Below are 144,179 nucleotides of genomic sequence, written 5' to 3'. Positions count from 1 at the left end.
CTATGGTGCAGTGATGAGTCTATGGGCAGTGTTGAGTCTATGGTGCAGTGTTGAGTCTCAGTGTTGAGTCTGTAGTGCAGTGTTGAGTCTATGAGTAGTGTTGAGTCTATGGTGCAGTATTGAGGCTCTGGGTAGGTTTGAGTCTATGGTGCAGTGTTTAGTCTATGGTACAGTGTTGAGTCTATGGTGCAGTGTTGAGTCTATGGTGCAGTGTTGAGTCTATGGGCAGTGCTGAGTCTTTGGGGCAGTGTTGAGTCTATGGGGCAGTGTTGAGTCTATGGTGCAGTGTTGAGTCTATGGGCAGTGCTGAGTCTTTGGGGCAGTGTTGAGTCTATGGGGCAGTGCTGAGTCTATGGGCAGTGTTGAGTCTATGGTCAGTGTTGAGTCTATGGGCAGTGCTGAGTCTATAGGGCAGTGTTGAGTTTATGGGACAGTGCTGAGTCTGTGGTGCAGTGTTGAGTCTATGGTGCAGTGTTGAGTCTATGGTGCAGTGCTGAGTCTGTGGTGCAGTACTGAGTCTGTGGTGCAGTGCTGAGTCTATGGTGCAGTAATGAGTCTATGGGCAGTGTTGAGTCTATGGTGCATTGTTGAGTCTATGGGCAGTGTTGATTCTATGGGTAGTGTTGAGCCTATTGTGCAGTGCTGAATCTATGGTGCAGTGTTGAGTGTATGATGCAGTGTTGAGTCTATGGTGCAGTGTTGAGTCTATGGGCAGTGCTGAGTCTATGGTGCAGTGATGAGTCTATGGTGCAGTGCTGAGTCTATGGGCAGTGTTGAGTCTATGGTCAGTGTTGAGTGTATGGGCAGTGCTGAGTCTATAGGGCAGTGTTGAGTCTATGGGACAGTGCTGAGTCTGTGGTGCAGTGTTGAGTCTATGGTGCAGTGCTAAGTCTGTGGTGCAGTACTGAGTCTGTGGTGCAGTGTTGAGTCTATGGTGCAGTGCTGAGTTTATGGGACATTGCTGAGTCTATGGGGCAGTGCTGTACCTATGGTGCAGTGTTGAGTCTATGGGGCAGTGCTGAGTCTATGGTGCAGTGTTGAGTGTATGGTGCAGTGTTGAGTGTATGGTGCAGTGTTGAGTCTATGGGCAGTTCTGAGTCTATGGGGCAGTGCTGAGTTTATTGTGCAGTGATGAGTCTATGGTGCAGTGCTGAGTCTATGGGCAGTGTTGAGTCTATGGTCAGTGTTGAGTGTATGGGCAGTGCTGAGTCTATAGGGCAGTGTTGAGTCTATGGGACAGTGCTGAGTCTGTGGTGCAGTGTTGAGTCTATGGTGCAGTGCTAAGTCTGTGGTGCAGTGCTGAGTCTATGGTGCAGTGCTGAGTCTATGGTGCAGTGTTGAGTCTCAGTGTTGAGTCTGTAGTGCAGTGTTGAGTCTATGAGTAGTGTTGAGTCTATGGTGCAGTGATGAGTTTATGGGCAGTGTTGAGTCTATGGTGCAGTGTTGAGTCTCAGTGTTGAGTCTGTAGTGCAGTGTTGAGTCTATGAGTAGTGTTGAGTCTATGGTGCAGTATTGAGGCTCTGGGTAGGTTTGAGTCTATGGTGCAGTGTTTAGTCTATGGTACAGTGTTGAGTCTATGGTGCAGTGTTGAGTCTATGGTGCAGTGTTGAGTCTATGGGCAGTGCTGAGTCTTTGGGGCAGTGTTGCGTCTATGGGGCAGTGCTGAGTCTATGGGCAGTGTTGAGTCTATGGTCAGTGTTGAGTCTATGGGCAGTGCTGAGTCTATAGGGCAGTGTTGAGTCTATGGTGCAGTGTTGAGTTTATGGGACAGTGCTGAGTCTGTGGTGCAGTGTTGAGTCTATGGTGCAGTGTTGAGTCTATGGTGCAGTGCTGAGTCTGTGGTGCAGTACTGAGTCTGTGGTGCAGTGCTGAGTCTATGGTGCAGTAATGAGTCTATGGGCAGTGTTGAGTCTATGGTGCATTGTTGAGTCTATGGGCAGTGTTGATTCTATGGGTAGTGTTGAGCCTATTGTGCAGTGCTGAATCTATGGTGCAGTGTTGAGTGTATGATGCAGTGTTGAGTGTATGGTGCAGTGTTGAGTCTATGGGCAGTGCTGAGTCTATGGGGCAGTGCTGAGTTTATTGTGCAGTGATGAGTCTATGGTGCAGTGCTGAGTCTATGGGCAGTGTTGAGTCTATGGTCAGTGTTGAGTGTATGGGCAGTGCTGAGTCTATAGGGCAGTGTTGAGTCTATGGGACAGTGCTGAGTCTGTGGTGCAGTGTTGAGTCTATGGTGCAGTGCTAAGTCTGTGGTGCAGTACTGAGTCTCTGGTGCAGTGTTGAGTCTATCGTGCAGTGTTGAGTCTCTGGTGCAGTTTTGAGACTATCGTGCAGTGTTGAGTCTATGGTGCAGTGCTGAGTCTATGGTGCAGTGCTGAGTGTATGGTGCAGTGTTGAGTCTATGAGTAGTGTTGAGTCTATGGTGCAGTGATGAGTCTCAGTGTTGAGTCTATGGTGCAGTATTGAGGCTATGGGTAGTATTGAGTCTATGATGCAGCGTTTAGTCTATGGTGCAGTGCTGAGTCTATGATGCAGTGTTGAGTCAATGGTGCAGTGTTGAGTCTATGGTGCAGTGCTGAGTCTATGGTGCAGTGCTGAGTCTATGGTGCAGTGTTGAGTCTATGGTGCTGTGCTGAGTCTATTGTGCAGTCTTGAGTCTATGGTGCAGTGATGAGTCTATGGAGCAGTGTTGAGTCTATGGTGCTGTGCTGAGTCTATGGTGCAGTATTGAGTCTATTTGGCAGTGCTGAGTCTATGGAGCAGTGCTTAGTCTATGGGGCAGTGTTGAGTCTATGGGCAGTGCTGAGTCTATGGTGCAGTGTTGAGTCTCTGTGGCAGTGCTGAGTCCATGGGCCAGTGCTGTATCTGTGGTGCAGTGTTGAGTCTATGGGGCAGTGCTGAGTCTATGGGAAGTGTTGAGTCTATGGTGCAGTGTTGAGTCTATGGGAAGTGCTGAGTGTATGGTGCAGTGTTGAGTGTATGGTGCAGTGTTGAGTCTATGGTGCAGTGTTGAGTCTATGGTGCAGTGTTGAGTCTATGGGAAGTGTTGAGTCTATGGTGCAGTGTTGAGTCTATGGTGCAGTGTTAAGTCTATGGTGCAGTGCTGAGTCTATGGTGCAGTGTTGAGTCTATGGTGCAGTGCTGAGTCTATGGGCAGTGTTGAGTCTATGGTGCAGTGCTGAGTCTACGGTGCAGTGATGAGTCTCAGTGTTGAGTCTATGGTGCAGTATTGAGGCTATGGGTAGTATTGAGTCTATGGTGCAGCGTTTAGTCTATGTTGCAGTGTTGAGTCTATGGTGCAGTGTTGAGTCTATGGTGCAGTGTTGAGTCTATGGTGCAGCGTTGAGTCTATGGGCAGTGCTGAGTCTATGGGGCAGTGCTGAGTCTATGGGGCAGTGCTGAGTCTATGGGCAGTGTTGAGTCTATGGTCAGTGTTGAGTCTATGGGCAGTGCTGAGTCTATATGGCAGTGTTGAGTCTATGATGCAGTGTTGAGTCTATGGGACAGTGCTGAGTCTGTGGTGCAGTGTTGAGTCTATGGTGCAGTGCTGAGTTTATGGGACATTGCTGAGTCTATGGGGCAGTGCTGTACCTATGGTGCAGTGTTGAGTCTATGGGGCAGTGCTGAGTCTATGGTGCAGTGTTGAGTCTATGGGCAGTGCTGAGTGTATGGTGCAGTGTTGAGTGTATGGTGCAGTGTTGAGTCTATGGTCCAGTATTGAGTCTATGGTGCAGTGTTGAGTCAATGGTGTAGTGTTGAGTCTATGGGCTGTGTTTAGTCTGTGGTGCAGTGTTGAGTCTATGGTGCAATGTTGAGTCTATGGTGCAGTGTTGAGTCTATGGGCAGTGTTGAGTCTATGGTGCAGTGTTGAGTCTATGGTGCAGTGTTAAGTCTATGGTGCATTCCTGAGTCTATGGTGCAGTGTTGAGTCTATGGTGCAGTGCTAAGTCTATGGGCAGTGTTGAATCTATGGTGCAGTGCTGAGTCTATGGTGCAGTGTTGAGTCTGTGGGCAATGCTGAGTCTATGGGGCAGTGCTGAGTCTATGGGGCACTGCTGAGTCTATAGACAGTGTTGAGTTTATGGTCAGTGTTGAGTCTATGGTCAGTGTTGAGTCTATGGTGCAGTGTTGAGTCTATGAGACGGTGCTGAGTCTATGGTGCAGTGCTGAGTCTATGGTGCAGTGTTGGGTCTGTGGGCAATGCTGAGTCTATGGGGCAGTGCTGAGTCTATGGGGCACTGCTGAGTCTATAGACAGTGTTGAGTTTATGGTCAGTGTTGAGTCTATGGTGCAGTGTTGAGTCTATGAGACAGTGCTGAGTCTGTGGTGCAGTGTTGAGTCTGTGGTGCAGTGCCTAGTCTGTGGTGCAGTACTGAGTCTGTGGTGCAGTGCTGAGTCTATGGTGCAGTAATGAGTCTATGGGCAGTGTTGAGTCTATGGTGCACTGTTGAGTCTATGGGCAGTGTTGAGTCTATGGTGCAGTGTTGAGTCTATGGTGCAGTGCTGAGTCTATGGTGCAGTGCTGAGTCCTATAGTGCAGTGTTGAGTTTAGTTTTGAGTCTATGGTGCAGTGTTGAGTCTATGAGCATTGTTGAGTCTATGGGCTGTGTTTAGTCTGTGGTGCAGTGTTGAGTCTATGGTGCAGTGTTGAGTCTATGGTGCAGTGTTGAGTCTATGGGCAGTGTTGAGTCTATGGTGCAGTGTTGAGTCTATGGTGCAGTGTTAAGTCTATGGTGCATTCCTGAGTCTATGGTGCAGTGTTGAGTCTATGGTGCAGTGCTAAGTCTATGGGCAGTGTTGAATCTATGGTGCAGTGCTGAGTCTATGGTGCAGTGTTGAGTCTGTGGGCAATGCTGAGTCTATGGGGCAGTGCTGAGTCTATGGGGCACTGCTGAGTCTATAGACAGTGTTGAGTTTATGGTCAGTGTTGAGTCTATGGTCAGTGTTGAGTCTATGGTGCAGTGTTGAGTCTATGAGACGGTGCTGAGTCTATGGTGCAGTGCTGAGTCTATGGTGCAGTGTTGGGTCTGTGGGCAATGCTGAGTCTATGGGGCAGTGCTGAGTCTATGGGGCACTGCTGAGTCTATAGACAGTGTTGAGTTTATGGTCAGTGTTGAGTCTATGGTGCAGTGTTGAGTCTATGAGACAGTGCTGAGTCTGTGGTGCAGTGTTGAGTCTGTGGTGCAGTGCCTAGTCTGTGGTGCAGTACTGAGTCTGTGGTGCAGTGCTGAGTCTATGGTGCAGTAATGAGTCTATGGGCAGTGTTGAGTCTATGGTGCACTGTTGAGTCTATGGGCAGTGTTGAGTCTATGGTGCAGTGTTGAGTCTATGGTGCAGTGCTGAGTCTATGGTGCAGTGCTGAGTCCTATAGTGCAGTGTTGAGTTTAGTTTTGAGTCTATGGTGCAGTGTTGAGTCTATGAGCATTGTTGAGTCTATGGGTAGTGTTGAGCCTATTGTGCAGTGCTGAGTCTATGGTGCAGTGTTGAGTCTATGGGCAGTGTTGAGTCTATGGTGCAGTGTTGAGTCTATGGTGCAGTGCTGAGTCTATGGTGCAGTGTTGAGTTTCAGTGTTGAGTCTGTGGTGCAGTGTTGAGTCTCAGTGTTGAGTCTATGGTGCAGTATTGAGGCTATGGGTAGTATTGAGTCTATGGTGCAGCGTTTAGTCTATGGTGCAGTGTTGAGTCTATGGAGCAGTGTTGAGTCTATGGTGCAGTGTTGAGTCTATGGTGCAGTGTTGAGTCTATGGGCAGTGCTGAGCCTATGGGGCAGTGCTGAGTCTATGGGGCAGTGCTGAGTCTATGGGGCAGTGCTGAGTCTATGGTGCAGTGTTAAGTCTATGGTGCAGTACTGAGTCTATGGTGCAGTGTTGAGTCTCAGTGTTGAGTCTATGGTGCAGTGCTGAGTCCTATAGTGCAGTGTTGAGTTTAGTTTTGAGTCTATGGTGCAGTGTTGAGTCTATGAGCATTGTTGAGTCTATGGGTAGTGTTGAGCCTATTGTGCAGTGCTGAGTCTATGTTGCAGTGTTGAGTCTATGGGCAGTGTTGAGTCTATGGTGCAGTGTTGAGTCTATGGTGCAGTGCTGAGTCTATGGTGCAGTGTTGAGTTTCAGTGTTGAGTCTGTGGTGCAGTGTTGAGTCTCAGTGTTGAGTCTATGGTGCAGTATTGAGGCTATGGGTAGTATTGAGTCTATGGTGCAGCGTTTAGTCTATGGTGCAGTGTTGAGTCTATGGAGCAGTGTTGAGTCTATGGTGCAGTGTTGAGTCTATGGTGCAGTGTTGAGTCTATGGGCAGTGCTGAGTCTATGGGGCAGTGCTGAGTCTATGGGGCAGTGCTGAGTCTATGGGGCAGTGCTGAGTCTATGGTGCAGTGTTAAGTCTATGGTGCAGTGCTGAGTCTATGGTGCAGTGTTGAGTTTCAGCGTTGAGTCTATGGTGCAGTGTTGAGTCTCAGTGTTGAGTCTATGGTGCAGTATTGAGGCTATGGGTAGTATTGAGTCTATGGTGCAGCGTTTAGTCTATGGTGCAGTGTTGAGTCTATGGAGCAGTGTTGAGTCTATCGTGCAGTGTTGAGTCTATGGTGCAGTGTTGAGTCTATGGTGCAGTGCTGAGTCTATGGGCAGTGTTGAATCTATGGTGCAGTGCTGAGTCTATGGTGCAGTGTTGAGTCTATGGGACAGTGCTGAGTCTGTGGTGCAGTGTTGAGTCTGTGGGCAATGCTGAGTCTATGGGGCAGTGCTGAGTCTATGGGGCACTGCTGAGTCTATGGGCAGTGTTGAGTCTATCGTCAGTGTTGAGTCTATGGTCAGTGTTGAGTCTATGGTGAAGTGTTGAGTCTATGAGTCAGTGCTGAGTCTGTGGTGCAGTGTTGAGTCTATGGTGCAGTGCTGAGTCTGTGGTGCAGTACTGAGTCTGTGGTGCAGTGCTGAGTCTATGGTGCAGTAATGAGTCTATGGGCAGTGTTGAGCCTATGGTGCATTGTTGAGTCTATGGGCAGTGTTGAGTCTATGGGTAGTGTTGAGCCTATTGTGCAGTGCTGAGTCTATGGTGCAGTGTTGAGTCTATGGGCAGTGTTGAGTCTATGGTGCAATGTTGAGTCTATGGTGCAGTGTTGAGTTTCAGTGTTGAGTCTGTGGTGCAGTGTTGAGTCTATGAGTAGTGTTGAGTCTATGGTGCAGTGATGAGTCCATGGGCAGTGTTGAGTCTCTGGTGCAGTGTTGAGTCTCAGTGTTGAGTCTATGGTGCAGTATTGAGGCTATGGGTAGTATTGAGTCTATGATGCAGCGTTTAGTCTATCGTGCAGTGTTGAGTCTATGGTGCAGTGTTGAGTCTATGGTGCAGTGTTGAGTCTATGGTGCAGTGTTGAGTCTATGGTGCAGTGTTGAGTCTATGGGCAGTGCTGAGTCTATGGGGCAGTGCTGAGTCTTTGGGGCAGTGCTGAGTCTATGGTGCAGTGTTGAGTCTATGGTGCAGTGCTGAGTCTATGGTGCAGTGTTGAGTTTCAGTGTTGAGTCTATGGTGCAGTGTTGAGTCTAAGAGTAGTGTTGAGTCTCTGGTGCAGTGATGAGTCCATGGGCAGTGTTGAGTCTATGGTGCAGTATTGAGGCTATGGGTAGTATTGAGTCTATGGTGCAGCGTTTAGTCTATGGTGCAGTGTTGAGTCTATGGTGCAGTGTTGAGTCTATGGTGCAGTGTTGAGTCTATGATGCATTGTTGAGTCTATGGGCAGTGCTGAGTCTATGGGGCAGTGCTGAGTCTATGCGGCAGTGCTGAGTCTATGGGCAGTGTTGAGTCTATGGGCAGTGCTGAGTCTATACGGCAGTGTTGAGTCTATGGTGCAGTGTTGAGTCTATGGGACAGTGCTGAGTCTGTGGTGCAGTGTTGAGTCTATGGGCAGTGTTGAGTCTATGGTGCAGTGTTGAGTCTATGGTGCAGTGCTGAGTCTATGGGCAGTGTGAGTCTATGGGTAGTGTTGAGCCTATTGTGCAGTGTTGAGTCTATGGTGCAGTGTTGAGTCTATGGGCAGTGTTGAGTCTATGGTGCAGTGTTTAGTCTATGGTGCAGTGTTGAGTCTATGGTGCAGTGTTGAGTCTATGGTGCACTGTTGAGTCTATGGTGCAGTGTTGAGTCTATGGGCAGTGCTGAGTCTATGGGGCAGTGCTGAGTCTATGGGGCAGTGCTGAGTCTATGGGCAGTGTTGAGTCTATGGCCAGTGTTGAGTCTATGGGCAGTGCTGAATCTAAAGGGCAGTGTTGAGTCTATGTGTCAGTGTTGAGTCTATGGGACAGTGCTGAGTCTGTGGTGCAGTGTTGAGTCTATGGTGCAGTGCTGAGTCTGTGGTGCACTGCTGAGTCTATGGTGCAGTGTTGAGTCTATGGTGCAGTGTTGAGTCTATGGTGCAGTGTTGAGTCTATGGGCAATGCTGAGTCTTTGGGCAAGTGCTGAGTCTATGGTGCAGTTTTGAGTCTATGAGACAGTGCTGAGTCTGTGGTGCAGTATTGAGTCTATGGTGCAGTGCTGAGTCTGTGGTGCAGTACTGAGTCTGTTGTGCAGTGCTGAGTCTATGGTGCAGTAATAAGTCTATGGGCAGTGTTGAGTCTATGGTGCATTGTTGAGTCCATGGGCAGTGTTAAGTCTATTGGTAGTGTTGAGCCTATTGTGCAGTGCTGAGTCTATGGTGCAGTGTTGAGTCTATGGGCAGTGTTGAGTCTATGGTGCAGTGTTGAGTCTATGGTGCAGTATTGAGTCTATGGTGCAGTGCTGAGTCTATGGTGCAGTGCTGAGTCTATGGTGCAGTGTTGAGTTTCAGTGTTGAGTCTATGGTGCAGTGTTGAGTCTCAGTGTTGAGTCTGTAGTGCAGTGTTGAGTCTATGAGTAGTGTTGAGTCTATGGTGCAGTGATGAGTCTATGGGCAGTGTTGAGTCTATGGTGCAGTGTTGAGTCTCAGTGTTGAGTCTGTAGTGCAGTGTTGAGTCTATGAGTAGTGTTGAGTCTATGGTGCAGTATTGAGGCTCTGGGTAGGTTTGAGTCTATGGTGCAGTGTTTAGTCTATGGTACAGTGTTGAGTCTATGGTGCAGTGTTGAGTCTATGGTGCAGTGTTGAGTCTATGGGCAGTGCTGAGTCTTTGGGGCAGTGTTGAGTCTATGGGGCAGTGCTGAGTCTATGGGCAGTGTTGAGTCTATGGTCAGTGTTGAGTCTATGGGCAGTGCTGAGTCTATAGGGCAGTGTTGAGTTTATGGGACAGTGCTGAGTCTGTGGTGCAGTGTTGAGTCTATGGTGCAGTGTTGAGTCTATGGTGCAGTGCTGAGTCTGTGGTGCAGTACTGAGTCTGTGGTGCAGTGCTGAGTCTATGGTGCAGTAATGAGTCTATGGGCAGTGTTGAGTCTATGGTGCATTGTTGAGTCTATGGGCAGTGTTGATTCTATGGGTAGTGTTGAGCCTATTGTGCAGTGCTGAATCTATGGTGCAGTGTTGAGTGTATGATGCAGTGTTGAGTCTATGGTGCAGTGTTGAGTCTATGGGCAGTGCTGAGTCTATGGGGCAGTGCTGAGTCTATGGTGCAGTGATGAGTCTATGGTGCAGTGCTGAGTCTATGGGCAGTGTTGAGTCTATGGTCAGTGTTGAGTGTATGGGCAGTGCTGAGTCTATAGGGCAGTGTTGAGTCTATGGGACAGTGCTGAGTCTGTGGTGCAGTGTTGAGTCTATGGTGCAGTGCTAAGTCTGTGGTGCAGTACTGAGTCTGTGGTGCAGTGTTGAGTCTATCGTGCAGTGTTGAGTCTCTGGTGCAGTTTTGAGACTATCGTGCAGTGTTGAGTCTATGGTGCAGTGCTGAGTCTATGGTGCAGTGCTGAGTCTATGGTGCAGTGTTGAGTCTATGAGTAGTGTTGAGTCTATGGTGCAGTGATGAGTCTCAGTGTTGAGTCTATGGTGCAGTATTGAGGCTATGGGTAGTATTGAGTCTATGATGCAGTGTTTAGTCTATGGTGCAGTGCTGAGTCTATGATGCAGTGTTGAGTCTATGGTGCAGTGTTGAGTCTATGGTGCAGTGCTGAGTCTATGGTGCAGTGCTGAGTCTATGGTGCAGTGTTGAGTCTATGGTGCTGTGCTGAGTCTATTGTGCAGTCTTGAGTCTATGGTGCAGTGATGAGTCTATGGAGCAGTGTTGAGTCTATGGTGCTGTGCTGAGTCTATGGTGCAGTATTGAGTCTATTTGGCAGTGCTGAGTCTATGGAGCAGTGCTTAGTCTATGGGGCAGTGTTGAGTCTATGGGCAGTGCTGAGTCTATGGTGCAGTGTTGAGTCTATGTGGCAGTGCTGAGTCTATGGGCCAGTGCTGTATCTGTGGTGCAGTGTTGAGTCTATGGGGCAGTGCTGAGTCTATGGGAAGTGTTGAGTCTATGGTGCAGTGTTGAGTCTATGGGAAGTGTTGAGTGTATGGTGCAGTGTTGAGTCTATGGTGCAGTGCTGAGTCTACGGTGCAGTGATGAGTCTCAGTGTTGAGTCTATGGTGCAGTATTGAGGCTAGGGTAGTATTGAGTCTATGGTGCAGCGTTTAGTCTATGTTGCAGTGTTGAGTCTATGGTGCAGTGTTGAGTCTATGGTGCAGTGTTGAGTCTATGGTGCAGCGTTGAGTCTATGGGCAGTGCTGAGTCTATGGGGCAGTGCTGAGTCTATGGGGCAGTGCTGAGTCTATGGGCAGTGTTGAGTCTATGGTCAGTGTTGAGTCTATGTGCAGTGCTGAGTCTATATTGCAGTGTTGAGTCTATGATGCAGTGTTGAGTCTATGGGACAGTGCTGAGTCTGTGGTGCAGTGTTGAGTCTATGGTGCAGTGCTGAGTCTGTGGTGCAGTACTGAGTCTGTGGTGCAGTGCTGAGTCTATGGTGCAGTAATGAGTCTATGGGCAGTTTTGAGTCTATGGTGCATTGTTGAGTCTATGGGCAGTGTTGATTCTATGGGTAGTGTTGAGCCTATTGTGCAGTGCTGAGTATATGGTGCAGTGCTGAGTCTATGGTGTAGTGCTGAGTCTATGGTGCAGTGTTGAGTTTCAGTGTTGAGTCTATGGTGCAGTGTTTAGTCTATGAGCAGTGTTGAGTCTATGGTGCAGTGTTGAGTCTCAGTGTTGAGTCTGTGGTGCAGTGTTTAGTCTATGAGTAGTGTTGAGTCTAAGGTGCAGTGATCAGTCTATTGGCAGTGTTGAGTCTATGGTGCAGTGTTGAGGCTATGGGTAGTATTGAGTCTATGGTGCAGTGTTGAGTCTATGGTGCAGTGTTGAGTCTATGGTGCAGTGTTGAGTCTATGGGCAGTGCTGAGTCTATGGGGCAGTGCTGAGTCTATGGTGCAGTGCTGAGTCTGTGGGCAGTGTTGAGTCTATGGTCAGTGTTGAGTCTATGGGCAGTGCTGAGTCTGTAGGGCAGTGTTGAGTCTATGGGACAGTGCTGAGTCTATGGTGCAGTGCTGAGTCTGTGGTGCAGTACTGAGTCTGTGGTGCAGTTCTCAGTCTATGGTGCAGTGCTGAGTCTATGGGCAGTGTTGAGTCTATTATGCAGTGCTGAGTCTATGGTGCAGTGTTGAGTCTCTGGTGCAGTTTTGAGACTATGGTGCAGTGTTGAGTCTATGGTGCAGTGCTGAGTCTATGGTGCAGTGCTGAGTCTATGGTGCAGTGTTGAGTCTATGGTGCTGTGCTGAGTCTATGGTGCAGTGTTGAGTCTATGGTGCAGTGCTGAGTCTATGGAGCAGTGTTGAGTCTATGGTGCTGTGCTGAGTCTATGGTGCAGTATTGAGTCTATGTGGCAGTGCTGAGTCTATGGAGCAGTGCTTAGTCTATGGGGCAGTGTTGAGTCTATGGGCAGTGCTGAGGCTATGGTGCAGTGTTGAGTCTATGTGGCAGTGCTGAGTCTATGGGCCAGTGCTGTATCTATGGTGCAGTGTTGAGTCTATGGGGCAGTGCTGAGTCTATGGTGCAGTGTTGAGTCTATGGTGCAGTGTTGAGTCTATGGTTCATTGTTGAGTCTATGGTGTAGTGTTGAGTCTATGGGCTGTGTTTAGTCTGTGGTGCAGTGTTGAGTCTATGGTGCAGTGTTGAGTCTATGGTGCAGTGTTAAGTCTATGGGCAGTGTTGAGTCTATGGTGCAGTGTTGAGTCTATGGTGCAGTGTTGAGTCTCAGTGTTGAGTCTATGGTGCAGTATTGAGGCTATGGGTAGTATTGAGTCTATGGTGCAGCGTTTAGTCTATGGTGCAGTGTTGAGTCTATGGTGCAGTGTTGAGTCTATGGTGCAGTGTTGAGTCTATGGGCAGTGCTGAGTCTATGGGGCAGTCCTGAGTCTATGGGCAGTGTTGAGTCTATGGTTAGTGTTGAGTCTATGGGCAGTGCTGAGTCTATAGGGCAGTGTTGAGTCTATGGTGCAGTGTTGAGTCTATGGGACAGTGCTGAGTCTGTGGTGCAGTGTTGAGTCTATGGTGCAGTGCTGAGTCTGTGGTGCAGTACTGAGTCTGTGGTGCAGTGCTGAGTCTATGGTGCAGTAATGAGTCTATGGTGCATTGTTGAGTCTATGGGCAGTGTTGATTCTTTGGGTAGTGTTGAGCCTATTGTGCAGTGCTGAGTCTATGTTGCAGTGTTGAGTCTATGGGCAGTGTTGAGTATATGGTGCAGTGTTGAGTCTATGGTGCAGTGCTGAGTCTATGGTGCAGTGCTGAGTCTATGGTGCAGTGTTGAGTTTCAGTGTTGAGTCTATGGTGCAGTGTTGAGTCTATGAGCAGTGTTGAGTCTATGGGGCAGTGTTGAGTCTATGGTGCTGTGCTGAGTCTATGGTGCAGTGTTGAGTCTATGGTGCAGTGCTGAGTCTATGGAGCAGTGTTGAGGCTATGGTGCTGTGCTGAGTCTATGGTGCAGTATTGAGTCTCTGTGGCAGTGTTGAGTCTATGGGCAGTGCTGAGTCTATGGTGCAGTGTTGAGTCTGTGGTGCAGTACTGAGTTTATGGTGCAGTGTTGAGTCTCTGGTGCAGTTTTGAGACTATGGTGCAGTGTTGAGTCTATGGTGCAGTGTTGAGTCTCTGGTGCAGTGTTGAGTCTATGGTGCAGTGCTGAGTCTATGGTGCAGTGTTGAGTCTATGGTGCTGTGCTGAGTCTATGGTGCAGTGTTGAGTCTATTGTGCAGTGCTGAGTCTATGGAGCAGTGTTGAGTCTATGGTGCTGTGCTGAGTCTATGGTGCAGTATTGAGTCTATGTGGCAGTGCTGAGTCTATGGAGCAGTGCTTAGTCTATGGGGCAGTGTTGAGTCTATGGGCAGTGCTGAGTCTATGGTGCAGTGTTGAGTCTATGTGGCAGTGCTGAGTCTATGGTGTAGTGTTGAGTCTATGGGCTGTGTTTAGTCTGTGGTGCAGTGTTGAGTGTATAGTGCAGTGTTGAGTCTATGGTGCAATGCTGAATCTATGGGCAGTGTTGAGTCTATGGTGCAGTGCTGTATCTATGGTGCAGTGTTGAGTCTATGGGGCAGTGCTGAGTCTATGGTGCAGTGTTGAGTCTATGGTGCAGTGTTGAGTCTATGGTTCATTGTTGAGTCTATGGTGTAGTGTTGAGTCTATGGGCTGTGTTTAGTCTGTGGTGCAGTGTTGAGTGTATAGTGCAGTGTTGAGTCTATGGTGCAATGCTGAATCTATGGGCAGTGTTGAGTCTATGGTGCAGTGCTGAGTCTATGGTGCAGTGTTGAGTCTCAGTGTTGAGTCTATGGTGCAGTATTGAGGCTATGGGTAGTATTGAGTCTATGGTGCAGCGTTTAGTCTATGATGAAGTGTTGAGTCTATGGTGCAGTGTTGAGTCTATGGTGCAGTGTTGAGTCTATGGTGCAGTGTTGAGTCTATGGGCAGTGCTTAGTCTATGGGGCAGTGCTGAGTCTATGGGCAGTGTTGAGTCTATGGTCAGTGTTGAGTCTATGGGCAGTGCTGAGTCTATAGGGCAGTGTTGAGTCTATGGTGCAGTGTTGAGTCTATAGGACAGTGCTGAGTCTGTGGTGCAGTGTTGAGTCTATGGTGCAGTGCTGAGTCTGTGGTGCAGTACTGAGTCTGTGGTGCAGTGCTGAGTCTATGGTGCAGTAATGAGTCTATGGGCAGTGTTGAGTGTATGGTGCATTGTTGAGTCTATAGGCAGTGTTGATTCTATGGGTAGTGTTGAGCCTATTGTGCAGTGCTGAGTCTATGGTGCAGTGTTGAGTCTATGGGCAGTGTTGAGTCTATGGTGCAGTGTTGAGTCTATGGTGCAGTGCTGAGTCTATGGTGCAGTGCTGAGTCTATGGTGCAGTGTTGAGTTTCAGTGTTGAGTCTATGGTGCAGTTTTGAGTTTGTGAGCAGTGTTGAGTCTATGTGGCAGTTTGAGTCTATTGTGCTGTGCTGAGTCTATGGTGCAGTGTTGAGTCTATGGTGCAGTGCTGAGTCTATGGTGCTGTGCTGAGTCTATGGTGCAGTATTGAGTCTCTGTGGCAGTGTTGAGTCTATGGGCAGTGCTGAGTCTATGGTGCAGTGTTGAGTCTGTGGTGCAGTACTGAGTCTGTGGTGCAGTGCTGAGTCTATGGTGCAGTGCTGAGTCTATGGGCAGTGTTGAGTCTATGATGCAGTGCTGAGTCTATGGTGCAGTGTTGAGTCTATGGTCAGTGTTGAGTGTATGGGCAGTGCTGAGTCTATGGTGCAGTGTTAAGTCTATGGTTGCTGTGCTGAGTCTATGGTGCAGTGTTGAGTCTATGGTGCAGTGCTGAGTCTATGGTGTAGTGTTGAGTCTCTGGTGCAGTGTTGAGTCTATGGTGCAGTGCTGAGTCTATGGTGCAGTGTTAAGTCTATGGTTGCTGTGCTGAGTCTATGGTGCAGTGTTGAGTCTATGGTGCAGTGCTGCGTATATGGAGTAGTGTTGAGTCTATGGTGCTGTGCTGAGTCTATGGTGCAGTATTGAGTCTATGTGGCAGTTCTGAGTCTATGGAGCAGTGCTTAGTCTATGGGGCAGTGTTGAGTCTATGGGCAGTGCTGAGTCTATGGTGCAGTGTTGAGTCTATGTGGCAGTGCTGAGTCTATGGGCCAGTGCTGTATCTATGGTGAAGTGTTGAGTCTATGGGGCAGTGCTGAGTGTATGGTGCAGTGTTGAGTCTATGGTGCAGTGTTGAGTCTTTGGTTCATTGTTGAGTCTATGGTGTAGTGTTGAGTCTATGGGCAGTGTTTTATCTGTGGTGCAGTGTTGAGTCTATGGTGCAGTGTTGAGTCTATGGTGCAGTGTTGAGTCTGTGGGCAGTGTTGAGTCTATGGTGCAGTGTTGAGTCTATGGTGCAGTGTTAAATCTATGGTGCAGTGCTGAGTCTATGGTGCAGTGTTGAGTCTATGGTGCAGTGCTGAGTCTATGGGCAGTGTTGAGTCTATGGTGCAGTGCTGAGTCTATGGTGCAGTGTTGAGTCTCAGTGTTGAGTCTATGGTGCAGTATTGAGGCTATGGGTAGTATTCAGTCTATGGTGCAGCGTTTACTCTATGGTGCAGTGTTGAGTCTATGGTGCAGTGTTGAGTCTATGGTGCAGTGTTGAGTCTATGGGCAGTGCTGAGTCTATGGGGCAGTGCTGAGTCTATGGGGCAGTGCTGAGTCTATGGGCAGTGTTGAGTCTATGGTCAGTGTTGAGTCTATGGGCAGTGCTGAGTCTATAGTGCAGTGTTGAGTCTATGGTGCAGTGTTGAGTCTATGGGACAGTGCTGAGTCTGTGGTGCAGTGTTGAGTCTATGGTGCAGTGCTGAGTCTGTGGTGCAGTACTGAGTCTGTGGTGCAGTGCTGAGTCTATGGTGCAGTAATGAGTCTATGGGCAGTGTTGAGTCTATGGTGCATTGTTGAGTCTATGGGCATTGTAAGTCTATGGGTAGTGTTGAGCCTATTGTGCAGTGCTGAGTCTATGGTGCAGTGTTGAGTCTATGGGCAGTGTTGAGTCTATGGTGCAGTGTTGAGTCTATGGTGCAGTGCTGAGTCTATGGTGCAGTGCTGAGTCTATGGTGCAGTGTTGAGTTTCAGTGTTGAGTCTTTGGTGCAGTGTTGAGTCTATGAGCAGTGTTGAGTCTATGGGGCAGTGTTGAGACTATGGTGCTGTGCTGAGTCTATGGTGCAGTGTTGAGTCTATGGTGCAGTGCTGAGTCTATGTGGCAGTGCTGAGTCTATGGAGCAGTGCTTATTCTATGGGACAGTGTTGAGTCTATGGACAGTGCTGAGTCTATGGTGCAGTGTTGAGTCTATGTGGCAGTGCTGAGTCTATGGGCCAGTGCTGTATCTATGGTGCAGTGTTGAGTCTATGGGGCAGTGCTGAGTCTATTGTGCAGTGTTGAGTCTATGGTGCAGTGTTGAGTCTATGGTGCAGTATTGAGTCTATGGTGCAGTGTTGAGTCTATGGGCAGTGTTGATTCTATGGGTAGTGTTGAGCCTATTGTGCAGTGCTGAGTCTATGGTGCAGTGTTGAGTCTATGGGCAGTGTTGAGTCTATGGTGCAGTGTTGAGTCTATGGTGCAGTGCTGAGTCTATGGTGCAGTGCTGAGTCTATGGTGCAGTGTTGAGTTTCAGTGTTGAGTCTATGGTGCAGTGTTGAGTCTATGAGCAGTGTTGAGTCTATGGGGCAGTGTTGAGTCTATGGTGCTGTGCTGAGTCTATGGAGCAGTGTTGAGTCTATGGTGCAGTGCTGAGTCTATGGAGCAGTGTTGAGTCTATGGTGCTGTGCTGAGTCTATGGTGCAGTATTGAGTCTATGTGGCAGTGCTGAGTCTATGGAGCAGTGCTTAGTCTATGGCGCAGTGTTGAGTCTATGGGCAGTGCTGAGTCTATGGTGCAGTGTTGAGTCTATGTGGCAGTGCTGAGTCTATGGGCCAGTGCTGTATCTATGGTGCAGTGTTGAGTCTATGGGGCAGTGCTGAGTCTATTGTGCAGTGTTGAGTCTATGGTGCAGTGTTGAGTCTATGGTGCAGTATTGAGTCTATGGTGCAGTGTTGAGTCTATGGTGTAGTGTTGAGTCTATGGGCTGTGTTTAGTCTATGGTGCATTGTTGAGTCTATGGGCATTGTAAGTCTATGGGTAGTGTTGAGCCTATTGTGCAGTGCTGAGTCTATGGTGCAGTGTTGAGTCTATGGGCAGTGTTGAGTCTATGGTGCAGTGTTGAGTCTATGGTGCAGTGCTGAGTCTATGGTGCAGTGCTGAGTCTATGGTGCAGTGTTGAGTTTCAGTGTTGAGTCTTTGGTGCAGTGTTGAGTCTATGAGCAGTGTTGAGTCTATGGGGCAGTGTTGAGACTATGGTGCTGTGCTGAGTCTATGGTGCAGTGTTGAGTCTATGGTGCAGTGCTGAGTCTATGTGGCAGTGCTGAGTCTATGGAGCAGTGCTTATTCTATGGGACAGTGTTGAGTCTATGGACAGTGCTGAGTCTATGGTGCAGTGTTGAGTCTATGTGGCAGTGCTGAGTCTATGGGCCAGTGCTGTATCTATGGTGCAGTGTTGAGTCTATGGGGTAGTGCTGAGTCTATTGTGCAGTGTTGAGTCTATGGTGCAGTGTTGAGTCTATGGTGCAGTATTGAGTCTATGGTGCAGTGTTGAGTCTATGGGCAGTGTTGATTCTATGGGTAGTGTTGAGCCTATTGTGCAGTGCTGAGTCTATGGTGCAGTGTTGAGTCTATGGGCAGTGTTGAGTCTATGGTGCAGTGTTGAGTCTATGGTGCAGTGCTGAGTCTATGGTGCAGTGCTGAGTCTATGGTGCAGTGTTGAGTTTCAGTGTTGAGTCTATGGTGCAGTGTTGAGTCTATGAGCAGTGTTGAGTCTATGGGGCAGTGTTGAGTCTATGGTGCTGTGCTGAGTCTATGGAGCAGTGTTGAGTCTATGGTGCAGTGCTGAGTCTATGGAGCAGTGTTGAGTCTATGGTGCTGTGCTGAGTCTATGGTGCAGTATTGAGTCTATGTGGCAGTGCTGAGTCTATGGAGCAGTGCTTAGTCTATGGCGCAGTGTTGAGTCTATGGGCAGTGCTGAGTCTATGGTGCAGTGTTGAGTCTATGTGGCAGTGCTGAGTCTATGGGCCAGTGCTGTATCTATGGTGCAGTGTTGAGTCTATGGGGCAGTGCTGAGTCTATTGTGCAGTGTTGAGTCTATGGTGCAGTGTTGAGTCTATGGTGCAGTATTGAGTCTATGGTGCAGTGTTGAGTCTATGGTGTAGTGTTGAGTCTATGGGCTGTGTTTAGTCTGTGGTGCAGTGTTGAGTCTATGGTGCAGTGTTGAGTCTATGGTGCAGTGTTGAGTCTATGGGCAGTTTTGAGTCTATGGTGCAGTGTTGCGTCTATGGTGCAGTGTTAACTCTATGGTGCAGTGCTGAGTCTATGGTGCAGTGTGGAGTCTATGGTGCAGTGCTGAGTCTATGGTGCAGTGCTGAGTCTATGGTGCAGTGCTGAGTCTACGGGCAGTGTTGAGTCTATGGTGCAGTGTTGAGTCTATGGTGCAGTGCTGAGTCTATGGTGCAGTGTTGAGTCTATGGTGCAGTGCTGAGTCTATGGGCAGTGTTGAGTCTATGGTGCAGTGTTGAGTCTATGGGGCAGTGCTGAGTCTTTGGTGCAGTGCTTAGTCTATGGTGCAGTGTTGAGTCTATGGTGCTGTGCTGAGTCTATGGTGCAGTATTGAGTCTATGTGGTAGTGCTGAGTCTATAGAGCAGTGCTTAGTCTTTGGGGCAGTGTTGAGTCTATGGGCAGTGCTGAGTCTATGGTGCAGTGTTGAGTCTATGTGGCAGTGCTGAGTCTATGGGCCAGTGCTGTATCTATGGTACAGTGTGGAGTCTATGGGGCAGTGCTGAGGCTATGGTGCAGTGTTGAGTCTATGGTGCAGTGTTGAGTCTATGGTTCATTGTTGAGTCTATGGTGTAGTGTTGAGTCTATGGGCTGTGGTTAGTCTGTGGTGCAGTGTTGAGTCTATGGTGCAGTGTTGAGTCTATGGTGCAGTGTTGAATCTATGGGCAGTGTTGAATCTATGGTGCAGTGTTGAATCTATGGTGCAGTGTTAAGTCTATGGTGCAGTGCTGAGTCTATGGTGCAGTGTTGAGTCTATGGTGCAGTGCTGAGTCTATGGGCAGTGTTGAGTCTATGGTGCAGTGCTGAGTCTATGGTGCAGTGTTGAGTCTAAGTGTTGAGTCTATGGTGCAGTATTGAGGCTATGGGTAGTATTGAGTCTATGGTGCAGCGTTTAGTCTATGGTGCAGTATTGAGTCTATGGTGCAGTGTTGAGTCTATGGTGCAGTGTTGAGTCTATGGTGCAGTGTTGAGTCTATGGGCAGTGCTGAGTCTATGGGGCATTGCTGAGTCTATTGGGCAGTGCTGAGTCTATGGGCAGTGTTGAGTCTATGGTCAGTGTTGAGTCTATGGGCAGTGCTGAGTTTATAGGGCAGTGTTGAGTCTATGGTGCAGTGTTGAGTCTATGGGACAGTGCTGAGTCTGTGGTGCAGTGTTGAGTCTATGGTGCAGTGCTGAGTCTGTGGTACAGTACTGAGTCTGTGGTGCAGTGCTGAGTCTATGGTGCAGTAATGAGTCTATGGGCAGTGTTGAGTCTATGGTGCATTGTTGAGTCTATGGGCAGTGTTGATTCTATGGGTAGTGTTGAGCCTATTGTGCAGTGCTGAGTCTATGGTGCAGTGTTGAGTCTATGGGCAGTGTTGAGTCTATGGTGCAGTGTTGAGTCTATGGTGCAGTGCTGAGTCTATGGTGCAGTGTTGAGTTTCAGTGTTGAGTCTATGGTGCAGTGTTGAGTCTATGGTGCAGTGCTGAGTCTATGGGCAGTGATGAGTCTATGGGGCAGTGTTGAGTCTATGGGGCAGTGCTGAGTCTATGGGGCAGTGTTGAGTCTATGGGACAGTGTTGAGTCTATGGTGCAGTGTTGAGTCTTTGGTGCAGTGCTTAGTCTTTGGTGCAGTGCTTAGTCTATGGGGCAGTGCTGAGTCTATGGTGCAGTGTTGAGTCTATGGGGCAGTGCTGAGTCTATGGGGCAATTTTGAGTCTATGGGCAGTGCTGAGTCTATGGTGCCGTGTTGAGTCTATGGTGCAGTGTTGAGTCTATGGGGCAGTGTTGAGTCTATGGGGCAGTGCTGAGTCTATGGTGCAGTTTTGAGTCTGTGGTGCAGTATTGAGTCTATGGTGCAGTGTTGAGTCTATGGTGCAGTGTTGAGTCTATGGTGCAGTACTCTTTGGTTCTATTGGGTAAAGTCACGTAGGAAAAAAAATAAAATAACAAAAATCACGACGTTTCGGCCACAACACAAGCGGCCTTCATCAGGTGAAGGGACGAGACTGTCTGGAGGACAGCGCTGGAGTGAAAAAAGCCACGCTCAGATCACGACCTTTAAGCTGTGTGAGAAGAAACAAAGCGCCTTAACAAATCAATTAGCATATAATTTAGCATTGAAATGGCTGAGTGATTAGCTTGTGACTGGTCACAGAAATGGCTATGTTAAAGTTAAAGCATACACATCCGCAAAGGCACCCCTTGACAAAGGAATTAGCATAGAATTTAGCATTGAAATAGCTAAGTTAAAGTATACACATCCGCAGAGGCACCCCTTGACAAAGGAATTAGCATAGAATTTAGCATTGAAATAGCTGAGTGATTAGCTTGTAACTGGTCACAGAAATAGCTATGTTAAAGTCAGAGCATATACATTCACCGAGGCACCTAGTACAAATCAAACAGTAGAATTTAGAGAAACTCAACCACGCTCAGACCGCGGACCTTTAAGCTGTGTGCGAGCAAACAAGGTGTCCTGACAAAGAAATTAGCATAAAAATTAGCATTTGATTGGCCGATTTATTGAGTCTATGTGGCAGTGCTGAGTCTATGGAGCAGTGCTTAGTCTATGGGGCAGTGTTGAGTCTATGGGCAGTGCTGAGTCTATGGTGCAGTGTTGAGTCTATGTGGCAGTGCTGAGTCTATGGTGTAGTGTTGAGTCTATGGGCTGTGTTTAGTCTGTGGTGCAGTGTTGAGTGTATAGTGCAGTGTTGAGTCTATGGTGCAATGCTGAATCTATGGGCAGTGTTGAGTCTATGGTGCAGTGCTGTATCTATGGTGCAGTGTTGAGTCTATGGGGCAGTGCTGAGTCTATGGTGCAGTGTTGAGTCTATGGTGCAGTGTTGAGTCTATGGTTCATTGTTGAGTCTATGGTGTAGTGTTGAGTCTATGGGCTGTGTTTAGTCTGTGGTGCAGTGTTGAGTGTATAGTGCAGTGTTGAGTCTATGGTGCAATGCTGAATCTATGGGCAGTGTTGAGTCTATGGTGCAGTGCTGAGTCTATGGTGCAGTGTTGAGTCTCAGTGTTGAGTCTATGGTGCAGTATTGAGGCTATGGGTAGTATTGAGTCTATGGTGCAGCGTTTAGTCTATGATGAAGTGTTGAGTCTATGGTGCAGTGTTGAGTCTATGGTGCAGTGTTGAGTCTATGGTGCAGTGTTGAGTCTATGGGCAGTGCTTAGTCTATGGGGCAGTGCTGAGTCTATGGGCAGTGTTGAGTCTATGGTCAGTGTTGAGTCTATGGGCAGTGCTGAGTCTATAGGGCAGTGTTGAGTCTATGGTGCAGTGTTGAGTCTATAGGACAGTGCTGAGTCTGTGGTGCAGTGTTGAGTCTATGGTGCAGTGCTGAGTCTGTGGTGCAGTACTGAGTCTGTGGTGCAGTGCTGAGTCTATGGTGCAGTAATGAGTCTATGGGCAGTGTTGAGTGTATGGTGCATTGTTGAGTCTATAGGCAGTGTTGATTCTATGGGTAGTGTTGAGCCTATTGTGCAGTGCTGAGTCTATGGTGCAGTGTTGAGTCTATGGGCAGTGTTGAGTCTATGGTGCAGTGTTGAGTCTATGGTGCAGTGCTGAGTCTATGGTGCAGTGCTGAGTCTATGGTGCAGTGTTGAGTTTCAGTGTTGAGTCTATGGTGCAGTTTTGAGTTTGTGAGCAGTGTTGAGTCTATGTGGCAGTTTGAGTCTATGGTGCTGTGCTGAGTCTATGGTGCAGTGTTGAGTCTATGGTGCAGTGCTGAGTCTATGGAGCAGTGTTGAGTCTATGGTGCTGTGCTGAGTCTATGGTGCAGTATTGAGTCTCTGTGGCAGTGTTGAGTCTATGGGCAGTGCTGAGTCTATGGTGCAGTGTTGAGTCTGTGGTGCAGTACTGAGTCTGTGGTGCAGTGCTGAGTCTATGGTGCAGTGCTGAGTCTATGGGCAGTGTTGAGTCTATGATGCAGTGCTGAGTCTATGGTGCAGTGTTGAGTCTATGGTCAGTGTTGAGTGTATGGGCAGTGCTGAGTCTATGGTGCAGTGTTAAGTCTATGGTTGCTGTGCTGAGTCTATGGTGCAGTGTTGAGTCTATGGTGCAGTGCTGAGTCTATGGTGTAGTGTTGAGTCTCTGGTGCAGTGTTGAGTCTATGGTGCAGTGCTGAGTCTATGGTGCAGTGTTAAGTCTATGGTTGCTGTGCTGAGTCTATGGTGCAGTGTTGAGTCTATGGTGCAGTGCTGCGTATATGGAGTAGTGTTGAGTCTATGGTGCTGTGCTGAGTCTATGGTGCAGTATTGAGTCTATGTGGCAGTTCTGAGTCTATGGAGCAGTGCTTAGTCTATGGGGCAGTGTTGAGTCTATGGGCAGTGCTGAGTCTATGGTGCAGTGTTGAGTCTATGTGGCAGTGCTGAGTCTATGGGCCAGTGCTGTATCTATGGTGAAGTGTTGAGTCTATGGGGCAGTGCTGAGTGTATGGTGCAGTGTTGAGTCTATGGTGCAGTGTTGAGTCTTTGGTTCATTGTTGAGTCTATGGTGTAGTGTTGAGTCTATGGGCTGTGTTTTATCTGTGGTGCAGTGTTGAGTCTATGGTGCAGTGTTGAGTCTATGGTGCAGTGTTGAGTCTGTGGGCAGTGTTGAGTCTATGGTGCAGTGTTGAGTCTATGGTGCAGTGTTAAATCTATGGTGCAGTGCTGAGTCTATGGTGCAGTGTTGAGTCTATGGTGCAGTGCTGAGTCTATGGGCAGTGTTGAGTCTATGGTGCAGTGCTGAGTCTATGGTGCAGTGTTGAGTCTCAGTGTTGAGTCTATGGTGCAGTATTGAGGCTATGGGTAGTATTCAGTCTATGGTGCAGCGTTTACTCTATGGTGCAGTGTTGAGTCTATGGTGCAGTGTTGAGTCTATGGTGCAGTGTTGAGTCTATGGGCAGTGCTGAGTCTATGGGGCAGTGCTGAGTCTATGGGGCAGTGCTGAGTCTATGGGCAGTGTTGAGTCTATGGTCAGTGTTGAGTCTATGGGCAGTGCTGAGTCTATAGTGCAGTGTTGAGTCTATGGTGCAGTGTTGAGTCTATGGGACAGTGCTGAGTCTGTGGTGCAGTGTTGAGTCTATGGTGCAGTGCTGAGTCTGTGGTGCAGTACTGAGTCTGTGGTGCAGTGCTGAGTCTATGGTGCAGTAATGAGTCTATGGGCAGTGTTGAGTCTATGGTGCATTGTTGAGTCTATGGGCATTGTAAGTCTATGGGTAGTGTTGAGCCTATTGTGCAGTGCTGAGTCTATGGTGCAGTGTTGAGTCTATGGGCAGTGTTGAGTCTATGGTGCAGTGTTGAGTCTATGGTGCAGTGCTGAGTCTATGGTGCAGTGCTGAGTCTATGGTGCAGTGTTGAGTTTCAGTGTTGAGTCTTTGGTGCAGTGTTGAGTCTATGAGCAGTGTTGAGTCTATGGGGCAGTGTTGAGACTATGGTGCTGTGCTGAGTCTATGGTGCAGTGTTGAGTCTATGGTGCAGTGCTGAGTCTATGTGGCAGTGCTGAGTCTATGGAGCAGTGCTTATTCTATGGGACAGTGTTGAGTCTATGGACAGTGCTGAGTCTATGGTGCAGTGTTGAGTCTATGTGGCAGTGCTGAGTCTATGGGCCAGTGCTGTATCTATGGTGCAGTGTTGAGTCTATGGGGCAGTGCTGAGTCTATTGTGCAGTGTTGAGTCTATGGTGCAGTGTTGAGTCTATGGTGCAGTATTGAGTCTATGGTGCAGTGTTGAGTCTATGGGCAGTGTTGATTCTATGGGTAGTGTTGAGCCTATTGTGCAGTGCTGAGTCTATGGTGCAGTGTTGAGTCTATGGGCAGTGTTGAGTCTATGGTGCAGTGTTGAGTCTATGGTGCAGTGCTGAGTCTATGGTGCAGTGCTGAGTCTATGGTGCAGTGTTGAGTTTCAGTGTTGAGTCTATGGTGCAGTGTTGAGTCTATGAGCAGTGTTGAGTCTATGGGGCAGTGTTGAGTCTATGGTGCTGTGCTGAGTCTATGGAGCAGTGTTGAGTCTATGGTGCAGTGCTGAGTCTATGGAGCAGTGTTGAGTCTATGGTGCTGTGCTGAGTCTATGGTGCAGTATTGAGTCTATGTGGCAGTGCTGAGTCTATGGAGCAGTGCTTAGTCTATGGCGCAGTGTTGAGTCTATGGGCAGTGCTGAGTCTATGGTGCAGTGTTGAGTCTATGTGGCAGTGCTGAGTCTATGGGCCAGTGCTGTATCTATGGTGCAGTGTTGAGTCTATGGGGCAGTGCTGAGTCTATTGTGCAGTGTTGAGTCTATGGTGCAGTGTTGAGTCTATGGTGCAGTATTGAGTCTATGGTGCAGTGTTGAGTCTATGGTGTAGTGTTGAGTCTATGGGCTGTGTTTAGTCTATGGTGCATTGTTGAGTCTATGGGCATTGTAAGTCTATGGGTAGTGTTGAGCCTATTGTGCAGTGCTGAGTCTATGGTGCAGTGTTGAGTCTATGGGCAGTGTTGAGTCTATGGTGCAGTGTTGAGTCTATGGTGCAGTGCTGAGTCTATGGTGCAGTGCTGAGTCTATGGTGCAGTGTTGAGTTTCAGTGTTGAGTCTTTGGTGCAGTGTTGAGTCTATGAGCAGTGTTGAGTCTATGGGGCAGTGTTGAGACTATGGTGCTGTGCTGAGTCTATGGTGCAGTGTTGAGTCTATGGTGCAGTGCTGAGTCTATGTGGCAGTGCTGAGTCTATGGAGCAGTGCTTATTCTATGGGACAGTGTTGAGTCTATGGACAGTGCTGAGTCTATGGTGCAGTGTTGAGTCTATGTGGCAGTGCTGAGTCTATGGGCCAGTGCTGTATCTATGGTGCAGTGTTGAGTCTATGGGGCAGTGCTGAGTCTATTGTGCAGTGTTGAGTCTATGGTGCAGTGTTGAGTCTATGGTGCAGTATTGAGTCTATGGTGCAGTGTTGAGTCTATGGGCAGTGTTGATTCTATGGGTAGTGTTGAGCCTATTGTGCAGTGCTGAGTCTATGGTGCAGTGTTGAGTCTATGGGCAGTGTTGAGTCTATGGTGCAGTGTTGAGTCTATGGTGCAGTGCTGAGTCTATGGTGCAGTGCTGAGTCTATGGTGCAGTGTTGAGTTTCAGTGTTGAGTCTATGGTGCAGTGTTGAGTCTATGAGCAGTGTTGAGTCTATGGGGCAGTGTTGAGTCTATGGTGCTGTGCTGAGTCTATGGAGCAGTGTTGAGTCTATGGTGCAGTGCTGAGTCTATGGAGCAGTGTTGAGTCTATGGTGCTGTGCTGAGTCTATGGTGCAGTATTGAGTCTATGTGGCAGTGCTGAGTCTATGGAGCAGTGCTTAGTCTATGGCGCAGTGTTGAGTCTATGGGCAGTGCTGAGTCTATGGTGCAGTGTTGAGTCTATGTGGCAGTGCTGAGTCTATGGGCCAGTGCTGTATCTATGGTGCAGTGTTGAGTCTATGGGGCAGTGCTGAGTCTATTGTGCAGTGTTGAGTCTATGGTGCAGTGTTGAGTCTATGGTGCAGTATTGAGTCTATGGTGCAGTGTTGAGTCTATGGTGTAGTGTTGAGTCTATGGGCTGTGTTTAGTCTGTGGTGCAGTGTTGAGTCTATGGTGCAGTGTTGAGTCTATGGTGCAGTGTTGAGTCTATGGGCAGTTTTGAGTCTATGGTGCAGTGTTGCGTCTATGGTGCAGTGTTAACTCTATGGTGCAGTGCTGAGTCTATGGTGCAGTGTGGAGTCTATGGTGCAGTGCTGAGTCTATGGTGCAGTGCTGAGTCTATGGTGCAGTGCTGAGTCTACGGGCAGTGTTGAGTCTATGGTGCAGTGTTGAGTCTATGGTGCAGTGCTGAGTCTATGGTGCAGTGTTGAGTCTATGGTGCAGTGCTGAGTCTATGGGCAGTGTTGAGTCTATGGTGCAGTGTTGAGTCTATGGGGCAGTGCTGAGTCTTTGGTGCAGTGCTTAGTCTATGGTGCAGTGTTGAGTCTATGGTGCTGTGCTGAGTCTATGGTGCAGTATTGAGTCTATGTGGTAGTGCTGAGTCTATAGAGCAGTGCTTAGTCTTTGGGGCAGTGTTGAGTCTATGGGCAGTGCTGAGTCTATGGTGCAGTGTTGAGTCTATGTGGCAGTGCTGAGTCTATGGGCCAGTGCTGTATCTATGGTACAGTGTGGAGTCTATGGGGCAGTGCTGAGGCTATGGTGCAGTGTTGAGTCTATGGTGCAGTGTTGAGTCTATGGTTCATTGTTGAGTCTATGGTGTAGTGTTGAGTCTATGGGCTGTGGTTAGTCTGTGGTGCAGTGTTGAGTCTATGGTGCAGTGTTGAGTCTATGGTGCAGTGTTGAATCTATGGGCAGTGTTGAATCTATGGTGCAGTGTTGAATCTATGGTGCAGTGTTAAGTCTATGGTGCAGTGCTGAGTCTATGGTGCAGTGTTGAGTCTATGGTGCAGTGCTGAGTCTATGGGCAGTGTTGAGTCTATGGTGCAGAGCTGAGTCTATGGTGCAGTGTTGAGTCTAAGTGTTGAGTCTATGGTGCAGTATTGAGGCTATGGGTAGTATTGAGTCTATGGTGCAGCGTTTAGTCTATGGTGCAGTATTGAGTCTATGGTGCAGTGTTGAGTCTATGGTGCAGTGTTGAGTCTATGGTGCAGTGTTGAGTCTATGGGCAGTGCTGAGTCTATGGGGCATTGCTGAGTCTATTGGGCAGTGCTGAGTCTATGGGCAGTGTTGAGTCTATGGTCAGTGTTGAGTCTATGGGCAGTGCTGAGTTTATAGGGCAGTGTTGAGTCTATGGTGCAGTGTTGAGTCTATGGGACAGTGCTGAGTCTGTGGTGCAGTGTTGAGTCTATGGTGCAGTGCTGAGTCTGTGGTGCAGTACTGAGTCTGTGGTGCAGTGCTGAGTCTATGGTGCAGTAATGAGTCTATGGGCAGTGTTGAGTCTATGGTGCATTGTTGAGTCTATGGGCAGTGTTGATTCTATGGGTAGTGTTGAGCCTATTGTGCAGTGCTGAGTCTATGGTGCAGTGTTGAGTCTATGGGCAGTGTTGAGTCTATGGTGCAGTGTTGAGTCTATGGTGCAGTGCTGAGTCTATGGTGCAGTGTTGAGTTTCAGTGTTGAGTCTATGGTGCAGTGTTGAGTCTATGGTGCAGTGCTGAGTCTATGGGCAGTGATGAGTCTATGGGGCAGTGTTGAGTCTATGGGGCAGTGCTGAGTCTATGGGGCAGTGTTGAGTCTATGGGACAGTGTTGAGTCTATGGTGCAGTGTTGAGTCTTTGGTGCAGTGCTTAGTCTTTGGTGCAGTGCTTAGTCTATGGGGCAGTGCTGAGTCTATGGTGCAGTGTTGAGTCTATGGGGCAGTGCTGAGTCTATGGGGCAATTTTGAGTCTATGGGCAGTGCTGAGTCTATGGTGCCGTGTTGAGTCTATGGTGCAGTGTTGAGTCTATGGGGCAGTGTTGAGTCTATGGGGCAGTGCTGAGTCTATGGTGCAGTTTTGAGTCTGTGGTGCAGTATTGAGTCTATGGTGCAGTGTTGAGTCTATGGTGCAGTGTTGAGTCTATGGTGCAGTACTCTTTGGTTCTATTGGGTAAAGTCACGTAGGAAAAAAAATAAAATAACAAAAATCACGACGTTTCGGCCACAACACAAGCGGCCTTCATCAGGTGAAGGGACGAGACTGTCTGGAGGACAGCGCTGGAGTGAAAAAAGCCACGCTCAGATCACGACCTTTAAGCTGTGTGAGAAGAAACAAAGCGCCTTAACAAATCAATTAGCATATAATTTAGCATTGAAATGGCTGAGTGATTAGCTTGTGACTGGTCACAGAAATGGCTATGTTAAAGTTAAAGCATACACATCCGCAAAGGCACCCCTTGACAAAGGAATTAGCATAGAATTTAGCATTGAAATAGCTAAGTTAAAGTATACACATCCGCAGAGGCACCCCTTGACAAAGGAATTAGCATAGAATTTAGCATTGAAATAGCTGAGTGATTAGCTTGTAACTGGTCACAGAAATAGCTATGTTAAAGTCAGAGCATATACATTCACCGAGGCACCTAGTACAAATCAAACAGTAGAATTTAGAGAAACTCAACCACGCTCAGACCGCGGACCTTTAAGCTGTGTGCGAGCAAACAAGGTGTCCTGACAAAGAAATTAGCATAAAAATGAGCATTTGATTGGCCGATTTATTGAGTCTATGTGGCAGTGCTGAGTCTATGGAGCAGTGCTTAGTCTATGGGGCAGTGTTGAGTCTATGGGCAGTGCTGAGTCTATGGTGTAGTGTTGAGTCTATGGGCTGTGTTTAGTCTGTGGTGCAGTGTTGAGTGTATAGTGCAGTGTTGAGTCTATGGTGCAATGCTGAATCTATGGGCAGTGTTGAGTCTATGGTGCAGTGCTGTATCTATGGTGCAGTGTTGAGTCTATGGGGCAGTGCTGAGTCTATGGTGCAGTGTTGAGTCTATGGTGCAGTGTTGAGTCTATGGTTCATTGTTGAGTCTATGGTGTAGTGTTGAGTCTATGGGCTGTGGTTAGTCTGTGGTGCAGTGTTGAGTCTATGGTGCAGTGTTGAGTCTATGGTGCAGTGTTGAATCTATGGGCAGTGTTGAATCTATGGTGCAGTGTTGAATCTATGGTGCAGTGTTAAGTCTATGGTGCAGTGCTGAGTCTATGGTGCAGTGTTGAGTCTATGGTGCAGTGCTGAGTCTATGGGCAGTGTTGAGTCTATGGTGCAGTGCTGAGTCTATGGTGCAGTGTTGAGTCTAAGTGTTGAGTCTATGGTGCAGTATTGAGGCTATGGGTAGTATTGAGTCTATGGTGCAGCGTTTAGTCTATGGTGCAGTATTGAGTCTATGGTGCAGTGTTGAGTCTATGGTGCAGTGTTGAGTCTATGGGCAGTGCTGAGTCTATGGGGCATTGCTGAGTCTATTGGGCAGTGCTGAGTCTATGGGCAGTGTTGAGTCTATGGTCAGTGTTGAGTCTATGGGCAGTGCTGAGTTTATAGGGCAGTGTTGAGTCTATGGTGCAGTGTTGAGTCTATGGGACAGTGCTGAGTCTGTGGTGCAGTGTTGAGTCTATGGTGCAGTGCTGAGTCTGTGGTGCAGTACTGAGTCTGTGGTGCAGTGCTGAGTCTATGGTGCAGTAATGAGTCTATGGGCAGTGTTGAGTCTATGGTGCATTGTTGAGTCTATGGGCAGTGTTGATTCTATGGGTAGTGTTGAGCCTATTGTGCAGTGCTGAGTCTATGGTGCAGTGTTGAGTCTATGGGCAGTGTTGAGTCTATGGTGCAGTGTTGAGTCTATGGTGCAGTGCTGAGTCTATGGTGCAGTGTTGAGTTTCAGTGTTGAGTCTATGGTGCAGTGTTGAGTCTATGGTGCAGTGCTGAGTCTATGGGCAGTGATGAGTCTATGGGGCAGTGTTGAGTCTATGGGGCAGTGCTGAGTCTATGGGGCAGTGTTGAGTCTATGGGACAGTGTTGAGTCTATGGTGCAGTGTTGAGTCTTTGGTGCAGTGCTTAGTCTTTGGTGCAGTGCTTAGTCTATGGGGCAGTGCTGAGTCTATGGTGCAGTGTTGAGTCTATGGGGCAGTGCTGAGTCTATGGGGCAATTTTGAGTCTATGGGCAGTGCTGAGTCTATGGTGCCGTGTTGAGTCTATGGTGCAGTGTTGAGTCTATGGGGCAGTGTTGAGTCTATGGGGCAGTGCTGAGTCTATGGTGCAGTTTTGAGTCTGTGGTGCAGTATTGAGTCTATGGTGCAGTGTTGAGTCTATGGTGCAGTGTTGAGTCTATGGTGCAGTACTCTTTGGTTCTATTGGGTAAAGTCACGTAGGAAAAAAAATAAAATAACAAAAATCACGACGTTTCGGCCACAACACAAGCGGCCTTCATCAGGTGAAGGGACGAGACTGTCTGGAGGACAGCGCTGGAGTGAAAAAAGCCACGCTCAGATCACGACCTTTAAGCTGTGTGAGAAGAAACAAAGCGCCTTAACAAATCAATTAGCATATAATTTAGCATTGAAATGGCTGAGTGATTAGCTTGTGACTGGTCACAGAAATGGCTATGTTAAAGTTAAAGCATACACATCCGCAAAGGCACCCCTTGACAAAGGAATTAGCATAGAATTTAGCATTGAAATAGCTAAGTTAAAGTATACACATCCGCAGAGGCACCCCTTGACAAAGGAATTAGCATAGAATTTAGCATTGAAATAGCTGAGTGATTAGCTTGTAACTGGTCACAGAAATAGCTATGTTAAAGTCAGAGCATATACATTCACCGAGGCACCTAGTACAAATCAAACAGTAGAATTTAGAGAAACTCAACCACGCTCAGACCGCGGACCTTTAAGCTGTGTGCGAGCAAACAAGGTGTCCTGACAAAGAAATTAGCATAAAAATGAGCATTTGATTGGCCGATTTATTGAGTCTATGTGGCAGTGCTGAGTCTATGGAGCAGTGCTTAGTCTATGGGGCAGTGTTGAGTCTATGGGCAGTGCTGAGTCTATGGTGCAGTGTTGAGTCTATGTGGCAGTGCTGAGTCTATGGTGTAGTGTTGAGTCTATGGGCTGTGTTTAGTCTGTGGTGCAGTGTTGAGTGTATAGTGCAGTGTTGAGTCTATGGTGCAATGCTGAATCTATGGGCAGTGTTGAGTCTATGGTGCAGTGCTGTATCTATGGTGCAGTGTTGAGTCTATGGGGCAGTGCTGAGTCTATGGTGCAGTGTTGAGTCTATGGTGCAGTGTTGAGTCTATGGTTCATTGTTGAGTCTATGGTGTAGTGTTGAGTCTATGGGCTGTGTTTAGTCTGTGGTGCAGTGTTGAGTGTATAGTGCAGTGTTGAGTCTATGGTGCAATGCGGAATCTATGGGCAGTGTTGAGTCTATGGTGCAGTGCTGAGTCTATGGTGCAGTGTTGAGTCTCAGTGTTGAGTCTATGGTGCAGTATTGAGGCTATGGGTAGTATTGAGTCTATGGTGCAGCGTTTAGTCTATGATGAAGTGTTGAGTCTATGGTGCAGTGTTGAATCTATGGTGCAGTGTTGAGTCTATGGTGCAGTGTTGAGTCTATGGGCAGTGCTTAGTCTATGGGGCAGTGCTGAGTCTATGGGCAGTGTTGAATCTATGGTCAGTGTTGAGTCTATGGGCAGTGCTGAGTCTATAGGGCAGTGTTGAGTCTATGGTGCAGTGTTGAGTCTATAGGACAGTGCTGAGTCTGTGGTGCAGTGTTGAGTCTATGGTGCAGTGCTGAGTCTGTGGTGCAGTACTGAGTCTGTGGTGCAGTGCTGAGTCTATGGTGCAGTAATGAGTCTATGGGCAGTGTTGAGTGTATGGTGCATTGTTGAGTCTATAGGCAGTGTTGATTCTATGGGTAGTGTTGAGCCTATTGTGCAGTGCTGAGTCTATGGTGCAGTGTTGAGTCTATGGGCAGTGTTGAGTCTATGGTGCAGTGTTGAGTCTATGGTGCAGTGCTGAGTCTATGGTGCAGTGCTGAGTCTATGGTGCAGTGTTGAGTTTCAGTGTTGAGTCTATGGTGCAGTTTTGAGTTTGTGAGCAGTGTTGAGTCTATGTGGCAGTTTGAGTCTATGGTGCTGTGCTGAGTCTATGGTGCAGTGTTGAGTCTATGGTGCAGTGCTGAGTCTATGGAGCAGTGTTGAGTCTATGGTGCTGTGCTGAGTCTATGGTGCAGTATTGAGTCTCTGTGGCAGTGTTGAGTCTATGGGCAGTGCTGAGTCTATGGTGCAGTGTTGAGTCTGTGGTGCAGTACTGAGTCTGTGGTGCAGTGCTGAGTCTATGGTGCAGTGCTGAGTCTATGGGCAGTGTTGAGTCTATGATGCAGTGCTGAGTCTATGGTGCAGTGTTGAGTCTATGGTCAGTGTTGAGTGTATGGGCAGTGCTGAGTCTATGGTGCAGTGTTAAGTCTATGGTTGCTGTGCTGAGTCTATGGTGCAGTGTTGAGTCTATGGTGCAGTGCTGAGTCTATGGTGTAGTGTTGAGTCTCTGGTGCAGTGTTGAGTCTATGGTGCAGTGCTGAGTCTATGGTGCAGTGTTAAGTCTATGGTTGCTGTGCTGAGTCTATGGTGCAGTGTTGAGTCTATGGTGCAGTGCTGCGTATATGGAGTAGTGTTGAGTCTATGGTGCTGTGCTGAGTCTATGGTGCAGTATTGAGTCTATGTGGCAGTTCTGAGTCTATGGAGCAGTGCTTAGTCTATGGGGCAGTGTTGAGTCTATGGGCAGTGCTGAGTCTATGGTGCAGTGTTGAGTCTATGTGGCAGTGCTGAGTCTATGGGCCAGTGCTGTATCTATGGTGAAGTGTTGAGTCTATGGGGCAGTGCTGAGTGTATGGTGCAGTGTTGAGTCTATGGTGCAGTGTTGAGTCTTTGGTTCATTGTTGAGTCTATGGTGTAGTGTTGAGTCTATGGGCTGTGTTTTATCTGTGGTGCAGTGTTGAGTCTATGGTGCAGTGTTGAGTCTATGGTGCAGTGTTGAGTCTGTGGGCAGTGTTGAGTCTATGGTGCAGTGTTGAGTCTATGGTGCAGTGTTAAATCTATGGTGCAGTGCTGAGTCTATGGTGCAGTGTTGAGTCTATGGTGCAGTGCTGAGTCTATGGGCAGTGTTGAGTCTATGGTGCAGTGCTGAGTCTATGGTGCAGTGTTGAGTCTCAGTGTTGAGTCTATGGTGCAGTATTGAGGCTATGGGTAGTATTCAGTCTATGGTGCAGCGTTTACTCTATGGTGCAGTGTTGAGTCTATGGTGCAGTGTTGAGTCTATGGTGCAGTGTTGAGTCTATGGGCAGTGCTGAGTCTATGGGGCAGTGCTGAGTCTATGGGGCAGTGCTGAGTCTATGGGCAGTGTTGAGTCTATGGTCAGTGTTGAGTCTATGGGCAGTGCTGAGTCTATAGTGCAGTGTTGAGTCTATGGTGCAGTGTTGAGTCTATGGGACAGTGCTGAGTCTGTGGTGCAGTGTTGAGTCTATGGTGCAGTGCTGAGTCTGTGGTGCAGTACTGAGTCTGTGGTGCAGTGCTGAGTCTATGGTGCAGTAATGAGTCTATGGGCAGTGTTGAGTCTATGGTGCATTGTTGAGTCTATGGGCATTGTAAGTCTATGGGTAGTGTTGAGCCTATTGTGCAGTGCTGAGTCTATGGTGCAGTGTTGAGTCTATGGGCAGTGTTGAGTCTATGGTGCAGTGTTGAGTCTATGGTGCAGTGCTGAGTCTATGGTGCAGTGCTGAGTCTATGGTGCAGTGTTGAGTTTCAGTGTTGAGTCTTTGGTGCAGTGTTGAGTCTATGAGCAGTGTTGAGTCTATGGGGCAGTGTTGAGACTATGGTGCTGTGCTGAGTCTATGGTGCAGTGTTGAGTCTATGGTGCAGTGCTGAGTCTATGTGGCAGTGCTGAGTCTATGGAGCAGTGCTTATTCTATGGGACAGTGTTGAGTCTATGGACAGTGCTGAGTCTATGGTGCAGTGTTGAGTCTATGTGGCAGTGCTGAGTCTATGGGCCAGTGCTGTATCTATGGTGCAGTGTTGAGTCTATGGGGCAGTGCTGAGTCTATTGTGCAGTGTTGAGTCTATGGTGCAGTGTTGAGTCTATGGTGCAGTATTGAGTCTATGGTGCAGTGTTGAGTCTATGGGCAGTGTTGATTCTATGGGTAGTGTTGAGCCTATTGTGCAGTGCTGAGTCTATGGTGCAGTGTTGAGTCTATGGGCAGTGTTGAGTCTATGGTGCAGTGTTGAGTCTATGGTGCAGTGCTGAGTCTATGGTGCAGTGCTGAGTCTATGGTGCAGTGTTGAGTTTCAGTGTTGAGTCTATGGTGCAGTGTTGAGTCTATGAGCAGTGTTGAGTCTATGGGGCAGTGTTGAGTCTATGGTGCTGTGCTGAGTCTATGGAGCAGTGTTGAGTCTATGGTGCAGTGCTGAGTCTATGGAGCAGTGTTGAGTCTATGGTGCTGTGCTGAGTCTATGGTGCAGTATTGAGTCTATGTGGCAGTGCTGAGTCTATGGAGCAGTGCTTAGTCTATGGCGCAGTGTTGAGTCTATGGGCAGTGCTGAGTCTATGGTGCAGTGTTGAGTCTATGTGGCAGTGCTGAGTCTATGGGCCAGTGCTGTATCTATGGTGCAGTGTTGAGTCTATGGGGCAGTGCTGAGTCTATTGTGCAGTGTTGAGTCTATGGTGCAGTGTTGAGTCTATGGTGCAGTATTGAGTCTATGGTGCAGTGTTGAGTCTATGGTGTAGTGTTGAGTCTATGGGCTGTGTTTAGTCTATGGTGCATTGTTGAGTCTATGGGCATTGTAAGTCTATGGGTAGTGTTGAGCCTATTGTGCAGTGCTGAGTCTATGGTGCAGTGTTGAGTCTATGGGCAGTGTTGAGTCTATGGTGCAGTGTTGAGTCTATGGTGCAGTGCTGAGTCTATGGTGCAGTGCTGAGTCTATGGTGCAGTGTTGAGTTTCAGTGTTGAGTCTTTGGTGCAGTGTTGAGTCTATGAGCAGTGTTGAGTCTATGGGGCAGTGTTGAGACTATGGTGCTGTGCTGAGTCTATGGTGCAGTGTTGAGTCTATGGTGCAGTGCTGAGTCTATGTGGCAGTGCTGAGTCTATGGAGCAGTGCTTATTCTATGGGACAGTGTTGAGTCTATGGACAGTGCTGAGTCTATGGTGCAGTGTTGAGTCTATGTGGCAGTGCTGAGTCTATGGGCCAGTGCTGTATCTATGGTGCAGTGTTGAGTCTATGGGGCAGTGCTGAGTCTATTGTGCAGTGTTGAGTCTATGGTGCAGTGTTGAGTCTATGGTGCAGTATTGAGTCTATGGTGCAGTGTTGAGTCTATGGGCAGTGTTGATTCTATGGGTAGTGTTGAGCCTATTGTGCAGTGCTGAGTCTATGGTGCAGTGTTGAGTCTATGGGCAGTGTTGAGTCTATGGTGCAGTGTTGAGTCTATGGTGCAGTGCTGAGTCTATGGTGCAGTGCTGAGTCTATGGTGCAGTGTTGAGTTTCAGTGTTGAGTCTATGGTGCAGTGTTGAGTCTATGAGCAGTGTTGAGTCTATGGGGCAGTGTTGAGTCTATGGTGCTGTGCTGAGTCTATGGAGCAGTGTTGAGTCTATGGTGCAGTGCTGAGTCTATGGAGCAGTGTTGAGTCTATGGTGCTGTGCTGAGTCTATGGTGCAGTATTGAGTCTATGTGGCAGTGCTGAGTCTATGGAGCAGTGCTTAGTCTATGGCGCAGTGTTGAGTCTATGGGCAGTGCTGAGTCTATGGTGCAGTGTTGAGTCTATGTGGCAGTGCTGAGTCTATGGGCCAGTGCTGTATCTATGGTGCAGTGTTGAGTCTATGGGGCAGTGCTGAGTCTATTGTGCAGTGTTGAGTCTATGGTGCAGTGTTGAGTCTATGGTGCAGTATTGAGTCTATGGTGCAGTGTTGAGTCTATGGTGTAGTGTTGAGTCTATGGGCTGTGTTTAGTCTGTGGTGCAGTGTTGAGTCTATGGTGCAGTGTTGAGTCTATGGTGCAGTGTTGAGTCTATGGGCAGTTTTGAGTCTATGGTGCAGTGTTGCGTCTATGGTGCAGTGTTAACTCTATGGTGCAGTGCTGAGTCTATGGTGCAGTGTGGAGTCTATGGTGCAGTGCTGAGTCTATGGTGCAGTGCTGAGTCTATGGTGCAGTGCTGAGTCTACGGGCAGTGTTGAGTCTATGGTGCAGTGTTGAGTCTATGGTGCAGTGCTGAGTCTATGGTGCAGTGTTGAGTCTATGGTGCAGTGCTGAGTCTATGGGCAGTGTTGAGTCTATGGTGCAGTGTTGAGTCTATGGGGCAGTGCTGAGTCTTTGGTGCAGTGCTTAGTCTATGGTGCAGTGTTGAGTCTATGGTGCTGTGCTGAGTCTATGGTGCAGTATTGAGTCTATGTGGTAGTGCTGAGTCTATAGAGCAGTGCTTAGTCTTTGGGGCAGTGTTGAGTCTATGGGCAGTGCTGAGTCTATGGTGCAGTGTTGAGTCTATGTGGCAGTGCTGAGTCTATGGGCCAGTGCTGTATCTATGGTACAGTGTGGAGTCTATGGGGCAGTGCTGAGGCTATGGTGCAGTGTTGAGTCTATGGTGCAGTGTTGAGTCTATGGTTCATTGTTGAGTCTATGGTGTAGTGTTGAGTCTATGGGCTGTGGTTAGTCTGTGGTGCAGTGTTGAGTCTATGGTGCAGTGTTGAGTCTATGGTGCAGTGTTGAATCTATGGGCAGTGTTGAATCTATGGTGCAGTGTTGAATCTATGGTGCAGTGTTAAGTCTATGGTGCAGTGCTGAGTCTATGGTGCAGTGTTGAGTCTATGGTGCAGTGCTGAGTCTATGGGCAGTGTTGAGTCTATGGTGCAGTGCTGAGTCTATGGTGCAGTGTTGAGTCTAAGTGTTGAGTCTATGGTGCAGTATTGAGGCTATGGGTAGTATTGAGTCTATGGTGCAGCGTTTAGTCTATGGTGCAGTATTGAGTCTATGGTGCAGTGTTGAGTCTATGGTGCAGTGTTGAGTCTATGGTGCAGTGTTGAGTCTATGGGCAGTGCTGAGTCTATGGGGCATTGCTGAGTCTATTGGGCAGTGCTGAGTCTATGGGCAGTGTTGAGTCTATGGTCAGTGTTGAGTCTATGGGCAGTGCTGAGTTTATAGGGCAGTGTTGAGTCTATGGTGCAGTGTTGAGTCTATGGGACAGTGCTGAGTCTGTGGTGCAGTGTTGAGTCTATGGTGCAGTGCTGAGTCTGTGGTGCAGTACTGAGTCTGTGGTGCAGTGCTGAGTCTATGGTGCAGTAATGAGTCTATGGGCAGTGTTGAGTCTATGGTGCATTGTTGAGTCTATGGGCAGTGTTGATTCTATGGGTAGTGTTGAGCCTATTGTGCAGTGCTGAGTCTATGGTGCAGTGTTGAGTCTATGGGCAGTGTTGAGTCTATGGTGCAGTGTTGAGTCTATGGTGCAGTGCTGAGTCTATGGTGCAGTGTTGAGTTTCAGTGTTGAGTCTATGGTGCAGTGTTGAGTCTATGGTGCAGTGCTGAGTCTATGGGCAGTGATGAGTCTATGGGGCAGTGTTGAGTCTATGGGGCAGTGCTGAGTCTATGGGGCAGTGTTGAGTCTATGGGACAGTGTTGAGTCTATGGTGCAGTGTTGAGTCTTTGGTGCAGTGCTTAGTCTTTGGTGCAGTGCTTAGTCTATGGGGCAGTGCTGAGTCTATGGTGCAGTGTTGAGTCTATGGGGCAGTGCTGAGTCTATGGGGCAATTTTGAGTCTATGGGCAGTGCTGAGTCTATGGTGCCGTGTTGAGTCTATGGTGCAGTGTTGAGTCTATGGGGCAGTGTTGAGTCTATGGGGCAGTGCTGAGTCTATGGTGCAGTTTTGAGTCTGTGGTGCAGTATTGAGTCTATGGTGCAGTGTTGAGTCTATGGTGCAGTGTTGAGTCTATGGTGCAGTACTCTTTGGTTCTATTGGGTAAAGTCACGTAGGAAAAAAAATAAAATAACAAAAATCACGACGTTTCGGCCACAACACAAGCGGCCTTCATCAGGTGAAGGGACGAGACTGTCTGGAGGACAGCGCTGGAGTGAAAAAAGCCACGCTCAGATCACGACCTTTAAGCTGTGTGAGAAGAAACAAAGCGCCTTAACAAATCAATTAGCATATAATTTAGCATTGAAATGGCTGAGTGATTAGCTTGTGACTGGTCACAGAAATGGCTATGTTAAAGTTAAAGCATACACATCCGCAAAGGCACCCCTTGACAAAGGAATTAGCATAGAATTTAGCATTGAAATAGCTAAGTTAAAGTATACACATCCGCAGAGGCACCCCTTGACAAAGGAATTAGCATAGAATTTAGCATTGAAATAGCTGAGTGATTAGCTTGTAACTGGTCACAGAAATAGCTATGTTAAAGTCAGAGCATATACATTCACCGAGGCACCTAGTACAAATCAAACAGTAGAATTTAGAGAAACTCAACCACGCTCAGACCGCGGACCTTTAAGCTGTGTGCGAGCAAACAAGGTGTCCTGACAAAGAAATTAGCATAAAAATGAGCATTTGATTGGCCGATTTTAGAAAAGAGGTGGTGTACGTGCCGGTGGACTTGCCGTTTGGCGCGGGGGGGGGGGGGGGAGTTTACCTATTGATGGTGTGAAAAGGGAATTCATAAGAGCTGCGAAAGTTTGGGGTACCGCTACTTGAAAAATATACTGTACCGTTGAAATTAGTTTAATGTTTAGTTCGATTTAGAACATCTTTCCAATGGTTGCTTAATTTGAAACCATCTTCTCGGTTGAAATTGTGTCTGTGTTTGTAGATCTGAATTGCCTCGTGAACAAATCTCTGATAAAAACCCGTGGGTTTGCAAAGAACCTTGGTATCGGAGAAAATTATGTCGTGATCACCCACAGCGTTGTAACAGTGATCAGCCACGGCAGAAGAATTCGTTTTGCCGTGTTTCAAATCTGATTTGTGCTCGCGAATTCGGTCAGAGACATGTCGCTTTGTCTCCCCGATATAGCAATCACCGCAGGTACAACTCAATTTGTAAACCGCGGGGTACTGTAAGTCAGGAATGACATCCTTCACGGATGGGATCAGATCACGAATTTTGTGTACTGTATTGAACCGGACCTGGATCTTGTGTTTGTTTAGAATTTTGGAAATCTTTTTAGTAACGCCTGCTATATATGGTAGTGTGATGGTTTTGACCGGAGTATCAAGTGGTTGTTTCTGTATGGAGGGAGAAACAGCTTGGCGGATGGTATGGTCAGAGTAACCATTCCTTTTGAGGGCCAGGTGTACATGTTTTAATTCACTGGTCAGGTGGTGTTGGTCCGAAATGCAATGAGCCCTATGGTATAAAGTTTTGATGAGAGAATTCTTTTGGGCTGTGTGGTGGTGGGAATCAGGTTTCAAGTAGGAATCTGTGTGGGTGGGTTTCCTGTAGACAGAATGCCCCAATGAGCCATCAGGTCTCCTCTCAAACAGAACATCTAAAAATGGTAGCTTGCCATCTTTCTCCACTTCCATGGTGAATTTGATGGCGGGATGTCTGGAATTGATGTCGTGTAGGAAAAGGTTCAGAGCTGGGAGGCCATGTGGCCAAATGACGAAAGTGTCATCCACATATCTCTTCCACAGGGAAGGTCTGAGGGTGGAAGTCTGGATGGCGTCTGATTCAAATTTCTCCATGAAAATATTGGCTATCACTGGTGACAAGGGGGATCCCATGGGGGTACCCTCATTTTGTTTGTAGAAGGAGCCATTCCAAGTAAAGTAGGTATTGTTGAGGCAGTGCCTAACCAGTGCAGGTGTGTTGGGGTCTAGTCCATGTTGGACCAAATTTTCAATTATTTCAATGGTATCAGGTACTGGGATCTTGGTGAACAAAGAGACCACATCGAAGCTGACAAGGATATCGTCAGGGGACAGTACAACGTCTTTGACCATAGAGACCAATTGGGCTGAGTTAAGTACTGCTGAGGCGGTCTTGCCAGTGAAAGGCAGCAAGGTATCTGACAGAAAACGGGCTAGTCTATAGGTAGGGGAGTTGATCGTGGATACGATGGGTCGTAGTGGGGTGCCTTCTTTATGAATCTTGGGAAGACCATAGAATCTAGGGGGTCTTGCAGCAGAAGGTTTTAGGGAGGGACGTTTAGTTGGGTCGATTAGGGAGGTCGAACTTGTGATGATCTTGTTGGTTTTTATCGCTAGGCTATTGGTAGGGTCATTTTTTATTTTTGAGTAACTTCCATCGTTGAGCAGATTCTGGATTTTGTTGTTGTATGAATCTTTATCCATAATAACATTAGCGTTGCCTTTATCAGCTGAGAGGATGACTATATCACTTCTGTTTTTTAAATTCGCGAGTTCAGAGCGTTCATTTTTGCTGATGTTACTAATGGGTTTCTTAGCATTCTTAAGAATAGTGGCTATTTCAGCTCTCGCAACGTCTGCTTGGATGTGTCCTACGCCTTTGAGGGCTACATCGATCTGAGAGATGATATCATCTACTGGTATGTGTTTTGGGGTGACAGCAAAATGTATTCCCCTAGCCAGTACTGTTTTCAGATTGTCCGAAATCGGGGTGCTACTCTGATTAATGAGATTTTGTTAACATCTAGTTTTGTTATATGTGGAACTGGGTTCTTCTTTGATAGGTGGTTGAATTTAGAAATCAGGTTAGCTTTACATTTGACTGACTGACTCAGCAGAAGAAGCAGTCATGTTGTCTACGTGATTACAATCAGAAGGTGACATTTTTTGTGTTAACATTAAATGAGCTTGTAGGAGAGTCCTGTCTAAAGTATCGAGTTCAAATCGGAGTAGCCGTATCCTCTCTGAGATTAAAGATAGGTTGGCCTCAAGCAGAATCTGTTTAGAATTCGGAGAAGATACAGCAGCAGAAGTGAGTGTGAAAGCGATGCGTATTACCTTGTGATCGCGGCATCTTTTGAGGAAGGTCAGCGTCTCGATGAGCCGTGACTTCTTGTCCCGTTGTCTGTTAAAAGCTCTAACAGATAGGTGAAAGCCCTCCCCATAGAGGTGATCAATTCTAGATTTAAAGCTTTCGTGACTGCAAGGATCCATACTCTTTGGTTCTATTGGGTAAAGTCACGTAGGTAAAAAATAAAATAACAAAAATCACGACGTTTCGGCCACAACACAAGCAGCCTTCATCAGGTGAAGGGTCGAGACTGTCTGGAGGACAGCGCTGGAGTGAAAAGAGCCACGCTCAGATCACGACCTTTAAGCTGTGTGAGAAGAAACAAAGCGCCTTGACAAAGGAATTAGCATAGAATTTACACCACATCAATTCCAGACATCCCGCCATCAAATTCACTATGGAAGTGGAGAAAGATGGCAAGCTACCATTCTTAGATGTTCTGTTTGAGAGGAGACCTGATGGCTCATTGGGGCATTCTGTCTACAGGAAACCCACCCACACAGATTCCTACTTGAAACCTGATTCCCACCACCACACAGCCCAAAAGAATTCTCTCATCAAAACTTTATACCATAGGGCTCATTGCATTTCGGACCAACACCACCTGACCAGTGAATTAAAACATGTACACCTGGCCCTCAAAAGGAATGGTTACTCTGACCGTACCATCCGCCAAACTGTTTCTCCCTCCATACAGAAACAACCACTTGATACTCCGGTCAAAACCATCACACACTACCATATATAGCAGGCGTTGCTAAAAAGATTTCCAAAATTCTAAACAAACACAAGATCCAGGTCCGGTTCAATACAGTACACAAAATTCGTGATCTGATCCCATCCGTGAAGGATGTCATTCCTGACTTACACTACCCCGCGGTTTACAAATTGAGTTGTACCTGCGGTGATTGCTATATCGGGGAGACAAAGCGACATGTCTCTGACCGAATTCGCGAGCACAAATCAGATTTGAAACACGGCAAAACGAATTCTTCTGCCGTGGCTGATCACTGTTACAACGCTGTGGGTGATCACGACATAATTTTCTCCGATACCAAGGTTCTTTGCAAACCCACGGGTTTTTATCAGAGATTTGTTCACGAGGCAATTCAGATCTACAAACACAGACACAATTTCAACCGAGAAGATGGTTTCAAATTAAGCAACCATTGGAAAGATGTTCTAAATCGAACTAAACATTAAACTAATTTCAACGGTACAGTATATTTTTCAAGTAGTGGTACCCCAAACTTTCGCAGCTCTTATGAATTCCCTTTTCACACCATCAATAGGTAAACTCCCCCCCCCCCCCGCGCCAAACGGCAAGTCCACCGGCACGTACACCACCTCTTTTCTAAAATCGGCCAATCAAATGCTAATTTTTATGCTAATTTATTTGTCAGGACACCTTGTTTGCTCGCACACAGCTTAAAGGTCCGCGGTCTGAGCGTGGTTGTGTTTCTCTAAATTCTCCTGTTTGATGAGTACTAGGTGCCTCGGTCAATATATATGCTCTCACTTTAACATAGCTATTTCTGTGACCAGTTACAAGCTAATCACTCAGCTAGTTCAATGCTAAATTCTATGCTAATTCCTTTGTCAAGGGGTGCCTTTGCGGATGTGTATGCTTTAACTTAGCTATTTCAATGCTGAATTATATGCTAATTCCTTTGTCAAGGGGTGCCTTTGCGGATGTGTATGCTTTCACGTTAACATAGCCATTTCTGTGACCAGTCACAAGCTAATCACTCAGCAATTTCAATGCTAAATTATATGCTAATTCCTTTGTCAAGGCGCTTTGTTTCTTCTCACAGCTTAAAGGTCGTGATCTGAGCGTGGCTTTTTTCACTCCAGCGCTGTCCTCCAGACAGTCTCGTCCCTTCACCTGATGAAGGCCGCTTGTGTTGTGGCCGAAACCTCGGGATTTTTGTTATTTTTTATCCTACGTGACATTACCCAATAGAACCAAAGAATATGGATCCTTGCAGTCACGAAAGCTTTAAATCTTATGGTGCAGTGTTGAGTGTATGGTGCAGTGTTGAGTCTATGGGACAGTGTTGAGTCTATGGGGCAGTGTTGAGTCTATGGTGCAGTGTTGAGTCTATGGGGCAGTGCTGAGTCTATGGTGCAGCCTTGAGCCTATGGTGCAGTGTTGAGTCTATGGTGCAGTGCTGAGTCTATGGGACAGTGTTGAGTCTGGTGCAGTGCTGAGTCTATGGTGCAGTGTTGAGTCTGTGGTGCAGTGATGAGTCTATGGTGCAGTGTTGAGTCTGTGGTGCAGTGATGAGTCTATAGGGCAGTGCTGAGTCTCAGTTTTGAGTCTCAGTGTTGAGTCTCAGTGTTGAGTCTCAGTGTTGAGTCTCAGTGTTGAGTCTCAGTGTTGAGTCTCAGTGTTGAGTCTCAGTGTTGAGTCTATGGGGCAGTGTTGAGTCTCAGTGTTGAGTCTCAGTGTTGAGTCTCCCCACCCCCCTCCCTCCCCACCCTCCTGCAGCTGGTTGCTCTGCCTCTACCCCCTGTGGACCAAACGGGGATCCCGCGGTGGCCTGGCCGGGGGTGGGGCCCACCGTCAGCCCTCCGATCGTCACGCGGGCATTGAGCACGTCCGCCTGGACAACCTGGGAGACGAAGAGGGGGAGGAGGGGGAGGAGCTGGTGGAGGTGGTGGAGGCGGGGAGGGAGGGCCGGGTGGACGTGTGATGGACGAGGTCCGAGGTGTTGACGTGGCTCACCGGGGAAGCGTCACAGTACTTGAATTGTAAATGTCGCGGATTTTACTCTCCAACGCATCGGCGTGCCGAAGTAGTAGGCTACACTATGCACTACACTATGCACTACACTATACACTACACTATACACTACACTATAAACTATACACTACACTATACACTACACTCCTCTACACCACACTCCTCTACACCACACTACACACTATACACTACGCACTACACTATACACTACACTATACACTACACTCCTCTACACCACACTACACACTACAAACTACAGTATACACTACACTATACACTACACACTACACTATACACTACACTATACACTGCACTATACACTGCACTATACACTACACTATACACTACACTATACACTACACACTATACACTACACTATACACTACACACTACACTATTGTACACTACACTATACACTACACTACTATACACTACACTACTATACACTACACTATACACTACACTATACACCACACTATACACTACACACTATACACTACACACTATACACCACACTATACACCACACTATACATTACACACTATACACTACACTATACACTACACTATACACTACACTATACACTACACTATACACTACACTATACACTACACTATACACTACACACTGCACTGACAAAACTCGCCGTCTGTCTCGGGTGGTGGAGGGCTACAACACAACGTTTATACTCAGGGGGGCGTCCATAAATGACGTCACGCACCTGGGGGGGGAGTGGGGGTTGGGGGTCAAAAATCGTCCAAAATTGCGTGACGTCATTTATGGAACGCCCCTTACGCGATTTCACCCAACAAACCTTCATTGTTGTACGCAAGAGCTTGCTACACGTTTGTGTCCGCTGTAGGAATAAAGTTAAAGCATTATACAATCGTTATGAAGGTTTCTGTTTGTGTATGGTGCAGTGGCATAGCCTGAGAGATGTTGACTACCTCGCCTGGTCTACAGGAGGTCCCGTGGGTTCGATTAGCCTGAGCGATGTTGACTACCTTGCTTGGTCTACGGGAGGTCCCGTGGGTTCGATTGCCCTGAGAGATGTTGACTACCTCGCCTGGTATACAGGAGGTCCCGTGGGTTCGATTAGCCTGAGAGATGTTGACTACCTCGCCTGGTATACAGGAGGTCCCGTGGGTTCGATTAGCCTGAGAGATGTTGACTACCTCGTCTGGTCTACAGGAGATCGTGGGTTCGATTAGCCTGAGAGATGTTGACTACCTCGCCTGGTATACAGGAGGTCGTGGGTTCGATTACCTTGAGAGATGTTGACTACCTCGCCTGGTCTATGGGAGGTCCCGTGGGTTCGATTAGCCTGAGAGATGTTGACTACCTCGCTTGGTCTACGGGAGGTCCCGTGGGTTCGATTGCCCTGAGAGATGTTGACTACCTCGCCTGGTCTACGGGAGGTCCCGTGGGTTCGATTAGCCTGAGAGATGTTGACTACCTCGCCTGGTCTGCAGGAGGTCCCGTGGGTTCGATTGCCCTGAGAGATGTTGACTACCTCGCCTGGTCTACGGGAGGTCCCGTGGGTTCGATTACCCTGAGAGATGTTGACTACCTCGCCTGGTATACAGGAGATCGTGGGTTCGATTAGCCTGAGAGATGTTGACTACCTCGCCTGGTCTACAGGAGATCGTGGGTTCGATTATCCTGAGAGATGTTGACTACCTCCCCTGGTATACAGGAGGTCTCAGGTTCGATTAGCCTGAGAGATGTTGACTAGCTCGCCTGGTCTACAGGAGGTCCCGTGGGTTCGATTACCCTGAGAGATGTTGACTACCTCGCCTGGTCTACAGGAGGTCGTGAGTTCGATTAGCCTGAGAGATGTTGACTACCTCGCCTGGTATACAGGAGGTCTCAGGTTCAATTAGCCTGAGAGATGTTGACTACCTCGCCTGGTATACAGGAGGTCCCGTGGGTTCGATTAGCCTGAGAGATGTTGACTACCTCGCCTGGTCTACAGGAGGTCCCGTGGGTTCGATTAGCCTGAGAGATGAAGACTACCTCGCCTAGTATACAGGAGGTCGTGGGTTTCATTACCCTGAGAGATGTTGACTACCTCGCCTGGTATACAGGAGGTCGTGGGTTTCATTACCCTGAGAGATGTTGACTACCTCGCCTGGTATACAGGAGGTCGTGGGTTCGATTAGCCTGAGAGATGTTGACTACCTCGCCTGGTCTACAGGAGGTCGTGGATTCAATACACTGAGAGATGTTGACTACCTCGCCTGATCTACAGGAGGTCGTGGGTTAAATACACTGAGAGATGTTGACTACCTCGCCTGGTATACAGGAGGTTGTGGGTTCGATCACGACCCTGACGATGCCTGCTGCTGCTGCTGTATATTTGGAGTCTGCGTCTCTCCTCGTGGTGGTGGTGGTGCAGAGTGGTGGTGGTGCAGTGTGGTGGTGGTGGTGGTGGTGCAGAGTGGTGGAGCAGAGTGGTGGTGGTGGTGCAGAGTGGTGGTGGTGGTGCAGAGTGGTGGTGGTGCAGAGTGGTGGTGGTGCAGAGTGGTGGTGGTGGAGCAGAGTGGTGTTGGTGGTGGTGGTGCAGAGTGGTGGTGGTGCCGAGTGGTGGTGCAGAGTGGTGGTGGTGGTGGTGCAGAGTGGTGGTGGTGGTGGTGGTGCAGAGTGGTGGTGGTGCAGAGTGGTGGTGGTGCCGAGTGGTGGTGCAGAGTGGTGGTGGTGGTGGTGCAGAGTGGTGGTGGTGGTGGTGGTGGTGCAGTGTGGTGGTGGTGGTGGTGGTGCAGAGTGGTGGTGGTGGTGGTGCAGAGTGGTGGTGGTGGTGGTGCAGAGTGGTGGTGCAGAGTGGTGGTGGTGGTGGTGGAGCAGAATGGTGTTGGTGGTGGTGGTGCAGAGTGGTGGTGGTGCAGAGTGGTGGTGGTGGTGGTGCAGAGTGGTGGTGGTGCAGAGTGGTGGTGGTGCAGAGTGGTGGTGCAGAGTGGTGGTGGTGGTGGTGGAGCAGAGTGGTGGTGGTGGTGCAGAGTGGTGGTGGTGGTGGTGGAGCAGAGTGGTGGTGGTGCAGAGTGGTGGTGGTGGTGCAGAGTGGTGGTGCAGAGTGGTGGTGGTGGTGGTGCAGAGTGGTGGTGGTGCAGAGTGGTGGTGGTGCAGAGTGGTGGTGGTGGTGCAGAGTGGTGGTGGTGCAGAGTGGTGGTGGTGGTGGTGCAGAGTGGTGGTGGTGGTGGTGCATAGTGGTCTTGGTAGTGGTGGTGCAGAGTGGTAGTAGTGGTGGTGGTGACTGTGTGGATATTCTCTCCAAGTGCTCCGGTGTCTGTTTTTTCCCCCTCCTCTCCACATTTAGACTAGGCGTCACGCGATCGGAGCGTTTGCCTGCCGCTATAAATGTCCACACGCCGATGGTGGTGACGACAGCCGCTGTGGTCGAGGTGTAGCTCGTGATTAGGCAGCTCACTCCTGATGAGATAGCTCATTGCCCAAGTGGGTCCTGTCTGGAAAAATTTAACTAGTTTAGTTGAATAATAACCCCTGTGTGTGTCCTGACTTGTGGGACACGCTGTATCACAACAACAATAACAACCCCTATGTGTCCTGACTTGTGGGCCACCCTGCATCACAACAACAACAACCCCTATGTGTCCTGACTTGTGGGCCACCCTCTATCACAACAACAACAACCCCTATGTGTCCTGACTTTTGGGCCACCCTGCATCACAACAACAACAACAACCCCTATGTGTCCTGACTTGTGGGCCACCCTGCATCACAACAACAACAACCCCTATGTGTCCTGACTTGTGGGCCACCCTGCATCACAACAACAACAACCCCTATGTGTCCTGACTTGTGGGCCACCCTGTACAACAACAACAACAACCCCTATGTGTCCTGACTTGTGGGCCACCCTGAAATACAACAACAACAACCCCTATGTGTCCTGACTTTTGGACCACCCTGCACAACAACAACAACCCCTATGTGTCCTGACTTGTGGGTCACTCTGCATCACAACAACAACAACCCCTATGTGTCCTGACTTGTGGGCCACCCTGTAACACAACAACAACAACCCCTATGTGTCCTGACTTTTGGGCCACCCTGTACAACAACAACAACCCCTATGTGTCCTGACTTTTGGGCTACCCTGTAACACAACAACAACAACCCCTATGTGTCCTGACTTGTGGGCCACCCTGTAACACAACAACAACCCCTATGTGTCCTGACTTATGGGCCACCCTGCATCACAACAACAACAACAACAACCCCTATGTGTCCTGACTTGTGGGCCACCCTGCATCACAACAACAACCCCTATGTGTCCTAACTTGTGGGCCACCCTGTATAACAACAACCCCTATGTGTCCTGACTTGTGGGCCACCCTGCATCACAACAACAACAACAACCCCTATGTGTCCTGACTTGTGGGCCACCCTGAAATACAACAACAACAACCCCTATGTGTCCTGACTTTTGGGCCACCCTGCACAACAACAACAACAACAACCCCTATGTGTCCTGACTTGTGGGCCACCCTGCATCACAACAACAACAACCCCTATGTGTCCTGACTTATGGGCCACCCTGTAACACAACAACAATAACCCCTATGTGTCCTGACTTATGGGCCACCCTGCATCACAACAACAACAACAACAACAACCCCTATGTGTCCTGACTTGTGGGCCACCCTGCATCACAACAACAACCCCTATGTGTCCTAACTTGTGGGCCACCCTGTATAACAACAACCCCTATGTGTCCTGACTTGTGGGCCACCCTGAAATACAACAACAACAACCCCTATGTGTCCTGACTTTTGGGCCACCCTGCACAACAACAACAACAACAACCCCTATGTGTCCTGACTTGTGGGCCACCCTGCATCACAACAACAACAACCCCTATGTGTCCTGACTTATGGGCCACCCTGTAACACAACAACAATAACCCCTATGTGTCCTGACTTGTGGGCCACCCTGTAACACAACAACAACAACCCCTATGTGTCCTGACTTTTGGGCCACCCTGTACAACAACAACAACCCCTATGTGTCCTGACTTTTGGGCTACCCTGTAACACAACAACAACAACCCCTATGTGTCCTGACTTGTGGGCCACCCTGTATCACAACAACAACAACCCCTATGTGTCCTGACTTGTGGGCCACCCTGCATCACAACAACAACCCCTATGTGTCCTAACTTGTGGGCCACCCTGTATAACAACAACCCCTATGTGTCCTGACTTGTGGGCCACCCTGCATCACAACAACAACAACAACAACCCCTATGTGTCCTGACTTGTGGGCCACCCTGTATCACCACAACAACAACAACCCCTATGTGTCCTGACTTGTGGGCCACCCTGTAACACAACAACAACAACAACCCCTATGTGTCCTGACTTTTTGGCCACCCTGTATCACAACTACAACAACAACAACCCCTATGTGTCCTGACTTGTGGGCCACCCTGTATCACAACAACAACAACCCCTATGTGTCCTGACATTTGGGCCACCCTGTATCACAACTACAACAACAACAACCCCATATGTGTCCTGACTTATGGGCCACCCTGTATCACAACAACAACAACCCCTATGTGTCCTGACTTTTGGGCCACCCTCTATCACAACAACAACAACCCCTATGTGTCCTGACTTGTGGGCCACCCTGCATCACAACAACAATAACAACCCCTATGTGTCCTGACTTGTGGGCCACCCTGCATCACAACAACAACCCCTATGTGTCCTAACTTGTGGGCCACCCTGTATAACAACAACAACAACCCCTATGTGTCCTGACTTTTGGGCCACCCTGTACAACAACAACAACCCCTATGTGTCCTGACTTGTGGGCCACCCTGCATCACAACAACAACAACAACAACCCCTATGTGTCCTGACTTGTGGGCCACCCTGTATCACGACAACAACAACAACCCCTATGTGTCCTGACTTGTGGGACACCCTGTAACACAACAACAACAACAACCCCTATGTGTCCTGACTTTTGGGCCACCCTGTATCACAACTACAACAACAACAACCCCTATGTGTCCTGACTTGTGGGCCACCCTGTATCACAACAACAACAACAACAACCCCTATGTGTCCTGACTTATGGGCCACCCTGTAACACAACAACATCAACCCCTATGTGTCCTGACTTTTGGGCCACCCTGTACCACAACAACAACAACCCCTATGTGTCCTGACTTGTGGGCCACCCTGTAACACAACAACAACCCCTATGTGTCCTGACTTATGGGCCACCCTGTAACACAACAACAACAACCCCTTTGTGTCCTGACTTATGGGCCAACCTGCATCACAACTACAACAACCCCTATGTGTCCTGACTTTTGGGCCACCCTGCATCACAACAACAACCCCTATGTGTCCTGACTTTTGAGCCACCCGGTGTTGGAGTTTTGAGGTTGCCTCAGGGGAAGTGGACGAAGCCAAATTTATCCACGAAGCAGCGCCTCGAAATAGCCACACGGTGTGAGGGAGGGCGGTGTACAGTGTAGTGTATAGTGTAGTGTATAGTGTAATGTATAGAGTGTAGTGTATAGTGTGTAGTGTAGTGTATAGTGTAGTGTATAGTGTAGTGTATAGTGTAGTGTATGGTGTAGTGTATAGTGTAGTGTGTAGTGTAGTGTATAGTGTAGTGTATAGTAGTGTATAGTGTAGTGTATACTAGTGTATTGTGTAGTGTAGTGTGTAGTGTAGTGTATAGTGTAGTGTATAGTGTAGTGTATAGTAGTGTAGTGTATAATGTAGTGTATAGTAGTGTATAGTGTAGTGTATAATAGTGTATAGTATTGTAGTGTATAGTGTAGTGTATAATGTAGTGTATAGTGTAGTGTATAGTAGTGTATAGTATTGTAGTGTATAGTGTAGTGTATAGTGCAGTGTATAGTAGTGTAGTGTATAGTGTAGTGTATAGTGTAGTGCGTAGTGTAGTGCGTAGTGTAGTGTATAGTGTAGTGTATATTGTAGTGTATAGTGTAGTGCGTAGTGTAGTGCATAGTGTAGTGTAAAGTGTAGTGTATAGTGTAGTGTATAGTGTAGTGTGTAGTGTATAGTAGTGTAGTGCGTAGTGTAGTGTATAGTGTAGTGTATATTGTAGTGTAGTGTGTATTGTATATTGTAGTGTATAGTAGTGTATAGTGTAGTGTGTAGCAGTGTAGTGTGTAGTGTAGTGTGTAGTGTATAGTGTAATGTGTAGTGAACATTGTAGTGTATAGTGTAGTGTATAGCGTATTTTGTAGTGTACAGTAGTGTAGAGTGTAGTGTAGTGTATAGTGTAGTGTTTAGTGTAGTATAATTTGTGTATAGTGTAGTGTGTAGTGTAGTGTGTTGGGTACTGTGTTGTGTAGTGTATAGTGTAGTGTATAGTGTAGTGTGTAGTGTAGTGTATCGTCGTGTGTAGTGTAGTGTGTAGTGTAGTGTATAGTGTAGTATACTGTAGTGTGTAGTGTATAGTGTAGTGTATAGTAGTGTATAGTGTAGTGTGTAGTGTAGTGTGTAGTGTAATTATTAGTGTAGTGTATAGTAGTGTGTAGTGTAGTGTATAGTGTAGTGCATAGTGTAGTGCAAAGTGTAGTGTATAGTGTAGTGTAGTGTGTAGTGTATAGTAGTGTAGTGCGTAGTGTAGTGTATAGTGTAGTGTATATTGTAGTGTAGTGTGTAGTGTATATTGTAGTGTATAGTAGTGTATAGTGTAGTGTGTAGTAGTGTAGTGTATAGTGTAGTGTAGTGTGTAGTGTATCGTGTAATGTGTAGTGAATATTGTAGTGTATAGTGTAGTGTATAGCGTATATTGTAGTGTAGAGTAGTGTATAGTGTAGTGTATAGTGTAGTGTTAGTTTAACCGCGGTGCATCATGGGTAAGGGGGGGCTATAAAGTGTGGGGGGGGCGAAGGGTGATCGGAAACGGGGGCGTGATCAGGGGGGCATGGCCAGAAGAGGGGGGCGTGGCCATGGGTAGGGGGTGTGACCACAAGTGGGGGTATGGCCAGGGGGTGGGGGCGTGACCAGGAGTGGGGGGTGTGGCCAGAATAGAGGTAGGGGGCGTGGCCATGGAAAGGGGGTCGTGACGGGGGGGGTGGGTGACTTTAAGTGGGGAGGTGACCATAAGTGGCGAGGTGTGGCCAGGGGGTGGGGGACGTCACCAGCGGTGGTGGGGGGGGGCGTGGCCAGGTATGGGGAGCGTGACCAGAATTAAGGAGGGGCGTGGACAGGGTTAGGGGGGCGTGACTAGGGGGGGGGGGTGAGACCAAGGGGGCGGGTGACCAGAAGTGGGGGGGCGTGGCCAGGGGTTCGGGCGCGTGATCAGCGGTGGGAGGGATGTGACCAGAAGTGGGGGGCGTGATTAGGGGTGGGGGGGGGCGTTATTATGGGTAGAGAAGGCGTGACCAGAAGAGGGGGCGTGAGCTGCATGGAAGGGGGCGTGATAGTAAAAAGGAGGCGTGGCCAGTAGGGAAGGGGCGTGATTAGAAAGCGGGGAGCGGGGGGGGGGCGTGACCAGATGTGTGTGTGGGGGGGCGTGCCTAAAAGTGGAGGGGGCGTGACCGGAAATTGGTGAGAGGTGCTATTAACAACTTCCGGTTATTTTGGCGGGAAACGCCTCACTGCAACGGAGCCGAAAATCGAGCGAGTGGTGAGCGGTGGACGCATTGACGGGAGGTGAGGAGAGGGTGAGGGGAGGGTGAGGAGAGGAGAGGGCGAGGCTGAGGCGAGGTGAGGAGGGTGAGGAGAGGTGAGGAGGGTGAGGAGAGGTGAGGCTGAGGCGAGGCTGAGGCGAGGTGAGGCGAGGGTGAGGCGAGGTGAGGCTGAGGCGAGGTGAGGCGAGGCTGAGGCGAGGTGAGGCGAGGTGAGGCTGAGGCGAGGCTGAGGCGAGGGTGAGGCGAGGTGAGGCTGAGGCGAGGCTGAGGAGAGGGTGAGGCGAGGGTGAGGAGAGGGTGAGGTGAGGTGAGGAGGCGAGGGTGAGGCGAGGTGAGGCGAGTTGAGGCTGAGGCGAGGCTGAGGAGAGGGTGAGGCGAGGGTGAGGAGAGGGTGAGGTGAGGTGAGGAGGCGAGGGTGAGGCGAGGTGAGGCGAGGCAGAGGAGAGGGTGAGGTGAGGTGAGGAGGCGAGGGTGAGGCGAGGTGAGGCTGAGGCGAGGCTGAGGAGAGGGTGAGGCGAGGGTGAGGAGAGGGTGAGGTGAGGTGAGGAGGCGAGGGTGAGGCGAGGTGAGGCGAGGTGAGGCTGAGGCGAGGCTGAGGAGAGGGTGAGGCGAGGGTGAGGAGAGGGTGAGGTGAGGTGAGGAGGCGAGGGTGAGGCGAGGTGAGGAGGGTGAGGCGAGGGTGAGGCGAGGTGAGGAGAGGGTGAGGAGAGGCGAGGGTGAGGAGAGACGAGGGTGAGGCGAGGTGAGGAGAGGCGAGGGCGAGGTGAGGGTGAGGTGAGGTTGTGAGGTGAGGAGAGGTGAGGTTGTGAGGTGAGCATGCAGCGCGCCACGGGGAGCTTCCCGCTGCCGCCTCGTCACAAGGAGCGACTGACGGCCGCCGGGTTCGAGACCGCGGGAGACCTCGTGGGGGTGAAACCCTCGGAGCTCAGCCGCGGTGAGTGGGGGGTGGTGAGTGGGGTGGTGAGTGGGTGAGTGGGGTGGTGAGTGGGGTGGTGAGTGAGGGGGTGAGTGGGGTGGTGGTGAGGTGGTGAGGGGGTGAGTGGGGTGGTGAGTGGGGTGGTGAGTGGGATGGTGAGCGGGCGAGTGGGGTGGTGAGGGTGTGAGTGGTGAGGGAGCGAGTGGGTGGTTAGGGAGTGAGTGGGTGGTGAGTGGGTGGTGAGGGAGCGAGTTGGTGGTGAGGGGGCGAGTGGGGTGGTGAGTGGGTGGTGAGGGAGTGAGGTGGTGAGTGGGTGGTGAGGGAGTGAGACGGGTGGTGAGGGAGTGGGGTGGTGAATGGGTGATGAGCAAGTGGGTGGTGAGGGAGTGAGGTGGTGGTGAGTGGGTGGTGAGGGAGTGAGGTGGTGGTGAGTGGGTGGTGAGGGAGTGAGGTGGTGGTGAGTGGGTGGTGAGGGAGTGAGTGGGGTGGTGAGTGGGTGGTGAGGGAGTGAGGTGGTGGTGAGTGGGTGGTGAGGGAGTGAGGTGGTGGTGAGTGGGTGGTGAGGGAGTGAGGTGGTGGTGAGTGGGTGGTGAGGGAGTGAGTGGGGTGGTGAGTGGGTGGTGAGTGGGTGGTGAGGGAGTGAGGTGGTGGTGAGTGGGTGGTGAGGGAGTGAGGTGGTGGTGAGTGGGTGGTGAGGGAGTGAGGTGGTGGTGAGTGGGTGGTGAGGGAGTGAGTGGGGTGGTGAGTGGGTGGTGAGGGAGTGAGGTGGTGGTGAGTGGGTGGTGAGGGAGTGAGGTGGTGGTGAGTGGGTGGTGAGGGAGTGAGGTGGTGGTGAGTGGATGGTGAGGGAGTGAGGTGGTGGTGAGTGGGTGGTGAGGGAGTGAGGTGGTGGTGAGTGGGTGGTGAGGGAGTGAGGTGGTGGTGAGTGGGTGGTGAGGGAGTGAGTGGGGTGGTGAGTGGGTGGTGAGGGAGTGAGTGGGTGGTGAGTGGGGTGGTGAGGGAGTGAGTGGGTGGTGAGTGGGGTGGTTAGGGAGTGAGTGGGTGGTGAGTGGGTGGTGAGTGAGTGAGGTGGTGAGTGGGGTGGTGAGTGGGGTGGTGAGTGGGGAGGTGAGTGGGGGGTGGTGAGGGGGTGAGTGGGGTGGTGAGTGGGTGAGTGGGGTGGTGAGTGGGGTGAGTGGGGTGGTGAGTGGGGTGGTGAGTGGGGTGGTGAGTGGCGTGGTGAGGGGGCGAGTGGTGAGGGAGCGAGTGGTGTGGTGAGTGAGTGGGTGGTGAGGGAGTGAGTGGGTGGTGAGGGGCGAGTGGGTTGGTGAGGGAGTGAGGTGGTGAGTGGGTGGTAAGCAAGTGGGTGGTGAGCAAGTGGGTGGTGAGGGAGTGAGGTGGTGGTGGGTGGGTGGTGAGGGAGTGAGGTGGTGGTGAGTGGGTGGTGAGGGAGTGAGTGAGGTGGTGAGTGGGGTGGTGAGGATGGAATGTACTCCCCACTCCTCACTCTCCACTCCGCGCATTCCCCTCCAGAGCTGGGAGTTTCGAAAGAGGAGGCTCTGGATATTCTGCAGACTGTGCTGAGAAGAGGTGAGACCCTTAGACCTAACACTGAACCCATAGACTTCACACTGAACCCATAGACTTCACACTGAACCCATAGACTTCACACTGAACCCATAGACCTCACACTGAACCCATAGACCTCACACTGAACCCATAGACCTCACACTGAACCCATAGACCTCACACTGAACCCATAGACCTCACACTGAACCCTTAGACCTAACACTGAACCCATAGACCTAACACTGAACCCATGGACCTCACACTGAACCCATAGACCTCACACTGAACCCATAGACTTCACACTGAACCCATAGACTTCACACTGAACCCATAGACTTCACACTGAACCCATAGACCTCACACTGAACCCATAGACCTATCACTGAACCCATAGACCTCACACTGAACCCATAGACCTAACACTGAACCCATAGACCTTACACTGAACCCATAGACCTCACACTGGACCCATAGACCTAACACTGAACCCATAGACCTTACACTGAACCAATAGACTTCACACTGAACCCATAGACCTAACACTGAACCCATAGACCTAACACTGAACCTATAGACCTAACACTGAACCCATAGACCTCACACTGAACCCATAGACCTCACACTGAACCCATAGACTTTACACTGAACCCATAGACCTCACACTGAACCCATAGACTTCACACTGAACCCATAGACCTCACACTGAACCCATAGACCTAACACTGAACCCATAGACCTCACACTGAACCCATAGACTTCACACTGAACCCATAGACTTCACACTGAACCCATACACCTTACACTGAACCCATAGACCTCACACTGAACCCATAGACCTTACACTGAACCCATAGACCTCACACTGAACCCATAGACTTCACACTGAACCCATAGACCTAACACTGAACCCATAGACCTCACACTGAACCCATAGACCTCACACTGAACCCATAGACCTCACACTGAACCCATAGACCTCACACTGAACCCATAGACCTCACACTGAACCCATAGACCTCACACTGAACCCATAGACCTTACACTGAACCCATAGACCTCACACTGAACCCATAGACCTAACACTGAACCCATAGACCTCACACTGAACCCATAGACCTAACACTGAACCCATAGACCTCACACTGAACCCATAGACCTCACACTGAACCCATAGACCTAACACTGAACCCATAGACCTTACACTGAACCCATAGACCTCACACTGAACCCATAGACCTAACACTGAACCCATAGACCTAACACTGAACCCATAGACCTCACACTGAACCCATAGACCTCACACTGAACCCATAGACCTAACACTGAACCCATAGACCTCACACTGAACCCATAGACCTCACACTGAACCCATAGACTTCACACTGAACCCATAGACCTAACACTGAACCCATAGACCTCACACTGAACCCATAGACTTCACACTGAACCCATAGACCTCACACTGAACCCATAAACTTAACACTGAACGCATAGACCTTACACTGAACCCATAGACCTTACACTGAACCCATAGACCTCACACTGAACCCATAGACTTCACACTGAACCCATAGACCTCACACTGAACCCATAAACTTAACACTGAACCCATAGACTTCACACTGAACCCATAGACCTTACACTGAACCCATAGACCTCACACTGAACCCATAGACTTCACACTGAACCCATAGACCTTACACTGAACCCATAGACTTCACACTGAACCCATAGACCTAACAGTGAACCCATAGACCTTACACTGCACCCATAGACTTCACACTGAACCCATAGACCTGACACTGAACCCATAGAGCTAACCCTGAACCCATAGACCTAACACTGAACCCATAGACCTCACACTGAACCCATAGACCTAACACTGAACCCATAGACTTTACACTGAACCCATAGACCTCACACTGAACCCATAGACCTAACACTGAACCCATAGACCTCACACTGAACCCATAGACCTTACACTGAACCCATAGACTTCACACTGAACCCATAGACCTAACACTGAACCCATAGACCTAACATTGAACCTATAGACCTAACACTGAACCCATAGACCTAACACTGAACCCATAGACTTCACACTGAACCCATAGACCTCACACTGAACCCATAGACCTCACACTGAACCCATAGACCTCACACTTAACCCATAGACCTCACACTGAACCCATAGACCTCACACTGAACCCATAGACCTCACACTGAACCCATAGACCTAACACTGAACCCATAGACTTTACACTGAACCCATAGACCTCACACTGAACCCATAGACCTAACACTGAACCCATAGACCTCACACTGAACCCATAGACCTCACACTGAACCCATAGACCTCACACTGAACCCATAGACCTCACACTGAACCCATAGACCTCACACTGAACCCATAGACCTCACACTGAACCCATAGACTTCACACTGAACCCATAGACCTAACACTGAACCCATAGACCTAACATTGAACCCATAGACTTCACACTGAACCCATAGACCTTACACTTAACCCATAGACCTCACACTGAACCCATAGACCTCGCACTGAACCCACAGACCTTACACTGAACCCATAGACTTCACACTGAACCCATAGACCTAACACTGAACCCATAGACCTCACACTGAACCCATAGACCTCACACTGAACCCATAGACCTAACACTGAACCCATAGACCTCACACTGAACCCATAGACCTCACACTGAACCCATAGACTTCACACTGAACCCATAGACCTAACACTGAACCCATAGACCTCACACTGAACCCATAGACTTCACACTGAACCCATAGACCTCACACTGAACCCATAAACTTAACACTGAACGCATAGACCTTACACTGAACCCATAGACCTTACACTGAACCCATAGACCTCACACTGAACCCATAGACTTCACACTGAACCCATAGACCTCACACTGAACCCATAAACTTAACACTGAACCCATAGACTTCACACTGAACCCATAGACCTTACACTGAACCCATAGACCTCACACTGAACCCATAGACTTCACACTGAACCCATAGACCTTACACTGAACCCATAGACTTCACACTGAACCCATAGACCTAACAGTGAACCCATAGACCTTACACTGCACCCATAGACTTCACACTGAACCCATAGACCTGACACTGAACCCATAGAGCTAACCCTGAACCCATAGACCTAACACTGAACCCATAGACCTCACACTGAACCCATAGACCTAACACTGAACCCATAGACTTTACACTGAACCCATAGACCTCACACTGAACCCATAGACCTTACACTGAACCCATAGACTTCACACTGAACCCATAGACCTAACACTGAACCCATAGACCTAACATTGAACCTATAGACCTAACACTGAACCCATAGACCTAACACTGAACCCATAGACTTCACACTGAACCCATAGACCTCACACTGAACCCATAGACCTCACACTGAACCCATAGACCTCACACTTAACCCATAGACCTCACACTGAACCCATAGACCTCACACTGAACCCATAGACCTCACACTGAACCCATAGACCTAACACTGAACCCATAGACTTTACACTGAACCCATAGACCTCACACTGAACCCATAGACCTAACACTGAACCCATAGACCTCACACTGAACCCATAGACCTCACACTGAACCCATAGACCTCACACTGAACCCATAGACCTCACACTGAACCCATAGACCTCACACTGAACCCATAGACCTCACACTGAACCCATAGACTTCACACTGAACCCATAGACCTAACACTGAACCCATAGACCTAACATTGAACCCATAGACTTCACACTGAACCCATAGACCTTACACTTAACCCATAGACCTCACACTGAACCCATAGACCTCGCACTGAACCCACAGACCTTACACTGAACCCATAGACTTCACACTGAACCCATAGACCTTACACTGAACCCATAGACTTCACACTGAACCCATAGACCTAACACTGAACCCATAGACCTAACATTGAACCTATAGACCTAACACTGAACCCACAGACCTAACACTGAACCCATAAACCTCACACTGAACCCATAGACTTCACACTGAACCCATAGACCTTACACTGAACCCATAGACCTCACACTGAACCCATAGACCTCACACTGAACCCATAGACCTCACACTGAACCCACAGACCTAACACTGAACCCACAGACCTCACACTGAACCCACAGACCTAACACTGAACCCACAGACCTTACACTGAACCCATAGACCTCACACTGAACCCATAGACCTCACACTGAACCCATAGACCTTACACTGAACCCATAGACCTTACACTGAACCCATAGACCTAACACTGAACCCATAGACCTCACACTGAACCCATAGACCTCACACTGAACCCATAGACCTAACACTGAACCCATAGACCTTACACTGAACCCATAGACCTCACACTGAACCCACAGACCTAACACTGAACCCATAGACCTAACAGTGAACCCATAGACCTTACACTGCACCCATAGACTTCACACTGAACCCATAGACCTGACACTGAACCCATAGAGCTAACCCTGAACCCATAGACCTAACACTGAACCCATAGACCTCACACTGAACCCATAGACCTAACACTGAACCCATAGACTTTACACTGAACCCATAGACCTCACACTGAACCCATAGACCTAACACTGAACCCATAGACCTCACACTGAACCCATAGACCTTACACTGAACCCATAGACCTAACACTGAACCCATAGACTTCACACTGAACCCATAGACCTCACACTGAACCCACAGACCTAACACTGAACCCATAGACCTCACACTGAACCCATAGACTTCACACTGAACCCATAGACCTTACACTGAACCCATAGACCTCACACTGAACCCATAGACCTCACACTGAACCCATAGACCTCACACTGAACCCACAGACCTAACACTGAACCCACAGACCTCACACTGAACCCACAGACCTAACACTGAACCCACAGACCTTACACTGAACCCATAGACCTCACACTGAACCCATAGACCTCACACTGAACCCATAGACCTCACACTGAACCCACAGACCTAACACTGAACCCACAGACCTCACACTGAACCCACAGACCTAACACTGAACCCACAGACCTCACACTGAACCCATAGACCTTACACTGAACCCATAGACTTCACACTGAACCCATAGACCTTACACTGAACCCACAGACCTTACACTGAACCCATAGACCTAACACTGAACCCATAGACTTCACACTGAACCCACAGACCTTACACTGAACCCATAGACTTTACACTGAACCCATAGACTTAACACTGAACCCATAGACCTATCACTGAACCCATAGACCTCACACTGAACCCATAGACTTCACACTGAACCCATAGCCCTTACACTGAACCCATAGACCTCACACTGAACCCATAGACTTCACACTGAACCCATAGACCTCACACTGAACCCATAGACCTAACACTGAACCCATAGACCTTACACTGAACCCATAGACCTCACACTGAACCCATAGACCTCACACTGAACCCACAGACCTAACACTGAACCCATAGACTTAACACTGAACCCATAGACCTATCACTGAACCCATAGACCTCACACTGAACCCATAGACTTCACACTGAACCCATAGCCCTTACACTGAACCCATAGACCTCACACTGAACCCATAGACTTCACACTGAACCCATAGACCTCACACTGAACCCATAGACCTAACACTGAACCCATAGACCTTACACTGAACCCATAGACCTCACACTGAACCCATAGACCTCACACTGAACCCACAGACCTAACACTGAACCCATAGACTTCACACTGAACCCATAGACTTCACACTGAACCCACAGACCTAACACTGAACCCATAGACTTCACACTGAACCCATAGACTTCACACTGAACCCATAGACCTCACACTGAACCCATAGACCTTACACTGAACCCATAGACCTTACACTGAACCCATAGACCTCACACTGAACCCATAGACCTTACACTGAACCCATAGACCTCACACTGAACCCATAGACCTCACACTGAACCCACAGACCTAACACTGAACCCATAGACTTCACACTGAACCCATAGACTTCACACTGAACCCACAGACCTAACACTGAACCCATAGACCTAACACTGAACCCATAGACCTCACACTGAACCCATAGACTTCACACTGAACCCATAGACCTTACACTGAACCCATAGACCTAACACTGAACCCATAGACCTAACACTGAACCCATAGACTTCACACAGAACCCACAGACCTAACACTGAACCCACAGACCTAACACTGAACCCATAGACCTCACACTGAACCCACAGACCTAACACTGAACCCACAGACCTCACACTGAACCCACAGACCTAACACTGAACCCACAGACCTCACACTGAACCCATAGACCTTACACTGAACCCATAGACTTCACACTGAACCCATAGACCTAACACTGAACCCACAGACCTAACACTGAACCCATAGACTTCACACTGAACCCATAGACCTCACACTGGACTGTACTCAGGTTCCTCAGGAGGTCATGGGTCTCGATGCCGACCCTGACTACGCGTCTCTCTCCACGTGGTGGTGTCTGTGTGGATTTTGTCTCCGCGTCCTCCGGTGTATCTCCCCGTCCACGTTACGAATCGACGTCACCACCCACTCTGCGTGTCTGAGAGTTTATTGCCCAGCTGCCGTTTAGTCTCCGCTGTCCCGGGATCCTCTCGTGGGACACACACCGCCATCGCTTCAAGTTAAAATAGTGTAGTGATTAGTAGTGGAGTGTATAGTATGGTGTAGAGTAGTGCATAGTGTAGTGTATTGGAGTGTATAGTATTGTGTAGTGGAGTGTATAGTATTGTGTAGAGTAGTGTATAGTAGTGGAGTATATAGTATAGTGTAGTGGAGTGTGTAGAGTAGTGTATAGTGGAGTGTATAGTAGTGTATAGTATTGTGTAGAGTAGTGTATAGTGTAGTGTATAGTATTGTGTAGAGTAGTGTATAGTGTAGTGTATAGTAGTGGAGTATATAGTATAGTGTAGTGGAGTGTGTAGAGTAGTGTATAGTGGAGTGTATCGTAGTGTATAGTATTGTGTAGAGTAGTGTATAGTGTATTGAGAATAGCAAAGTGCCAAACGTAAATATTAGCTCTAACGAGGCAAAAGCCTTAAGAGAGCTGCGTGTAAATAAGGATATCCAAATCCTAGCAGCTGATAAAGGCCGCACTACTGTAGTGATGTCACGAGCCGATTATGATAATAAAATTAGAAATTTACTAGAGGAAAGTACCTACATTAAAATTAAACGAGATCCAACTAATACTTTAGAACGTAAGACCACTGCAATAATTGCAAATTCATTAATCCCTAAAAATGAGCAATACCAAATTAAGCCAAGGGCCTCAAAACCACCTAGACTCTATGGGCTACCAAAGATTCATAAAAATCGGCATCCGATTACGACCCATAGTCAGTACAATTGGCTCTGCCACATATCAATTAGCAAAATATATAACCAAACAAATACAGCCCTACATCGGTAGGACATCTTCATTCGTAAAAAATTCAGAACATCTTGTGAATGTGATTAAAGATATTAAACTTACTCCTGATGATATTCTGATAAGTTTTAATGTGATTTCTCTATTCACTAAGGTTCCAGTGGACGAATCGCTTAAATTACTTGATACACTAGTAAAGAATACCGGTTTACCAAAAGATATTCCGAAACTTGCTGGCCATTGTTTAAATAACACTTACTTCTTATGGAGAGGGGATTTCTTTAAACAAAAGGAAGGAGCAGCAATGGGCTCTCCTTTATCCCCTGCTATAGCAAATTTGTACATGGAAAACTTTGAAATAAGAGCACTTGCCTCGAGCACATTAAAACCATCCTTTTGGTTTAGATATGTGGATGACGCTTTGGTTGTCTGGTTACATGGTAAAGATACACTTAATGATTTTCTAAATCATCTCAATGCACAAAACCCGGCCATCCAGTTCACCATGGAAATGGAGGTGAATAACACACTCCCATTCCTAGATATTTTGCTTGGACATGGCCTAAACGGTAAAATAACACACAGCGTTTACAGAAAGCAAACGCACACTGATGCCTATCTGAATGCAGAATCACATCATCATCCAGCTCAGAAATCCTCTCTTATCAAGACGCTCATACATCGGGCTAAAACAGTGTCAGATGGTGAGAGTCTAGTGAGAGAGATTAAACACGTTAAAGACGCACTACGACAGAATGGCTACAATAATGCTCAAATTAACAGAGCACTGAATGCCAAATCACGATCGCAAAGCAATACTGCTGAAAGCGACCAGATTGTTAAAACAATAAAAAAAATCCATATATCTCAGGAGTAACTGACAAATTCGCCCGTGTTTTGCAAAAGCAAAACGTTACAGTAAGATTTGGTACAGTTACTCAAAATTCGAAAACTAGTATCTTGCACTAAAGACGTATTACCTAAATTATCAACAGAAGGTGTATATCGGATTAATTGTTTATGTGGCAGCTGCTACATTGGACAGACGGGACGTAACATCAGCGTAAGACTAAAAGAACATCAGAGAAATATTAAATTATCTCAAACACAACTGTCGGCAGTGGCAGAACATGCTTGTCAACAAGGACACTCAATTGATTTTGACAATGTTGCAGTGTTGTGTAAAACGAATTATTACTGGCAAAGACTAATTAGAGAATCCATTGAAATTGAGAGGAACGAGAATAACTTTAATCGCTCTGACAGCTACAGGCTTAGTGCGGCCTGGAAGCGTATTATTAAATAATACACATTACATTTTGATTTAAAGCTTTCGTGACTGGAGTGATTCATGTTCTTGGCTCTTTCGGTGGAGTCGCATTGGGGGGAAGCAATAGATTAATAGAATATCTATGTTTGTTGTTTTGTTGTTCCCCTTCGGCGTGGCTTTGCCGAGGGAGCTAAGAATATGAATGCACATTACAATTCCTTATAGGGGAAACACATACTAATTAATGGATTGCTAACATGGCATATACTCACTAACACACATTACAACTAATTACTAATCTACAACTCATTACTAATCATAACCATTGACTGATTACCAATCGATTATATAATTACAATACCCACTCCCCTCCGCCTCTAATCACTGCACCTGATATGAGTTAAGTGATGACGTCACCCTGCTGCTACTCGATATAAAACCGGGAGCAAGCGAGGGCTTTACCATTCTGGCGAATTGCCCGATGATGCTGGATGTAAATCACCAGCGAAACGTCACAGTACAACTCAAACTGTAAATGTTGTGGATTCACTCTTCAACACACCGGTGGGCTAAAGTAGTGAACTAATTTGTCTTTTGTCAACGTGACACTTTTTTTTGCTGATTGGCCGTGTCGGGTGGTGGAGGGTTACGACACATTTATAAATAACGCGATCTAACCCAACAACCTTTATTATGGAGTGTATAGTATAGTGTAGAGTATAGTGTAGTGTATAGTAGTGGAGTGTATAGTATTGTGTAGAGTAGTGTATAGTGTAGTGTATAGTATAGTGTGGAGTGTATAGTGTAGTGTATAGTATAGTGTATAGTAGTGGAGTGTATAGTATTGTGTAGAGTAGTGTATAGTTTAGTGTATAGTAGTGGAGTGTATAGTATAGTGTGGAGTGTGTAGTATAGTGTGGAGTGTATAGTATAGTGTGGAGTGTATAGTATAGTGTATAGTAGAGTAGTGTATAGTATTGTGTAGAGTAGTGTATAGTGTAGTGTATAGTATAGTGTGGAGTGTATAGTATAGTGTAGAGTGTATAGTATAGTGTAGTGTATAGTGTAGTGAATAGTAGTGGAGTGTATAGTATAGTGTAGAGTCATGTGTAGTGTATAGTAGTGTAGTGTGTAGTATAGTGTATAATGTAGTGTATAGTAGTGTAGTGTATAGTGTATAGTAGTGTAGTGTATCGTGTTGTGTGTAGTAGTGTAGTGTATAGTGTATAATGTAGTGTATAGTGTAGTGTATAATGTAGTGTAGTGTATAATGTAGTGTGTAGTGTATAGTTGTGTAGTGTTGTGTATAGTGTTGTGTATAGTGTTGTGTATAATGTAGTGTATAGTGTAGTGTATAGTGTAGTGTATAGTAATGTAGTGTATAGTGTAGTGTATAATGTAGTGTATAGTGTAGTGTATAATGTAGTGTATAGTGTGTAATGTGTATAGTGTAGTGTATAATGTAGTGTAGTGTATAATGTAGTGTATAGTGTAGTGTATAGTGTATAATGTAGTGTATAGTGTGTATAATGTAGTGTAGTGTATAGTGTAGTGTATAATGTAGTGTATAGTGTAGTGTATAGTAGTGTAGTGTAGTGTGTAGTGTATAGTGTAGTGTGTAGTGTATAATGTAGTGTGTAGTGTATAGTGTAGTGTAGTGTATAGTGTAGTGTATAGTGTAGTGTATAATGTAGTGTATAGTGTAGTGTATAGTGTAGTGTATAATAGTGTATAGTGTAGTGTATAGTGTAGTGTATAGTGTAGTGTGTAGTGTATAGTGTAGTGTATAGTGTAGTGTATAGTGTAGTGTATAGTGTAGTGTGTAGTGTAGTGTATAGTGTAGTGTATAATGTAGTGTGTAGTGTATAGTGTAGTGTATAATGTAGTGTGTAGTGTATAGTGTAGTGTATAGTGTAGTGTATAGTGTAGTGTAGTGTATAGTGTAGTGTATAGTAGTGTATAGTAGTGTATAGTGTAGTGTATAGTGTAGTGTATAGTGTAGTGTATAGTGTAGTGTATAATGTAGTGTATAATGTAGTGTATAGTGTAGTGTATAATGTAGTGTATAATGTAGTGTATAGTGTAGTGTATAGTAGTGTAGTGTATAGTGTAGTGTATAATGTAGTGTATAGTGTAGTGTATAGTGTAGTGTATAGTGTAGTGTATAATGTAGTGTATAGTGTAGTGTATAATGTAGTGTGTAGTGTAGTGTATAGTGTGTAGTGTAGTGTATAGTGTAGTGTGTAGTGTAGTGTATAGTGTAGTGTATAGTGTAGTGTATAATGTAGTGTATAGTGTAGTGTATAGTAGTGTATAGTGTAGTGTATAGTGTAGTGTATAGTGTAGTGTATAATGTAGTGTATAATGTAGTGTATAATGTAGTGTATAGTGTAGTGTATAGTGTAGTGTATAATGTAGTGTATAATGTAGTGTATAGTGTAGTGTAGTGTATAGTGTAGTGTATAATGTAGTGTATAGTGTAGTGTAGTGTATAGTGTAGTGTATAATGTAGTGTATAGTGTAGTGTATAGTGTAGTGTATAATGTAGTGTATAATGTAGTGTATAGTGTAGTGTATAATGTAGTGTGTAGTGTAGTGTATAGTAGTGTAGTGTATAATGTAGTGTATAGTGTAGTGTATAGTGTAGTGTATAGTGTAGTGTATAGTGTATAGTGTAGTGTATAGTGTAGTGTATAATGTAGTGTGTAGTGTATAGTGTAGTGTATAATGTAGTGTGTAGTGTATAGTGTAGTGTATAGTGTAGTGTAGTGTATAGTGTAGTGTATAGTGTAGTGTATAATGTAGTGTATAGTAGTGTATAGTAGTGTATAGTGTAGTGTATAGTGTAGTGTATAGTGTAGTGTATAGTGTAGTGTATAATGTAGTGTATAATGTAGTGTATAGTGTAGTGTATAATGTAGTGTATAATGTAGTGTATAATGTAGTGTATAGTGTAGTGTATAGTAGTGTAGTGTATAGTGTAGTGTATAATGTAGTGTATAGTGTAGTGTATAGTGTAGTGTATAGTGTAGTGTATAGTGTAGTGTATAATGTAGTGTATAGTGTAGTGTATAATGTAGTGTGTAGTGTAGTGTATAATGTAGTGTGTAGTGTAGTGTATAGTGTGTAGTGTAGTGTAGTGTATAGTGTAGTGTATAGTGTAGTGTATAATGTAGTGTATAGTGTAGTGTATAGTAGTGTATAGTGTAGTGTATAGTGTAGTGTATAGTGTAGTGTATAATGTAGTGTATAATGTAGTGTATAATGTAGTGTATAGTGTAGTGTATAGTGTAGTGTATAATGTAGTGTATAGTGTAGTGTAGTGTATAGTGTAGTGTATAATGTAGTGTATAGTGTAGTGTAGTGTATAGTGTAGTGTATATTGTAGTGTATAGTGTAGTGTATAGTGTAGTGTATAGTAGTGTAGTGTATAATGTAGTGTATAGTGTAGTGTATAATGTAGTGTATAGTGTAGTGTATAGTAGTGTAGTGTATAATGTAGTGTATAGTGTAGTGTATAGTGTAGTGTATAGTGTATAGTGTAGTGTATAGTGTATAGTGTAGTGTATAGTGTAGTGTATAGTGTATAGTGTAGTGTATAATGTAGTGTATAGTGTAGTGTAGTGTATAGTGTGGTGTGTTGTAGTGTATAGTGTAGTGTGTAGTGTAGTGTATAGTGTAGTGTATAGTGTAGTGTATAGTGTAGTGTATAGTGTAGTGTATAGTGTAGTGTATAGTGTATAGTGTAGTGTGTAGTGTAGTGTATAGTGTAGTGTATAGTGTAGTGTATAGTGTAGTGTATAGTGTAGTGTATAGTGTAGTGTATAGTGTAGTGTATAGTGTAGTGTGTAGTGTAGTGTATAGTGTATAGTGTAGTGTGTAGTGTATAGTGTATAGTGTAGTGTATAGTGTAGTGTATAGTGTAGTGTGTAGTGTAGTGTATAGTGTAGTGTATAATGTAGTGTGTAGTGTAGTGTGTAGTGTAGTGTATAGTGTAGTGTGTAGTGTAGTGTATAGTGTAGTGTGTAGTGTAGTGTATAGTGTATAGTGTGTAGTGTATAGTGTATAGTGTAGTGTATAGTGTAGTGTATAGTGTAGTGTATAGTGTATAGTGTAGTGTGTAGTGTAGTGTGTAGTGTATAGTGTATAGTGTAGTGTATAGTGTAGTGTATAGTGTAGTGTATAGTGTAGTGTATAGTAGTGTATAGTGTAGTGTATAGTAGTGTATAGTGTAGTGTATAGTATAGTGTATAGTGTAGTGTAGTGTATAGTGTAGTGTGTAGTGTAGTGTATAGTGTAGTGTGTAGTGTGTAGTGTAGTGTATAGTGTAGTGTATAGTGTAGTGTATAGTGTAGTGTATAGTGTAGTGTATAGTGTATAGTGTAGTGTGTAGTGTAGTGTGTAGTGTAGTGTATAGTGTAGTGTGTAGTGTAGTGTGTAGTGTAGTGTATAGTGTAGTGTATAGTGTAGTGTATAGTGTAGTGTATAGTGTAGTGTATAGTAGTGTATAGTGTAGTGTATAGTAGTGTATAGTGTAGTGTATAGTGTAGTGTATAGTGTAGTGTATAGTGTAGTGTATAGTGTAGTGTAGTGTATAGTGTAGTGTATAGTGTAGTGTATAGTGTAGTGTAGTGTATAGTGTAGTGTATAGTGTAGTGTATAGTGTATAGTGTAGTGTGTAGTGTAGTGTGTAGTGTGTAGTGTAGTGTATAGTGTAGTGTGTAGTGTAGTGTGTAGTGTATAGTGTATAGTGTAGTGTATAGTGTAGTGTATAGTGTAGTGTATAGTAGTGTATAGTGTAGTGTATAGTAGTGTATAGTGTAGTGTATAGTAGTGTGTAGTGTATAGTATAGTGTATAGTGTAGTGTATAGTGTAGTGTAGTGTATAGTGTAGTGTATAGTGTAGTGTAGTGTATAGTGTAGTGTAGTGTGTAGTGTATAGTGTAGTGTAGTGTATAGTGTAGTGTATAGTGTAGTGTAGTGTGTAGTAGTTGAAGTTAACCGCCACCTTCGCTGATTCTGCCTCTCTGCCTCGTCGTACCCCCACCCCCCACCCCCCCCCTTGCGCCTCGTCCAGACGCGGACGACAACGCGGAGTCGACGGAAGCCTGCGCAGAGACGCCAGCGGCAGCAGCAGCAGCAGCAGCAGCATCAGCATCATCGTCATCAGCAGCAGCAGCAGCAGCAGCGGTGCCATCGTCATCAGCAGCGGTGCCATCGTCATCAGCAGCAGCAGCAGCGGCATCAGCTGCATTAGCACCATCGTCATCAGCAGCAGCATCATCGGCAGCAGCGCCAGCAGCGTCATCAGCAGCGGTGCCATCGTCATCAGCAGCAGCAGCAGCAGCATCATCAGCAGCAGCGGCACCATCGTCATCAGCAGCAGCATCAGCACCACCACCACCACCACCACCATCAGCGGTTGCGGACGAGCACAGCGCCAGCCCGAGCCGCTGGCTTCCCTCCGGCGCCCGCGGCTCGCGCGGCACGGCGCTCCGTGGCCAAGCAGCCACCGCCGGCACCACCGCCGCCGGCACCGCCGCCGGCTTGGCCGCGGCGGTGCCGGTGACGGCGCTGGAGCTGCTCCTGCAGGAGGAGGCGGTGCGCGACGGGGTGGTGTCCTTCTGCGCCGCTCTCGACTCGCTGCTGGGGGGCGGATTCCCCACGGGCGCCATCACCGAGCTGTGTGGGGCGCCCGGCGTCGGCAAGACGCAGATCTGGTGAGGCGGTGGAGGAGGCGGTGTGGTGTGGTGGTGGTGGCGGTGGTGGTGGTGACGGTGGTGGCGGTGGTGGCGGTGGTGGTGTGGTGGTGGTGACGGTGGTGGTGGTGGTGGTGGCGGTGGTGTGATGGTGGTTCAGGAGGAGCCGTAGACCAGCGGGGGGAAAGCAGTTGTAGCGGTGAGGTGAGCGGATGAGTGATTGGGTGAGTGGGGTGGGCGGGTGGGTGAGTGGGTGAGTGAGTTGTCGAGTGAGTGGGTGAGTGGGTGGGTGAGTGAGTTGTCGAGTGAGTGGGTGAGTGGGTGGGTGAGTGAGTTGTCGAGTGAGTGGGTGAGTGGGTGGGTGAGTGAGTTGTCGAGTGAGTGGGTGAGTGGGTGGGTGGGTGGCAAAACAACCCCCTACCTCCTCTTCGATGTGCCGGATGGGCAACTCTGTCGTGGACAGTGCTGTGGGGGGAGGTCCAATTGTGATTGGCTCCTCCCCTCATGGCATATGTGTCCACCACAGGGGCTAAACGGGGGCTCTGGACGGGTGCGAGGGGCTGGTAACCCCTCCACCTTCAATTAATTACCACGAAACCACGAGTTAAACTGAAATATGTAACTAATAAGCTTGTGCCGGAGGCCCCGGGGGGCCAGGCGTCTATGACGTCTCCTGGCCAAACCCCAATTGGCGGAGCCAGGAGATTGAATACCTACCCTCGGGGCTACTCCAGAAACAACGAAAAGCCACTACGGGTGGCCACATGGAATGTTCCAACACTCACTGTGGAGGAGAGGCTGCCACTCCTCTGTCGGGAGCTGGACCGGTACCGCCTGGATCTATGTGGCATTCAGGAGGTCCGGTGGACTGGCTCTGGCTCCTGCCACCATGAGGGGTGGACAGTCCTCTACTCGGGGCAGCAGACTGCCAAACAACAGGGTGTGGCTCTTCTTTTGAACAAAAGAATGAAGGGGGCATGGGAGCATGGCGGTGAGGTGTGGGAAGCTGTAAGCCCCAGGATACTTTGGGCTCGCCTGGGGCTTACAGCTTCCCAGAAATGCTCAGCAAATCTGCTCAGCAGATTTGCTGAGCATTTCTTTGAGGTCCTGGGGGAGGGAAAATCCCTCAGCCAGGAAAACATCGTGGCACAAAGTGAGGATGACCCTGCTGAGGCTGCGGTGCCTCAAATATTGGAAGAAGTCACCCCCTGTGAGTGGCTGGCTGAGGTGCCATCTGTTGAGGAAGTACTGGAGGCGATCCGGAGTCTGAGACCAGGAAAGGCAGTGGACAGAGATGATCTCCCAAGCGAAATGCTGAGGGAGGGCGGCGTTTGTGCACAGACTGCCCTATATGACATCATAACAACAGTCTGGACCACTGGACGGGTTCCGCAGGATTGGAAGGATGCCCTGGTAGTCCACCTTTTTAAGAAGGGGGACCGCACAGACTGTAACAACTACAAGGGCATCTCACTCCTCAGTGTGCCGGGAAAGGTCCTGGCAAGGATTATTCAACATCATCGCCTTGCCAGGCACGCTGAGGAGAGGCTTGCGGAGCCCCAATGCGGTTTCAGGAAAGGGTGGTCCTGCACAGATGCAATATTTTCTGTCCGTCTGCTACAGCAGAGGTGTAGGGAATTTCAACAAGACCTACATCTCTGCTTTATTGGCCTGGTCAAGGCCTATGATACCATCAGTAGGCCTGGGCTCTGGGTTGTTCTTCGTGCTTTTGGAGTACCTGACCTTCTGCTCACGATCATTAAGGACCTTCATGATGGTGAGCGGGCCCGGGTAAAACTACGTGGCCGGGAGCCAGAGCCATTCCCTGTACACCTTGGGGTGCGACAGGGATGTCCTCTGGCTCCCAGATTATTTAACATCTATTTTGACCACGTAGTTCGTGAAGCCTTCAATAGCTGTACCGGGGGAATCTCCATATGGTACAGATATAATGGGAGGCTGATCGATGCCCGGGTGCGGTCAAAGGATGGCTCCCTATTGCTCAACCACGTTATGTATGCTGATGATTTGGTAATAGCTGCTCATTCGGAGGAGGAGTTGGAGACGCTGCTCCTGAGACTGGAGCGTGCCACTAAGAGATGGGGCCTTACTATCAGCCCCACGAAAACTAAGCACCTGCCTGGGTATTTTGTACCATCGGACACTTCATCCCCACAACTCCCAATCCGTGATGGGGCAGTTGTGGAGAGAGTGGAGAGTTTCCCATACCTGGGCAGTGTGCTTATGACTGGCTCCAGTTTAACAGCAGAGGTCTCACTCCGAATCAGTCGAGCGGCAATATCTTTTCATCGGTTGCGTAATGCTGTGTGGAAGCTACCTGGTCTGTCGCTCCGCACTAAGCTTCAGGTCTTCTCGGCCACGGTCATTCCCTCCCTTCTCTACGCTTGCGAAACATGGACCCCCCTAATGGAACATCTTCGCCGGTTAGAAACATTTAGGCTGGCCTGCCTACGATCCATCCTGGGTTTAACCAGACTGGATTGTGTGAGGAGCTCACAAATCCTTGAAAGATCTGGGCAAGGTCCCATCGGTGAGCTCCTCCGGCGGGGAAGGCTGCGATGGCTGGGTCATGTAGCCCGCATGCCCAGCCACCGCATGCCGAAACAGCTTTTGTTCAGCCGGATTGAGGGGGCTAAGCGGGCGCGGCACGGGCTAGAAAAGAGATGGAGTGATGTGGTACAGGAGGACGTGGAGCTGAGTGGACTTGCCGATGACTGGTACCAGCGGTGTCAAGATCGGCCTCTGTGGAGGAGGCTCGTGAAGGATGCTACTGGGCAGTTGGAGGTAGTCGCCCTCCAACAACAACGGAGGGCGGAGGAGCGACGCTCACAACAACGAGCGGAGCGCCGGGTGGCTAAAGCACAGCAGGTTGCCACAGTAGGGGGCACAGGTGGTGCATCAGCCAGTCATCTCAGTCAGTCAACCCGTGGCACCTGGGTCTGGCCCGTGACCTCCTACCAGCGGGTGTTCGACACTTCACGTGGCCTCAGGGTGCACATAGCCTGGCACAAGCGTCGTGGTGACGTCACCGCCACTTAGTGGCGAATGGCGGTTGTTGTTGTTGGGTGAGTGAGTGGGTGGGTGGGTGAGTGAGTAGGTGGGTGAGTGGGTGAGTGGGTGGATGGGTGGGTGGGTGAATGTGGGTGGGTGGGTGAGTGGGAAAGCCGGGAGCAGTGGTAGTGTGAGTGGTCTTCTCTAGACAAGGCAAATGTACTCGTGTCTACATGTTGAACTTATGATACACTACACCACTATGCACTACACTACGATACATTACACCACTATGCACTACACTGCGATACATTTCACCACTATTATACTCTACACTACTATGCACTCTGATACACTACACCAATATTATACACTACACTACTATTATAGACTGCACTACTATACACCACTCTATACTCTACACTACTATACACTACACCACTATACACTACATAATACACTGCACATTACAATACACTATGCTACGCTACACTACACACCACACTACTATACACACTACATTACAATACACGCTATACACTACACACTATACACTACACGCTACACACTATACACTACATTACACTATACACTACACTACACACTACACTATACACTACACTATACACTACACTACACACTACACTACACTTTACACTACACTATACACTACACTACACGCTACACTACACACTACGCTATACACTACACTACACGCTACACTATACACTACACTATACACTACACTATACACTACACTACATGCTACACTATACACTACACTATACACTACACTACACACTACACTACACACTACACTACACTACACACTACACTACACACTACACTATACACTACTATACACTACACACTACACTACACACTACACTACACACTACACTACACACTACACTACACACTACACTATACACTACACACTAGACACTACACTAGACACTACACCACACTATACACTACACACTACACTACACACTACACACTACACTACACACTACACTACACTATACACTACACACTACACTATACACTACACTACACACTATACACTACACTACACACTACACTACACACTACACTACACTATACACTACACTACACACTACACTACACACTACACTACACACTACACTACACACTACACACTACACTATACACTACACACTACACTACACTATACACTACACACTACACTACACTATACACTACACACTACACTATACACTACACTACACACTATACACTACACTACACACTACACTACACTACACACTACACTACACACTACACTACACACTACACTACACACTACACTACACACTACACTACACTACACACTACACTACACACCACACTACACACTACACACTACACTACACACTACACTACACTATACACTACACACTACACTATACACTACACTACACACTATACACTACACTACACACTACACTACACACTACACTACACACTACACTACACTACACACCACACTACACTACACTACACACTACACTACACACTACACTACACACTACACTACACACTACACTACACACTACACTACACTACACACTACACTACACACTACACTACACACTACACTACACACTACACTACACACTACACTACACTACTACACACTACACTACACACTACACTACACACTACACTACTACACACTACACACTAGACACTACACACTATACACTACACTACACACTACACTACACACTACACTACACTATACACTACACACTACACTACACTATACACTACACACTACACTACACACTACACTACACACTACACTACACTACACACTACACTACACTACACACTATACACTACACACTACACTACACACTACACTACACTATACACTACACACCACACTACACACTACACTATACACTACACACTACACTACACACACTACACTACACACTACACACCACTACACTACACACTACACTACACACTACACTACACACTACACTACACACTACACTACACACTACACTACACACTACACTACACACTACACTAGACACTACACTACACACTACACTATACACTACTATACACTACACCACACTACACACTACACTACACACTACACTACACACTACACTACACACTACACTACACACTACACTATACACTACACACTACACTACACACTACACTATACACTACACTACACACTACACACTACACTACACACTATACACTACACACTACACTACACACTACACTACACTACACACTATACACTACACACTACACTACACACTACACTACACACTACACTACACTATACACTACACACCACACTACACACTACACTATACACTACACACTACACTACACACACTACACTACACACTACACACCACTACACTACACACTACACTACACACTACACTATACACTACTATACACTACACCACACTACACACTACACTACACACTACTATACACTACACCACACTACACACTACACTACACACTACACTACACACTACACTATACACTACACACTACACACTACACTATACACTACACTACACTATACACTACACTACACACTACACTACACACTACACTACACTATACACTACACTATACACTACACTACACACTACACTACACACTACACACTACACTACACACTACACTACACTATACACTACACACTACACTACACTACACACTACACTACTACACTACACTATACACTACACACTACACTACACTATACACTACACTACACACTACACTACACTATACACTACTACACTACACACTACACTACACTATACACTACACTACACACTACACTACTACACACTACTACACTACACACTATACACTACACTACACACTACACTACACTACACACTACACTACACACTACACTACACTACACACTACTACACTACACTATACACTACTACACTACACTACACACCACACTACTACACACTACACTACACTACTACTACACTACACTATACACTACTACACTACACACTACACTACACACTACACTACACTATACACTACACACTACACTACACACTATACACTACACTACACACTACACTACACTACACACTACTACACTACACACTACACTACACACTACACTACACACTACTACACTACACTATACACTACACTATACACTACTACACACCACACTACTACACACTACACTACACTACTACTACACTACACTATACACTACTACACTACTACACTACACTACACACTACACTACACTATACACTACACACTACACTACACACTACACTACACTACACACTACACTACACACTACACTACTACACTACACACTACTACACTACACTATACACTACACTACACTATACACTACACTACACTATACACTACACCACACACTACTACACTACACACTACACTACACTATACACTACACACTACACTACACACTATACACTACACTACTACACTACACTATACACTACACTATACACTACACTATACACTACACTATACACTACACTACTACACGCTGCGGCGCTCTGCGTGGTGCCAGCGTGCAGCTGGCTGTGGCTGCGAGCGTGCCCGAGGCGCTGGGCGGGCTGGCCGGCAGCGCCGTCTACGTGGACACAGAAGGGGGGTTCATGGCACAGCGCTCCGCCCAGATCGCCCTCGCCGCGGTCCACCACTGCCGGCTCGCCGCACAGCGCCTGGACCACCAAGGTGCCGGCCGCGAAGCCGCGTAGCCACGGTCGTAGCCGCAGCCGCAGACGCAACCATAGCCACAACCACAGACGTAACCACAACCATAGCCACAACCATAGCCACAACCACAGCCATAACCATAGCTATAACCATAGCCACAACCACAACCATAGCCACAACCATAGCCACAACCATAGCCACAACCATAGCCACAACCACAACCATAGCCACAACCATAGCCACAACCACAGCCACAACCACAACCACAGCCACAACCATAGCCGTAACCATAGCTATAACCATAGCCACAACCACAGCCACAGCCACAACCACAGCCACAACCATAGCTATAACCACAGCCACAACAATAGCCGTAACCATAGCCATAACCACAACCACGATCATAGCCGCAGCCACAGCCATAACCACAGCCGTAACCATAGCCGTAACCACAACCATAACCATAGCCGTAACCACAGCAGTAACCATAGCTATAACCATAGCCACAACCATAGCCACAACCACAGCCATAACCACAGCCGTAACCATAGCCACAACCACAGCCATAACCACAGCCGTAACCATAGCCACAACCATAGCCACAACCACAACCATAGCCACAACCACAGCCATAACCACGATCGTAGCCGCAGCCACAGCCATAACCACAGCCGTAACCATAGCCACAACCATAGCCACAACCACAACCATAGCCACAACCACAGCCATAACCACGATCGTAGCCGCAGCCACAGCCATAACCACAGCCACAACCACAACCACAGCCATAACCACAGCCGTAACCATAGCCACAACCACAGCCATAACCACAGCCGTAACCATAGCCACAACCACAACCACAGCCGTAACCATAGCCACAACCACAGCCGTAACCATAGCCACAACCATAGCCACAACCACAGCCGTAACCATAGCCACAACCATAGCCACAACCACAGCCACAACCACAGACATAACCACAGACATAACCACAGATGTAACCATAGCCACAACCATAGCCACAACCACAACCACAGCCGTAACCATAGCCACAACCATAGCCGTAACCACAGCCACAACCATAGCCACAACCACAACCATAGCCGTAACCATAGCCACAACCATAGCCGTAACCACAGCCACAACCATAGCTATAACCACAACCATAGCCACAACAACAGCCGTAACCATAGCCACAACCATAGCCACAACCACAGCCGTAACCATAGCCACAACCATAGCCACAACCACAGCCGTAACCATAGCCACAACCATAGCCACAACCACAGCCACAACCACAGACATAACCACAGATGTAACCATAGCCACAACCATAGCCACAACCACAGCCGTAACCATAGCCACAACCATAGCCACAACCACAGCCGTAACCATAGCCACAACCATAGCCACAACCATAGCCGTAACCACAACCATAACCATAGCCACAACCATAGCCGTAACCACAGCCACAACCATAGCCACAACCACAGCCGTAACCACAGACCTAACCATAGCCGCAACCATAGCCACAACCATAGCCACAACCATAGCCATAACCATAGCCATAACCATAGCCATAACCACAGCCATAGCCATAACCATAGCCATAACCATAGCCATAACCATAGCCATAACCATAGCCATAACCATAGCCACAACCATAGCCACAACCATAGCCACAACCATAGCCGTAACCATAGCCGTAACCATAGCCGTAGCCATAGCCGTAGCCATAGCCATAACCATAGCCATAACCATAGCCATAACCATAGCCACAAGCATAGCCGTAACCATAGCCATAACCATAGCCGTAACCATAGCCGTAACCATAGCCGTAACCATAGCCGTAACCACAGCCACAACCATAGCCACAACCACAGCCGTAGCCATAACCACAGCCATAGCCACAACCACAGCCATAACCATAGCCATAGCCACAACCACAGCCAAAGCCAATGAACAAACACGTGTTGTATGTGTTGAACGAGCGTGTGTTGTATGTAAGTATGTTGAACGTGTGTGTAGTGTGTAGTAGTGTAGTGTCTTGTGTAGTATATAGTCGTGCCGTGTAAAGTGTATAGCATAGTGTGTGTAGTGTATAGTGTAGTGAATATTTAAGTGTATAGTAGTGTAGTGAATATTGTAGTGTATAGTAGTCGTGGATAGTGTATAAGTGTAGTGTATAGTGCATAGTGTATAGTAGTGTGTAGTCTAGCGTATAGTGTAATGTGTAGTGTATAGTGTAGTGTTGTAGTGAATAGTGTATAGTAGTGTGTAGTGTAGCGTGTATAGTAGTGAATAGTGTAGTGTGTAGCGTATAGTGTAGTGTGTAGCATATAGTGTATAGTAGTATATAGTGTATATTGTAGTGTGTAGTGTATTGTAGTGTATAGTGTAGTGTATAGTGTGTAGTGTATTGTAGTGTATAGCGTAGTGTATAGTGTATAATAGTGTATATTGTAGTGTATAATAGTGTAGTGTATTGTATAGTGTATAGTATAGTGTATAATAGTATAGTGTATAGTATAGTGTATAATAGTATAGTGTATAATATTATAGTGTATAATATTGTAGTGTGTAGTGGTGTGTAGTGTATAGTGTGTAGTGTATATTGTAGTGTATAATATTGTAGTGTATAGTGTATAATGTTATAGTGTAGTGTATAGTGTAGTGTATAGTGCAGTGTATAGTGTAGTGTATAGTGTAGTGTATAGTGTAGTGTATAATATTGTAGTGTATAGTGTAGTGTATAATTTTATAGTGTAGTGTATAGTGTATATTGTAGTGTATAGTGTATAATATTGTAGTGTATAATTTTATAGTGTAGTGTATAGTGTAGTGTATAGTGTAGTAGTGTATATTGTAGTGTGTAGTGGTACGTTTGTTGAACTTCTGCCCCCGCCCCCTTCCCCTGTAGACGCTCTCCAGGTCGCATCGTCCTTCACGCTGGAAGCCATCCTCTCCTCCATCCACTGCTTCCGCTGCCACAGCCACACGGAGCTCGCCGCCCTCGCCCACCTCCTCCCCGACTTCCTCGGGCGGCACCCAAAGGTGAGCGGCGGTGGTGGCGGTGGTGGTGGTGGTGAGCTCACCCGGTGAGGGCGAGGGTGAGGTGGGATCTTCTCAAGTAGGGTGCCGAGGTGGCTGGGAGATGTTCACCACCTCGCCCGGTCTACAGGAGGTCGTGGGTTCGATCCCCGGACCCTGACGATGCCTGCTGCTGTAGATTTGGAGTCTGCGTCTCTCTCTCATCATCACCACGGTGGCTGGGAGATGTTAACTACCTCGCCCGGTCTACAGGAGGTCGTGGGTTCGATCCCCGGACCCTGACGATGCCTGCTGCTGTAGATTTGGAGTCTGCGTCTCTCTCTCTCATCATCATCATGATCATCACGGTGGCTAGGAGATGTTAACTACCTCGCCCGGTCTACAGGAGGTCGTGGGTTCGATCCCCGGACCATGACCCTGCCTGCTGCTGTATATTTGGAGTCTGCGTCTCTCTCTCATCATCATCATGATCATCACGGTGGCTGGGAGATGTTCACCACCTCGCCCGGTCTACAGGAGGTCGTGGGTTCGATCCCCGGACCATGACCCTGCCTGCTGCTGTAGATTTGGAGTCTGCGTCTCTCTCTCTCATCATCATCACGGTGGCTAGGAGATGTTAACTACCTCGCCCGGCACGCAGGAGGTCGTGGGTTCAATCCCGGACCATGACCCTGCCTCTGTAGATTTGGAGTCTGCGTCTCTCTCTCATCATCATCATCACCACGGTGGCTGGGAGATGTTAACTACCTCGCCCGGTCTACAGGAGGTCGTGGGTTCGATCCCCGGACCCTGACCCTGCCTGCTGCTGTATATTTGGAGTCTGTGTCTCTCTCTCTCTCTCATCATCATCACCACGGTGGCTGGGAGATGTTAACTACCTCGCCCGGCACGCAGGAGGTCGTGGGTTCAATCCCGGACCATGACCCTGCCTCTGTATATTTGGAGTCTGCGTCTCTCTCTCATCATCATCATCACGGTGGCTGGGAGATGTTAACTACCTCGCCCGGCACGCAGGAGGTCGTGGGTTCGATCCCCGGACCATGACCCTGCCTGCTGCTGTATATTTGGAGTCTGCGTCTCTCTCTCTCATCATCATCACGGTGGCTAGGAGATGTTAACCACCTCGCCCGACACGCAGGAGGTCGTGGGTTCGATCCCCGGACCATGACCCTGCCTGCTGCTGTATATTTGGAGTCTGCGTCTCTCTCTCTCTCATCATCATCACGGTGGTGGTGAGATGTTAACTACCTCGCCCGGCACGCAGGAGGTCGTGGGTTCGATCCCGGACCCTGACTGCTGCTGTAGATTTGGAGTCTGCGTCTCTCTCTCTCATCATCATCATGATCATCACGGTGGCTAGGAGATGTTAACTACCTCGCCCGGCACGCAGGAGGTCGTGGGTTCGATCCCCGACCATGACCATGCCTGCTGCTGTAGATTTGGAGTCTGCGTCTCTCTCTCTCTCATCATCATCATCACGGTGGTGGTGAGATGTTAACTACCTCGCTCGGTACGCAGGAGGTCGTGGGTTCAATCCCGGACCATGCCTGCTGCTGTAGATTTGAGTCTGCGTCTCTCTCTCTCATCATCATCATGATCATCACGGTGGCTAGGAGATGTTAACTACCTCGCCCGACACGCAGGAGGCCGTGGGTTCAATCCCGGACCCTGCCTGCTGCTGTATATTTGGAGTCTGCGTCTCTCTCTCTCTCATCATCATCATGGTGGCTAGGAGATGTTAACTACCTCGCCCAACACGCAGGAGGTCGTGGGTTCGATCCCGGACCCTGCCTGCTGCTGTATATTTGGAGTCTGTGTCTCTCTCTCTCTCTCATCATCATCACGGTGGCTGGGAGATGTTAACTACCTCGCCCGGCACGCAGGAGGTCGTGGGTTCGATCCCGGACCCTGCCTGCTGCTGTAGATTTGGAGTCTGCGTCTCTCTCTCTCTCATCATCATCATGGTGGCTAGGAGATGTTAACTACCTCGCCCAACACGCAGGAGGTCGTGGGTTCGATCCCGGACCCTGCCTGCTGCTGTATATTTGGATTCTGCGTCTCTATCTCCGTGGTGAGATGTTAACTACCTCGCCTGGTCTACAGGAGGTCGTGGGTTCGATCCCAGACCCTGACCATGCCTGCTGCTGTATATTGGGAGTCTGCATCTCTCTCTCATCATCACGGTGGCTAGGAGATGTTAACTACCTCGCCCGACACGCAGGAGGTCGTGGGTTCGATCCCTGACCCTGCCTGCTACTGTATATTTGGAGTCTGCGTCTCTCTCTCATCATCATCATCACGGTGGCTGGGAGATGTTAACTACCTCGCCCGGTACGCAGGAGGTCGTGGGTTCGATCCCGGACCATGACCCTGCCTGCTGCTGTATACTTGGAGTCTGCATCTCTCTCTCTCATCATCATCACCACGGTGGCTGGGAGATGTTAACTACCTCGCCCGGTCTACAGGAGGTCGTGGGTTCGATCCCGGACCCTGACCCTGCCTGCTGTATATTTGGAGTCTGCATCTCTATCTCCGTGGTGAAATGTTAACCACCTCGCCTGGTCTACAGGAGGTCGTGGGTTCGATCCCGGACCCTGACCATGCCTGCTGCTGCATACAGATAGTCCCCGACTTACGATATTTCGATCTCACGATGAACGACAGCGACACGGCAAAATTGTTAAATATATTTTTTTATTTCGCGAGGCAGGCAAACGCAGGCAGACGAGGTACCACACTGTAACCTGATCCTCCTCCTCCTCTTCCGACAACTTAGTTAATGTGGCCATCAACAACCCTAACATCGTTCCAAGTGTGCAGACCTAGGACGGAATCTTGGCGATTATACAGCAGAATGTACGGTACGTTACGATACGTCCAATGGATGTGAAGAGTTTTTTTTTGTTACGGCAGATAGGAGGATTGTTTTTTTTCCTGAATTGCAGTTCATGTAGGTAGGCTAAGAATAAAATAATAAATTGATAAAGTAAAATAACACGATAATATTCTCACGACATTTCGGCCACAACACAAGCGGCCTTCATCAGGTGAAGGGACGAGACCGTCTGGTAGGACAGCGCTGGAGTGAAAGAGCCACGTTCAGATCACGACCTTTAAGCTGTGTGAGAGGAACAAAGCGCCTTAGAGTCGCGGCATCTCTTCAGAAAGGTGAGAGACTCGATTAGTTGAGCCTTCTTATCCCGAAGTCTGTCTGTTGAATGAGCTTAAAATAAATTTAAATTTATTTAACCGCCTCTACGGGGAGGGATTCCACACATCCTTAAGATCATTCAACAGACAGACTTCGGGATAAGAAGGCTCAACTAATCGAGTCTCTCACCTTTCTGAAGAGATGCCGCGACTCTAAGGCGCTTTGTTCCTCTCACACAGCTTAAAGGTCGTGATCTGAACGTGGCTCTTTCACTCCAGCGCTGTCCTACCAGACAGTCTCGCCCCCTTCACCTGATGAAGGCCGCTTGTGTTGTGGCCGAAACGTCGTGTTAGAATATTATTGTGTTATTTTATTTTATCAATTTATTATTTTATTCTCATTCTACGTGGTGGTGGTGGTGGTGGTGACTTTACCGAAAGAACCAAAGAAGATGAATCATTGCAGTCACGAAAGCTTTGAATCGAAATGTAGGCTAAGAATTTAACTTGTTTTTTTATTTTTATGAGACCTCCTTTGCCAGAAACAAGATATAGGAATAGGTTTTACCCTTTTAACTGGCACAAAAACTGACACCTTTATTCAAGGCATCGTGTTTGCAATAACCACAACACAAGCAGTCAAAATGCAAACAAAAAAGACAGCTGTGATAATAATATTGGCACTGTCCTTGAATTTGATTGGTCCACAGCCGAGACGGCTTTTCTTAGAGCACCTTTAGTCTCCATTGGTGTTGGACCAGAAGACGCCAAAAGGCGTACAACTCAAAAACAGCGCCACTATCAGAGTTACTGAGGGCTCGGGGTGAGCGTTTACATTATGAGACCTGTGCTATACGGTATTGGGACTCGCCCCCCTGCCCCACCGTGTGTGGTGAGCAGGTGAGGTTGGTGGTGGTGGACAGCGTCGCTTTCCCCTTCCGTCACGGCTTCGACGACCTGCGCCTCCGCACTCGGCTCCTCAACGGCCTGGCCCAGCAGCTGATAGCCCTGGCCTGTACTCACCATCTCGCTGTGAGATACACGCTACACTACGCTACTCATTATACACTACTCGCTATACACTACACTACACTACACAGCAGGCTGGCCCAGCAGCTGATAGCCCTGGCCTGTACTCACCATCTCGCTGTGAGATACACGCTACACTACGCTACTCATTATACTACTCGCTATACACTACACTACACTACTTATTATACTACACAGCAGGCTGGCCCAGCAGCTGATAGCCCTGGCCTGTACTCACCATCTCGCTGTGAGATACACGCTACACTACGCTACTCGCTATACTACTCGCTACACTACACGCTACACTACACGCTACACTACACTACACAGCAGGCTGGCCCAGCAGCTGATAGCCCTGGCCTGTACTCACCATCTCGCTGTGAGATACACGCTACACTACGCTACTCATTATACACTACACGCTACACTACACGCTACTCATTATACACTACACTACTTATTATACTACACAGCAGGCTGGCCCAGCAGCTGATAGCCCTGGCCTGTACTCACCATCTCGCTGTGAGATACACGCTACACTACGCTACTCGCTATACTACTCGCTACACACTACACTACACGCTACACTACTCGCTACTCATTATACACTACACTACTTATTATACTACACAGCAGGCTGGTTCAGCAGCTGATAGCCCTGGCCTGTACTCACCATCTCGCTGTGAGATACACGCTACACTACGCTACTCATTATACACTACTCGCTATACACTACACTACACACTACGCTACACTACACAGCAGGCTGGCCCAGCAGCTGATAGCCCTGGCCTGTACTCACCATCTCGCTGTGAGATACACGCTACACTACGCTACTCGCTACACTACTCGCTACTCATTATACACTACACTACTCGCTATACACTACACTACACACTACACTACGCTACACTACACAGCAGGCTGGCCCAGCAGCTGATAGCCCTGGCCTGTACTCACCATCTCGCTGTGAGATACACGGTACACTACGCTACTCGCTACACTACTCGCTACACTACACGCTACTCATTATACACTACACTACTTATTATACTACACAGCAGGCTGGCCCAGCAGCTGATAGCCCTGGCCTGTACTCACCATCTCGCTGTGAGATACACGCTACACTACGCTACTCGCTACACTACACGCTACACTACACGCTACTCATTATACACTACACTACTTATTATACTACACAGCAGGCTGGCCCAGCAGCTGATAGCCCTGGCCTGTACTCACCATCTCGCTGTGAGATACACGCTACACTACGCTACTCATTATACTACTCGCTATACACTACACTACACGCTACACTACGCTACTCATTATACACTACGCTACTCATTATACACTACACGCTACACTACGCTACTCATTATACACTACACTACTCACTATACACTACACTACACGCTACACTACGCTAGTCGCTATACACTACACTACTCGCTATACACTACACTACTCATTATACACTACGCTACTCATTATACACTACACGCTACACTACGCTACTCATTATACACTACACTACTCACTATACACTACACTACACGCTACACTACGCTACTCATTATACACTACACGCTACACTACGCTACTCGCTATACACTACACTACTCGCTATACACTACACTACTCATTATACACTACACTACTCGCTATACACTACACTACACGCTACACTACGCTACTCATTATACACTGCACGCTACACTACGCTACTCGCTATACACTACACTACTCGCTATACACTACACTACTCATTATACACTACACTACTCATACACTACACGCTACACTACACTACACAGCAGGCTGGCCCAGAAGCTGATAGCCCTGGCATGTACTCACCATCTCGCTGTGAGATACACGCTACACTACGCTACTCAATATACACTACACTACTCATTATACACTACACTACTCACTACACTACTCATTATACACTACACTACTCATTATACACTACACTACTCATTATACACTACACTACTCATTAAACAATACACTACTCACTATACACTACACTACTCACTATACACTACACTACTCATTATACACTACACTACTCATTATACACTACACTACTCATTTTACACTACACTACTCATTAAACAATACACTACTCACTATACACTACACTACTCATTATACACTACACTACTCACTATACACTACACTACTCATTATACACTACACTACTCACTATACACTACACTACTCATTATACACTACACTACTCACTATACACTACACTACTCATTATACACTACACTACTCATTATACACTACACTACTCACTATACACTACACTACTCATTATACACTACTCATTATACACTACACTACTCACTATACACTACGCTACTCATTATACACTACGCTACTCATTATACACTACTCACTATACACTACACTACTCACTATACACTACACTACTCATTATACACTACACTACTCACTATACACTACACTACTCATTATACACTACACTACTCACTATACACTACACTACTCATTATACACTACACTACTCATTATACACTACACTACTCATTATACACTACACTACTCACTATACACTACACTACTCATTATACACTACACTACTCATTATACACTACACTACTCATTATACACTACACTACTCACTATACACTACATTACTCACTATACACTACACTACTCACTATACACTACACTACTCACTATAAACTACACTACTCATTATACACTACACTACTCACTATAAACTAAACTACTCATTATACACTACACTACTCACTATACACTACACTACTCATTATACACTACACTACACTACTCACTATACACTACACTACTCACTATACACTACACTACTCATTATACACTACACTACTCATTATACACTAAACTACTCAATATACACTACACTACTCACTATACACTACACTACTCACTATACACTACACTACTCATTATACACTACACTACTCACTATACACTACACTACTCACTATAAACTACACTATTCATTATACACTACACTACTCACTATACACTACACTACTCATTATACACTACACTATTCATTATACACTACACGCTACACTACACTACTCACTATACACTACACTACTCACTATACACTACACTACTCATTATACACTACACTACACTACTCACTATACACTACACTACTCACTATACACTACACTACTCATTATACACTACACTACTCATTATACACTACACTACTCAATATACACTACACTACTCACTATACACTACACTACTCACTATACACTACACTACTCATTATACACTACACTACTCACTATACACTACACTACTCACTATACACTACACTACTCATTATACACTACACTACTCATTATACACTACACTACTCACTATACACTACACTACTCACTATACACTACACTACTCATTATACACTACACTACTCATTATACACTACACTACTCAATATACACTACACTACTCATTATACACTACACTACTCACTATACACTACACTACTCATTATACACTACACTACTCAATATACACTACACTACTCACTATACACTACTCACTATACACTACACTACTCATTATACACTACACTACTCACTATACACTACACTACTCATTATACACTACACTACTCACTATACACTACACTACTCACTATACACTACACTACTCACTATACACTACACTACTCACTATACACTACACTACTCATTATACACTACACTACTCACTATACACTACACTACTCATTATACACTACACTACTCACTATACACTACACTACTCACTATACACACACTACTCATTATACACTACACTACTCATTATACACTACACTACTCACTATACACTACACTACTCACTATACACTACACTACTCATTATACACTACACTACTCACTATACACTACACTACTCATTATACACTACACTACTCATTATACACTACACTACTCACTATAAACTACACTACTCACTATACACTACACTACTCACTATACACTACACTACTCACTATACACTACACTACTCACTATACACTACACTACTCATTATACACTACACTACTCATACACTACACTACTCATTATACACTACACTACTCACTATACACTACACTACTCACTATACACTACACTACTCATTATACACTACACTACTCACTATAAACTAAACTACTCATTATACACTACACTACTCACTATACACTACACTACTCATTATACACTACACTACACTACTCACTATACACTACACTACTCACTATACACTACACTACTCATTATACACTACACTACTCATTATACACTAAACTACTCAATATACACTACACTACTCACTATACACTACACTACTCACTATACACTACACTACTCATTATACACTACACTACTCACTATACACTACACTACTCACTATAAACTACACTATTCATTATACACTACACTACTCACTATACACTACACTACTCATTATACACTACACTACTCATTATACACTACACGCTACACTACACTACTCACTATACACTACACTACTCACTATACACTACACTACTCATTATACACTACACTACACTACTCACTATACACTACACTACTCACTATACACTACACTACTCATTATACACTACACTACTCATTATACACTACACTACTCAATATACACTACACTACTCACTATACACTACACTACTCACTATACACTACACTACTCATTATACACTACACTACTCACTATACACTACACTACTCACTATAAACTACACTACTCATTATACACTACACTACTCACTATACACTACACTACTCATTATACACTACACTACTCATTATACACTACACTACTCACTATACACTACACTACTCACTATACACTACACTACTCATTATACACTACACTACTCATTATACACTACACTACTCAATATACACTACACTACTCATTATACACTACACTACTCACTATACACTACACTACTCATTATACACTACACTACTCAATATACACTACACTACTCACTATACACTACTCACTATACACTACACTACTCATTATACACTACACTACTCACTATACACTACACTACTCATTATACACTACACTACTCACTATACACTACACTACTCACTATACACTACACTACTCACTATACACTACACTACTCACTATACACTACACTACTCATTATACACTACACTACTCACTATACACTACACTACTCATTATACACTATACTACTCACTATACACTACACTACTCACTATACACTACACTACTCATTATACACTACACTACTCATTATACACTACACTACTCACTATACACTACACTACTCACTATACACTACACTACTCATTATACACTACACTACTCACTATACACTACACTACTCATTATACACTACACTACTCATTATACACTACACTACTCACTATAAACTACACTACTCACTATACACTACACTACTCACTATACACTACACTACTCACTATACACTACACTACTCACTATACACTACACTACTCACTATACACTACACTACTCACTATACACTACACTACTCACTATACACTACACTACTCATTATACACTACACTACTCACTATACACTACACTACTCACTATACACTACACTACTCACTATACACTACACTACTCACTATACACTACACTACTCACTATACACTACACTACTCACTATACACTACACTACTCACTATACACTACACTACTCATTATACACTACACTACTCATTATACACTACACTACTCATTATACACTACACTACTCATTATACACTACACTACTCACTATACACTACACTACTCACTATACACTACACTACTCACTATACACTACTCACTATACACTACACTACTCACTATACACTACACTACTCATTATACACTACACTACTCATTATACACTACACTACTCACTATACACTACACTACTCACTATACACTACACTACTCACTATACACTACACTACTCACTATACACTACACTACTCACTATACACTACACTACTCATTATACACTACACTACTCATTATACACTACACTACTCGCTACACTACACTACTCATTATACACTACACTACTCACTATACACTACACTACTCATTATACACTACACTACTCATTATACACTACACTACTCACTATACACTACACTACTCACTATACACTACACTACTCACTATACACTACTCATTATACACTACTCATTATACACTACACTACTCTACTCACTATACACTACACTACTCATTATACACTACACTACTCACTATACACTACACTACTCATTATACACTACACTACTCACTATACACTACACTACTCACTATACACTACACTACTCACTATACACTACACTACTCACTATACACTACACTACGCACTATACACTACACTACTCACTATACACTACACTACTCATTATACACTACACTACTCACTATACACTACACTACTCATTATACACTACACTACTCATTATACACTACACTACTCATTATACACTACACTACTCATTATACACTACACTACTCATTATACACTACACTACTCACTATACACTACACTACTCACTATACACTACACTACTCACTATACACTACACTACTCACTATACACTACTCACTATACACTACACTACTCACTATACACTACACTACTCACTATACACTACACTACTCATTATACACTACTCACTATACACTACACTACTCACTATACACTACACTACTCATTATACACTACACTACTCGCTACACTACACTACTCATTATACACTACACTACTCACTATACACTACACTACTCATTATACACTACACTACTCATTATACACTACTCACTATACACTACACTACTCATTATACACTACACTACTCATTATACACTACACTACTCATTATACACTACACTACTCTACTCACTATACACTACACTACTCATTATACACTACACTACTCACTATACACTACACTACTCATTATACACTACACTACTCACTATACACTACACTACTCACTATACACTACACTACTCATTATACACTACACTACTCACTATACACTACACTACTCATTATACACTACACTACTCACTATACACTACACTACTCACTATACACTACACTACGCACTATACACTACACTACTCACTATACACTACACTACTCATTATACACTACACTACTCACTATACACTACACTACTCATTATACACTACACTACTCATTATACACTACACTACTCATTATACACTACACTACTCATTATACACTACACTACTCATTATACACTACACTACTCATTATACACTACACTACTCACTATACACTACACTACTCACTATACACTACACTACTCACTATACACTACACTACTCACTATACACTACTCACTATACACTACACTACTCACTATACACTACACTACTCATTATACACTACACTACTCATTATACACTACACTACTCATTATACACTACACTACTCATTATACACTACACTACTCATTATACACTACACTACTCACTATACACTACACTACTCACTATACACTACACTACTCACTATACACTACACTACTCACTATACACTACTCACTATACACTACACTACTCACTATACACTACACTACTCACTATACACTACACTACTCATTATACACTACTCACTATACACTACACTACTCACTATACACTACACTACTCATTATACACTACACTACTCGCTACACTACACTACTCATTATACACTACACTACTCACTATACACTACACTACTCATTATACACTACACTACTCATTATACACTACTCACTATACACTACACTACTCATTATACACTACACTACTCATTATACACTACACTACTCTACTCACTATACACTACACTACTCATTATACACTACACTACTCACTATACACTACACTACTCATTATACACTACACTACTCACTATACACTACACTACTCACTATACACTACACTACTCATTATACACTACACTACTCACTATACACTACACTACTCACGCTACACTACACTACTCACTATACACTACACTACTCACTATACACTACACTACTCATTATACACTACACTACTCACTATACACTACACTACTCATTATACACTACACTACTCACTATACACTACACTACTCACTATACACTACACTACGCACTATACACTACACTACTCACTATACACTACACTACTCATTATACACTACACTACTCACTATACACTACACTACTCATTATACACTACACTACTCATTATACACTACACTACTCATTATACACTACACTACTCATTATACACTACACTACTCATTATACACTACACTACTCATTATACACTACACTACTCACTATACACTACACTACTCACTATACACTACACTACTCACTATACACTACACTACTCACTATACACTACTCACTATACACTACACTACTCACTATACACTACACTACTCATTATACACTACTCACTATACACTACACTACTCACTATACACTACACTACTCACTATACACTACACTACTCACTATACACTACACTACTCACTATACACTACACTACTCACTATACACTACTCACTATAAACTACACTACTCACTATACACTACACTACTCATTATACACTACACTACTCATTATACACTACACTACTCATTATACACTACACTACTCACTATACACTACACTACTCACTATACACTACACTACTCACTATACACTACACTACTCACTATACACTACACTACTCACTATACACTACACTACTCATTATACACTACACTACTCATTATACACTACACTACTCACTATACACTACACTACTCACTATACACTACACTACTCACTATACACTACACTACTCACTATACACTACACTACTCACTATACACTACACTACTCATTATACACTACACTACTCATTATACACTACACTACTCGCTACACTACACTACTCATTATACACTACACTACTCACTATACACTACACTACTCATTATACACTACACTACTCATTATACACTACACTACTCACTATACACTACACTACTCACTATACACTACACTACTCACTATACACTACACTACTCATTATACACTACACTACTCTACTCACTATACACTACACTACTCATTATACACTACACTACTCACTATACACTACACTACTCACTATACACTACACTACTCACTATACACTACACTACTCACTATACACTACACTACTCACTATACACTACACTACGCACTATACACTACACTACTCACTATACACTACACTACTCATTATACACTACACTACTCACTATACACTACACTACTCATTATACACTACACTACTCATTATACACTACACTACTCATTATACACTACACTACTCATTATACACTACACTACTCATTATACACTACACTACTCACTATACACTACACTACTCACTATACACTACACTACTCACTATACACTACACTACTCACTATACACTACTCACTATACACTACACTACTCACTATACACTACACTACTCACTATACACTACTCACTATACACTACACTACTCACTATACACTACACTACTCATTATACACTACTCACTATACACTACACTACTCACTATACACTACACTACTCACTATACACTACACTACTCACTATACACTACACTACTCACTATACACTACACTATACACTACACTACTCACTATACACTACACTACTCACTATACACTACACTACTCATTATACACTACACTACTCATTATACACTACACTACTCATTATACACTACACTACTCATTATACACTACACTACTCATTATACACTACACTACTCACTATACACTACACTACTCACTATACACTACACTACTCACTATACACTACTCACTATACACTACACTACTCACTATACACTACACTACTCATTATACACTACACTACTCATTATACACTACACTACTCACTATACACTACACTACTCACTATACACTACACTACTCACTATACACTACACTACTCACTATACACTACACTACTCACTATACACTACACTACTCATTATACACTACACTACTCATTATACACTACACTACTCGCTACACTACACTACTCATTATACACTACACTACTCACTATACACTACACTACTCATTATACACTACACTACTCATTATACACTACACTACTCACTATACACTACACTACTCACTATACACTACACTACTCACTATACACTACTCATTATACACTACACTACTCTACTCACTATACACTACACTACTCATTATACACTACACTACTCACTATACACAACACTACTCACTATACACTACACTACTCATTATACACTACACTACTCATTATACACTACACTACTCACTATACACTACACTACTCATTATACACTACACTACTCACTATACACTACACTACTCACTATACACTACACTACTCACTATACACTACACTACTCACTATACACTACACTACTCACTATACACTACACTACTCACTATACACTACACTACTCATTATACACTACACTACTCACTATACACTACACTACTCATTATACACTACACTACTCATTATACACTACACTACTCATTATACACTACACTACTCATTATACACTACACTACTCATTATACACTACACTACTCACTATACACTACACTACTCACTATACACTACACTACTCACTATACACTACACTACTCACTATACACTACTCACTATACACTACACTACTCACTATACACTACACTACTCACTATACACTACACTACTCATTATACACTACTCACTATACACTACACTACTCACTATACACTACACTACTCATTATACACTACACTACTCGCTACACTACACTACTCATTATACACTACACTACTCACTATACACTACACTACTCATTATACACTACACTACTCATCATACACTACTCACTATACACTACACTACTCATTATACACTACACTACTCATTATACACTACACTACTCATTATACACTACACTACTCTACTCACTATACACTACACTACTCATTATACACTACACTACTCACTATACACTACACTACTCATTATACACTACACTACTCACTATACACTACACTACTCACTATACACTACACTACTCACTATACACTACACTACTCACGCTACACTACACTACTCACTATACACTACACTACTCACTATACACTACACTACTCATTATACACTACACTACTCACTATACACTACACTACTCATTATACACTACACTACTCACTATACACTACACTACTCACTATACACTACACTACGCACTATACACTACACTACTCACTATACACTACACTACTCATTATACACTACACTACTCACTATACACTACACTACTCATTATACACTACACTACTCATTATACACTACACTACTCATTATACACTACACTACTCATTATACACTACACTACTCATTATACACTACACTACTCATTATACACTACACTACTCACTATACACTACACTACTCACTATACACTACACTACACTACTCACTATACACTACACTACTCACTATACACTACTCACTATACACTACACTACTCATTATACACTACACTACTCATTATACACTACACTACTCATTATACACTACACTACTCATTATACACTACACTACTCATTATACACTACACTACTCACTATACACTACACTACTCACTATACACTACACTACTCACTATACACTACACTACTCACTATACACTACTCACTATACACTACACTACTCACTATACACTACACTACTCACTATACACTACACTACTCATTATACACTACTCACTATACACTACACTACTCACTATACACTACACTACTCATTATACACTACACTACTCGCTACACTACACTACTCATTATACACTACACTACTCACTATACACTACACTACTCATTATACACTACACTACTCATTATACACTACTCACTATACACTACACTACTCATTATACACTACACTACTCATTATACACTACACTACTCATTATACACTACACTACCTACTCACTATACACTACACTACTCATTATACACTACACTACTCACTATACACTACACTACTCATTATACACTACACTACTCACTATACACTACACTACTCACTATACACTACACTACTCATTATACACTACACTACTCACTATACACTACACTACTCACGCTACACTACACTACTCACTATACACTACACTACTCACTATACACTACACTACTCATTATACACTACACTACTCACTATACACTACACTACTCATTATACACTACACTACTCACTATACACTACACTACTCACTATACACTACACTACTCACTATACACTACACTACTCACTATACACTACACTACTCATTATACACTACACTACTCACTATACACTACACTACTCATTATACACTACACTACTCATTATACACTACACTACTCATTATACACTACACTACTCATTATACACTACACTACTCATTATACACTACACTACTCATTATACACTACACTACTCACTATACACTACACTACTCACTATACACTACACTACTCACTATACACTACACTACTCACTATACACTACTCACTATACACTACACTACTCACTATACACTACACTACTCATTACTACACTACTCACTATACACTACACTACTCACTATACACTACACTACTCACTATACACTACACTACTCACTATACACTACACTACTCACTATACACTACTCACTATACACTACACTACTCACTATACACTACACTACTCATTATACACTACACTACTCATTATACACTACACTACTCACTATACACTACACTACTCACTATACACTACACTACTCACTATACACTACACTACTCACTATACACTACACTACTCACTATACACTACACTACTCATTATACACTACACTACTCATTATACACTACACTACTCGCTACACTACACTACTCATTATACACTACACTACTCACTATACACTACACTACTCATTATACACTACACTACTCATTATACACTACACTACTCACTATACACTACACTACTCACTATACACTACACTACTCACTATACACTACACTACTCATTATACACTACACTACTCACTATACACTACACTACTCATTATACACTACACTACTCACTATACACTACACTACTCACTATACACTACACTACTCACTATACACTACACTACTCACTATACACTACACTACTCACTATACACTACACTACGCACTATACACTACACTACTCACTATACACTACACTACTCATTATACACTACACTACTCACTATACACTACACTACTCATTATACACTACACTACTCATTATACACTACACTACTCATTATACACTACACTACTCATTATACACTACACTACTCATTATACACTACACTACTCACTATACACTACACTACTCACTATACACTACACTACTCACTATACACTACACTACTCACTATACACTACTCACTATACACTACACTACTCACTATACACTACACTACTCACTATACACTACTCACTATACACTACACTACTCACTATACACTACACTACTCATTATACACTACTCACTATACACTACACTACTCACTATACACTACACTACTCACTATACACTACACTACTCACTATACACTACACTACTCACTATACACTACACTACTCACTATACACTACACTATACACTACACTACTCACTATACACTACACTACTCACTATACACTACACTACTCATTATACACTACACTACTCATTATACACTACACTACTCATTATACACTACACTACTCATTATACACTACACTACTCACTATACACTACACTACTCACTATACACTACACTACTCACTATACACTACTCACTATACACTACACTACTCACTATACACTACACTACTCATTATACACTACACTACTCATTATACACTACACTACTCACTATACACTACACTACTCACTATACACTACACTACTCACTATACACTACACTACTCACTATACACTACACTACTCACTATACACTACACTACTCATTATACACTACACTACTCATTATACACTACACTACTCGCTACACTACACTACTCATTATACACTACACTACTCACTATACACTACACTACTCATTATACACTACACTACTCATTATACACTACACTACTCACTATACACTACACTACTCACTATACACTACACTACTCACTATACACTACACTACTCATTATACACTACACTACTCTACTCACTATACACTACACTACTCATTATACACTACACTACTCATTATACACTACACTACTCACTATACACTACACTACTCACTATACACTACACTACTCACTATACACTACACTACTCACTATACACTACACTACTCACTATACACTACACTACTCACTATACACTACACTACTCACTATACACTACACTACGCACTATACACTACACTACTCACTATACACTACACTACTCATTATACACTACACTACTCACTATACACTACACTACTCATTATACACTACACTACTCATTATACACTACACTACTCATTATACACTACACTACTCATTATACACTACACTACTCATTATACACTACACTACTCATTATACACTACACTACTCACTATACACTACACTACTCACTATACACTACACTACTCACTATACACTACACTACTCACTATACACTACTCACTATACACTACACTACTCACTATACACTACACTACTCACTATACACTACACTACTCATTATACACTACTCACTATACACTACACTACTCACTATACACTACACTACTCACTATACACTACACTACTCATTATACACTACACTACTCGCTACACTACACTACTCATTATACACTACACTACTCACTATACACTACACTACTCATTATACACTACACTACTCATTATACACTACACTACTCACTATACACTACACTACTCATTATACACTACACTACTCATTATACACTACACGCTACACTACACTACTCACTATACACTACACTACTCACTATACACTACACTACTCATTATACACTACACTACTCTACTCACTATACACTACACTACTCATTATACACTACACTACTCACTATACACTACACTACTCACTATACACTACACTACTCATTATACACTACACTACTCACTATACACTACACTACTCACGCTACACAACACTACTCACTATACACTACACTACTCACTATACACTACACTACTCATTATACACTACACTACTCACTATACACTACACTACTCATTATACACTACACTACTCACTATACACTACACTACTCACTATACACTACACTACGCACTATACACTACACTACTCACTATACACTACACTACTCATTATACACTACACTACTCACTATACACTACACTACTCATTATACACTACACTACTCATTATACACTACACTACTCATTATACACTACACTACTCATTATACACTACACTACTCATTATACACTACACTACTCATTATACACTACACTACTCACTATACACTACACTACTCACTATACACTACACTACTCACTATACACTACACTACTCACTATACACTACTCACTATACACTACACTACTCACTATACACTACACTACTCATTATACACTACTCACTATACACTACACTACTCACTATACACTACACTACTCACTATACACTACACTACTCACTATACACTACACTACTCATTATACACTACACTACTCATTATACACTACACTACTCGCTACACTACACTACTCATTATACACTACACTACTCACTATACACTACACTACTCATTATACACTACACTACTCATTATACACTACACTACTCATTATACACTACACTACTCACTACACTACTCATACACTACACTACTCACTATACACTACACTACTCACTATACACTACACTACTCATTATACACTACACTACTCACTATACACTACACTACTCACTATACACTACACTACTCATTATACACTACTCATTATACACTACACTACTCACTATACACTACACTACTCACTATACACTACACTACTCACTATACCCTACACTACTCATTATACACTACACTACTCATTATACACTACACTACTCATTATACACTACACTACTCATTATACACTACACTACTCATTATACACTACACTACTCACTATACACTACACTACTCACTATACACTACTCACTATACACTACTCACTATACACTACTCACTATACACTACACTACTCACTATACACTACACTACTCACTATACACTACACTACTCATTATACACTACTCACTATACACTACACTACTCACTATACACTACACTACTCACTATACACTACACTACTCATTATACACTACACTACTCATACACTACACTACTCATTATACACTACACTACTCACTATACACTACACTACTCACTATACACTACACTACGCACTATACACTACACTACTCATTATACACTACACTACTCACTATACACTACACTACTCATTATACACTACACTACTCGCTACACTACACTACTCATTATACACTACACTACTCACTATACACTACACTACTCATTATACACTACACTACTCATTATACACTACACTACTCATTATACACTACACTACTCATTATACACTACACTACTCACTACACTACTCATTATACACTACACTACTCACTATACACTACACTACTCACTATACACTACACTACTCATTATACACTACACTACTCACTATACACTACACTACTCACTATACACTACACTACTCACTATACACTACACTACTCATTATACACTACACTACTCATTATACACTACACTACTCACTATACACTACACTACTCACTATACACTACACTACTCACTATACACTACACTACTCACTATACACTACACTACTCATTATACACTACACTACTCATTATACACTACACTACTCACTATACACTACACTACTCACTATACACTACACTACTCACTATACACTACACTACTCACTATACACTACACTACTCATTATACACTACACTACTCACTATACACTACACTACTCACTATACACTACACTACTCACTATACACTACACTACTCGCTACACTACACAGCGACCTGGCCCAGCAGCTTATAGCCCTGGCATGTGCTCACCAGCTCGCCGTGAGATACACGCTACACTACGCTACTCACTATACACTACTCGCTACACTATGCACACTACTCCCTATATACTACACTATACACTACTCACTTTACCCTACACAGCAGCCTGGCCCAGCAGCTGGAAGCCCTGGCCTGTGCTCACCAGCTCGCCGTGAGATACACGCTACACTACGCGCTACACACTGTAAACTACATGGTACACTATACACTACACACTGTAAACTACATGGTACACTATACACTACACACTGTAAACTACATGGTACACTATACACTACACACTGTAAACTACATGGTACACTATACACTACACTACACACTGTAAACTACATGGTACACTATACACTACACACTGTAAACTACATGGTACACTCCACACTACACACTGTAAACTACATGGTACACTATACACTACACACTGTAAACTACATGGTACACTATACACTACACGCTGTAAACTACATGGTACACTATACACTACACGCTGTAAACTACATGGTACACTACACACTGTAAACTACATGGTACACTATACACTACACACTGTAAACTACATGGTACACTACGCGCTACACACTGTAAACTACATGGTACACTATACACTACACACTGTAAACTACATGGTACACTATACACTGTAAACTACATGGTGCACTATACACTACACACTGTAAACTACATGGTACACTACACACTACACACTGTAAACTACATGGTACACTACACACTACACTACACACTGTAAACTACATGGTACACTATACACTACACACTGTAAACTGCATGGTACACTATACACTACACACTGTAAAGTACATGGTACACTACACACTGTAAACTACATGGTACACTACACACTACACACTGTAAACTACGTGGTACACTATACACTACACACTGTAAACTACATGGTACACTACACTACACACTGTACACTACATGGTACACTATACACCACACACTGTAAACTACATGGTACACTGTACACTACACACTGTAAACTACATGGTACACTATACACTACACACTGTAAACTACATGGTACACTATACACTACACACTGTAAACTACACGGTACACTACACACTGTAAACTACATGGTACACTATACACTACACACTGTAAACTACATGGTACACTATACACTACACACTGTAAACTACATGGTACACTATACACTACACACTGTAAACTACATGGTACACTGTACACTACACACTGTAAACTACATGGTACACTATACACTACACACTGTAAACTACATGGTACACTATACACTACACACTGTAAACTACATGGTACACTATACACTACACACTGTAAACTACACGGTACACTACACACTGTAAACTACATGGTACACTATACACTACACTACACACTGTAAACTACATGGTACACTATACACTACACACTGTAAACTACATGGTACACTATACACTGTAAACTACATGGTACACTATACACTGTAAACTACATGGTACACTACACACTGTAAACTACATGGTACACTATACACGACACACTGTAAACTACATGGTACACTACACACTACACACTGTAAACTACATGGCACACTATACACTACACACTGTAAACTACATGGTACACTACACACTACACTACACACTGTACACTACATGGTACACTATACACTACACACTGTAAACTACATGGTACACTGTACACTACACACTGTAAACTACATGGTACACTATACACTACACACTGTAAACTACACGGTACACTACACACTGTAAACTACATGGCACACTATACACTACACTACACACTGTAAACTACATGGTACACTATACACTACACACTGTAAACTACATGGTACACTATACACGACACACTGTAAACTACATGGTACACTGTACACTACACACTGTAAACTACATGGTACACTATACACTACACACTGTAAACTACATGGTACACTATATACTACACACTGTAAACTACATGGTACACTATACACTACACACTGTAAACTACACGGTACACTACACACTGTAAACTACACGGTACACTACACACTGTAAACTACATGGTACACTATACACTGTAAACTACATGGTACACTATACACTACACACTGTAAACTACATGGTACACTATACACTGTAAACTACATGGTACACTATACACTACACACTGTAAACTACATGGTACACTACACACTGTAAACTACATGGTACACTACACACTACACACTGTAAACTACATGGCACACTATACACTACACACTGTAAACTACATGGTACACTACACACTACACTACACACTGTACACTACATGGTACACTATACACTACACACTGTAAACTACATGGTACACTGTACACTACACACTGTAAACTACATGGTACACTATACACTACACACTGTAAACTACATGGTACACTATACACTACACACTGTAAACTACATGGTACACTATACACTACACACTGTAAACTATACGGTACACTACACACTGTAAACTACATGGTACACTATACACTACACTACACACTGTAAACTACATGGTACACTATACACTACACACTGTAAACTACATGGTACACTATACACTACACACTGTAAACTACATGGTACACTGTACACTACACACTGTAAACTACATGGTACACTGTACACTACACACTGTAAACTACATGGTACACTATACACTGTAAACTACATGGTACACTATACACTACACACTGTAAACTACATGGTACACTGTAAACTACACGGTACACTACACACTGTAAACTACATGGTACACTATACACTACACTACACACTGTAAACTACATGGTACACTATACACTACACACTGTAAACTACATGGTACACTATACACTACACACTGTAAACTACATGGTACACTGTACACTACACACTGTAAACTACATGGTACACTATACACTGTAAACTACATGGTACACTATACACTACACTACACACTGTAAACTACATGGTACACTATACACTACACACTGTAAACTACATGGTACACTGTACACTGCACACTGTAAACTACACGGTACACTACACACTGTAAACTACATGGTACACTATACACTACACACTGTAAACTACATGGTACACTATACACTACACACTGTAAACTACACGGTACACTACACACTGTAAACTACATGGTACACTATACACTACACTACACACTGTAAACTACATGGTACACTATACACTGTAAACTACATGGTACACTATACACTACACACTGTAAACTACATGGTACACTACACACTGTAAACTACATGGTACACTATACACTACACACTGTAAACTACATGGTACACTATACACTACACACTGTAAACTACATGGTACACTGTACACTACACACTGTAAACTACATGGTACACTATACACTGTAAACTACATGGTACACTATACACTACACACTGTAAACTACATGGTACACTATACACTACACACTGTAAACTACACGGTACACTACACACTGTAAACTACATGGTACACTATACACTACACACTGTAAACTACATGGTACACTATACACTACACACTGTAAACTACATGGTACACTACACTACACACTGTAAACTACATGGTACACTACACACTGTAAACTACATGGTACACTACACACTGTAAACTACATGGTACACTATACACTACACACTGTAAACTACATGGTACACTACACACTACACACTGTACACTACATGGTACACTATACACTACACACTGTAAACTACATGGTACACTGTACACTACACACTGTAAACTACATGGTGCACTATACACTACACACTGTAAACTACATGGTACACTATACACTACACACTATACACTACACACTGTAAACTACACGGTACACTACACACTGTAAACTACATGGTACACTATACACTACACACTGTAAACTACATGGTACACTATACACTACACACTGTAAACTACATGGTACACTATACACTACACACTGTAAACTACATGGTACACTGTACACTACACACTGTAAACTACATGGTACACTATACACTACACACTGTAAACTACATGGTACACTATACACTACACACTGTAAACTACATGGTACACTATACACTACACACTGTAAACTACATGGTACACTATACACTACACACTGTAAACTACATGGTACACTATACACTACACACTGTAAACTACACGGTACACTACACACTGTAAACTACATGGTACACTATACACTACACTACACACTGTAAACTACATGGTACACTATACACTACACACTGTAAACTACATGGTACACTATACACTACACACTGTAAACTACATGGTACACTATACACTGTAAACTACATGGTACACTACACACTGTAAACTACATGGTACACTATACACTACACACTGTAAACTACATGGTACACTACACACTACAAACTACATGGTACACTATACACTACACACTGTAAACTACATGGTACACTACACACTACACTACACACTGTACACTACATGGTACACTATACACTACACACTGTAAACTACATGGTACACTGTACACTACACACTGTAAACTACATGGTACACTATACACTACACACTGTAAACTACATGGTACACTATACACTGTAAACTACATGGTACACTATACACTACACACTGTAAACTACATGGTACACTATACACTACACACTGTAAACTACACGGTACACTACACACTGTAAACTACATGGTACACTATACACTACACTACACACTGTAAACTACATGGTACACTATACACTACACACTGTAAACTACATGGTACACTATACACTACACACTGTAAACTACATGGTACACTATACACTACACACTGTAAACTACATGGTACACTATACACTACACACTGTAAACTACACGATACACTACACACTGTAAACTACATGGTACACTATACACTACACACTGTAAACTACATGGTACACTATACACTACACACTGTAAACTACATGGTACACTATACACTACACACTGTAAACTACATGGTACACTATACACTACACACTGTAAACTACACGGTACACTACACACTGTAAACTACATGGTACACTATACACTACACTACACACTGTAAACTACATGGTACACTATACACTACACACTGTAAACTACATGGTACACTATACACTACACACTGTAAACTACATGGTACACTATACACTACACACTGTAAACTACATGGTACACTATACACTACACACTGTAAACTACACGATACACTACACACTGTAAACTACATGGTACACTACACACTGTAAACTACATGGTACACTATACACTACACTACACACTGTAAACTACATGGTACACTACACACTGTAAACTACATGGTACACTACACACTACACTACACTCTGTAAACTACATGGTACACTACACTCTGTAAACTACACGGTACACTACACTACACTCTGTAAACTACACGGTACACTACACTACACACTGTAAACTACATGGTACACTATACACTACACACTGTAAACTACATGGTACACTATACACTACACACTGTAAACTACATGGTACACTACACGCTGTACACTACACGGTACACTACACACTACACTACACTCTGTAAACTACATGGTACACTACACTACACTCTGTAAACTACATGGTACACTACACTATACACTGTAAACTACATGGTACACTATACACTACACTACACACTGTACACTACATGGTACACTATACACTACACACTGTAAACTACATGGTACACTACACACTACACTACACACTGTAAACTACATGGTACACTAAACACTACACTACACACTGTAAACTACATGGTACACTACACTACACACTGTAAACTACATGGTACACTACACTACACACTGTAAACTACACGGTACACTACACTACACTCTGTAAACTACATGGTAAACTACACGGTACACTACATGGTACACTACACACTGTAAACTGCACGGTACACTACACTACACACTGTAAACTACATGGTACACTACACTACACACTGTAAACTACACGGTACACTACACACTACACTACACACTGTAAACTACATGGTACACTACACGCTACACTACACACTGTAAACTACATGGTACACTATACACTACACTCTGTAAACTACACGGTACACTACACACTACACTACACTCTGTAAACTACATGGTAAACTACATGGTACACTACACACTACACTACACACTGTAAACTACATGGTACACTACACGCTACACACTGTAAACTACATGGTACACTACACTACACTCTGTAAACTACATGGTACACTACACACTACACTACACGGTAAACTACACACTACACTACACGGTACACTACACACTGTAAACTACATGGTACACTACACACTACACTACACGGTACACTACACACTACACTACACGCTGTACCCTACACGGTACACTACACGGTACACTACACGCTGTACCCTACACGGTAAACTACACGGTACACTACACTACACACTGTAAACTACATGGTAAACTACACGGTACACTACACGCTACACTACACGCTACACCACACTGCTCACCACTGACCGTGTCGTCCCACGTAGGTGGTGCTCACCAACCAGATGACGACCCGGGTGAGCGGCGAGCGGGAGTCTGTGCTGGTACCGGCGCTAGGTGAGGCGCCGCCCTCCTCCTGCCAGTAGACTGACGCACACAGGGACAGCTGCCACTGGGGGAGCCCCTAGGCTATAGACACACACACAGGGACAGCTGCCACTGGGGGTGCCCCTAGGCTATAGACACACACACAGGGACAGCTGCCACTGGGGGTGCCCCTAGGCTATAGACACACACACAGCAACAATCATCGCTACCCCTACTACTGACAGCTGACACACAGAGACAGCTGTCACTGGGGGTGCCCCTAGGCTATAGACCCACACATCAACAATCATCGCTACCCCCTACTACTGACACACACAGGGACAGCTGTCACTGGGGGTCCCCCTAGGCTATAGACACACACACAGGGACAGCTGCCACTGGGGGTGCCCCTAGGCTATAGAGCCACACAGCAGCAGCAGCAATCATCGCTACCCCTACTACTGACAGCTGACTGACACACAGAGACAGCTGACTGACACACACAGGGACAGCTGTCACTGGGGGTGCCCCTAGGCTATAGACCCACACAGCAGCAGCAGCAACAATCATGGCTACCCCCTACTACTGACAGCTGACACACAGAGACAGCTGCCACTGGGGGTGCCCCGAGGCTATAGACCCACACAGCAACAATCATCGCTACCCCCTACTACTGACGCACACAGGGACAGCTGCCACTGGGGGTGCCCCTAGGCTATAGACACACACACAGGGACAGCTGCCACTGGGGGTGCCCCTAGGCTATAGACACACACAGCAGCAAAAATCATCGCTACCCCCTACTACTGACACACACAGGGACAGCTGCCACTGGGGGTGCCCCTAGGCTATAGACACACACACAGGGACAGCTGCCACTGGGGGTGCCCCTAGGCTATAGACACACACAGGGACAGCTGCCACTGGGGGTGCCCCTAGGCTATAGACCCACACAGCAGCAGCAGCGATCATCGCTACCCCCTACTACTGACACACACAGAGACAGCTGCCACTGGGGGTGCCCCTAGGCTATAGACACACACAGCAGCAGCAATCATCACTACCCCCTACTACTGACACACACAGGGACAGCTGTCACTGGGGGTGCCCCTAGGCTATAGACCCACACAGCAGCAGCAATCATCGCTACCCCCTACTACTGACACACACAGGGACAGCTGCCACTGGGGGTGCCCCTAGGCTATAGACACACACACAGGGACAGCTGCCACTGGGGGTGCCCCTAGGCTATAGACACGCACACAGGGACAGCTGCCACTGGGGGTGCCCCTAGGCTATAGACACGCACACAGGGACAGCTGCCACTGGGGGTGCCCCTAGGCTATAGACACACACACAGGGACAGCTGCCACTGGGGGTGCCCCTAGGCTAGAGACACACACAGCAGCAGAAATCATCGCTACCCCCTACTACTGAAAGCTGACACACAGAGACAGCTGCCACTGGGGGTGCCCCTAGGCTATAGACACACACAGCAGCAGCAGCGATCATCGCTACCCCTACTACTGACACACACAGAGACAGCTGTCACTGGGGGTGCCCCTAGGCTATAGACCCACACAGCAGCAATCAATCATCGCTACCCCCTACTACTGACACACACAGGGACAGCTGCCACTGGGGGTGCCCCTAGGCTATAGACCCACACAGCAGCAACAATCATCGCTACCCCCTACTACTGACAGCTAACACAGAGACAGCTGTCACTGGGGGAGCCCCTAGGCTATAGACCCACACAGCAACAGCAGCGATCATCGCTACCCCCTACTACTAACAGCTGACTGACACACACAGGGACAGCTGCCACTGGGGTGCCCCTAGGCTATAGTCTCACACAGCAACAATCTTCGCTACCCCCTACTACTGACAGCTGACTGACACACACAGGGACAGCTGCCACTGGGGGTGCCCCTAGGCTATAGACCCACACAGCAGCAACAATCATCGCTACCCCCTACTACTGACAGCTAACACAGAGACAGCTGTCACTGGGGGTGCCCCTAGGCTATAGACACACACACACACAGGGACAGCTGACACTGGGGGTGCCCCTAGGCATAATCGCTACCCCACCTACGACGTGTTTCCCTCCCCGCCCCCGGCCAGGCGAGAGCTGGGGACACGCGGCCACGCACCGTCTGGTGCTGCGCTGGGAGGGGAGGACCAGGTGAGGCCCCGGAGCGTCTGACACGGAGAGCTCTACGGCTCTTCAGATTCAGCCGGTGTAGGTACATCCTCTGATGTGATGAAGTAGCGCATAGTCCCGTGTACAGTGGTGTAGTGTATTAGTGTCGCGATGTAGTGTATAGTGGTGTAGTGTATTGTGTATAGTGGTATAGTGGTGTGGTGTATAGTATAGTAGTGTATAGCGTAGTGTATAGAAGCGTAAAGTGGTGTAGTGTATCATGTATAGTGGTGTAGTGTATAGTGGTGTAGTGTATAGTGGTGTAGTGTATAGTGGTGTAGTGTATAGAAGCGTAAAGTGGTGTAGTGTATAGTGGTGGTGTTTAGTGTAGTGTACAGCGTAGTGTATAGTGTAGTGTATAATGGTGTAGTGTATAGTGGTGTAAAGCGTAGTGTATAGTGGTGTAGTGTTTAGTGTAGTTTATAGTGTAGTGTATAGTGGTATAGTGTTTAGTGTAGTGTACAGCGTAGTGTATAGTGTAGTGTATAATGGTGTAGTGTATAGTGGTGTAAAGTGTAGTGTACAGCGTAGTGTATAGTGTAGTGTATAGTGGTGTAGTGTACTGTGTAGTGGTGTAGTGCACAGCGTAGTGTAGTGTATAGTGGTGTAGTGTTTAGTGTAGTGTACAGCGTAGTGTATAGTGTAGTGTATAGTGGTGTAGTGTACAGCGTGGTGTATAGTGTGTAGCAGAGTGTAGTGTATAGTGTGTAGCAGTGTACAGCGTAGTGTATAGTGTGTAGCAGTGTCCAGCGTAGTGTATAGTAGTGTCCAGCGTAGTGTATAGTGTGTAGCAGTGTACAGCATAGTGTATAGTGTGTAGCAGTGTACAGCGTAGTGTATAGTGTGTAGCAGTGTCCAGCGTAGTGTATAGTGTGTAGCAGTGTCCAGCGTAGTGTATAGTGTGTAGCAGTGTCCAGCGTAGTGTGTAGCAGTGTACAGCGTAGTGTATAGTGTGTAGCAGAGTAGTGTATAGTGTAGTGTATAGCAGTGTACAGCGTAGTGTATAGTGTGTACCAGTGTACAGGGTAGTGTGTAGTGTGTACCAGTGTACAGGGTAGTGTATAGTGTGTAGCAGAGTAGGGTTGTGTAGCAGTGTCCAGCGCAGTGTACAGCGTAGTGTATAGTGTATATCAGTGTACAGCGTAGTGTATAGTGTGTATAGTAGTGTATAGTGTAGTGTATATCAGTGTACAGCGTAGTGTATAGTGTATAGCAGTGTACAGCGTAGTGTATAGTGTGTAGCAGTGTACAGCGTAGTGTATAGCAGTGTACACCGTAGTGTATAGTGTGTAGTAGTGTACAGCGTAGTGTATAGTGTGTAGCAGTGTCCAGCGTAGTGTATAATGTGTAGTAGTGTACAGGGTAGTGTGTAGCAGTGTCCAGCGTAGTGTATAGTGTGTAGTAGTGTACAGCGTAGTGTATAGTGTGTAGTAGTGTACAGCGTAGTGTAAAGTGTGTAGCAGTGTCCAGCGTAGTGTATAGTGTGTAGCAGTGTACAGCGTAGTGTATAGTAGTGTGTAGTGTGTAGCAGTGTACAGCGTAGTGTATAGTGTGTAGCAGTGTACAGCGTAGTGTATAGTGTGTAGCCGTGTCCAGCGTAGTGTATAGTGTGTAGCGGTGTACAGCGTAGTGTATAGTGTGTAGCAGTGTACAGCGTAGTGTATAGTGTGTAGCAGTGTCCAGCGTAGTGTATAGTGTAGTGTGTAGCAGTGTACAGCGTAGTGTGTGGTGTGTAGCAGTGTACAGTGTAATGTATAGTAGTGTACAGCGTAGTGTATAGTGTGTAGCAGTGTACAGGGTAGTGTGTAGCAGTGTACAGGGTAGTGTGTAGCAGTGTACAGCGTAGTGTATAATGTGTAGCAGTGTACAGGGTAGTGTGTAGTAGTGTACAGCGTAGTGTATAGTGTGTAGCAGTGTCCAGCGTAGTGTATAGTGTGTAGCAGTGTACAGGGTAGTGTGTAGTAGTGTACAGCGTATTGTATAGTGTGTACCAGTGTACAGGGTAGTGTGTAGCAGTGTCCAGCGTAGTGTATAGTGTGTAGCAGTGTACAGCGTAGTGTATAGTGTGTAGCAGTGTCCAGCGTAGTGTATAGTGTGTACCAGTGTACAGGGTAGTGTGTAGTAGTGTCCAGCGTAGTGTGTAGTGTGTAGCAGTGTACAGTGTAGTGTATAGCAGTGTCCAGCGTAGTGTATAGTGTGTAGCAGTGTACAGCGTAGTGTGTAGTGTGTAGCAGTATACAGCGTAGTGTATAGTGTATATCAGTGTACAGCGTAGTGTATAGTGTATATCAGTGTACAGTGTAGTGTATAGTGTATATCAGTGTACAGCGTAGTGTATAGTGTGTACCAGTGTACAGCGTAGTGTATCGTGTGTACCAGTGTACAGCGTAGTGTATAGTGTGTAGCAGTGTACAGCGTAGTGTATAGTGTGTAGCAGTGTACAGCGTAGTGTATAGTGTGTAGTAGTGTACAGCGTAGTGTATAGTGTGTAGCAGTGTACAGCGTAGTGTATAGTGTGTAGCAGTGTACAGCGTAGTGTATAGTGTGTAGCAGTGTACAGCGTAGTGTATAGTGTGTAGCAGTGTCCAGCGTAGTGTATAGTGTGTAGCAGTGTACAGCGTAGTGTATAGTGTGTAGCAGTGTCCAGCATAGTGTATAGTGTATATCAGTGTACAGCATAGTGTATAGTGTATATCAGTGTACAGTGTAGTGTATAGTGTATATCAGTGTACAGCGTAGTGTATAGTGTGTACCAGTGTACAGCGTAGTGTATCGTGTGTACCAGTGTACAGCGTAGTGTATAGTGTGTAGCAGTGTACAGCGTAGTGTATAGTGTGTAGCAGTGTACAGCGTAGTGTATAGTGTGTAGCAGTGTACAGCGTAGTGTATAGTGTGTAGTAGTGTACAGCGTAGTGTATAGTGTGTAGCAGTGTACAGCGTAGTGTATAGTGTGTAGCAGTGTCCAGCGTAGTGTATAGTGTGTAGCAGTGTACAGCGTAGTGTAGTGTGTAGCAGTGTACAGCGTAGTGTATAGTGTGTAGCAGTGTACAGCGTAGTGTATAGTAGTGTATAGTGTAGTGTGTAGTAGTGTCCAGCGTAGTGTATAGTGTGTAGCAGTGTACAGCGTAGTGTATAGTGTGTAGCAGTGTACAGCGTAGTGTATAGTGTATAGTAGTGTACAGCGTAGTGTATAGTGTGTAGCAGTGTACAGCGTAGTGTATAGTGTGTAGCAGTGTACAGCGTAGTGTATAGTGTGTAGCAGTGTACAGCGTAGTGTATAGTGTGTAGTAGTGTACAGCGTAGTGTGTAGTAGTGTACAGCGTAGTGTATAGTGTGTAGCAGTGTCCAGCGTAGTGTATAGTGTGTAGCAGTGTACAGCGTAGTGTAGTGTGTAGCAGTGTACAGCGTAGTGTATAGTGTGTAGCAGTGTACAGCGTAGTGTATAGTAGTGTATAGTGTAGTGTGTAGTAGTGTCCAGCGTAGTGTATAGTGTGTAGCAGTGTACAGCGTAGTGTATAGTGTGTAGCAGTGTACAGCGTAGTGTATAGTGTATAGTAGTGTACAGCGTAGTGTATAGTGTGTAGCAGTGTACAGCGTAGTGTATAGTGTGTAGCAGTGTACAGCGTAGTGTATAGTGTGTAGCAGTGTACAGCGTAGTGTATAGTGTGTAGCAGTGTACAGCGTAGTGTATAGTGTGTAGCAGTGTACAGCGTAGTGTATCGTAGTGTATAGTGTAGTGTATAGCAGTGTATAGTGTAGTGTATAGCAGTGTACAGCGTAGTGTATAGTGTGTACCAGTGTACAGGGTAGTGTATAGTGTGTAGCAGTGTACAGCGTAGTGTATAGTGTGTACCAGTGTACAGCGTAGTGTATAGTGTGTAGCGTAGCGTATAGTGTGTAGAAGTGTACAGCGTAGTGTATAGTGTAGTGTATAGCAGTGTACAGCGTAGTGTATAGTGTGTAGCAGTGTACAGGGTAGTGTGTAGTAGTGTCCAGCGTAGTGTATAGTGTGTAGCAGTGTACAGCGTAGTGTATAGCAGTGTACAGCGTAGTGTATAGTGTATAGCAGTGTACAGCGTAGTGTGTAGTAGTGTCCAGCGTAGTGTATAGTGTAGTGTGTAGCAGTGTACAGCGTAGTGTATAGTGTGTACCAGTGTCCAGCGTAGTACACGACCACCCTCGCACGGAGAGCTCCAGCGGGGAGAGGTTTTCGGTGAGTGAGTGGGGGCCTCCCGCGTGCATTCGCAGAGTGGCGACCGTCTACAAATCTCCGAGTCACCGGGAGGACAGCGCCTGCTTTGCCATAACGGTGAGCGAACCACCACAACCACCACCGCCGTCACCACCACCAAGTCATCGTCACCACCACCACCACCACAATCACCACCACCAACCAACCACAGTCAGTCACTAACACCACTACCACCATCACCACCAGAGTCATCGTCGCCACCACCATCACGATCACCCCCGGTGATTGTCACCATCACCACCACAGACTCCCCACCACCACTACCACCATAGTCAGTCACTATCACCACTATCATCACCACCACCACCACAGACTCCCCACTACCACCAGTCAGTCACTATCACCACTACCACTGTCATCACCACCACCACCACAGTCATCGTCATCACTACTAAGCACCACCACCATCACGACCACCCCCGGTGATCGTCACCATCACCACCACAGACTCCCCACCACCACTACCACCATAGTCAGTCACTATCACCACTACCACTATCATCACCACCACTACCACCACCACAGTCATCGTCATCACTACTAAGCACCACCACCACCATCACTACCACCCCCGGTGATCGTCACCATCACCACCACCAGACTCCCCACTACCACCATAGTCAGTCACTATCACCACTACCACTATCATCACTACCACCACCACCACAGTCATCGTCATCACTACTAAGCACCACCACCATCACAACCACCCCCGGTGATCGTCACCATCACCACCACCACAGACTCCCCACCACCACTGTCACTCACTACCACTCACCAGCACCACCATCACCACCACTACCACTCACCACCATCCCCACCACTACCACCGTTAGACATTGTATGACTGCATGTGTTCTTGTTAGCGTCCTTAACTTCATGATTCGTGAGCCGGGTGCCTGTGTTGGGAGTGGTTGCGGTAAGCACTACGCTACCTACCCAGCAGACACCCACCGCCAAAGTTCAATTCCCACTCGTGGTTGTAAACTCTTTCGCCGGCTCTACGGGAGGTCGTGGGTTCCATCCCGACCCTAACGATGCCTGCTGCTGTATATTTGGAGCGTGCGTCTCTCTCTCTCTCTCTACGTGGTGTGACGTTAACTACCTCGCCTGGAATGTGTACACAAATTTGTAGGTATGTGTGTACGTGTACGTGTGCCTGTAAGTAGACGTGTGTGTGTGTGTGTGTACCTGTAGGTCTGTGTGTACCTCTAGGTCTGTGTGTGTAGGTCTACGTGTGTGTGTACGTGTATCTGTAGGTCTACGTGTGTGTAAGTGTCCCTGTACGTATACGTGTATGTGTACGTGTATCTGTAGGTCTACGTGTGTGTACGTGTATCTGTAGGTCTATGTGTGTGTACGTATACGTGTATGTGTACGTGTATCTGTAGGTCTACGTGTGTGTAGGTCTACGTGTGTGTAGGTCTACGTGTGTGTACGTATACGTGTATGTGTACGTGTATCTGTAGGTCTACGTGTGTGTAGGTTTACGTGTGTGTACGTATACGTGTGTGTGTACGTGTCTGTGTACGTATACGTGTGTGTGTACGTATAAGTGTATGTGTACGTGTATCTGTAGGTCTACGTGTCTGTAGGTCTACGTGTGTGTGTGTACGTGTGTCTGTAGGTCTACGTGTGTGTGTACGTGTGTCTGTAGGTCTACGTGTGTGTGTGTACGTGTGTCTGTAGGTCTACGTGTGTGTGTACGTGTGTCTGTAGGTCTACGTGTGTGTAGGTCTACGTGTGTACGTGTCTGTAGGTCTACGTGTGTGTGTGTAGGTCTACGTGTGTGTGTACGTGTCTGTAGGTCTACGTGTGTGTGTGTAGGTCTACGTGTGTGTGTACGTGTGTCTGTAGGTCTACGTGTGTGTGTACGTGTGTCTGTAGGTGTGTGTGTGTGTGTACGTGTGTCTGTAGGTCTACGTGTGTGTGTACGTGTGTCTGTAGGTCTACGTGTGTGTAAGTCTACGTGTGTACGTGTCTGTAGGTCTACGTGTGTGTGTGTAGGTCTACGTGTGTGTGTACGTGTGTCTGTAGGTCTACGTGTGTGTGTGTAGGTCTACGTGTGTGTACGTGTGTCTGTAGGTCTACGTGTGTGTGTACGTGTGTCTGTAGGTGTGTGTGTGTGTGTACGTGTGTCTGTAGGTCTACGTGTGTGTGTACGTGTGTCTGTAGGTCTACGTGTGTGTAAGTCTACGTGTGTACGTGTCTGTAGGTCTACGTGTGTGTGTGTAGGTCTACGTGTGTGTGTACGTGTGTCTGTAGGTCTACGTGTGTGTGTGTAGGTCTACGTGTGTGTGTGTACGTGTGTCTGTAGGTCTACGTGTGTGTGTACGTGTCTGTAAGTGTGTGTGTGTGTGTACATGTGGTGTGGGGAGCGGTAGTGTAGTAGCGGTTAGCTCTACGAGCCCCCGGGCCACACCCCGGGGTTTCGATTCCCCGCCCACGGTCGCCGCCACCCGGTGACGATCCCCTCAACCGGTCCCGGGGCCTCCCCTCGGTCGACTCGGCCTCAAACGAGTACCTGGTGCAGCGGTGGTGCGCGTAGTAAACACCGCCCGATGGGGACACAGAGGCGGTCCAGGCGCGGTGCTGGTCACCCACCACCCCCGCCCGCCCGCCCTCCCGCCCTCGTGTGCCGTGCCGGGTTGCTCGCCAACGGCACCTTGCCCCCAACGGTGTCTTTGTCTTCGACGGCACGCTCTGGCGTGGGGCTACACCGGTTCAGCCGGACGGGGTGAGGGACGTGCCGCAGCCTCCCGCTCCTCGCCACAGCCTGGAGTCCAACCCACGCAAACGGAGGCGCGGGGACGGCGAGCCCCCTCCGCCTCCTTCCCCCGAGGGACCCGCACCCAGCCTGGCCCCGCCGGCTAGGAGGTGTTGACTGCATCGCCCGGTGCGCGGGAGGTCGGGGGTTCGGAAACCTGCCGATGCCTGCTGCTGCATATTTGGGGTTTGCTCGCGCGTGTCTCTCTCTAACTCTGCCCCGTGATGAGATGGTGACTGCATCGCCCGGTGCGCGGGAGGTCGTGGGTTCGATCCCGACCCTGACAAATGCCTGTTGTACATTTGGAGTTTGCTTGTCTCTCTGACCGTGGTGAGATGTTGACTGCATCGCCTGGTATACAGGAGGTCGTGGGTTCGATCCTGACTCTGACAGCCTTTTGTACATTTGGAGTTTGCTTGTGTCTCTGACCGTGGTGAGATGTTGACTGCATCGCCCGGTGCGCAGGAGGTCGTGGGTTCGATTCCGACCCTGACAATGCCATTTGTACATTTGGAGTTTGCTTGTCTCTCTGACCGTGGTGAGATGTTGACTACCTCGCCCGGTGCGCGGGAGGTCGTGGGTTCGATCCCGACCCTGACAAAGCCTTTTGTACATTTGGCGTTTGCTTGTGTCTGCGTGTGGCGAGATGTCAACTACCTCACCTGGTACGCAGGAGGTCGTGGGTTCGATCCCGACTCTGACAATGCCATTTGTACATTTGGAGTTTGCTTGTCTCTCTGACCGTGGCGAGATGTTAAATACCTCGCCTGGTACGCAGGAGGTCGTGGGTTCGATCCCGACCCTGACAATGCCATTAGTACATTTGGAGTTTGCTTGTCTCTCTGACCGTGGCGAGATGTTGACTACCTCGCCTGGTACGCGGGAGGTCGTGGGTTCGATCCCGACTCTGACAATGCCTGTTGTACATTTGGAGATTGCTTGTCTCTGCGTGTGGTGAGATGTTAACTACCTCGCCTGGTACGCAGGAGGTCGTGGGTTCGATCCCGAACCTGACCATGCCTGCTGCTGTATATTTAGAGTCTGCGTCTCTCTCTCTCTGCCTCCCCCTCTGTGGTGGTCGCTGGATTCTTCTCTGGGGCCTCCGGCTTTCCTTCCACATTTAGAATCAACATCACCGCGCGTTTACATTTATTTGGCCACGTGGTGGAGCTGCTCATCATTTGGTGATGTCCAGCAGGTCGCCTGTCTGACACAGCTACACAGCACCTCAGTGGGGACTTACACCCTGGTAACACACACACACAGTCTAGTTTTAGTGTGGGTGTCTTTGGGTCTCTGTGAGTGGTTGGTTTGCTGTGGCTCTCTGTGGGTGTCTGAGTCTCTGTGGGTCTTTGAGTCTATGGATCTCTGTACTGACGATTACATCAGCCACGTGGTGGAGCTGCTCATCATTTGGTGATGTCCAGCAGGTCGCCTGTCTGACACAGAGCTACACGGCAGCTAAGTGGTATGGACTCACACCCAGGTTACGTAAATGTACTTTAGTTTTAGTATGGGTTTCTGTGGGTCTCTATGAGTCTATGGGTCTCTGTGAGTCTCTATGGGTCTCTGCGAGTCTCTATGGGTCTCTGTGAGTCTCTATGGGTCTCTGAGTCTATGGGTTTCTGTGGGTCTCTATGAGTCTATGGGTCTCTGTGAGTCTCTATGGGTCTCTGCGAGTCTCTATGGGTCTCTGAGTCTATGGGTTTCTGTGGGTCTCTATGAGTCTATGGGTCTCTGCGAGTCTCTGTGAGTCTCTGTGTGTCTCTATGGGTCTCTGTGTGTCTCTATGGGTCTCTGTGAGTCTCTATGGGTCTCTGTGAGTCTCTATGGGTCTCTGTGAGTCTCTATGTATCTCTATGGGTCTCTGTGAGTCTCTATGAGTCTCTATGGGTCTCTGTGAGTCTCTGTGAGTCTCTATGGGTCTCTGAATCTCTATGGGTCTCTGTACTATGACGACGACATCAGCCACGTGGTGGAGCTGCTCATCATTTGGCGATGTCCAGCAGGGTCGCCTGTCTGATACACAGAGCTACACGGCAACTCAGTGGTTCTCAATCTTTCCACGGCTACTCCTACCCCACCAACCCTCTTGTTTAATTGATTTTCGACCGAGTGTAGCCCCCCACCTACCCCCCCCCCCCCCACCACGGTTCTATTACAATAAAACGATGTCACGTCAATGTCCTTCGGTTCAAGAGTCCCATTTAGTCCGAGGTAGACCCCCAACTTAGCCAGGCGACTGCAAGGCTTCTCATCATGATGGTGATGATGATGGAAACAGAAAACTCCACTCTGGGGACAAGCCATGTCGCATCATTTCAAAGTCGCACTCACTCCTCACCAACCCCACTCACTTCCTCACCACCCCCACTCACTCCTCACCAGCCTCACTCACTCCTCACCAACCCCACTCACTCCTCACCAGCCCCACTCACTCCTCACCAGCCCCACTCACTTCCTCACCACTCCCACTCACTCCTCACCAGCCCCACTCACTCCTCACCAACCCCACTCACTCCTCACCAGCCGCACTCACTCCTCACCACCTCCACTCACTCCTCACCACCCTCGCTCACTCCTCACCAGCCCCACTCACTCCTCACCACTCCCACTCACTCCTCACCACTCCCACTCACTCCTCACCACTCCCACTCACTCCTCACCACTCCCACTCACTCCTCACCACCCCCACTCACTCCTCACCACTCCCACTCACTTCCTCACCAACCCCACTCACTCCTCACCACCCCCACTCACTCCTCACCACTCCCACTCACTCCTCACCACTCCCACTCACTCCTCACCAGCCGCACTCACTTCCTCACCACCTCCACTCACTCCTCACCAGCCTCACTCACTTCCTCACCACCTCCACTCACTCCTCACCAGCCCCACTCACTTCCTCACCAACCCCACTCACTCCTCACCAGCCCCACTCACTCCTCACCAGCATCACTCCTCACCAGCCCCACTCACTTCCTCACCACTCCCACTCACTCCTCACCAGCCCCACTCACTCCTCACCAGCCCCACTCACTTCCTCACCACTCCCACTCACTCCTCACCAGCCCCACTCACTCCTCACCAGCCCCACTCACTTCCTCACCACTCCCACTCACTCCTCACCAACCCCACTCACTCCTCACCAGCCCCACTCACTCCTCACCAGCATCACTCCTCACCAGCCCCACTCACTTCCTTACCACTCCCACTCACTCCTCACCAGCCCCACTCACTCCTCACCACCCTCACTCACTCCTCACCAGCCTCACTCCTCACCAGCCCCACTCACTCCTCACCAGCCTCACTCACTCCTCACCACCCCCACTCACTCCTCACCAGCCCCACTCACTCCCTCACCACTCACACACGCGTACACACACGTACACACACACGCGTACATACTCACACACGCACGTACACGCGTACACACAAGCGTACACGCGTACACACACATACACTCACACATGCGTACACACACGTACACACACACGTACACACGTACACACACACGTACACACACACGTACACACACACGCGCGGTGCCGTCATTAACGAGGCAAGCGGCGAGGCTTTTTGCTCCTCCGTGCGCTCGCGAACCTCCCAACTCATCGGTCGCTGAACTACTGACGAAGATCACCGCTAGCCCTCCCCCTGGCGACCCTCCACCCGACCCGCCCACTCCACATTAGCGTGTCCGAGGAGGCTTCCGTGGCCCCGGCCGCGCTCCCGCAGTCCCGTACCCTTTTTCAATATTGCACTGCTTCATACGGAGCGCCATAGGAGTGCAAACTTGAAAAGGTGCCGGACTGCAGAGGAGTTTGGTGAGGGGTGGTGGTGAGGGGTGTGGTGAGGGGTGGTGAGGGAGGCGCTCTGTCCCTCTCCTCGTCGCCACGGCAACTCGCGTCACCCTCGCGGCGGCGGCGGCCGCGGCCCGAACCGACGGGACAAAGACGGTCACCGATAAGTCCGTCGCCTGCCCCCGTCACCCTTCTACCGCTGCCGCCACGGCCTCCCGGTTCAATCTTCAGAGCCCCACCTGACGCTGGAAGTCTTCCGTGAGTGGGTGAGTGGGTGGGTGAGTGGGTGGGTGAGTGAGTGGGTGGGTGGGTGGGTGAGTGGGTGGGTGAGTGGGTGGGTGAGTGAGTGGGTGGGTGAGTGGGTGGGTGGGTGGGTGAGTGGGTGAGTGGGTGGGTGGGTGGGTGAGTGAGTGGGTGGGTGAGTGGGTGGGTGAGTGGGTGGGTGAGAGTGGTGAGTGAGTGGGTCAATGGGTGAGTGGGTGGGTGAGTGGGTGGGTGAGTGAGTGGGTAAGTGGGTGAGTGGGTGGGTGAGTGGGTGAGTGGGTGGGTGAGTGAGTGATTGGGTGAGTGGGTGGGTGAGTGAGTGGGTGGGTGGGTGAGTGGGTGAGTGAGTGTGTGAGTGGGTGAGTGAGTGGGTGAGTGAGTGTGTGAGTGGGTGAGTGAGTGTGTGAGTGGGTGGGTGAGTGGGTGGGTGAGTGGGTGGGTGGGTGAGTGGGTGGGTGGGTGAGTGGGTGGGTGGGTGGGTGAGTGGGTGGGTGGGTGAGTGGGTGGGTGGGTGGGTGAGTGGGTGGGTGGGTGGGTGAGTGGGTGGGTGGGTGGGTGAGTGGGTGAGTGGGTGGGTGAGTGGGTGGGTGAGTGGGTGGGTGGGTCAGTGGGTGGGTGAGTGGGTGGGTGAGTGAGTGGGTGAGTGGGTGGGTGAGTGGGTGGGTGAGTGAGTGAGTGGGTGGGTGAGTGAGTGAGTGGGTGGGTGAGTGAGTGAGTGGGTGGGTGAGTGGGTGGGTGAGTGAGTGGGTGGGTGAGAGTGGGTGGGTGGGTGGGTGAGTGAGTGGGTGGGTGAGTGAGTGGGTGAGTGGGTGAGTGAGTGAGTGGGTGAGTGGATGAGTGGGTGAGTGAGTGAGTGAGTGGGTGGGTGAGTGAGTGAGTGAGTGGGTGAGTGAGTGGGCGGGTGAGTGGGTGTGTGTGGGGGGGGAGAGAAGAGCTTTATAGCTCATCGGATTCTCCTCCATACAGCCGCTGGCCGCTGTCTCCCGCCGCCGCGTGCCCTTTTATATGTTGCACTGCTCATCGTCATCCAACAGGAGTGCAACAGTAAAAAAGCGAGCGACGGGGGAAAAGGTGTCGCTCACCCGCACGGTTGCTCACCCACACGGTTGCTCACCCCATCGCTCACCCGCACGGTTGCTCACCCCGTGGCTCACCCGCACGGTCACTCACCCCCTGCACCGACCCTGCGAATGATAAAAAAAAACTAAAACCAGAAGCGGGTCGGCGGCGGGGAAGGGGGCAGCAGAGGGAGCCGAGAGGGAATTCTCTCACGGGAGATTTCTCGGCAACCCTGCCAAGGGGGGGTTCCACGATGGGTCACTCAGGTAGGAGCAGCATGTTCCACACTGCCGACCGGGGATTATTTGTCTTGTCTGTGGCTGTCTGTCTTGTCTGCCTGTCTTGTCTGCCTGTCTTGTCTGTCTGCCTGTCGTGCATTCACGTGATAGCCTCAAAGCGCGTCGGGGCCATCCCAAGCGATAGCGGCCCAGTGGATGTGGCTTATCGTTGGCGTGGAAATGTACGGAAGGGTCCGGAAATTACCCTAAACGCGCGGCGACGTTGAGATTTTAAACGTGGAGGGGAGAACCGGAGGACCCCGGAGAAAAAATCCACGCGGGCCACGAGGAATTAGAGAGACCCAGACTACAAATATACAGCAGCGAGGGATCGTCAGGACTGGAATCGAATCCACGACCACCTTGTGTATCAGGCGAGGTAGTTAACATCTCACCACGGGAGGAGTTAGAGAGAGAGACTCTCAATATACAGCAGCAGGATTTAACCCACGACCTCCTGTTTACCAGGCGAGGTAGTTAACATCTCACCACGGGAGGAGTTATAGAGACTCACAATATACAGCAGCACGTATCGTCAGGATTGAGATCGAATCCACGACCACCTTGTATATCAGGCGAGGTAGTTAACATCTCACTAAGGGAGGCGTTAGGGAGAGAGAGAGACTCACAATATACAGCAGCAGACATCGCCATGATTGGGATCGAATCCACGACCACCTTGTGTATCAGGCGAGGTAGTTAACATCTCACCACGGGAGGAGTTAGAGAGAGACAGACTCACAATATACAGCAGCAGGCATCGTCAGGACTGGGATCGAATCCACGACCACCTTGCGTATCAGGCGAGGTAGTTAACATCTCACCACGGGAGGAGTTAGAGAGAGAGAGAGACTCACAATATACAGCAGCAGACATCGCCATGATTGAGATCGAATCCACGACCACTTTGTGTATCAGGCGAGGTAGTTAACATCTCACCACGGGAGGTGTTAGAGAGACACTCACAATATACAGCAGCAGACATCGTCAGGACTGGGATCGAATCCACGACCACCTTGTGTATCAGGCGAGGTAGTTGACATCTCACCACGGGAGGAGTTAGAGAGAGAGACTCACAATATACAGCAGCAGACATCGTCAGGATTGAGATCGAATCCACGACCACCTTGTATATCAGGCGAAGTAGTTAACACCTCACCACGGGAGAAGTTAGAGAGACTCACAATATACAGCAGCATGTATTGTCAGGACTGGGATCAAATCCACGACCACCTTGTGTATCAGGCGAGGTAGTTAACATCTCACCACGGGAGGAGTTAGATAGAGAGAGACTCACAATATACAGCAGCAGGCATTGTCAGGATTGGGATCGAATCCACGACCACCTTGTGTATCAGGCGAGGTAGTTAACATCTCACCACAGGAGGTGTTAGAGAGACACTCACAATATACAGCAGCACGTATCGTCAGGACTGGGATCGAATCCACGACCACCTTGTGTATCAGGCGAGGTAGTTGACATCTCACCACGGGAGGAGTTAGAGAGAGAGACAGACTCACAATATACAGCAGCAGACATCGTCAGGATTGAGATCGAATCCACGACCACCTTGTGTATCGGGCGAGGTAGTTAACATCTCACCACGGGAGGAGTTAGGGAGAGAGAGAGACTCACAATATACAGCAGCAGGCATCGTCAGGACTGGGATCGAATCCACGACCACCTTGCGTATCAGGCGAGGTAGTTAACATCTCACTACGGGAGGAGTTAGGGAGAGAGACTCACAATATACAGCAGCAGGCATCGTCAGGACTGGGATCGAATCCACGACCACCTTGCGTATCAGGCGAGGTAGTTAACATCTCACCACGGGAGGAGTTAGAGAGAGAGACAGACTCACAATATACAGCAGCAGACATCGTCAGGACTGGGATCGAATCCACGACCACCTTGTGTATCAGGCGAGGTAGTTAACATCTCACCACGGGAGGAGTTAGAGAGACTCACAATATACAGCAGCTGGTATCGTCAGGATTGGAATCGAATCCACAACCACCTTGTGTATCAGGCGAGGTAGTTAACATCTCACCACGGGAGGAGTTAGAGAGAGAGACTCACAATATACAGCAGCAGACATCGTCAGGATTGGGATCGAATCCACGACCACCTTGTGTATCAGGCGAGGTAGTTAACATCTCACCACGGGAGGAGTTAGGGAGAGAGAGACTCACAATATACAGCAGGCATCGTCAGGATTGGGATCGAATCCACGACCACCTTGCGTATCAGGCGAGGTAGTTAACATCTCACCACGGGAGGAGTTAGAGAGAGAGAGACTCACAATATACAGCAGCAGACATCGCCATGATTGAGATCGAATCCACGACCACCTTGTGTATCAGGCGAGGTAGTTAACATCTCACTACGGGAGGAGTTAGGGAGAGAGACTCACAATATACAGCAGCAGACATCGTCAGGACTGGGATCGAATCCACGACCACCTTGTGTATCAGGCGAGGTAGTTAACATCTCACCACGGGAGGAGTTAGAGAGACTCACAATATACAGCAGCAGACATCGTCAAGATTGGGATCGAATCCACAACCACCTTGTGTATCAGGCGAGGTAGTTAACATCTCACTAAGGGAGGAGTTAGGGAGAGAGACACTCACAATATACCAGCAGGCATCGTCAGGACTGGGATCGAATCCACGACCACCTTGTATATCAGGCGAGGTAGTTAACATCTCCCAACGGGAGGAGTTAGAGAGAGACTCACAATATACAGCAGCAGACATCGCCATGATTGAGATCGAATCCACGACCACCTTGTGTATCAGGCGAGGTAGTTAACATCTCACCACGGGAGGAGTTAGAGAGACAGACTCACAATATACAGCAGCACGTATCGTCCGGACTTGGATCGAATCCACGACCACCTTGTGTATCAGGCGAGGTAGTTAACATCTCACCACGGGAGGAGTTAGAGAGAGAGACAGACTCACAATATACAGCAGTAGGATTGAACCCACGACCTCCTGTTTACCAGGCGAGGGAGTTAACATCTCCTAGCCACCGCGATCAGACACTAAACCGATGATGAATAACAGAAAGACACCACCACCATCAATAACAACAACAACCATATCATCCAGATACACACAAGTTAGCAAAGAACTCGTTACTCATGGCCCATTCGTGAGTTTACAAAAGAACGACAATGATAATGTTGAAGGCATTAACACGATTCCGCTGATGATGAAAAGCAAGAGACTCAGACACACACAAAAGAACGTCAACACAACCACCAAAAATAACCATACCACCAGGTACACACAAGGTTACAATGAACCCGTTACTCACGGCCCACTGATGAGTTTATAAACAACAATAATAATAGAAATAGGTTTTACCCTTTTAACTGGCACAAAAACGGACACCTTTATTCAAGGCATCAGATAATAAAATGCAAATGTTTGCATTTTGACTGCTTGTGTTGTGGCTAATTGCAAACATGATGCCTTGAATAAAGGTGTCAGTTTTTGTGCCAGTTAAAAGGGTAAAACCTATTTCTATATCTTGTTACTGGCAAAGGAGGTCTCATAATGTAAACAATAATAATCTTTAAGGCATTAATAAGATGATGATGAACAAGCGAGAGAGACTCGCACAAGAACGTCAACACCACCACCACCCATATCACCAGGTACACACAAATTTGCATGGAGCCCGTTACTCATCGCCCATTGATGAGTTTATAAACAACAATATTGTTTAAGGGCATTAACAAGATGCTGACGAACAGCAAGAAACTCTAACACACCAGAACGTAAACACCGCCACCACCATCAACAACCATACCACCATATACACACAAGGCTACAATGAACCCGTTACTCACGGCCCACTGATGAGTTTATAAACAACAACAATAATAATAGAAATAGGTTTTACCCTTTTAACTGGCACAAAAACTGACACCTTTATTCAAGGCATCAAATAATAAAATGCAAATGTTTGCATTTTGACTGCTTGTGTTGTGGCTAATTGCAAACATGATGCCTTGAATAAAGGTGTCAGTTTTTGTGCCAGTTAAAAGGGTAAAACCTATTTCTATATCTTGTTACTGGCAAAGGAGGTCTCATAATGTAAGCAATAATAATCTTTAAGGCATTAATAAGATGATGATGAACAAGCGAGAGAGACTCACACAAGAACGTCAACACCACCACCACCACCCATATCACCAGGTACACACAAATTTGCATGGAGCCCGTTACTCATAGACCATTGATGAGTTTATAAACAACAACAACAATAATGTTGAAGGCATTAATAAGACGATGAACAGCAGGAGACTCACACGCAAGAACGTCAACAACACCACCACCACCAACAACCTAATCACCAGACACACAAGGTTACAATGAACTCGTTACTGATGGTCTAATGATGAGTTTATAAACAACAATAATGATGTTTTAGTGCATTAACACGATGCTGCTGATGATGAAAAGCAAGCAACTTCACACACCAGAACGTCAACACCGCAACCACCATCACCCACACCACCAGGTACACACAAGGATGCAATCAACTCGTTACTCATAGCCCATTGATGAGTTTATAAACAACAACAATGATAATATTTAAGGGCATTAACAAGATGCTGATGAACAAGCGAGAGACTCGCACACACAAGAGCGTCAACACCACCACCAGCACACCACCAGGTACACACAAGGTTACAATGGACCCGTTACTCATGCCCCATTGATAAGTTTATAAATAACAACAACAATGATGTTTTAGTGCATTAACAAGATGCTGCTGATGATGAAAAGCAAGCAACTTCATACACAAGAACGTCAACACCACAACCACCATCAACAACCAATACCACCAGGTACACACAAGGTTACAATGAACTCGTTACTGATGGTATATTGATGAGTTTATAAAGAACAACAACAATGATGTTTAAGTGCATTGACAAGATGCTGCTGATGATGAAAAGCAAGCGACTCCACACCAGAACGTCAACACCGCCACCACCACCACCCACACCACCAGGTACACACAAATTTGTATGGAACCAGTTACTCATAGCCCATTGATGAGTTTATAAACAACAACAATAATAATATTTAAGGGCATTAACAAGATGCTGATGAACAAGCGAGAGACTCACACACACACACAAGAGCGTCAACACCACCACCACCCACACCACCAGGTACACGCAAGTTTGCAATGAACCCGTTACTCATGGCCCATTGATAAGTTTATAAATAACAACAATGATGTTTTAGTGCATTAACAAGATGCTGCTGATGATGAAAAGCAAGCAACTTCACACACAAGAACATCAACACCGCAACCACCATCAACAACCAATACCACCAGGTACACACAAGGTTACAATGAACCCGTTACTCATGCCCCATTGATGAGTTTATAAACAACAACAACAATATTGTTTAAGGCATGAATAAGGTGATGAACACGCGAGAGAAACTCACACACACAAGAACGTCAACAACCACCACCATCAACAACCTAATCACCAGACACACAAGGTTACAATGAACTCGTTACTGATGGTCTAATGATGAGTTTATAAAGAACAACAATAATGATGTTTTAGTGCATTAACAAGATGCTGCTGATGATGAAAAGCAAGCAACTCCACACACCAGAACGTCACCACCACCACCCACACCACCAAGTACACACAAGTTTGCAAGGAACCAGTTACACATAGCCCATTGATGAGTTTAGAAACAACAACAATAATAATAAGCTTTAAGGGCATTAACAAGATGCTGATTAACAAGCTAGAGACACACACACCACACACACCACCACCACCACCCACACCACCCACACCACCAGGTACACGCAAGTTTGCATGGAACCAGTAACTCATAGCCCATTGATGAGTTTATAAACAACAATGTTTAAGGGCATTAACAAGATGCTGATTAACAAGCTAGAGACACACACACCACCACCACCCACACCACCAGGTACACGCAAGTTTGTATGGAACCAGTTACTCGTAGCCCAATGATGAGTTCATAAACGACAATAATAATGTTTAAGGGCATTAACAAGATGCTGATTAACAAGCTAGAGACTCACACACCACCAGGTACACACAAGTTTGTATGGAACCCGTTACTCATAGCCCATTGATGAGTTTATAAACAACAACAATAATAATGTTTAAGGGCATTAACAAGAAGATGAACGGCAAGATACTCTACACACCAGAACGTCAACACCGCCACCACCATCAAAAACCACACCACCAGGTACACACAAGGTTACAATGAACTCGTTACTGATGGTCTATTGATGTGTTTATAAACAACAATAATAATAATCTTTAAGGCGTTAACAAGATGCTGATGAACAAGCAAGAGACACACACACACGTCAACAACACCACCACCACCACCTATACCACCAGGTACACACAAGGTTACAATGAACTCGTTACTGATGGTCTATTGATGTGTTTATAAACAACAACAACAACAATAATAATCTTTAAGGCGTTAACAAGATGCTGATGAACAAGCGAGAGACTCACACACAAGAACGTCAACAACATCACCACCAACTCGTTACTCATAGACCACTGATAAGTTTATAAACAACAATAACGATCAATGAAAAAAGAGGAAAACCCCTATTATTATAACAATGATGTTTTAGTGCTTTAACAAGATGCTGCTGATGATGAAAAGCAAGCAACTCCACACACAAGAACGTCAACACCACCACCACCACCAGGTACACACAAGTTTGCATGGAACCAGTTACACGTAGCCCATTGATGAGTTTATAAACAACAATAATAATCTTTAAGGGCATTAACAAGATGCTGACGAACAAGCGAGAGACTCACACACACAAGAGCATCAACACCACCACCAGCACACCACCAGGTACACACAAGGTTACAATGAACTCGTTACTGATGGTCTATTGATGAGTTTATAAAGAACAACAACAATAATGTTTTAGTGCATTAACAAAATGCTGCTGATGATGAAGAGCAAGAGACTCACACAAATCAAAACGTCAACACCACGACCAACAATAACCATATCACCAGACATAACTTTGCATGGAACCCGTTACTCATGGACCATTGATGAGTTTATAAACAACAACAACAATAATGTTGAAGGCATTAACAATACGTTGAACAGCAGGAGACTCACACACACACAAGAACGTCAACACCGCCACCACCATCAACAACCATACCACCAGGTACACACAAGGTTACAATGAACCCGTTACTCATGACCCATTGTTCAGTTTATAAACAACAACAACAATAATGTTGAAGGGCATTAATAAGATGATGAACAAGCGAGAGAGACTCACACAAGAACGTCACCACCACCACCCACACCACCAGGTACACACAAGTTTGTATGGAACCCGTTACTCATAGCCCATTGATGAGTTTATAAACAACAATAATAATAAGCATTAAGGGCATTAACAAGATGCTGATTAACAAGCTAGAGACACACCACCACCACCCACACCACCAGGTACACGCAAGTTTGTATGGAACCAGTTACTCATAGACCATTGATGAGTTTATAAAGAACAACAATAATGATGTTTTAGTGCATTAACAAGATGCTGCTGATGATGAAAAGCAAGCAACTCCACACACAAGAACGTCACCACCACAACCACCACCACCCACACCACCAGGTACACACAAGTTTGTATGGAACCCGTTACTCGTAGCCCATTGATGAGTTTATAAACAACAACAAAAATAATAATGTTTAAGGGCATTAACAAGAAGATGAACGGCAAGATACTCTACACACCAGAACGTCAACACCGCCACCACCATCAAAAACCACACCACCAGGTACACACAAGGTTACAATGAACTCGTTACTGATGGTCTATTGATGAGTTTATAAACAACAATAATAATAATCTTTAAGGTGTTAACAAGATGCTGATGAACAAGCGAGAGACACACACACAACGTCAACAACACCAACACCTATACCACCAGGTACACACAAGGTTACAATGAACTCGTTACTGATGGTTTATTGATGAGTTTATAAACAACAACAATAATAATCTTTAAGGCGTTAACAAGATGCTGATGAACAAGCGAGAGACTCACACACGAGAACGTCAACAACACCACCACCAACTCGTTACTCAGACCACTGATAAGTTTATAAACAATAATGATCAATGAAAAAAGAGGAAAACCCCTATTATAACAATAATGATGTTTTAGTGCATTAACAAGATGCTGCTGATGATGAAAAGCAAGCAACTCCACACACAAGAACGTCAACACCACCACCACCACCCATATCACCAGGTACACGCAAGTTTGCATGGAACCAGTTACACATAGCCCATTGATGAGTTTATAAACAACAACAATAATCTTTAAGGGCATTAACAAGATGCTGATTAACAAGCTAGAGACACACACACACACCACCACCACCACCCACACCACCAGGTACACGCATGTTTGTATGGAACCAGTTACTCATAGCCCATTTATGAGTTTATAAACAATAATAATGTTTAAGGGAATTAACAAGATGCTGATTAACAAGCTAGAGACACACACACCACCACCACCAGGTACACGCAAGTTTGTATGGAACCAGTTACTCATAGCCCATTGATGAGTTTATAAACAATAATAATCTTTAAGGGCATTAACAAGATGCTGATTAACAAGCTAGAGACTCACACACCACCACCAGCCACACCACCAGGTACACGCAAGTTTACATGTAACCCGTTACTCATAGACCATAGATGAGTTTATAAACAACAATAATAATCTTTAAGGGCATTAACAAGATGCTGATGAACAAGCTAGAGACTCGCACACACAAGAGCGTCAACACCACCACCAGCACACCACCAGGTACACACAAGTTTGCAAAGAACCAGTTACTGATGGCCCATTGATAAGTTTATAAAGAACAATAATAATGATGTTTTAGTGCATTAACAAGATGCTGCTGATGATGAAAAGCAAGCAACTCCACACACAAGAACGTCACCACCACAACCACCACCACCCACACCACCAGGTACACACAAGGATGCAATCAACTCGTTACTCATAGCCCATTGATGAGTTTATAAACAACAACAATAATAATATTTAAGGGCATTAACAAGATGCTGATGAACAAGCGAGAGACTCGCACACACAAGAGCGTCAACACCACCACCAGCACACCACCAGGTACACACAAGGTTACAATGGACCCGTTACTCATGCCCCATTGATAAGTTTATAAATAACAACAACAATGATGTTTTAGTGCATTAACAAGATGCTGCTGATGATGAAAAGCAAGCAACTTCATACACAAGAACGTCAACACCACAACCACCATCAACAACCAATACCACCAGGTACACACAAGGTTACAATGAACTCGTTACTGATGGTATATTGATGAGTTTATAAAGAACAACAATGATGTTTAAGTGCATTGACAAGATGCTGCTGATGATGAAAAGCAAGCGACTCCACACCAGAACGTCAACACCGCCACCACCACCACCCACACCACCAGGTACACACAAATTTGTATGGAACCAGTTACTCATAGCCCATTGATGAGTTTATAAACAACAACAATAATACGCTTTAATGGCATTAACAAGATGCTGATTAACAAGCTAGAGACACACACACCACACACACCACCAGGTACACACAAGTTTGTATGGAACCAGTTACTCATAGCCCATTGATGAGTTTATAAACAACAACAATAATAATATTTAAGGGCATTAACAAGATGCTGATGAACAAGCGAGAGACTCACACACACACAAGAGCGTCAACACCACCACCACCCACACCACCAGGTACACGCAAGTTTGCAATGAACCCGTTACTCATGGCCCATTGATGAGTTTATAAATAACAACAACAATGATGTTGTAGTGCATTAACAAGATGCTGCTGATGATGAAAAGCAAGCAACTCCACACAAGAACGTCAACACCGCAACCACCATCAACAACCAATACCACCAGGTACACACAAGGTTACAATGGACCCGTTACTCATGCCCCATTGATGAGTTTATAAACAATAACAACAATATTGTTTAAGGCATGAATAAGGTGATGAACACGCGAGAGAAACTCACACACACAAGAACGTCAACAAACACCACCACCATCAACAACATAATCACCAGACACACAAGGTTACAATGAACTCGTTACTGATGGTATATTGATGAGTTTATAAAGAACAACAATAATGATGTTTAAGTGCATTGACAAGATGCTGCTGATGATGAAAAGCAAGAGACTCACACAAATCAAAACGTCAACACCACGACCAACAATAACCATATCACCAGACACATAACTTTGCATGGAACCCGTTACTCATGGACCATTGATGAGTTTATAAACAACAACAATAATGTTGAAGGCATTAACAAGACGTTGAACAGCAGGAGACTCACACACACACCAGAACGTCAACACCGCCACCACCATCAACAACCATACCACCAGGTACACACAAGGTTACAATGAACCCGTTACTCATGACCCATTGTTCAGTTTATAAACAACAACAATAATGTTATATTCTTAGTTTTTTCGGTAAAGTCACGTTGAAGAGAAACAACAGAATAACAATATATATATTTTGTTATTCTGTTGCAAGAAACAACAGAATAACAAAATATATATATATATTTTGTTATTCTGTTGTTTCTCTTCAACGTGACTTTACCGAAAAAACTAAGAATATGAATTACTGCAGTCACGAAAGCTTTAAATCAAAACAATAATGTTGTTGAAGGGCATTAATAATATGATGAACAAGCGAGAGAGACTCACACACACAAGAACGTCACCACCACCCACACCACCAGGTACACACAAGTTTGTATGGAACCCGTTACTCGTAGCCCATTGATGAGTTTATAAACAACAACAAAAATAATAATGTTTAAGGGCATTAACAAGAAGATGAACGGCAAGATACTCTACACACCAGAACGTCAACACCGCCACCACCATCAAAAACCACACCACCAGGTACACACAAGGTTACAATGAACTCGTTACTGATGGTCTATTGATGAGTTTATAAACAACAATAATAATAATCTTTAAGGTGTTAACAAGATGCTGATGAACAAGCGAGAGACACACACACAACGTCAACAACACCACCACCTATACCACCAGGTACACACAAGGTTACAATGAACTCGTTACTGATGGTTTATTGATGAGTTTATAAACAACAACAATAATAATCTTTAAGGCGTTAACAAGATGCTGATGAACAAGCGAGAGACTCACACACAAGAACGTCAACAACACCACCACCAACTCGTTACTCAGACCACTGATAAGTTTATAAACAATAATGATCAATGAAAAAAGAGGAAAACCCCTATTATTATAACAATAATGATGTTTTAGTGCATTAACAAGATGCTGCTGATGATGGAAAGCAAGCAACTCCACACACAAGAACGTCAACACCACCACCACCACCCATATCACCAGGTACACGCAAGTTTGCATGGAACCAGTTACACATAGCCCATTGATGAGTTTATAAACAACAATAATAATCTTTAAGGGCATTAACAAGATGCTGATTAACAAGCTAGAGACACACACACCACCACCACCACCCACACCACCAGGTACACGCATGTTTGTATGGAACCAGTTACTCATAGCCCATTGATGAGTTTATAAACAATAATAATGTTTAAGGGAATTAACAAGATGCTGATTAACAAGCTAGAGACACACACACCACCACCACCAGGTACACGCAAGTTTGTATGGAACCAGTTACTCATAGCCCATTGATGAGTTTATAAACAATAATAATCTTTAAGGGCATTAACAAGATGCTGATTAACAAGCTAGAGACTCACACACCACCACCAGCCACACCACCAGGTACACGCAAGTTTACATGTAACCCGTTACTCATAGACCATAGATGAGTTTATAAACAACAATAATAATCTTTAAGGGCATTAACAAGATGCTGATGAACAAGCGAGAGACTCACACACACAAGAGCGTCAACACCACCACCAGCACACCACCAGGTACACACAAGTTTGCAAAGAACCAGTTACTGATGGCCCATTGATAAGTTTATAAAGAACAATAATAATGATGTTTTAGTGCATTAACAAGATGCTGCTGATGATGAAAAGCAAGCAACTCCACACACAAGAACGTCACCACCACAACCACCACCACCCACACCACCAGGTACACACAAGGATGCAATCAACTCGTTACTCATAGCCCAATGATGAGTTTGTAAACAATAATAAGCTTTAAGGGCATTAACAAGATGCTGATTAACAAGCTAGAGACACACACACCACCACCACCCACACCACCAGGTACACACAAGTTTGTATGGAACCCGTTACTCATAGCCCATTGATGAGTTTATAAACAACAAAAATAATAATGTTTAAGGGCATTAACAAGATGATGAACGCCAAGATACTCTACACACCAGAACGTCAACACCGCCACCACCATCAAAAACCACACCACCAGGTACACACAAGGTTACAATGAACTCGTTACTGATGGTCTATTGATGAGTTTGTAAACAACAATAATAATAATAATAATAATCTTTAAGGCATTAACAAGATGCTGATGAACAAGCAAGAGACACACACACACAACGTCAACACCACCACCTATACCACCAGGTACACACAAGGTTACAATGAACTCGTTACTCATAGACCACTGATAAGTTTATAAACAACAATAATAATAATCTTTAAGGTGTTAACAAGATGCTGATGAACAAGCGAGAGACACACACACAACGTCAACAACACCACCACCACCTATACCACCAGGTACACACAAGGTTACAATGAACTCGTTACTGATGGTCTATTGATGTGTTTATAAACAACAACAACAACAATAATAATCTTTAAGGCGTTAACAAGATGCTGATGAACAAGCGAGAGACTCACACACAAGAACGTCAACAACACCACCACCAACTCGTTACTCATAGACCACTGATAAGTTTATAAACAACAATAATGATCAATGAAAAAAGGGGAAAACCCCTATTATTATAACAACGATGATGTTTTAGTACATTAACAAGATGCTGCTGATGATGAAAAGCAAGCAACTCCACACACAAGAACGTCAACACCACCACCACCCACACCACCAGGTACACACAAGTTTACATGTAGCCAGTTACTCAATGACCATTGATTCGTTTATAAACAACAACAATGTTTAAGGGCATTAACAAGATGCTGATTAACAGCAAGAGACTCTACACATCTGAACGTCAACACCACCACCACCAACAACCATATCACCAGACACACACAAGTTGGCAAGGAACTCGTTACTGATGGTCTATTGACAACAACAATAATAATCTTTAAGGCATTAATAAGATGAACAATTGAGAGAATCACACACACAAGAGCGTCAACACCACCACCACCCACACCACCAGGTACACGCAATTTTGCATGGAACCAGTTACACATAGCCCATTGATGAGTTTATAAACAACAATAATACTCTTTAAGGGCATTAACAAGATGCTGATTAACAAGCTAGACACACACACACAAACACCACCAGGTACACGTAAGTTTGCAATGAACTCGTTACTCATGGCGCATTGATGAGTTTATAAATAACAACAATAATGATGTTTTAGTGCATTAACAAGATGCTGCTGATGATGAAAAGCAAGCAACTCCACACACCAGAACGTCACCACCACCACCAGGTACACACGAGTTTGTATGGAACCAGTTACACGTAGCCCATTGATGAGTTTATAAACAACAACAATAATAATATTTAAGGGCATTAACAAGATGCTGATTAACAAGCTAGAGACACACACCACCACACACACCACCACCACACACACCACCACCACACACACCACCAGGTACACGCAAGTTTGTATGGAACCAGTTACTCATAGCCCATTGATGAGTTTATAAACAACAATAATAATCTTTAAGGGCATTAACAAGAAGATGATTAACAAGCTAGAGACTCACACACCACCACCACCCACACCACCACCAGGTACACACAAGTTTGTATGGAACCAGTTACTCGTAGCCCAGTGATGAGTTTATAAACATCAATAATATTGTTTAAGGGCATTAACAAGATGCTGATTAACAAGCTAGAGACACACACCACACCAACACCACCAGGTACACACAAGTTTGTATGGAACCAGTTACTCATAGCCCATTGATGAGTTTATAAACAACAACAATAATGTTCAAGGGCATTAACAAGATGATTAACAAGCTAGAGACACACACACCACCACCCACACCACCAGGTACACACAAGTTTGTATGGAACCAGTTACTCATAGCCCATTGATGAGTTTATAAACAATAATAATGTTTAAGGGCATTAACAAGATGCTGATTAACAAGCTAGAGACACACACCACACCAACACCACCAGGTACACGCAAGTTTGTATGGAACCAGTTACTCATAGCCCATTGATGAGTTTATAAACAACAATAATAATATTTAAGGGCATTAACAAGAAGATGATTAACAAGCTAGAGACTCACACCACCACCCACACCACCAGGTACACACAAGTTTGTATGGAACCAGTTACTCATAGACCATTGATGAGTTTATAAATAACAACAATAATAATCTTTAAGGGCATTAACAAGAAGATGATTACCAAGCTAGAGACACACACCACACACACCACCACCACACACACCACCACCAGGTACACACAAGTTTGTATGGAACCAGTTACTCATAGCCCATTGATGAGTTTATAAACAACAATAATAATATTTAAGGGCATTAACAAGAAGATGATTAACAAGCTAGAGACTCACACCACCACCACCCTAACACCTTAAGGGGGGGTCCAACATTCACCTGACGAATCACGCGCTATCCATTTAAAACCGCGACATTTTCTCCGATACTCGGCACACAAACGTACATTTAACAAACATCGTAAGTCAACGTTGTATGATGAAGAAGAAGAATAATAATAACAGCCTTCGGGGCTTATTCGCATTTAACATTTTAAGGGGCGCTAAGCGGTGAAGGGCCAGGCCTGTCGTGAACGTCAAAACCCCCACGGCCAAATGTCTATGTTTTAAACAACAACAAAAAAACACCGCAACAACACTTATTTGTATAATAACAATTGTAATAACCGTGTTGCTATAAACCTTGCGATAAATTTGGGCATGTTTTTTTTAAAGGGAATTTTTTGCGTTATTTTTGTTTTAAAGGGGATTTTTGCGTTAATTTTTTTAAAACAAAAAAAATCGTTTTAAAATTGTATACGGTGTGTAAAAACAATTTTACTTAATCGAATACAAAAAAAATAGATTAAGGCGCGTAGGGGGGTTAAAGGGTCGATATCAATTAAAATCTTATCTGCCTATGGAATTTTATTTTCGATTTTTAAAAAAAAATTTAATTGTTAAGCTATCGAAGGGGGAAGGAGGCGAGAATTTGTGCACATGCTTAACGATAATTAATATATCTTACATTCAAATAACACACACACACCCCAACTCTCTCTCTAATTTTGTTTAGATTTATAACGAAACCGCGAACAAATCGCGGATTGGTTTCCGCTGCTAAGCAGCTCAAGACTTTACCCAACATTCACGAATTTAAAATAATAACATACTTTTAACCATTCTTACCACACACACACCACACATCACACGCCGCCGTACCACCGTATGCCCAACAATATTTTAATGTTAATTCACATTTTTTGTGTAACATTTTAAAAACATTTTCTGAGGTGAAAAAATAAATTAAATAATTAGGCCGCTAAAGCGTTCGTGACTCCTCCCCTCCTCCCCCCATCGCCTAAACCACCAACTAGTAGGGCTATTATATTGCTTTAATCGTACCCTCGTGCATTATAATCATCGCGAACAAACAATAATAAACAACTGTTCAATTAGCGTTATTATTGTAAATAAATAAAATTTAAAACCAATTTTTTTTTTTACCTCAGAAAAAAACTCCGCTGCTGGCGGCGCGCGCGCGCTCTGCGCGGGAGATTTACGGAGCGGGGGTGGGGGATGTAGGGGGGGAGGGGCTATATATAGGGGGGGTGGGGCGAGGCGATGGGGAAGAACGTGGATTGGGTGCGGAGCTTGGAGGATGGGAGGAGCTATAGGGGGAGAGGGGGGTGGCGCGAGGCGATGGGAAAGAGCGTGGATTGGGTGCGAAGCTCGAGGATGGGAGGGGCTATATATAGGGGAGGAGGAGGTGGAGCTAGGAGATGGGAAGAGCGTGGATTGGTGCAGAGCTCGAGGTTGGGAGGGGCTATATAGAGGAGGGTGGAGCGAGATAGGGAAGAGCGTGGATTGGTGCGGAGCTCGAGGATGGGAGGGGCTATATATCGGGGGAAGGGGTGGAGCGAGATGGCGTAGAGCGTGGATTGGTGCAGAGCTCGAGGATGGGAGGGGCTATATATAGGAGGGTGGAGCGAGATAGGGAAGAGCGTGGATTGGTGCGGAGCTCGAGGATGGGAGGGGGGTATATATCGGGGGAGGGGGTGGAGCGAGATGGGGAAGAGCGTGGATTGGTGTAGAGCTCGAGGTTAGGAGGGGCTATATAGAGGAGGGTGGAGCGAGATAGGGAAGAGCGTGGATTGGTGCAGAGCTCGAGAATGGGAGGGGCTATATATAGGGGGGGTGGAGCGAGATGGGGAAATAGTTTTAGTGGGTGATCTAAATTGGAATTGTCTAAACCCGTTGGCCGTGGCCACAAATTTTACAGATTGATTTAACCTGTTTCAACTAACAAATGCCCCCACAAAACCCAACCTAAAAAATCCGGGACAGTCATCTCTGCTTGACGTCCTATTGACAAATGCCCCTCACAATTTCGCGCTGACTGGTGTTCTGGGTAATAACCTTAGCGATCACTCCTTCATTTTTGGGGTGAGATCATCAGCCAGACACAAAGCCCCCCCCCCGCCCCTCCTAAATTGGTTGAGAAGCACTCTATGAGACACTTCAGCACTCAGGCATTTTACTAATGATGTGCTTCACTCGGATATTGACAAGGTCTGTGATATCCCCAACCTGACTACGGCTTGGGAGACCTTCAGGTACACGTTTCTCCAAATTCTTAACAAACATGCTCCGTCGGTTAGATTTCAAACTAAAGGCAACCGCCCACCGTGGTTTGATCCTTTGATTACAAAGCTCATGAAAACTAGGGACAAGGCTTGGGCATGTGCTCAGAAAAGTAATTTGGTCAATGACTGGCTAGAATACAGGATTTTAAGGAATAGATGCGTCAAAAAAATACGGCATGCAAAAAATGCCCATCTTTTCCTCCACTCTCCTTGAATCACATGGGAATGCGAGGATTTTTTGGAAAACAATCAAATCTATCGAAAATGCATCCAAAACAGACAATCTGCCCGTTGAGCTTAACCGAAATGTGGAATATTTTTCAGATCCCCAAAAAATAGTTGACATTTTTAACCTTCATTTTTCTGAATCCGGTAATCTTTTTGATAATGTTTTGGGAGTCACCCCTGCTCATGAAAATTCCTACACCCCTGTCCAAACATTAAACGAATTTAGTTTCCAGCCAATCCACGAAAGTAATGTTCTGAAACAACTGTCTTGCCTCAAAGGGTCCTCCTGTACCGGAGCAGATAGTTTTTCCGTCTTTGCTCAACTAACTGTTGGTCACCTAATATACAAACCTATAGCCCATGTTTTCAACCTGTCCTTCAAAGAAGCATCAGTTCCTCTAGAATGGAAACATTCATATGTCCGTCCACTTCACAAAGGGGGCCCTAAAGATGATCCCAATAACTACTGACCTATCTCAATTTTGTCCCCGTTGATGAAGATTTTTAAAAAATTGTTGAACTACCAAATTAGCAGTTTCCTGTCCACCAACAATCTACTACATCGAAAACAATCTGAGTTCCGAAAAAAATACACCACCACATCTGCTGCATTAGACTCTCTGAATCACATTTACAGTAGCCTTGATAATAAGCAGTACTGTGCCTGTCTTTTTCTTGACCTGTCCAAAGCTTTTGATACAGTAGACCACAACACCCTGCTTAGTAAACTAAGTTGCTTCAGTTTTTCCGAAAATGCAGTTAAATGGTTACAAAATTACCTCTTTTCTCGCACCCAAACTATATTCACAGATGGTTGTAGGTTAAACAGTGTTAAGATAACAAAAGGGGATTCCACAGGGTTCCATCCTCGGCCCCCTCTTGTTCTCTCTTTATGTCAATGACTTGGGCACTGACCTGGATCATTCCAGGGTAAATCTTTTTGCAGATGACACGATACTGATTATTGCTGGCCGCTCTCCGGATGACGTGATTTCTAAGCTCCAGGGTGATTTCAACAAACTACAACATCAGCTAGTTTCTCTTAAACGAGTCCTGAATACCTCCGAAACCAAGGTGCTATGCTTCTCACCAGGACTACAGCAGGAAGTTATTTTTCCCTAATTACATTCCTTAAATAATTATAAAATAGAGCAAGTCAAGATCTATAAGTATCTTGGGGTCATCCTGGATTCAAAACTTAATTTTGAAGATCACATTGATTATATTGGTAAAAAGACAAAAATCAAAATTGGTTTTCTGTATCGACACAAGCACTGCTTCCCCCCAATGTTCCGTTTGGAATTGATAAAAGCTCCCATACTGCCTCTACTTGATTACTGTGACATCGTGTATAAATCAACCCCAAGTACTGTACTGAAGAAGCTTGATTCCATCTATCACTCGGCCTTAAGATTTGCATTGAACTGCCCATATAGGACTCACCACTGTGATCTCTACATTGGGTCAAACTTAACATCTCTTAATGTTCGACGGCTTGTGCACCAGATCTTATTTATTCACGATGTACTTACAAAAAAATCCGCAGACTACCTGCTGGATCTCCTCTCTGTTTCAAAGAACAAATTTGACCTCAGGTCTTCGCTCATTCACCAGCTTCACATTCCCTATTGCCGTACAAAAACTGGAGGAAGGGCCTTCGCTATTGATGCCCCCCGGGTCTGGAATGCTATTGCCAATAAACTGCAACTTGAATCTCTACCAATGAGATCTTCTCTCAAAACTGCTCTAGAGGAGTTGTACACCGCTAGCTGCCACTGCTATTCATTGGCGTAAAATAAAATAAAATGTTTCGCTCCGGATGACGCTGCAAAGTAGTATCTGTATTTTGATTTAGCGTGCTTATCTTTAAAGGTGCATTGAAAAATTTGATACTCCGACTGATGCTCCTGTTGTTGTAAGAGCAACTCATGCAGACAGCTATGGCTCTAGGATTTGGTGTTACATGTTGTTTATTGTAAAAAATTCGGTCACAGTCCCTGTGATCACTGTTACGTTGCAATTATGGCTTAATTTTTTGGTGATTTCGAAAACGTTGTTTTTGGCTTGGACATGTTTAGTTTTGTTTGTAGTAACGGAGTTAGACTGATGGCCTTAATCTAAGTTGTCTTGTGGTTGTTGTTGTTTGACTTCCATCCCACTTCGATTTGTTGCACACAGCGTTGGTGTACGGCGCTTTTATCAGGAATATTTTGCTGGGTTTTTTAAAAATGGATTTTCTGTTTGCACAGAGTCACACATAGTAGTCACTTTAAGATGTTTTTCGTGTTTTTGTTTTTTTTGTTTGTTGTGGTTGCACCCGATTCAAGAGCCGAATGGCTCACAGGGCTATACCAAAATAAATAAAACTGGAAAAAAAAAACTGAAAATATATCGGGGGGGCTATATATAGGGAGGGGGGGGTGGAGCGAGATGGGGGAAGAGCGTGGATTGGTGCAGAGCTCGAGGATGGGAGGGGCTATATAGAAGAGGGTGGAACGAGATGGGAAAGAGCGTTGGATTGGTGCAGAGCTCGAGTATGGGAGGCGCTATATATAGGGGGGGGTGGAGCGAGATGAGAAAGAGCGTGGATTGGTGTAGAGCTCAAGGATGGGAGGGGCTATATAGAAGAGGGTGGAGCGAGATGGGGAAGAGCGTGGATTGGTGCGGAGCTCGAGGATGGGAGGGGCTATATTATAGGAGGGGTGGAGCGAGATGGGGAAGAGCGTGGATTGGTGCAGAGCTCGAGGATGGGAGGGGCTATATATATGGGGGGTGGAGCGAGATGAGAAAGAGCGTGGATTGGTGCGGAGCTGGAGGATGGGAGGGGCTATATATAGGGGGGGGGTGGAGCGAGATGGGGGAGAGCGTGGATTGGTGTGGAGCTCGAGGATGGGAGGGGCTATATATAGGAGGGGGTGGAGCGAGATGGGGGAGAGCGTGGATTGGTGCGGAGCTCGAGGATGGGAGGGGCTATATATAGGGGGGGTGGAGCGAGATGGGGGAGAGCGTGGATTGGTGCAGAGCTCGAGGATGGGAGGGGCTATATATAGGGAGGGTGGATCGAGATGGGGGAGAGCGTGGATTGGTGCAGAGCTCGAGTATGGGAGGAGCTATAAATAGGGGGGGGGTGGATCGAGATGGGGGAGAGCGTGGATTGGTGCAGAGCTCGAGTATGGGAGGGGCTATATCCCCGCCCCCTTCCCCACAGCCCCCCATCACCCCTGCCGACCACCGCTCTCCCTCAATTTGTCCCCCCCCCCACCACAATCTTATTGCCCCTCCCTCACTTTGCCCCTCCCACATCCCCCACTCTCCTCCCCCCCATCCATCTGCCCCCCCTCTCACACTGCCCCGCCCCTCGCCTATCACCGTAAACCACGCCCCCACAAGATCAACATAAATTATTAAGCCCCACCCCCCCCCACCCATCTGATTAGCATAAATTAGTAAGCCGCGCCCTCGTGCAAGTGGTCATAATATAACCAAGAGGTATTCTCATTCATTAACAATATGAACTGCTGCTGTGCCAGGCTAGGTGCAGTAGGAGGTCACGTGACAGACCCAGCAGGTGCCATGGGTTTGACTGCTGCTGCTGTGCCAGGCTAGGTGCAGTAGGTCACGTGACAGACCCAGCAGGTGCCATGGGCTGACTGCTGCTGCTGTGCCAGACTAGGTGCAGGAGGAGGAGATCACGTGACAGACCCTGCAGGTGCCATGGGCTGACTGCTCCTGCTGCTGTGCCAGGCTAGGTGCAGGAGGTCACGTGACAGACCCAGCAGGTGCCATGGGTGGGGGTGACTGAGCTAACCGGTAAACGCGCCTAGCTTGTGCCCCCTACTGTGCCAACTTGCGATATTTTATCCGCCCGAAGCTCCGCTCGTTGTTGTGAGCGTCGCTCCAACCCCCGTCCGTTGTTGCTGGAGGGCGACTTGCCTCCAAACTCCGCAGAAGCCTCACAAGTGCACCTAGCCTGGCACTTGCCCAGTGGCAGCGTACTCCAAAGACAAAGATCCCCCGTATAGCCTGCAACAGGCTGTAGGGGCAAGTGCTGTTAGCGAGCACCTATGAAGGCCAGAACGGTACACGAGGGGGTGTGGGTGGCCAGGACCACGCCCGGACCGCCTTTGTCTCCCCATCGGCGATGTTAACTACACCACCACCGCTACACCAGGTACTCATTTGAGGCTGAGTCGACCTAGGGGAGGCCCAGGACCGGTTCAGAGAATCTTCACGCTACTGCTCTTCCATGCCCATCAACCCACACTCACTCCCACACAACAACAACAACAACCGCCATTCGCCACTAAGTGGCGGTGACGTCACCACGACGCTTGTGCCAGGCTAGGTGCACCTTGAGGCTATCACGTGAAGTGTCGAACGCCCGCTGGCAGGAGGTCACGGGGCAGACCCAGCAGGTGCCACGGGTCGACTGACTGAGATGACTGCTGGCTGATGCACCACCTGTGCCCCCTACTGTGCCAACCCGCTCTGCTTTAGCCACCCGGCGCTCCGCTCGTTGTTGTGAGCGTCGCTCCTCCGCCCTCCGTTGTTGTTGGAGGGCGACTGCCTCCAGCTGCCCAGTAGCATCCTTCACGAGCCTCCTCCACAGAGGCCGATCTTGACACCGCTGGTACCAGTCATCGGCAAGTCCACTCAGCTCCACGTCCTCCTGTACCACATCACTCCATCTCTTCTCTAGCCCGTGCCGCGCCCGCTTAGCCCCCTCGATCCGGCCGAACAAAAGCTGTTTGGGCATGCGTTGGCTGGGCATGCGGGCTACATGACCCAGCCATCGCAGCCTTCCCCCCCGCCGGAGGAGCTCACCGATGGGACCTTGCCCAGATCTTTCAAGGATTTGTGAGCTCCTCACACAATCCAGCCTGGTTAAACCCAGGATGGATCGTAGGCAGGCCAGCCTAAATGTTTCTAACCGGTGAATGGAGCATCTTCTCACACACAAAAAAAGATCCCCCGTATAGCCTTAACAGACTGTAGGGGCAAGTGCTGTTAGCGAGCACCTATGAAGGCCGGAACGGTACACGAGGGGGTGGGTGGCCAGCACCACGCCCGACCGCCTTTGTCTCCCCAGTGGCAATGTTTCTATCCACCGCACTAGGTACTCATTCGAGGCTGAGTCGACCTAGG

The 144,179-nt window shown here is 46.1% G+C and overlaps 1 protein-coding gene across 6 annotated transcripts; it reads left to right on the top strand.

The window, feature by feature from the left end:
• Positions 1-52,783: 52,783 nt before the first annotated feature.
• LOC116958394 (DNA repair protein RAD51 homolog 3) lies at positions 52,784-118,368 on the top strand. Of its 6 annotated transcripts, none has more exons than XR_012930931.1 (10): positions 52,784-53,003; positions 54,498-54,554; positions 68,413-69,055; positions 75,651-75,817; positions 78,720-78,853; positions 82,901-83,032; positions 106,917-106,986; positions 109,084-109,205; positions 113,411-113,471; positions 116,143-116,177. XR_012930931.1 is itself a non-coding variant. In XM_076056640.1 (10 exons), exons 1-10 carry the CDS (start codon positions 52,886-52,888, stop codon positions 115,960-115,962), a joined length of 1,458 nt encoding a protein of 485 aa, XP_075912755.1. In that variant the 5' UTR covers positions 52,784-52,885; the 3' UTR covers positions 115,963-116,048. The 6 variants fall into 6 exon arrangements, 2 of the variants coding, with proteins under 2 accessions (XP_075912755.1, XP_075912754.1); XR_012930932.1 differs by having other exon boundaries at positions 109,084-109,201; positions 116,143-116,159; XR_012930930.1 differs by lacking the exon at positions 116,143-116,177 and adding an exon at positions 115,422-116,038 and having other exon boundaries at positions 109,084-109,144; positions 113,411-115,361.
• Positions 118,369-144,179: the final 25,811 nt, after the last annotated feature.

Source organism: Petromyzon marinus, chromosome 77, assembly GCF_048934315.1.
Source record: "Petromyzon marinus isolate PM22_M1 ecotype Great Lakes invasive population chromosome 77, UKy_Petmar_22M1.pri1.0, whole genome shotgun sequence".
In the NCBI taxonomy this organism is placed as follows: Eukaryota; Metazoa; Chordata; class Hyperoartia; order Petromyzontiformes; family Petromyzontidae; genus Petromyzon; species Petromyzon marinus.
Note: the sequence above shows the minus strand (reverse complement) of the source record. Positions and strands in the feature narration are given on the sequence as shown.

Excerpts from the sequence above, each read along its gene's own strand:
- LOC116958394 (XM_076056639.1), top strand. The coding sequence starts at position 52,886 with ATGCAGCGCGCCACGGGGAGCTTCCCGCTGCCGCCTCGTCACAAGGAG. Across the intron at positions 83,033-106,916 it reads CCTGTACTCACCATCTCGCT|GTGGTGCTCACCAACCAGAT; the intron begins GTGAGATACACG and ends CGTCCCACGTAG. Across the intron at positions 109,145-113,410 it reads CGCTGGGAGGGGAGGACCAG|AGTGGCGACCGTCTACAAAT; the intron begins GTGAGGCCCCGG and ends GTGCATTCGCAG.